Source organism: Chanos chanos, chromosome 10 (genome assembly GCF_902362185.1).
Source record: "Chanos chanos chromosome 10, fChaCha1.1, whole genome shotgun sequence".
Lineage (NCBI taxonomy): Eukaryota > Metazoa > Chordata > Actinopteri > Gonorynchiformes > Chanidae > Chanos > Chanos chanos.
In genome coordinates this window covers 22,230,919-22,375,097 of record NC_044504.1, presented here as the reverse complement: position 1 = coordinate 22,375,097, position 144,179 = coordinate 22,230,919, and the positions used below count along the sequence as shown (strand labels likewise).

Sequence of the window (144,179 nt, the reverse complement as noted above, 5' to 3'; positions counted from 1 at the left end):
CCTCTGTGTCAATTGACTTTAACCTCTAGCCAGACTGCATATGGAAACAGAGGTTTGATGGTGTTGATAGAGGCTAAAAAGTACATTTTTTAGAGACATTAGCTGAGTGAGTATGGGTCAGTTTTGTCATTAAAAAAGAAATGAAAATAAACTCTGCTCTTGCCAGCAGGAGTGTGAGACTCGTGTCACTGATGGGAACAGATTTTAAGCTGCTGATTACAGTCTAATCCATTATTGCCCGACTGCCTTGGGACATACCCAATTAAAGACAGAGGAGAGACCAGCTGCTAATGTTCTCATTTTCATTCTGCTCTCTTTGTGTCAGACACACACACACACACGCACACACACACACACACACACACATACACACACATATATATATATACAGTAAGTATATATATATATATATATATATATATCTCAAAGTACAGACAAAATCAAAACACTTATGTAAAAACCTGAGACATATTTCACCAAAGTTTTATTGTGTGAGGAAAAATGTTCACAGCTAAGAAGTAGTGTTCTCGTACTGTTGACAACCACCAAGGTTCCTCTTTGAGAGTGAATGTGGTGAGGATTTGCTTAACATGAAATAGGCCACAGTATATCATGATGGGCACTTAGATCAATTTTAAGACCACCAAGAAGGGTTGTTATAAATAACTGATGGTCCGTGTTCATGTCACTGCTCTCAGCTTGTGCTAATATTATTACTGTTTATAATAATAATAATGATTATGTAAACTGCTTAATAACCATGTTATTACTGTATTACAAAAGCATAATGAATGAGGAGGACTGGCCTTGGGCAAGGGCCCTGTATGTTTTAATGGTGTACTTTCAGACACTGTGGGTGGTTTCTCTGTTATTTCTAGTGGGCCAGTAAAACTTTTTAGTAAAATGCTTCCACCTCACATTGCCCTCTCTTTGTCTCTCTATCTCTCTCCGTCTGTCTCTTTCAGAGTCTATGCCATTTTATAAGTGTTTGCTTATGACTTTTTAAAAGCTTTGAATATCGATTAAAGATAGGACAACCTCAACATGAAAAAATATCCTATCCTCCATGTTAGAGTGTATTTTATACTCTAAATTAGAGTGTTACACTAAAAGTAGTGTTATTGTTGTGTGTTATTGTCTCCACTGGGAATGTCCAGACAGAGTGTTTTAGAAAAACGCACGCTGAATTTTTTTTACCTCACTCTTTTCTGAGTGTCTCTGTTTAAAAATGACCTTCAAGAACCCAGATAAGGAGCCTAGCTCACTCAGTATATTGTATAACCTCAAAGGACTGTTTCCTGTAACTTAGTTCCAGAGAAATGCACACTGGGAGATCATAAAGGGGGATCTGGCCACGATGGGAACCACATAAACACAGCTGTTGTAATTTTATGAAAAACTACACTTGTAAATTTGGCCTGACACGGTGTGCTGTTATGAATGTGGTATTTTTGCATAACCCAAATACTCAAAAAAAAAAAAAAAAAAAACTAAAATATTAAGACACCAGTTCATTGGATGGGATAAATTATCTGCAGTCTTTCAGAGCACAAGCACATGTCTTGCAGGCAGAAAAACTTTGCTGACTTGCTGATGTGCTGCTACTTATTATTCCGATGAAGAAGATTTAAAAGATACCTGGAGTTACTATTATAACTGTACCCAGCATGTTCTAACAAAGTGAAAGAGTGTGTGTGTGTGTGTGTGTGTGTGTGTGTGTGTGTGTGTGTGTGTGTGTGTGTGCGTGCGGGCGTGTGGGTGTGGGTGTGTGGGGGGAGTGGGGGGGGGGGGCTGGGGGGGAGAGAGAGATAGGAAATGAGAGAGTGGGAGGACAAGCTGATTTCTATGGGAAAGAAGCCAGATTGATCTGTTCAGAGTTGCCGTGGGAAACACTGATCCACTGATCCAGTTTCTTTCAAGGCTAACATGTGACAAAATTCTAAAGCCACTCCACAGAAACAAATCAGAGGCCTGTGTGTCACAGTGTTCTAAATGATTTGGAGTGAATAACAACAAATAGCACATACTGAAGAATTTGTAACCACTGTTAATGTCTTCATAACCACATTTCATAGTATCTGCAGAACAAAACTGTTAAAGATAATAATCAAAAAGTTACAGTTGTGAAACAGAGTACATGAGTGAATGCTGTGAATGGAAGTAGATAAACCAGTTTTGTGCCATAAAAGGAGACAAAACAAGTTTGGCTGGCATCTCATAATAACATTACATCATTGTAAGAACTTGTTGACAGAACCAGAATAAACAAACTAATAATGAAGCTTCAAAGACCACCGCTGGTATGCATTGCTTATTCATATTTATGATTGACAGGGCAGAGAAAAAGTGTGTGGACATTTGGGTACTGAGTGAGATGAATCATCTCAGTGGGAGAGAGAGAGATGTTGGCATCTTAATGATTCATTAGAGGAAATGTCCCACTGGGTAGGACTGTCAGTCAATCTGCTGGGGAACAGAATGCCTCAACTCTCCAAGGTTGTCATATTTTCCCCAAACAAAGGTGAATTATAAATGAGTCAACATGCAAAAAAAAAAAAAAAAGAAAGAAAACAGGGCTTACATTTTGTGTTGTACGTAAAAGGCAGTATGTGCTTCCAATCCAGCAAATCCATGTACCATGTGCATGTCTGTGCTTACTAAAAGTCAACATCTTACATAGGTTTTATTGTACAAATTTATTCCAGAATATTGCATATTACTATTTCGTATACAATCACTGAGTCTCTTTCAAGAGAAGGTATCTGGGAGCAAAGAGAAACAAAACCTGTGACAATGGATATTAAGGAATGGATGATGTGAAAGAGTGATTGCAAATCCTCTTCTCAAAGTACAATGGCTCTTCAGTTTGTTTTCATTAAGCACTCTCAGATCACACACACCCTGTTCTGTTTTGTTGGTTGCTAACATTTGGCTCAGAACGAACTTTGAAAAATATAATGTCTTGGTTTCAATGGCCCATAACCTTTACTGTATTGAGAACATTTATTACAGAACTAAAAATTTCAACGTTCAAGACAATATGTCAACTGCTAACCTCATATTTTCATTCAATGGCAGGAATATAATGCTGTTTTTTTTTCAGCCAGTGTATTTTTTACAAGAGTTGTAAGAAAAAAAAACACACTTCAAGCTCTCTTGCACTTTCTCTTTCAAAGCATGTTCTTCATTTTTGTCCTTTCCTATCTCTATTTATGCATTCATTTTCTCTTTTCCTGTTTTGAAAGATAAAGGTTTTCTTCCCAGTCCAGCCATGGGAATACATTAAATAATGCTTTGATGAATGAAATGAAAAGGCAAGTAGAAGTATCTGTTGATGTGGCTGAGGAACACCAAAGCTCAAATTATTTCTCTGAAACAGACATTCACAGGAAGACCTTTCAGAGTTAAGCTGAACAATTCAACTAAATCCCAATACGCCTATATGTTTTTAAGACCAATGAACTACACTGGGCCTCTGTTATCAGTTCATGCTACATAAAGTTTGCTTGGTGCCTTGTTTGTGGACAGAAGGGAGGTAAGTTTGACGTGAAAAGGGGAGGAATCTATTTTAATTCTCCTCAATAGAATGTTCTAGTGGTGATTTGAGGTTGAGGAGTGCTGAACTGCTGAAAATCCATGCAAATTTAATCCAATAAAACTTCAGAAACACCTTCATATGTATGTATGTTCACTGATGACTTCAGTGTAATGAACAGATTTCTAGGATACCATTTTTTCAAATGCATTTTTGGAAAGTTTGACCAGATGCAAGATGCATCATACAGCACAATGAAGAATTTGTTTATTTTCTCATATTCTCCTGAACCAATGGTGGAAACAGTCCTGTGAAAGCTTATCGCTGAAATGAAATAAACAAACTCGGAATGCAAAGAACAACAAACAACTCATCCCAAAAGGCACAGTCAAAGCTCTGGTAAAACAAGTCTGCTTGCAACACGTCCATCTTGCCTGATCTCAGGTGATTACCTGTCACTCAATCTACTGAACGCAGAATTTATTCTTGTCTCTTGCAAAGCACTAAATGACTTCAGATCTGCCTCCCTGTGACAGGATGCCTTTCTGGGTAATCACTGCCAGTGGTACACGTCATGACCAATGGAATGCTATTGTTACCAGTACTGTCTTCCTTCATCTGATGCATCTACTGCCTTCAAAGTCTCCATTCCTGGCACTGAAAAAGGGCAACCTCTTTTAAAGATTACCTAAACAATGCACAATCCTCGTCCCCTTTTAGAGGGAAGCAGAAGAACGGTTTGTTCAGTTGCATGTCGTCTCTCAAACATCTGTCTATAACTCTACTGGAATGTATGAAGTTGACCAATGCTCATAATTTACCTCTTCCCATGTCACCACGGCTGTCTGGTGAGAAGATGGGTATAAAACTTGGCATCCAGTCTTGGGTGCCGGCCTGGGTCTACCCCAGCACAGTACAAGGCGGCTCTGTTTGTGGCAGACAGAGCAGTGATGGATGGATCAGAGGAATAGAGCAGAATGGAAGGGAGAGGAGGGGAATGCCAACGATCTGGGTCAGTGCCAGTGCTGCTACAGTTCACTCCACAGATACACGCCGTGAAATATGATACTGTATAACACACCGCTCCAAAGAGACAAGCTTGCAAGAATATACACACTAAAAGTCTTATAAATAGCTTACCCACAGAGACCTGTGTCTGTGTGTGTATGTGTGTCTGTGTGTGTCGTGTATGTGTGAGAGAGAGAGAGAGAGAGAGAGAGAGAGAAAGAATGAAAGAGAGACAGAGTAATTCCATACCCTTCTGCAGTACAGACGGCGTGTAAATCTAAGCAAGCAATCTGTTACCATGTTTATGTCTCTGTGCAAATGTATAAATCTGTCTAAGAATATGGTTACTGATTTATCAGTGCATCCTATAAACATATTAAATCAGCAGTATCTCAGGAAAAAAAAAAAAAAACGCTTTCATAAGGTGACTCTTCTTGCAACAAGAATATAATGAATCTTGTGAATGAAATAAGAACAATGAAGAGCTATAATTAAAATTAAGGTGCTAAGCATTCCTGTCACAGCTTACTACAAGAATGTGGAACATTAAAGGGATATCAAAAAAGCTACTCCTAAAAAACAAAGAACCAGCATTAAAATGTGACAACTTCATGTTCCCCTGAGTGACTCTGGTATCAGGACAAGCTTGTTCAGCTGTATATCATCTCCTTGGCAACACACACAAACACACACATGCGCGTGCTTGCACGCCCACGCACCCACACACACACACACACAAACTGACCCAGTGAGCATGCTGTGAGACAGTTTCAGTGTTCAATGTTCAATCTCTCTAACTGTCACTTTAGGAAGAATGGAGTCCATAGAGAGAATAAGGTTCTGACTCCCATTCATATTAAGCCACTGAGATCAAACCATCCTTCTTTCGCATAGTTCTTTATATTCAGCAGGACAGACTAAAAAGGGGCTTTTAAAGAAACCTTTTTTCCTGATCTTAAAGTTCACTGACAATGTTCTGGTCTTTCCTTCTTTCAACCTTCTCTCATCTGATCAACACTCTCTGTCACCTTTGGTCATTTTACAATGGCCTCTGATCTCTGAGGGCAATCGCGGTAATACCTAATGTTTTGGCCCCTACCACTGAGGCAGTTAGGAAAACAAAAGTGAAAATGTGTCCAGAGAATAAAAGCATCAGCAATTCAGACAACATTTAAAATGCATGTCATAATTTAAGTGGATTATTCACACATAGAGTGAATGACTGCACTGCATTTGTTACTAAACATAGTAATATATTTGCAGCAACAAACTGAGATTGCTCCAAATTGAGAGAAATTGAGAGTTGTTTTTTTCTGTTCATATACAATGCATATAATCCCCTATATTGATTTATATTTGATACTGTTTGTCTAAAGAGAACCAGTAACAGTCCAGCAGTCCAATTTACTGCTTTACATTCTGTTACATTCTCCTCTATAAATGTTTTTTTTTTTTTTTTAAACAATATTTGTCTCAGTATATTTCCCTTTTACAAACTCCTTTTGCCTCCGCTGTCAAAATGCCACCCAATCAGAGAGGAAAGAAACTTAATTCATTAATGCTTTTTTGGAAATGTTTATCATTCCTCCACGAACTGCCCAGAACACACTCTGCACAAACAGTGGCCTTGCTCCAAATATGGACTTCAGCAAAAGCTCAAAGAGGGCAAGAGGAGGGCAAACTGTTCACGCAAAACAGTTTTGACAAGAGCATCCCAATGTCCCAGCCTTGTTTACCAATGGGTTGATTTACAGACGAAATAGGGATGTTATGTTTGTATGTTGCGTTATGCTGTATAAAGATACACATTTTATAACTCCTAAGGCAAGCAGGAATTTTAAGATATGTAAAAAAAAAAAAAAAAGCCAGAAGTGCTTAAGAGGTTTGTGGAAATGTTTTTAAATGTTTTAGAAGAGCATACCCTTTTTTGAAGGATTCAGGAGGAATTTTAAAACTTAGCCTGGAAATTCATGTCTATTTGGTTAAACCAGTTTCTTAGCATTTGCATACAGAGGGCTGAAAACAATTACGTCTTAATGAGGTGATTAAGACGCCTCTTAAAAATTGCATGCATACATTCCTCTAACCCATCTATAATCATTTCTAGGTATATGCCAATTCATCCCATCACTCACAGACAACTGATTTTTATTAATTGTAGCCTTGTCCTGTACATGGTAATGGTATCAACTCCCAAACCGTTGGACTGAGTGACATGCAGGGAATAGAGTCCATTAAAAAAAATTATATCAGCGTACACCTGATACACACCAAACAGGAAAGAGTTTAAGAGTTTATTTAATTGCCAAAAATTACTTTACGGGGTTACACACTTATCTGTATGGTCTAGGAATCAAAATTAAACTAAACCAGTCATCGGGTTTGAGGCTGTTCCCAAACAGCATAATCATCCACAGCATTAAAATTAAAACCGTCATACAATGAGACGTGAAGTCCAGCTTTCTGAATGGGTGCCAATTACCTGCTGCTGACTGGCAGAAAGAGGCCAAGTGGTGACAGTTTTAAGATGGGAAGAGGAACAGAGTGGAGCATTTCAAATTGGCTCAGAGGGTACAGGAAATGTCTCGCGGGTGGCATTTCAATTATCACCAGTTGCCCTCCGATTGTGGTTTATGCTTCACTCCCTGTTCACTGCCAGATCCCATCAGCTAAAGGAAAATCTCATTTTGGAGACAGAAACAAGGACAGCTTTGACAGACTCTAAACTCATTTTAATAAGGGATGGCGGTCCGAGCCTGTTTCTGTCAGCAGTCCCTTAAAAGCTGACAGTCACAAACACGGGCATATTGCCACTACATAAAGTGTTCTCAACAACCATTTTCCATCACATAACATCAATGACAAACCTAAGTCCATTTTTACTTTTCTTGATGGTCACTTACTTCAGAGACCGTTGCTATCAGGTCATGACAGTGATGAGTCCTCACGTCTCCAACTATAAATGTAAACGCATATCAAAAGTGGGAGGGAAAGTAAATGGCTACTGGAAAGGAGTCCTCATAGGACTTAAGACATAAGACATTGCATTTGACAACTGCTTTCCAGGTCCTACCAAGTTCACGTCAGGGTCTGTTGGTTAGTAGAACATCTGTGTGGCAGATGTGAGAACAAAAAAAAAGTTAGTTGAGTTTCCATCCAAAGCCAAGGATCAGTTTCATCAGTGTTTGATGTAATTCTGACATCATAACAAACAGGGAAAGATGATGAACAGACTTTCCTAGTGTTTCGCATCTGCATTTTTGAAACTTAAAGAAGATGTGGTTCAGTGTTCAGTGTTTCAGATGTCAAGCAAGCATGGAGGATGCTGATGATAACTTTGAATCATCATCTTTGGGAACAGATGGAAAGCACTGGTCAGGTTTGTGGACAAAGCTCTTATGTCATTCACAAAGCCAAATTGTCCAGTCAAAACCATGATAAAGGACAAACAGAAATCAAAGGATAATTGAACAAAACAAACAGAACAAAACTGCGGTGTGCTTGTGCAAGAAACAACTACAATTTTAAAAAAAAGAAAGTCTTCCAGTATGTTCAAAGGAAGACTTCTAAGGTTTGCATCAAGAAGAACCTAACTAGGGAACAGTCTCATGCTGCTCTCTATGGAGGAAATTAAAACATTAATGTTTCATTATTCGCAACATTCTGAAACTTGGAAATTCCCATAACTGTTTCTGCTGAAAGCACATTACTGTTAGATAGCTAAGCAGTAATGTGACCCATCAGCTTACAACACAAGGAAAGAAATACTGCTTTCATCCAAAGAAAACAAGGAAATAACTGCCAGGTGTTTCTTTGTATATAAACAAGTCTACTTATGATTAATAACAGGATATTATGCAGTTAAAGTGACATTTTTTTGTTTAAATGTTTTATAGCCTGCCGCTATACTGAGTGCATAGACACCCCCCTCCTCTCTCGCCGACCCCAAAGCAGTATAAGTACTGATCAGCTTGGTGGTGGATTGTGAGTCATTTCCAAAAGGCTGATGCCCAAAACATTTGGCAGAACCCAGACTCCCAGGAGACCAGTCAGCACAACCCAACCGATTCACAACTCAACATCCATCTGTCCACAGGTCCAATTGTGTTTATGTTTCCATATTTCCATTTCTATAACCAGATGAAAAGACTAGTATGGGGGATAACACTGTGTTTGGTGAGTTTGGTGGATGTGAAACCGATCTCTGTCATAAAGCTTCACAGACACACACACACACACACACACAATACTCTCTCTCTCTCTCTCTCTCTCTCTCTCTCTCTTTCTCACCTCCCCCCCTTCCCAAAACACACATACACACGCACAGCATTAGTTTCAAAGTGAGGTGTCTGTGGGTGTTCTTTGGCTGGTATCTTGGCTCACAAAGCATGGTCAACTCCTGATACTTACTGCACATCAACACAGATACAACATCTGCATGTGTGTGCACTTATGTGTGTGTCTTATTATGTTGTGTTATTGTAAGAAAGGTTTATATCTCATTGTCAACCCCTCCAACTTGTTCTACTCTATGTCTCTGCCTCTCTTTCTTGAGGAAACAAAAAGAACATTTAGCTACAGTTCATCAAAGAATGATGGGTATTGGATATATCATCCATAGTTTGCCAAGAGTCCTGGGGGGTGTTCCAGAAAGCGGGTTTAGTGAATACTCTGAGTTAGCTCTCTCAGCGCAAGTAGTAAACCTCCTAATAGAAGAGCCCTATGGCTTAGTTTTGCTAAGAGAATGAAGCCATAGGGCTGTTCTATTAGTAGGTTTACCACTTACTCTGAGTTAACTAACTCTGAGTTTTCACTAAACCCGCTTTCTGGAATACCCCCCTGCTCTCCATTTCCACTCTCTGGGTCAGCATGCATTTTCCTTGACATTCTTCCTAATAGCACTGTTTTATTTAGACATAATCCATGATTTAATGTTACAGCCAAGTCATCTGCTGAATATTTGGGCTCACATGTCAAAATAAAGATATAAATTACCAGCTAGACTAAATGTTGTTATTATTATTATTATTGTTGTTGTTTTTGTTGTTGTTATAATTATTATTACTATTATTATTTGATCAAATGGTGAAAAACTGGATGTGAAATACTGGACATTATATATACTTCACTAGAATGGTTATATCAGTCTTGCACTGTTGTGTGTGCTTGTGAGACAACTGTGTATGAGTGTAAACAAGTTCCTAAATGGTTTATGTGAGCTTAGTGATTAGGAATGCCTAAGGTGGATTTGAAATGATAGTGATACAGTGATCTGGTGTTCTTAAATTGTCCTAAGCTTTGCCAGGAAAACTAAATATAGTATGATGACATATACAGCGCGTAAGTCACTGCAAATGTACTCACTCACTCAAATGTAAATGAACTAATATCACAACTGGCAACAATATTATATACACGAAAGAAATGCATTCATATAATGATCACCTTTTTAACAAACATACTGCTGACCCCTTAGGAAGAGCAGCTCTTTTTCAGAAAAAAATTAATAAAGTTTTCCTGTCACATAACCATAGAAACCTGTCTCAAATTATCAACATGCTAACTTACCAGTTTACATCCTGTTCCAAATTAATTTATGTATCTATTTACTTTGTTTATTTATTTATTTATTTATTTGCATTAAACATAAAAAATACAGCATCTGCAACATGAAACCTTTTGTTGTGGCCTCTTTTAAACTATTTTATTAATTAGGGTCTGTCGCACTGTTCTATATTGGTGTATATATTGTGGTGTTTTATCCTGTATCCTCTTTATTAAATGGGTTGCATAAATTCAGTTGCACTGAAATAATCTTGGAGTTTGCTCAGTGACAATGCACTCTACATATATAAAGTACTGAAAACATAACAGTAACTGAATCAATTTTCTTTGTTTTATCACTGGACTTGTACTTAGTGAGGTCAAACGGTGTTTCTATCACTAACATTTATTTCGGTGGAGTCCAGTCAGGCCACGTTTCTTGGAAAAATGGACATGATGTATAAAGCCTTAAAATCTCTTTAATGGAGAATAAAAGTGACAACCACTTAAAGTAACTAAATATGAAATATGCTGTTTCTCCCATTGGGAAAAATCCATCTAAGTTAAAGGAAGTGAATGATTACTAAATAGCTATCATATCCTCACAACTGTCCATCAGTTGAGAGAGTCTGATCACTTGTTCCTCATCTGTCTAAAGGAACGAAGCATTCTGCCCGTGGGACCAAACAGCCCTTAGAAAGTGTGTGTGTGTGTGTGTGTGAGAGAGAGAGAGAGAGAGAGAGAGAAAGAGAGAAGAATTGCTCGCACTGTCCTGAAGGTTCATCACTCATGCTCTCATCTTCTCCCATTCCTCTCACTCTCTGAATTGCAGGACAAGACTTCTCATCCCTGCATGACACTCTCCCTCTCTCTTTCTCTGTCTGTCTGCATTTCACAGATACTTTCTCAGAATGCTGTCATGCCATGGATTGTGCAGCTTTAACTGTGAAATGAAACATCAAAATGTGCGAGAACAAAAAGAAGGAAATCAGCAGTTGGAAATGTTCGGATCTATGTGTAATGAAATACCAAAATGTGAGAGAATAAAAAGAAGAAAATCCATTTGAAATGTTTAGTTCTGTGTGTAAAACAATGCCTCAGCCCCCACAAAACTGCATGATAAAGTCATAGAGGTATGTAAAGGTGTCCAGCTGTCAAAACCCATGAGCTAATTTCTTTTTTTTTTCCTTTTTTATATAAAATGTCAGTGTTAATGTTGACCTCATTTCCTTTTTCCTCTTGGCAACTTTCAGATATCCTCAGACCAATAAACATACCCTGTTCCACCTACCTGTACATCTAAAAATTTTCATTTGATCTGGTAAATGGCTTGTCTAGGAAGTTCAATTTGGAGTGGTTGTCTCATCGGGGAACAGTCTGAAAACAAGCGCTGGTCCAATAGAAGGCCATTTTAAGAACTTCATACAAAATGTAAAACAGACATGATGTGATCTGGTAAATGAGTGTAGGCTGACATTTGGAAAGGTTTGCTCAAACAAATGCATCCAGATGTCCTTAGAGAGAAAGCCCAACCAAGGAGCCCAGAGATACGGGCTCAGAAAATGGTTCAAAGAAGCTAAGAATGGTTTAGCTGAACCAGAGAGAGAGAGAGAGAGGGAGTGAGAGAGAGAGAGTTCTTGTCTGTTTGCACACAGAGACACACAAACACACCATCTAAGCTTGTTGGCAGTGGTACACGAAGCACAGCACAGTGCAGGTTGATCAAAAGGTCATCTGTCTGGCCTTCATGACTTAACATCATTGGCTCCCACTGGGAAAGGAGCAAAATGTCAAAAGGAAAACATGTTTATTCACAATGAAGTCAGTGCCGATCTCTGTTTCCTTTAAAGATATACCGTACCTCTTTGATTATCAGATAAAACACAAGGTGAATAAAGAAGCCATTTTATCTCTAAAATTTGAAAATATTTTAAAGACAGAGGTTCCCCAAAATGCTTTTTTTGGTTCAAAACACAGACATACAGATGGGGAGACAGCTAGAGAGAGACAGAGAGAGAGAGAGACAGAGAGAGAGAGAGAGAGGTGGTGAATGGAATCTGTAGAGTATGCTTTGTTCATGGGGGTCACTGGTGTGGATAACATGTTGACTCAACTGTGCATCTAGGCCTCTGCAGCTGTTTATCTGGGAAGATTAATGTCAGTCTAAGGAAGAGATGTTGGCAGTCTAGCCACTGTTCTCACCATCTGTGCTGCCAACAAGCACTTACAGGGGCATTAGTGCCCCGGAGGCACTGTTTGGCATCAGACTCACATCTTTAAGGTCATAAAGAGTACTTTACATGGACATCATCCCACAACCCTGTCCAGGATTGGTCTCTGGAGCCCATATTGAAGTGTAACATTAAAAATTAATTAATTAATTGATCGATTAAAGCAATTAATAAATATTAGTAATAATAATAATAATACTGATAATATTTTTTTAAAGAATTTACATTTCAGCAGATTTCACAAACTGCTACCCAGTTCCATCCTTCACAAAAGAAGACTTTTATGGGCAAAGAAAAAAACACTTTTCTTCTACCACCATCAATCCTTAAATGGTTTTTGGATTAGGCTGTATTGCATCACTTTATAACGCTTCTACAAAAGTATACATAGCAGTTTCAAATGCCTCCCGCAAGTAAAGCAATTATTTTCGGTTTTAACTTTAACAATAGCTGCTTTACCCTTATTAGGCGACCGCAGCTGTAAACCTTGAACCGGTTCTGGCAAAAGCGCCACACGTTCTATGAGAGTGCGAGCTGAGGGCTATGTTTAGAAGGCGAGAGTCCCTAAGGTCATACAGTGCTACGTTTCAAAATATTTCGGAGTGAAATAGATACACTATAACCAAAATATAGAACAGCCCATCCCCATATCTTTCTCTTAATTCTCCGTGGTCTCAATCAACGCGCTCGTCGCCTACCCTCCCACTCCCTGTCTTCTGAGAAGACTGTATTGAAAATGTAGTGTGAATAAAAAATGTAGTGCTGCGACAGATCAGCATATTGCCTACGTGAAATAAAAATTAATTGTTTAACCTAATGTTAAAACTCACAGTCTTCTTTGTCTGGCAAAGTAAGCAGCGGTAACCGGCTGCAATTTTTTAAATTTATATCCAGTTTTTTCTTTTTTACCAGTTATGTTGAACAAAACCGAAATATTCTATCGTGCTTGACAATCTCAGCCTAAATGTCGTAAAATTTGTCGTATGAAGTTTTTTTTCACAGTCATCAAATTGTTATTGTTATCAAATTTCGTTACACTGTACTAGAATACTTCAAATGTGCGAGATACTAGCGAAACCACAGCATTAGTTAGTTGATTTACTTACCGATATACTTCATTTTGGATGTCCCGCAATTCCCTTGTCGCTGTCTTTATCTTAACGGACGTTCAATACCAAATAATACTTCATAAAACGCCGAGGGATCCATACATTCATTTGGCAATGGCTGGGCACGAAGGAGAACGCGCGCATAAGTTTGTTAGTAGGAATGTGGGATGACCGTCTCGCAACTCTGCACTCCTTGGATGTGTGGATTGTTCTCATCTGAGCTCGCCCTCTCTCTCTCTCTCTCTCTCTCTCTCTCACACACACACATTCTCTCTCTCTCACTCTCTCACTCTCTCTCTCCCTCACCGATGGGAAGTGGCATGTAATGTCGTGGGTTGGTGTTCACAGCGACTCTTTAACCGGCGTTATCCGTTCTTAATGAATAAACAATAAACAATCGTTTACAATCTCCAAGCCTACCCTCGTGTTTAGAATGAAGGGTACATTTTTGTCACCAGTAGACTGATGACTCACTGACCCACTATCTAATAGACTCAGAATCGATAAACACTCATTTGTTGGCAATTTGTGTTCCATAAATTGATAGGTCATGTGGATTTTTTGTGGGGCGTTCGAGGACAAACTTCAAAGTAAATTAATAAATATATCTAAAGAATTAATATTTGTTCATCTGCAGTATTCTGATATAATTTGGTTTTGTACCTAATGCTCGAAACGCATAAAGGCGGAGATGTGAAAATGAGGTTTGAGTGTGTGTGTGTGTGTGTGTGTGTGTGTGTCTGTGTGTGTGTGTGTGTGTGTGTGTATGTGAGAGAGAGAGAGAGAGAGAGAGAGAGAGAGAAATTGCCTGTTGATGAGATTGTGAGGGACACATACATTTATGTCTTGTGTCATCATAATTTACATACATTCAGAGCACAGTTTGCAAATGCTGTCAGAGTCTTCAGCTCTCTAGATATTCGGCACTGCTGTTACATCTCTGTGTCATCATGACTTCTGTAATGTTGGCTTGGCTGCCACAACTCCCAGAGTTCTTCTCAGCCTTGCACTCTTTTTCATTAGTTTCCCAGTGGCTCTTTTGTGCTATGTTTGAATTGGTAGTAAATTGATGCATATGCCTTCAACACTCAGAAATCAAAATGCACAAAAGAGGAAATGAGAATTGTCATCCAATTACAGCCTGAAGGCCAGTGCACATTTTTCTCCAGGGAGGAGACTGTCTAATAGAGCAGAACAAAGAGACATCTGATTGGTTGTTGCACACCACAATGTTCCTTCAGATTTGTATATATTCCCAATGGTGGAGCATATTTGTCATACATGGCAATAGTTGCCATTATGGTAAGGAGCACCACTGCTTCTCTATTCTTCATTAATTAAGGATGAAACTCAAGGATAAAAAGAAAGTTAGGAAACATCTGAGTTCTGATTAGAGACCCACATCTGACACTTATCAAATGTTCCTTAGATTTTTTAAAATTTCAAGAAGTGTTGGCTTAATTTATCTGTTTGTTTCTCTATTCATCTCTATATCTATCCACATATCAGTTTGTCCATCCATCCATCCATCCATCTATCACTCATCCATCCATCATTCACCCATCCATTCATCCATGCGCCAACCCATACATCCATCCATTTCAAATTACACTAATATCTGTATTTAAATGGGTAGCCAGCCTTGATTTCAAACCCCTTTTAGAGCAAGCGAACCAGGTGACTGTCATTACATCATTCTTGTTATCAAATTGTGTCTTCCAGTGGAGCACAGTTTGTGTTCTTGCATTGTAAATTGATTCCGTGTCAGTGTAGCAACAAATTTTGACATGAACTCATCAGTATAGATTGCTTTCTCCAGTAGCTCACTTTTACCAGTCCATCTGGCTTATTGTGAATAATTACACTGTGTCACATTGTTTGTTTGAGCTTACTCTCTCCCCTCTGGCCTATCAAAAAGTGCTATTCATGAAGAAAGACAGCTCTGAAGTGCAGAAAAAATGTTTGACTTTCATGGGATCAACAAAATAGCGGACAAGAGAGACGAGGGTGAGTGGACTCTAACTGTGAGAATCCTATTTTTGCAAAGGCGATTACAATATGTCTCCTTAGTATAAGTCCAGACTACGATAAGCTATGATTGATTGTGGGACAAAGGGAACCACAGACCTGATATGAAAAGTCCATTTTTTAAATGGTGTAAGGAAGTTTCAAGGTTATGTGCTGTCAAAGACTCACACTGGTTAGAGGACTCTGATGTAGTTTTATTAGGAAACTTTCATTCATTCATTCATTCATTCTGTAATTTTACAAATTTATACTCATGTCCTCAGTGGTCTCATAGTCTACATGTCTTAGGTCTTATACTTTATACTTATACTTATACCAAATGTTCACACACACACACACACAGAGAGAGAGAGAGAGAGAGAGAGAGAGAGAGAGAGGGAGAGAGAGAGAGAGAGGAAAGTCCCAGATTTCACAAAAAAGTTTCAGCATGACACAGATTGAAATAATGTCTACAGTATTAGTCAGCACAGAGAGAAGCCAAGAATGGTCAAAGAAAACAGTAAAACCTAGCTTAACATTCTCATTTTGATTCTCAGATTCCTAAATATGTCTTTAATGTGAGGGATTTTTTTCTGTGGTTATTCCTGGATCCAGGAATTACTACAGAAAGCTCTTTGAGAGCCAAGATATACCTTGTCTGAATAGTCTGTTGGAAGATTTTAAAAAATAAGGAAATGCAGAACCTTTTTAGAAAGTTTTTTTTCTTTCTTTCTTGCTCTTCAGGGACAGTTTCCCTAGTCAAATAAAATAAAAATTAGCCTCAAGCAGAAAATATACAGGCTTTTGTAATGGTCTCTTTTGCACCGCACTGATTAAATGTGAACAAGTTCAGTTATGACAAGTTTGGGAAATCAGTAAAAAGTTACAGTAAAAACTGAAAAGCCTGGAGGTAAAATATAACAAACAGATCCTCAATAAAACTCAGTAAAACCTTTTGTTGAACTCCCATTGACAAGGTAATCCAAAATCATCCAACAAGTTTCATAAGAATATAATCAAGGTGGGAAAAAAGCAGCGTCCATCTGCGTTGATCTGAAAAGGATCGATGAGAAGTCATTCCTTTTTACGTAGGAAAACAAATTATTTTGTGTGTTCTCATTTGTGCAATTTCTTCCAAAGAATTTACATGCACTGTCTTCCTCTGAGACACTGGGAGATAAGCTCAAGCTGCCTGCCAAAAACAGTTCAGCTATTTACAGGTTTCTTCTTCCAAAGAACAGGCCTTTGGGACATTAAACCTTAATTCACCATAACCAATAAGATTTTAGGAGCATAGTGATCACCACCATGCACTCATATTAAAACTGATTTTTAAATCATTTCCAAAATACATGTAATGAAGAAAAAATACAACCACATAAATGTTAAATGTAGCTATTTTCCACAATCAGAAAAGAAAAAAAGAGTTATATTTATTTCATTTAATTCCCTGAGAGTTTTTATGTTTTAATGTAGTAGATTCTGGCTATTACGATCATGGTGAAATCACTGAGGGATGAAATTTTCATGATGACAAAGGTCGTTGCATATTTTCCTGTGGAGTTCCCCTGTGCTTCCAACCATACAGCTAATGGACGAAACATGCCAGATGTAGCTTTCAACTGTTTATGGAAATGAGATGAACGGAAAACTTGATCTGTTTGATGTGGTCATTTCATGTGTTTTTCAGCAACTCTGAAAGGTCCTAGCTGTGGTATAACTGCAAAGTCTACCCATAGTTACTCACTTTATACACATTTAGACTCCGTACAGTATAATGAAGTTGGACTGTGTCCAAAAGCATGTTTCTGTTTCTTGGTCCAAGGCAAAATTTACAAAAAAATTGCAAAATGTTCAGTTTGAGCAAAAATCCATATGGATGTGGGTCAGTTCCTGACAGAGCTGCCTGCAAAAATTTAAAATCAGTTATATCAGTACAACTTCACACTCACGTATTTGGCTTCTTCAGTGCCCTAAGACTATTCAGCCTCTGCTGCCGCATGAAGCACTGGAGCGCATAACATAAATTAAACCAGTAACAGTTATTGAACTCTAATGTCCAGGACTGCAACAGCGAGCATGTCAAGCAGGTTGTGAAAAATGATCTTATTCTCCTCCTGTGTGGTTTTTCTGCAGCTTTTTTTGAATGGCAAAACCCAATGGATAGCTATAATGGTGAAGCTATCCAATCACTTTTCACATGGGTCTCAACCTCCCTTCCTCCACTGAGGAGAAAATATTCTCTTAGAAACAAATTGTTGCGTTTCGGCAGAGTACAACGGGACAGATTCAAATCCCACCCGTACAAACCCAGCTTGACTTTTATTTGCACATTATTGCTCTGTGTGCAGATGTGACAAGGACACATCTTTTTTCTATTTAAAGACCATCAAAATGAATTACTCCTCAGCCTCGTCTCCAAAGTCAAAAGTCACACACTCTGATGGCTAGTGGTCTGGTGATAAACTGCAGGAAATTGAGCAGAGCGAGTGAATGAATTTAAATCAATGTCGTTTTCAATCACACTTGACTCGATGCTCAATTTAAATGCAAAAATAGCAACTATTTTGCTCTAAATCCATGCTGGTCATTTCCATGTTGTAACTGATTCCATGCTTCTTGTTGAGTTTAAAAGACTGGTTAGATTGTGTTCTCAAACGTTTAATAAGGCTCTCTTTCTGTTTAGCCCCCTGTGATGCATCTAAGCCACTTAACTGAAAGGAGTGGTTTGGGGGATGGGGAAAGGAAAAGACAGGAAAGGAAAAGGACAGAGAGGTTGTGATAGGTTTTGATGAATGGTTTTACGATTAGTAAAAATCTTAGCACACACAGACTAGGACTTCTCCAGATGGCAAAAGCATTACAGCACGTTGTTAAGCAGTCTCCCTCCTTGTGTCTGTGCGTGATTGTCTGTGTATGTGCATGTTATAAGACCTTTCTCAGAGAACTTGTATTCAAGACTATACCCAAAAATATCCAGATATGTTCTGAATAAATGATCCCCATGGGTCAGTGAGATCCCATTTTTCCACAAGTTTTGTTTATGATTGAATACAAGTCACCGTGAGTGCGTCTTTTTTCACCATCATGGTTAAGGCTATTGCCCGACATGTCAACAAAACAGAAAGATCCATTACAGAGTGCAGGCAACGGGCCTCCTGGCAGAGCTAATGTTTTTACACAGAGCTTGACAAATGAGATTACAGTCCATGTCCATCTGTTTGGTGAATCTGTGTTCATTCATTTAGTCATTTTGGCCCCATCTATGCTATCTCTTAATGTCAAAGGTCAGCGATTATTTTCCAAAGACAACCAGAAGAGAATGGTAATCAATAGAGACAACAAAGAGACAAAAAAGAGAGCAGCACAGATTACTCTTCTTTCCAGAGTAAAATTTCCTGCAGTTGCACAAAGTTGATTTCAGAGTTATTTACATCCAGTAATATCTACAGTTTGACATTGTTTTCCAAGAGGGCACTGTTTTACATTCATAACTGAATTTACTGTGGTAAGTTTCGCTTTGTATTAAGACTTTTTAAAACATGGTTACATAATGCACATTCCTCAGATATAAAGACATAACCACAGTTATAGCTACACGGAGTTTGAATATCAGAATTAGACTAAGAAAATTATGAAGATAATTCCAGGATCTGTCATAAAAGTCCACAGAAAAATTACAGAATCGTTCAGTGAGTCTGTACATTTGTTTTGGATGTTTAGTGTCGCTCAGTGCAGTGTATCAAGACTCTGAGTCATGCTCAACTGCACAGATCGTCTAAACCTTACTGTACCAGACTCAAGGTTCATATGCTGCATCTCTACAGGAAATCTGTGCTTATATAATCATTATACTGTGGTTGACACAGAAGTTTTTTCTTTTTTTCTTTCTTTTTTAATAAACAAATGCTCAACACAATATCTGAAAATATAAGCAAAAAACTCTCAAAGAATGCATATTTCTTCTCTGAGGGGGATGTCTGCAGACTACTGTCGTCAAGCAAAGGCAATACAACAATGACACCTGCTTTTCATTCCATTTTTCATTTTGTTTTCAGTATTTCAAGTGTCTTTCAGCGAGTGAGTAATGAAACTGAGATTTGGGGAAATTATTTTAAGAAACCTTTTTGGTTAGAAAAGTCTGGTTAGAAAAAGATGAGATTTTTCACATCTGACCAAAAAAAAAAAAAAAAAAACCCCACAAAAAAAAAAAAAAAACAAATGCTCTCTCTGCTTTCTCTTTTTTCTCCTGCTCTAGGGGAAAAGAGAGAACAGTCAGACGTTTTGGATAAAACTTCACTTGAATAACTCATATCCCCCACATAATACATATTCATGAGCACTGCATGTCTAATTGCAGATAATTCCACGGATGAGTGTGTTCCATTTATAAGCATCTCACTTTGAGCATGTTCGGAATGCTAGGAATGCTAATTCCTTCCCCGTCCGCCTTCTAGTTCAGGCCTGGAAGAAAAAAGAAACCTTTTAATCATTTAATCAAGTTTGATGTTAAATCAGTTTTTATGGAATTACAATCAAGAGGTTATGAAATTTTTACTTATGTGCTCAAACACCACACCTATCCAAACCCCCATACACAGACATGCATGCTTTACTTTTGAACACAAATTAAATATGCCATGTATAACAAGTAACAGAACATGTAACACATAGATCATTTTTTTTAAAAATCACCTCTGAAAAATCAAGTCATGCTGATAGGTCTGACAGATCAAGTGAAGATAAGAGAAAGAGACAGAATGAGAGAGAGAACTGCAGTGCCAGAGAATATTTGTAAGTATTATATCTGCCTTATCACTGCAGTGACAGCATTTAATTAACAGTGCTTTTTATTTATTTTATTTACAGGGAGAATGAACTTTGGTGCGTGTGAACATATATTAGAGCCAAAGATTGACTGAATTATCACTTTTTTTTATTTGTCAGAGTTATTTCAAGTCTTGTTTGATTTTGTCCATTAGTGAATGCCATTCCACTGCAAACACTAAAATAATAGAAACAAAACTTTGTAATCTGGTCTCCGTGGCAACTATTTGTCCATTACATACCCACGTAAGGCATGAGAGGATCCTTCATGCACTGACAACAACAATTACTCCCAGTGTACATATCTCGTGACCACAGATATAAACAGATTTGTGTTTCAAGGCAATTTGAAGCTTGGCTCTGTGCTGAACAGTATTGCACAAGAAGGTGCCCATTTCATTAACTTTTATTTACTGTTTTAGGGTTATGCTACAAATGTATGCAAACTGAGACAGCTTTGAAGCATGACAGCTCTGTCTCTACAGCTCTGTAGGATGAGCTGAAGGTTTTCATGTGGTCACCTTAAGAGACTTGATAACTATTTGCGTTTTCTCCATTTTTAGAGGGCATAACTGAAACCTTTTTAGCATTCAGTACGACCCAAAAGACCGAGTTAAAGGGAAAAAACAAAAATCATTTGATCGCACTGTAAACTCTGAAATATGGTGTCATTCTGTCAGTAACTAAGACATTCTCCTTCTTCTACTCCCTCACTTCTGCTTGACTGTGTTTCATATAACTGTTTTTTACCATTTGAAAAATGTTGCTCTGCTCATTTAGGCTGACTCAAAGCTACCTTGTGTGACCCTTAGAGACCCAGACATCCAGAGACGACAAAAGACTTTTGATGTACTTTATCTTGTAACAGCTGCTATTTGACAGTGTTCTCAGTTCTACATACATAGGGAGATTTATGGAGGAATTCATCGCTCGTGTTTACCCCCCTGGAGCAGAGCGTTCCTCTCTCTTGTTTCTGAACACAGTCCTTTCTCACAAAATGTTGTTTAAAGTAAATATTCACTCAACTCAAAAACCTGCTCCCACTGCAGCTGTTGTCTCTCTCTTTCTCTCTCTTTCTCTTTCTCTTTCTCCTCTCTCTCTCTCTCTCTCTCTCTCTCTATCTTTGTTGTGTGAGTAGTAATGAGTATATATATTCAAATGTATTCCAGCAGTGGACTTTCTAACATATATAAATAAAGTTGTTCAGCTTCAATCATTTGGACTATTGTTGGACAGTAGTGACTTTAAGTATTCTGTTTAATCTATGTATCACTCTATAATCTAGCAATAATTAGTAGATATTAGATTAAAAATTGTGTTTGCGCATGAGTAAGGGTTCTGCCTGAGTAATGGTGTTAAGTTAGGACTGAAGTACAGAGAGTTACTGAGCCAGTGTATGAGTGTGTGTTTCACTTTTATTCATCATTAGTGACTGTGTCTGTTTGATTCAAGGCCTCAGGAATGTGAAGACTTCCTTCTCCCTTTTCATTTGTCTTTGGTTTTCTGTGCGATTTTTAAACTGTGCCTCAGTCTAAAACTATGATCAGGGGGAGTAATACTGATCAAACAGTGCAATGATTAACAGTGTACACCGCACCAAATAAAGAGGACTACTCAAGGGTTCTCTCTAAAGAAAAAAAACATGCTCTATGATCCATGAGTGCACATTAAAAATAATAATAAAATATGTGACAAGTGGTGACCTCTTTGCTTGACCCATATAGGAAAACCTTTCTTTTCTTTCAAAAATAAATTGCTGTTGTTATTCAAATAAAAAGTGAAAAGTCATAAGTATTTCTTTGGTCAGGGTCTAATTCATTTCACAATGCCTCCAGAAAAGTTTCTACACTTATCCATTTTTTTTTCTTTTTCTTTTTTTTTCAACTAAAACTGACCAGATACAGGCATACTGAAGCTCAAAGGTGAAGGGTTAGAGGCCTGCTGAGGTCTCTGTTCTAGAGGTTAAGGTTGAATGTTGTTGTGAGGCAATGGTGGTCTGCTCTTACTCTAACATGAGATCACCATGAGGTTCAGGTTAATTCAAGGATAAGGACCCTTTGCTATTTCCTTTCCTTTGGCCCTCTACATTTATCCTCCTCTTCTACTCCTCCCCACATTTCTTCTCCCTCATCTACTTTTTTTTTTTCAACCAACCCACCCCACCCCCCTTCACTGCAGCCTGCAGACTCCTCTGTCCTTACATTAGTTTCCCCTGGCAGAGCAGAATCATCAAGGCAATTTCTTGTTCAACGGTAATTTTCCATCAACAGTCAGGACACAAGGCCAACACTCGTATGAAACCAAATTCCATTTCTCGGTCCTTCTACAACATCATAGGAGCGAGGTCAAAATGATTTTGACTCAGAAATGTAGTTCAGGGTTAAATGTATTTTCACAAAGCTTGTTGTAGGTTTAGTTTAAGCCAATTTGTCAAGTTTCCCTTAGTTAGCCAAGCAAATATCCTGTCCCCCCTTTTCATGTCAAAATTTTAAATCAGTTATTACTAATGTCATCATAAATAATAACATGGCTCTCCAAACACTCATTTTAAACCATAAAACCACAGTCAAACATAAGGTAATGTGTAATAAATCAATACTGTGTGTCCCAGGGGTCACAACTTGTAATAGCAACAGCTGTCATGTGTCTCATATGCTTTGCTCCATTTCAATGAACAAAATATTACAATTAAAAGGTGTTCTAAATCCTCGCTAAAAAACAGTAACTTTTTTTTTGGAGCCATAAGCTGAAAGAATAGTAAAACAAATAATAAATGACTACAGATGACAACATAGATATTATATAAACCAGGCTAAGTTTTAGAAAACTAGAAAAATAGCATGATCATACATATAATGTCTTGAAGAAATTTCAAAGTGCTGGTATGCCTTTTATGTCTCATGACTTGTGTGAACAAGATTGCATTTTTCAGTCCTTGTTGTTGTTGTTGTTGTTGTTGTTGCTGTTGTTATTGTTGTCTTTTGACTCCCGGTGCTGCTTGAGAAGGTATCATCTGTGAGAGCCGGGAAAGCTCTCTCCTTAAAGGGTAATAGTTTTATTTGAGCCAGCACAAGAAAAGCAAATCATATCTCAAGGTATTTCATACATTTTTTTTTAAATCTCCTGTTACATTCACACAAATCAAGTGTTCATCAAACTGAATGGACTGATATGAGTATTGCCGGACCTTGAAAAGACCAAACTAGTAAAATGTTTGAGAAATCACAGAGGAACAGATTGGGAAACACAGTTCTGGAACATTTTGAACATTCCTCTGGTGATAACAGTGTAGTCACTGGTTCAATGACCCCTGGGTGAGTTATTTAAAATGATGTGTATGAAAGAAATATTCAAGTCATTACAATCACTCAACAAAAATGTTTACAAAGGTCATTTGAAGTCTGTGTACATTAGATGCAGAACTTCAAAAAATGTATCTTCAAAAAGCATCCTCAAAACCCAACAGGGTTCCTCCTCACTCTCTGTCACTGGAGGATTCATTTTGATCTGCTGTTTCTCACAGAAAATAAGTCATTTTTTCCAGACCTTCTCAAGCTGTTACTATTTTTCTCCTCAACAGAAGTGTATTTGATCAGTTCTGGAATGAACTGGATGTATCCCTTGGGTTTTGTGACATTGCTTTTCATGCCTGTCTCTACTGCTCAGTATTGAAACTAATGACCCGCCGGGTGGGGTGGGATAAAGATGTACTGTGTTAGGCCCTATTAACACATACAAATGCATCATAGAAGTCTATGTCCACAAACAGGGATGCTATGGAGTGTATTGAGTCCCTTACAAAGGATTGGGCGGCCAGCCAGTGAAAATACCAGAGAAATCATGATTCACTGACACAACACCTGTTCTGTTTTGGCCTGACTAGGTGAAGACAGACTGAGAAAAGCTTAGATGTTTCTCCTAAAATAGATCTTTTCCCTCCTAGAGGGACACAGCTGTGTAGAACAGCCTCAGAGGCAAACACACAGGCTCATGTCAACCTCTGGCTCCCATCTATCAATCATGTTCACACCACCTCCAGCTCAGATGAAGAGATACAGAGAGAGAGAGAGAGAAAGAGGGAGAGAGAGTGAGAGAGAGAGAGAGAGAGAGAGAGAGAGAGAGAGAGAGAGAGAGAGAGAGATCTATAATTTTTTAACAAAGACATATTAGGTCATTACACCATTCCTGCCAGTGACTATTTAAATGAGGATCAGAAACACATATTGGTTCTCACATTATTCAGATGTGATTTTTGTAGTTATTCTTTGCAAATAAGGCTTAATCCCATGTAGTTAAATAGAATTAGCATAGAATTATTGTGACCTTATTTAAGATTTAAACTCAGTGATCAAATGTGAACACATTACCAAATTAACTGTGCTCATGTACCCAAAGTAGTTTTTTCCATTCACAGCTGGGATACACAATGTTTGCAGGGGTTAAAAGATAGTATCCCCATTCATTTCCAGTGGTGATACAAGTGAACCCATGTTTCTATAAATATTGACCTTATTTCATCTCTGAAAGTGCACACTTGTAAATCTCTAAACTCGTGGTGACCCCCATTATCCCATTTACATCCATGGGAACAGTGGGGTGAAGGTTGTGTGTAGCTGAGGGGGTCTATGATGTGTGGACAGCACTGACATGTTTCAACACAGAGACACTCTTTTTATCTTCTCAAAAAATTCAGTGAAAATCAGTGTGAATCAGTCATAAGACTGAAATCAAAGAGAGTAAACAGTAAAGCTTCTGATCAACAAACAGAGAAAATACTGTGGGGAAATGCTAAAGAGCCCCGGCCTTGTTTCAAACCTTCACCGCTTTTTATTAATGACTACAGCAGCTGATTGGCTCTCAGCTGGTTTTCGCAGATTAGTTTTAAAAACTGGTGAACACACTAGCCCTTCAAGAACAAAACTTGACATTTTTCTTGCAGATAATATAAGACAGGTGGACAAATTTGGATTTTTAAAGGTACAGCTTGGCCGCATCTTACATATACAATCATATCACTGTTCTCAACACCATAGATGTCTGGTCCCATTCTCAAAGCACAGGAGGATACAGCTGAAGAACATTTCATTGTCCTCTTTTATAACAAGGCATTAACACAAGAGAGGAGTGATACTATAAATAAAAGACAAGCACAGAACTTAAATGATCGTACTACTAAATAAGGAAAGCATCAGTTTGGCAGGCATTCAAAGGAATGACTTGGAAGAATAAAATTCCATCTTGGTTGATGCAGCTGAACATAATAATGATCACATAGGATAATTAGGAGATACAACAGTTATTTTACATACTATATCCATAGACCTGCTTTTTACCTACTCTTACTATGTAACACTGACATAAACTGTCTGAGAGACAGCACTTTAGCTACTGTGAACGGCTTTGAAACAAAGACACTGTGCTTCAGCCTTAACAGTAGCCATCAGCCTTGATTTTCAAGAGCAGCTGTGTATACAATGCTCTTGTCAAACATGTCCCAAAAGAGCAAAAGGATGCTTCACAAGATAGAGACTTATAGCTGTACACAGAAGGACATTGACACTACACTAATCTCTGCACTGCTCTATTTTTTGTTGTTACTTACATGTGTAATATTATTGCTGTGGAATTGCACAAAATGTACGTTCTTCAAAATTCAAACTAAACTAAAAAAAAATAATGTATTATTATAATCCTACTTTTTGTTATGTTCTATAATTAACGAGTCTCAGTCACATGCATGCTGTTTTATATTCAGATTGCTTCTCTGAACAGGATGGAAGTAATGTTATGGCGTGAAAATTAATTTTTAAAAGCTTTAAATAAGGTTTTCTGGGTTATCTGTCAATGACAGCTGGAATTAAAATGAACTGGATGTCCTGTCAGGTGAGAAAGAAGGGGGGATGTTCTCTCATTCTCTGTCTCTCTCTCTGTCTCTCTCTCTCATCTCATCTCTCACCCACACACTCTTTCTCTTTCTTGTTCTCCCTCTCCCTGAAGAGTTCTAGAGATTGCTATAGATTGCAAGCATAAAACATGACTCCTAGTGCAAAAAGGCTCCAAACTGAGTTGTTCTGCTCAGTGAAATTAAACTAGTCATGTCCTCTGCATGGTTGTTTGTCAGCATCTGCATTAGCTCACTTTGAGCAGGTCACTAAGAAGGGTGCTGTGAACCTCAGCAACTAGACCTCTAAGAGTAGCTCTGCTTTTCACATCAAAACTTTAGACTCCCAAAAACATCCAAAAGCTGCTCTATGCCAGGCCTGGTTTTAGTTGTAATGTGAAATATGCTTGTCAATATGTTAAATATAACACCACAGCTGCCATCACCTCACACACAGTTAGTGATTAGTCCAGATCTTTCCAGTTTATGAGAGACAGAGATTCATTAACAGAAGCAACCAGCCAAGTTGACATTGTGCATGAAATGGCATCTCGTAAAGTTGTGGACTTTTAAAAGACAATTTAAAAAAATCCTCCTTCTTGCATGGTTTAGTTCTACTGATGTACAGTCAGCGGTGCACCTTGGCTTTACACTTCATCCTGACTGCGTTCCTATTTTTAACGACGAGTGAATCACAGAGAGAGTCACTCACAAAAAGATCTGTTACTAAAAGGAGTTTTCAGAGACATGGACATGATCTTTACAGAATGAAGAGTCTTCATGTATGTGGTTAACCATTCGTCCACACAGGGTGAATCACTCAGCAGTCTGTCTGTAATGGACTGCGACTGACTCATATCAGCCCATAGGTACTCTTGCTGACACTCTGTATGTGTGTGTGTGTGTGTGTGTGTGTGTCCAGTTAAGTGTCTCGCCTTCAGAATGGAAACGCTTACAAATCCATTTTGATGAACGGGTACGTGCTCCTCAGAGCTGTGGCTTCCACTCCATATTAAAGGATGGAAAAATCCTCTGAACACAAACAAGGTTCTTTTCAATAAAGCATTACAGCTCTATCCACAGAACATCTGAAATCATGCTCACTCTACAAACTTCTCCGGATCAAAGTTTACTGACAGTTTGGGGTCAGACCGACAGTTTAACTGGCTGATTATTGTTCGATTATCAAGGACAGTGTTAGTGAGGTTAAATCTCTGGGCAGGCAGTTTGGCCCCTTTACATCTCATTCTGTTGAGATGAAAAGAACAAAATACTCCTTACAATGTCCTTGCATTGAAATACTTCATAGTTTAGTTTTAGTACATAACAGTCTGTCAAATGTTATGTACTAACATGGTCAGAAGTATCCATGGGATATACAGTTAATAGTTTTGATGCTAAAGGGGCTACAAATCAGAATTCATTCTGTAATGAGTAGTAAATCAAAAACATGCCTTGTACCGTAGAGGGCAATTATTTCCTTTGAAATGTGTAAGGGACACTGGTTAATTATTACTGTTGTTGATAATAAATTTATAATAAATCCTTCTACAGCAATTATTGTATCGCTGTGAATAATTCAGCGCACTAGAGCATCTAAATTGACAAAATATATTGCTAAGAATGAAGATGCTAGTCTGTAATGATTAAGATCCGAAGCGTCTAGACAAATCTTTTAAATAGTGTAGCCTAAGTGTGCAATGGAATCAGCCAGGAACAGATACATGTGCTGAAACCTGACATCACTGATCACAGAAACAGAGAACAATTCTGATTTCAATATATACAAAGCCAACACATTTGAGATAACCTATGAAACAAACCAAAATGAACTCTGTTATGAAAACGGCCAAAATCTTTAGTGTAATGCACTAAAGTAGTAAAGAGCTATTTCATTACTGTAATCTGTTAAACAAGGTTCTGTAGATTTGAAAAAAACAATGTTAAAATTATTTCATTGCACTTTTGAAATAATACAAAAATACAGTAAAATGGACATACTCCTTTAATTTGATTTTGTCTACAAATGTATCTCTACACCTACACCTTTGTGTTCTACAAAAAAGACCTAAAGTCTCCCTCCAATATAACACTTGTCCTTGTCTTGACAAACTCTGCCAGATACAATGGCAGCTATAACTCCTCAAAACACAAGAACTTTTCAAGTCCTGACATGAATGACTGACTCTGCTTCACTACAGGGAGGAGTACAGAGGGCCAAGAGAGCAAAAGAACATGGTACAGCATCTTGCTAAATTATTGTGAAATAATCTCTATCTAAGACAGCCTTCAATTAATTTTTCCTCCTGTCTCAGTACTCTTTTGAAACCCCAAGATGGACCAAAATTACTTCACAGTCTTCATAGGCTGGAGCTATGCCCTGCGTCTCTGCTTTCCGGAAAACATTAATAAACGCTTTATACACAGACATTTGAAATTTACATCATGGTCTTTCATAGTCATAGACTGTAGACTTTTTAATGGCAGTCTGTTTTGCTACTCTGACCCTTTGCATCTTGATGTGTTCAAATTTGGGGAAACTGCCAAGAGCCGATAGTCACTGTGTCCAAAAATCTTCTGTTGATTTGCTTTAAATGTATGATAATGGTGAAATTTAATTTGATTCTTCATTGATCAGCAGATAAAGAAGGTCGTGTCGAAGTTGAGAGTGGTATTGCGACAGATCACATATTACAGGCCACACGATGGATGTGCTCCAGGAAAAAAAATACGCAGCAGGCTAAGTCTGCCGTCTCCAAGGTTAAGGTTGTTTTCCTGGTTGCCTATGCTTAAACAGCGATGACTCAGTAAAATGATGCAGTCACAATAAATTTCTTCTAAACATCCTCATCTAATGAATATAAAATGACTTCAGATCCACAGGGGTTTTCTCCATCCCATCTTGTTTCGTAATGGATTGCACTCTGTCACCCCTGGAGTTTTCTGCAGTAGGATAAAATGATCAGGTTGTTGAAGCCTGTGTGTGAACTGTAGACAGCAGGATAAATATTGACGTTAAATATGATTATTTTAGCCAGTGGGGAATTTGAATGTTTAATTAACTGAGTCAGGTAGTTTGGTCATTGGCCTTTTTTTTTTGAGAAATGTCCAAAAATCTTTTCTCATACTATTGCTTGTTTGATGCCTAAGAGGCTGATTCTCACTCACCCTCAACCACACACTAACTCATTTCCCTTTTACATTCAGTCTCACATTCATTTTACCATTTGTTCAGGAATAGTCTGTGAAGGGCAGAAGTTTATCATTTGTTTTGGGTAAGTTGGGATATCTCACCTCTCTCTCCAACCGGGGAGCTCTGAGCAGATATCTGACTGATCTTGCCATCGCAGAAGGAGTCCTATGAATGTTAAACATCTCTCTCTCTCTCTCACACACACACACACACACACACACACACACAGAGGCACACATACACACACTTCAACCCCTGTGATTTACACATATATTTTAAATTCATTTCTATTCTGCTTGAAACAGGGAGGGGTCAATCTAAAGAATTGCGCTCCAACAAATAAAAGGTGGATGAACAACTGCGCTAGGTGACTATGCCATCTATTCTTATTATCACTGGTCATGTACAATCCTCTGTTGTTCATTTGGAATGCTCAATCTTGATTCTACATGGCTTTTTTTTAGGACAATCATAGTAGGTTATTAAAAGCACAAATCATTGCATGATTTTGTTATTGCTTTGGTCAGATTAGTATGTGACTTAAATATAAGCATTGTTCCATTTGGGTCACTTTTTTGACTGACTTAATAAGTAACCTGCATTTGAAGAGATACATGTGAACAGGCATGGGCTTTGTTGAATGGGTTGGTTTAGTATACACATAGGTGTGAAATCCTAAACCAAAGGGAACTGAGGAAATATGAAACCCACCTTTCTTTTATTATCATAACACCATAAGGCAATGACAACTCAAACGCCGAATTCAGACATCTGCAGTCTTAGCCTTTTTGGGTCATTTAACCTGATGTAATGCTGTCACACACATAAACACTCCTTTAAGTTTGAGTGTGTACTTTGGCTGGGCTATGAATGCTTCACTAAACTATAAATATTTCTGAAACTTTGCTTGCAGCAAACTGGCCTCACATTTTTGAAAGTAAAACTAAGAGGCTCTTGCATAATGACCACAGCATAAGCCACCAGCATATTCATTTATAACAGAAACATAAAAGGTGCAAACACTTTACCGTTATGTTCAAGTTGTATTTTAACTCACATTGCTGTTAGAAAAGCAGTGTGAGACAAGTTATGTAAACCTGTCTGTGAGAACAGACATGAAAAGTTAATCTCACGAACAAAAGTGATCCTTTTAAATCCAATTTGTTGAACCTCAGTTGAATCAGAAGCAACGAAGAAAAATAAAATTGGATACTGAACTCAACACAGACGTAAGCATTACTCTTTACAAATCAATGTGAATATGTCATTATTTACTGAAATCAATAACATGGCTTGAATGACACAGGCGAGCTGAGGTGACATGACTGATAATGGAGTGCCACCTACTGGTAACATAGCAATGTGAAAATTGACTTTTGATTGGATATTAAGAGCATTTGGGTCTTTGGCTGAAGGAACTTTAGAGTGTAGGGAAACTCTCATGGATACAGTGTACATAACATTATATGTTTCCAAACTGCCCAGCAGGACGAGAGTTTGTAACATGCTCTGCAGGCAGTCTTAACGCGTGGCATGTTGTTAGTTATGAGGTTAAACAAGAAATCTGGGTTAACAGTATACCCTTCAAGTATCAGGAGTTAAACTGCACAAAACAATACAGTCATGATCAGTTAGACATACAGAGTAATAAAAGGTTTTATTCAAACTCTGCCTTCTCCACTTTTATACTCAGATTTTTTTTTTTTTTAACCACACATACGTAACTTGGTACACATGACAAACAAAAAAAATAATAATAATTAGACATAATTAGATTGTTGATTCACATAAAAAAATGAAAACTATTCACTTTCATGGGCACATTTTCACACCAGTGTGTCTGGCAATCAAACAACCCTCTCTTGCTCTAAAGCACCAACTTTAGACTCACACAGAACCATCATGCATTACCACAGTTTTCAACAGGCTCAGGGTCGATTCCTTTTCAATTCCAGTAATTTGGCAATTAATTAGTAAACAAATTCACTGATTTAGAGACATATGCCTTGTTGCAGGCATTTTCCCCAACAACAGTAATTAGCTTTCAGTTCAATTGCTTGTTGTTTTCAAGGAAAAGATCATGAGCCGTACACAGATGGCAAACAAAATAGACATATTCCATTCCAGTGGGAGTGGCCCAAACACTGTTTTTTTTTTTCCCCCCATCATGCCTGAATCTGTGTCAAATGCTCTAACCCAATGATTCATTCTGTCTAGATTAAGACCACAGTTTAACAGAACAGTATATACCAGACATCCTGAGGTCCCACACACATACACACGTGCGCAAACACACACCCCTGTCATTTTAAATAGATGACCTTCCAGCTCCAAACTCCATCATAGATCATCTCACACATTTAACATATGGTTGTGGGTATAAGTTAGCAATCATCCAAATTCAGGCCATGGCTTTGTATCAGCATCCCTTCTCTTTGGGGAAAAAACATACAAATGACTTAGTATTTTTTATTCTGTTGAGAGATAGATTTATCTTACTCAGGACCTAAAAAGAAACAGAGGACAAAAAAAAAAATGCAACTTGGAAAAAAAAAAGACGCTATTTGTTCAAGTGCACTACTGAGACGTAGCTTTTGCTGACTTCAGTGTGAGTCCCAGAGACTTTGGGGGAACTGTGTTTTTAAAGTGCTACTGATTGACTTTACAAGTACGGTCAGCACCATCTCTTTGATTACTTTTAGGTTAGTTGTTTGCTTGTTTGTTTTTCACATTCAGGGACCTCCGTTATTTAGTGGGGTCCAGTTCAGTCTTTGTGCTATGAGATGATTTCCCCCTCCCCCCCCCACCCCATCTCTTCAGCTTTACCAAAATATCAGTCTTAAGTTCAATGCCTGAGGATCAACACCAACATGCAAAAAAACATTTAAATTCCCAACATTTTAGCCCATCTACACTTGGCTATAATATCAATGACCCTTACTAACAAGCAGAGGCATTCACTGTGCAGGCAGTGATCAAAACCATCAAAGTTCTCACAAATCTCATATAAAAATACAAAATCTCCAAATTAGTGTATGCTTCGTGCCTCAACTTTCACAAAGCCACCTAAAACAAACAGGCTAACCCCCATAAACAGACACCGTTTAAATAGCTGTCAACTAACTAGACAAAAAGAAGAAGGTTGATTCCATCTTATTCATTTCAAACATCAGAACATGGAGGAGAAGCAACGAATGTCTTTGTATTTCTTATGAGTTCTTAACATTCAACACAGATCAATTCTATTTATTTGTAAGTGAATGCATTTGTTTGGAGGAGCAACCCAATTACATTTTTAATAACATAAGAAAGGATTCTACAACTTTTTCAACAGTTATCCAAAATGGCTTTTAAAGCACTTGGTCTCAAGTAAAAGTGCTTAAACATTCAAACAAGACTTGTGAAAGCTCTCTTGCTCTGTTTGAAGTCCATATAATGAAATATCTCTGTAAGACACTTAACCTACAGTGAAGATAGGAAAAAAAACAGGAGCATCCGATCAATACTGGTCAAAATGTATCAATCTGTAGGAATAGGTCTGATCAAGCAATGAACAGAGTCACAATATCTCCCTCACTCTTTCTCTCTCTTTTTAAGCCATCACCTGTGGTCTTCAGGTTGACTAAGGCAAATGAATGACACTCACAAAATGGGCATTTTCCATAAAGAAATACTTCGACAAAAAATAAGGTCTACTTTTTTGTGCTACTCATTTTCATTTAAGGGGAAGAAGGGTGATTATTAATCAGTAAGGCTAGAGGAACTCACATTCACTGGATCAACACTAATCTAACTGGACGAGTAATTGTTCCCCCTCTACAATAAGAGTAACTTGGTTACAGGCAGGGGCAGTGATAAAGCGCCTTTTTCCACCAACATTCAGACAAAGGACAAAACACATATGTATTTGTGTGTGTGTGTGTGTGTGTGTGTGTGTGTGTGTGAGAGAGTGTTTGTGTGTGTGTGTGTGTGTGTGTGCGTGTGCGTGTGCGTGTGCGTGCGTGTGTGTCAATGTAAGTAGGAAGCTCCTTTAAACGAGCTGAATTTTAAGCAGATACTGGGACATATTGGGACACATGGTACAATCTGACAAGTAAAGGCACTGGTAAAGCACTAAAGCCCCCTTTTAAATTCTCCAGCATTCAAAAAGATACAAATCTAAAAAAGGACACTCTATTCTGACATCTGTATTTTTGGAAAATAAAGTTGTGAACTATTTAGAAAAATCTCTTGCACTTTTGTCACAATTAGTAAGATTGTTACAAAAAAGATGATTTGTTAAAAAACATTTTCTTTCTGAGTCTAAAAGTATTTTAGGCTATTTGACATCGTTTTGGCGGTTAAATAAATGCTTCTTTAAGTTACACGATTTTCTGTTACAGATTTTTTTTTTCAAAACAGTACTAGCTTGATACAAGAAAAATGTGGTTTTAAATAAAAAAATTCCACTCTTGGAGACATGATAATGCAACAAAATTTGAAATGCCAGACCTAGTATAGCAGTCCACAGAGCAGCAAAACCAAAAAGGTCCAGTTGTTAAAGTAAGGGCTGCTCAATATTCACATACCTGCGAAGGAAGAAAAATGAAGCGTTTGGGAAACGAAAAAAAAAAAAAAAGAATTACAAAAACATAATATATGTCACAGTGCTCAGCCAGTATTTGCAGGGACTGATGGGAATTGTAGTTCTTTTAGAGTCTCACAGAGCTCCGTCTCCCTCACATGCCCTAGATCACTGTGAGTCCAGTCTACTGTATTTGACTCGGCTCCATGGTAACACTCGCCATGAAAGTGGAAGCTGGTAGCTTCTAGGGACGAGGCCCTGCACATTCTTCTCAAAGTAGCAGAAGGGGCGATACCACCAGACCCGAGAGAACAGATTCCCCTGGGACCTCTCCTTCAGAACCTACACACAAAAAAGATAACCATGAGCAAAACAGTACAAGCATGGAAACCATTTAACAGACAACACGAGAGAAGCAACAAATTACAAATTCAGAAAGAGGAAAAGAAAAAACACTGATAAACAAGAGCATAACTATATAACTTAACTGACACTTCCATTTCATTTCAATCAACTTTATGTATTCTACTGAGACCTATGCAGTAACACTATGTATACTTGAATACTTGTAAAATTAAAAATAAATTCTCTACACGACACATACATAATTCATTTCAAACGGACAGCAATCAAGTAGAGAATATTAAGAACCTAATTATGAGTAAGAATTATCTTAATGATTGCACAGGGGTGTGTGCTAGCTATGGCTGAAGTATGATAACAGGGGAAAATCCCTTGTCTGGCTGACCCTCCCAGTGTTGTGATGCCTGACCCTGCCAGTACTAACACCAAGATTCAAGCTTTTGACCTCAGTTTGGGGCAAAGCATAATGTACCACTGATCCAGATACAGCAAATGGACAATGTTTGAAATGCAGCTTAGACTCACCTGCTGATTAGCCATAGTATGATACCACCAGAATAGACGTGTAGTAATGAAGTAAGCGACTACCACATCTACAGTGTAGTGATCATGGGCCAGTAAGATACAGAAGATGCCAACAGCACTCAGTGTCCAGCAGACCCAGTGATACCACCAATAACGTCTTGGAGAATCTGCCAATGGAAATGCCCAAGAATTAACATCACAGACATAGTACATGTTACTGCTTTTTCCTCTATCCTCATACATGAGACTATAAGGCTACATTTTGTATAAGATTTATAATAAGTTTTTCCATGAGATTGAGTTTAACATGGAGAAACAAAAGTGTAAAATCATCAGCAAATTAGAGTCAGTGTTGTTTTGCTGATATGAAAAGTAGCCTGAGGAACCCTGTAGTCGCGTCTCTAATGCAATGCCCTGATTTTTCCTGCCCATTCAGACTCCAAATGAAAAGGGAGCAAGGGTGTGAACAAGAATACCCGAGCAAATGGTGATCATGTGTTACAAATATTTAGACTAAAATTCAACTACGTACGTGGTTTTAAGAATGAAAAAAAATAAACAAAAAAACAATGGAAACAAAGAAGAAGGTGCTTGCTCATATTATACATTTGCCAAAAGAGCGTAGGGATGGCTCTGACCAGAAGGTGGAGCCATCGCATATAATTTCACCAGAATGGAAAGCCCAGCGTAATCCAACCTTAATACTGAGATCTCGCTGCATATTTTTTGCCCTTATTCCCAGTCTACTTGAAACATTAACCACCAAATCTCTGATATTTGACAGTTCTCTGCCATGTACGCCATGCATGAGTACATGTACCTCACCTTTACACTATTAGTGTGCAACTACCCACAGTATTAAATACAGACATGCAAACTGGTGCTGCTGTAGAGTGAACTTCTGTATGCTGTGTACATATGTGTCTGAGCCAGACTTACACTGTAACTGACCACAGACTGTAGGTCTGTGTAAGGTGATGGCTAAACTTTAAAAAGTACTGTTTTACATCACCTAGCATTTGTAGGCCAGCCATTTGGAGAGGAAAATGTTTACTTTTGCCTTCAATGAAAGGTTGAAGATTATTTATGGCTTAATGACCTTATTGCTATTTTTAAGCTTTAGCGTGAACTGGGTCCTTCTGATTTATTTGCTAACATATGGGCAAAAATGAACTTGAGGTGTGCGAGTGTACTTACATTCTCTAATGAAGAGGTAAGTAAGTGTTAACATCACGGTGTGTCCACTGTACAGATAATCTCCACACATAGTATGTGACCCTGTGATAGATAGACCTCCGCCAGCAATCATTTTCATAATACGACGCATCTGTGCTTCCCAGTTTCCAAACAGCTGCAACAACAAAACACACACAAACATGAACATAAACATGAACATGAACATGAAAATGCATGCGCACTCGCGTACACACACACACACCATAGGTCAGACTGGTTAAACACTACAATTGTAAAAGAGAAACACTGCATTTTTTTTTTTTTTTATGTATTGCACAGTATGGTCAGATTACTGCTTGTTACTATGGTAAATTGCACACTGTCATCACTTCACTTAACAGGAAACCAATCTTGATTACACTGGGTCACTGAACTCACTCATATGTGTTTCTGTGTGGAAACACGTTATGTCAGTTAAAGAATTTCACTCTGCACAAATTCAACACCATCACTCAGAGTTTCCGGTAACTTTGCTGAAGGGCTAAAACAGTTATAAATAGCTACAGGAAAGAGCTGCAAGCTGAACTGATACATTCACTGTTACCAAAGCCATTTTCATTTTCATATTTTCAACACACTTTCAAGCTCATGTGACAGAGTATGGTGAGTTTCACATGGCCTGTTTCAGTCACAAATAAACTGTAAACTGTCTTCCAAACTGTCTGTATCATGTATGCACATAACGTCGTGGAGACGCACATTTTCACACAAGTATTACACAAGCATTACAACAGCAGTCCCATGACGTGGTTGTCTGACAGTCAGGGACAAACATGAAATGATTTGCCAAAAAGTGTAAGTGACATGAGCACTTCCATCTTGTTGGCATGTGCTACATACTACTACACCTTTTAGTTAAAAAATCCAAGCAATTAAGTGCTGCCATGAACCACTACTACATAACATTTAAATGGATATAAGTAAAAGGCCACAGCACAAACTGCTTTGTAGTTATAATTACATTACACCATAAATTCTCATTCGAATTTTATAATATACATATAGCACATAACATGAAAAGCCATAAGATCAGTATATTTTATTTTAGCTGGGGGTTGATTGTGAATGTCATCCACTGTGAAATAAGCCTGATAATTCTGAGGACTGAGTAGTCCCTTACATGCTGTGGACTGGGGTTATAGCTACATAAGATAAGCAGTTGTGTCACAGGCTGCATTTACTTGGGGAGAGTGTTACCTTTGGCGAGCATTTGAAGTGCATGCCAGGCACTGGAAGAGTGGTGATGTACATGGTCACACACCTGTACAGGTACAAGGTGCCCACAATAAGGAAGAAACGACGCCCTACAATTGATCTGTTCATAGAAAGAAACAGAAGAATGAGTCGCTACAATACAAACGATGACAATAGTGATTCATCACCTCAGGAAATCAATTGATTCTCCTGTAAACTGTCAGTTATTTTTATAGTTGTGTCCTTCAGAGAAAGAAAGTGTACAAAAAGTATTCCTTCACATTCCTTCACATTCTATTCCTTCACATTTTTCTTCTGAAAAAAAAAAAATTGGTTTTCTTTTCCTTGAACATTTCTGTGGATTCCTTTCTGTACAGTACCCCTATTCTCTGGCATTTCAGTTGTTTTTGCGCCTGATTTACACAGGCCATCAGTCAAAATTGTAGATCCTAAAACTTCTTTACAAGTGTTTGAGCCACTAGCTATGTTCTGTCTGAGCTGAAATATTATATCATAACCACCAATATACTGTATGTGGTGTCAGCTGTGCACTAACTGTTTCTGTGCTTTACTGCAGATTCCTGAACAGTTACCTAAATTTTGATTGATCTGCTTCTAACCTGTATATAAACTGCATTTGAACCATTAGCTGCATGCTACCTTACTTGTATTTAAGCTGTTAGCCTACCTGTAAGTCAAATTTGAACCATAAACAGTGTACTAACTACACTGGAAGTGAACTGTTAGCTGTGTCTCAGTTATTAGCTGTGTAGCCTACTTCTGTTTGTATTCTTAGCTCTATGCTAACTCATCCGTGTTTGTATTCTTAGCTCCATGCTAACTGATCCGTGTTTGTATTCTTAGCTCCATGCTAACTCACCTGTGTTTGTATTCTTAGCTCTATGCTAACTCACCTGTGTTTGTATTCTTAGCTCTATGCTAACTCACCTGTGTTTGTGCACAAGCCACTGCAGCAACCAGAGCCCTACCAGCAACATGCCATTAATCTCACAGATGGAGAAGGCCCACTGCACACGATCAAACAGGTCAAAGAACTTGTCTGGCAGTGGGGGTGACTCCTCTTTGGGTGGTACACGTTCATGAACCACTGAGATCACCACTGTTGTCATGACAAAACAGCATACGGCGTATAGAAACGCGAGGCCAGTTTTGGCCCACTCAGTTGGGAAAGGCGAATGTTCCAGTTCCAGAGCTGGTGTTGGAATCTGAATGCGGATAGGCTCAGAGGAGAATCCGTTCTTGGATGCTCCATTGAGCAGCTTGCCATTGCTGATGCTACCATTGCTAAGGGAGATTCCAACATGACCGTTGGCAAGGTGACCATTGGCGTGGCTACCATTCTTGTGTGCCTCAATGTGGTGAGCGATGCGCAATGTTTCCAGGCGCTCCAGGAGGTGTCGACCGTTGTCACCAGTCACCAACGAAAGCGGAGGGTTCTGGAAGTCTGACACGGAAAGGTGCAAGAGAGTCTGGCCGTCGACGTTCTGTAGTGCTTCGGAGTACTCCTGCAGGCCCTCCTCATTCAACCAGTCAGAAACCTCCACCGCTGACCAAAGCCCCACCTCCTTCATAGTAGAGATGGGGGGCTTAAGCAGAGGTTGGCAGGGAGGAGACTCTTTTGCTGGTCTGAGGATGGAGTAGGGGTGGCTTTTGGGTCAACAGTCTGGCTCCCAGGTAGGACACATGCTGTCTGTGGGACATTTGAAGTCTGGAGTTTGGGGGTTCTACTTTCTTACCCCTCTCCTTCCTTTAAAACTGAAAATGATCACAGCGTGGATACGCCAGTGGGTTTGTGTGAAGAGAGTGAAGAGTAAGGTTTTGATAAGGGTCTTCTCACTGTAAAACTCTTGATTTCAGCCCTGTTAGAACAAAAATGAAGAAAAGTCAAGATCAGGTGTAAGAAAACTTACAAGTTATTTTCAGATAATGCACATTCATCTAGTACAGACTAACCAGGCAGATCTATATTAAAAAAGAGCTTAAGTGGCCAAAAGTCCAGTAAGTTTTGGGTTATCTTTAAGAGACTTGCATTCTAGGGGTTTTCATGCCAGCTTTGTTGAAAAGGCCATTATGATGTTCTTTTTCTGTGGTTCAATAGAGTTCCGCTGTTTCACTTTACTGCCTTTTCAGTTTTTCAGCTGCTATTTTCCTAACCTCCCACTGACTGATTTATGACAGTGTATTCACCAAAGCACTCTTCAATAATCCACCCAACCCCTCTTTTCCATACGAGCAAATGTGTAAGTCTGTTTGTGTGTGAGGGCCTCTGAAATGAACGGATATTTCCGGTGTGGTTTTTAACTTTGATATGAAAGCCAGAGTTATGATAAACTAAAGCGAAGACCAATGCAACCACTGAAAGGCCAAACTACACTGCCTGCAATCTTGTTATAAAACACAGCAACCACAAAAACAGCTGACTGCCTTGAGTATTATGAGTAAAGACACTTACAAAAAAGAGAAAAACAGATAATACACTGCAGTTTATGCTCAGAAAATTAGAGAAACTCATGCATGTTCATATTTAACTGAGGGAACAGTAATGTTGCCTCCTATTTCACAAATTTCTAATTCATTTAAAAGGGGAAACCACAGACTTTTAATTGATTTGTTATCCGTTGTCGTGGGGAACACAAAAATGTTGCTGAGATACATGAATCTCATATAGAATGAAAATTAGCAACTTGTATAACTATGATGCTTACGAAAATTTTGGAGAGCTTTGGTATATGCATTAAATACCATAACTGCAAGCTCACAATAACCGCAAGTAGATTTATAGACAGCTGATTAAGACTTTTTTCAAAACACTTAACATACAAATCGCAATCTTTTTAATAAAAGTGATTATTAATGTGCAGTATATATGCACATTAATTATGATGCTAGTTATTTCCAACCAAGGATGCAGAATTAAGGCATGTGAAGTAAAAGTCACTTTTTTAACAAACATTTGGTGTGTATAACCCTTACTCATGCATGCACACACAGATATAAAACAACACTTGGCATGAAACCAGGCCCTAAAACATACACCCACTCAACAAACGTATGCATGTGCAAAAAAACACAGAGTGAGAGAGGGTGAGAGAGACCGGGGGGGCGAGAGAGAGAGAGAGAGAGAGAGAGAGAGAGAGAGACAGATAACATTGCTGATAGTAATCAAATGACAAAATTCAATGTCCCCTGTATTGAAATGTTTTTGTTTCTGATGCCATTCTAAGTATTTGCAAGCTCTTGTGCATTTCAAGAGTTGTCTAGAAAGTCCAAGAAATAGAGGATATAAAACACAGTAGAGAGCCCTACACAACCAGCAAATTCTACACACATAGGAGTATTTATTGCACTGTAACCAGCTGCAGAAATTCATTTGACAAGGGAAACAAAGGCTCCTTTTTACAAATTAACCTTAAGAAATCCAAAACTGCTGAAGCATTGGTGATTGCAATCAACAGGTAGGCTAATACACAAAGGAGCAGAAATCTGCAATGACAGCAGATTTCTGCTCTTAACTTCTAGACCTGCAGCATTGGAGACATCACAAAGGTTGTGTTTTAATCTCGGCATTACCAATAGGCATGAAAAATAAGTGAGCGGCTCATCTTGTGGGAGGATCAGCTGAACAGGATTTCTCTGTCATCATGCTTCAATGACTCCTACTGTCCGTGGTCATGACTCTGCATGAATGTGAAAACACATGTACTGTCCTCACCCTCCCATACTGATGCACGGGTCATACTGTGACTGCAACAGTGGCACAGGGAACTGGACATTTCTGGTAAAATTCCAAAACTAAAATACATACTCGAGCCTTAAAGATAAGCCTTAAAAGCATATATATGAAAACGTACTTATTGAAAATACAAAGACACACACAGAACTGGCATGGGAACAGAGTTCCCACAGCACCTTCCTTAAGTGTTGTTTTGTAACCCTGTTTTCCAGTAACATCATTAAGTGGAAGCTCAAGTATAACTAACACGTGGTGCCTTGGCTGGCATGTGTGTACAGATTTGCAGGAACTCCCTCTACGTTTCTCTCTGTGTCACAGTCCTCCGAGGATGCTGGATGTCTCCTGGAAAACTTCATTTCAATTATCATGAGAGTAAAGCACACACACTTCAGTTTACCACCTCAATGGTTTTACCTGTGAGGGTCCTCTGCATGTGTGAGGGATATACTGTGCATACATACAGATGTTGGTTATCAAAATGATTGTTAACTTCGCATATCTCAATTCTGTATCCCTGGATGGAAATAACTGGCAGTTATCATATTTAAACACAGTCACAATCAGAAAATTTGAACTACAGCATTTGAGCTAGTGAACTAGAATTTCACTTACAGGATGAAATGTTTTTAACAATGTAAAGTCCCTTGTGGCTTTGGATGCTCATTGGGAAAAAAAAAAAACGTTTTACTCTTGCATGATCTCTTTAAGTGCAAATCAGCTCTTCCTGGAAAACAGAATGTCAGTGATCACATGTCAGTGGTGTCATCATGTACTTTGGTTCGAGCCCAAACAAAGAGATAAACAGACTCTACTAACAACTGTCTGCCTATTTAGTCAAAGACATTTTTTCTTGGGAACATGTCATAAAAGCTGCAGTCTTTTGTATCACAGTCTTTTTTATGGTTCTGGCAGTTTCACAGTATATCACAGTTTTTTGTTGTTGTTGGGTTTTTTGCATGACTGGGCCTTTATATAGGGTTGTAGGGGCATATTCTACTGTCAGGAGTACATAGAATACAAAAACATTTTAATTTCATCATGTTTATATCGAAGGCTTTGATTACTATAGGGTTTGCTTGGCCGCACAAAATTATACAATATATGAAGGAATCAGTGCGCATGAAACAGTTGCAGAATATAAACAATTTTTATTGTGCAAACTAGGGATGTCTCGTTCCAATCTCAAAGATCGGTATCGGGGCCAAACATGGCATTTTTTAACTGATTGGTATCGGCTTTATTGAGCACAACCCTAAGCCCGATCCTTTGTTTTATGTCAGCTGTCACACAGGTGTCGTAAACAGAGAGCATAATTTGTGGCAGGACACAGCTAAAATGTCTGAAGTGTGGAAATATTTTGAATTGTGAAACAAAAGTAGTCCGGCAGCCACTTGTAATCTTTGCAATGCGTGCATTTCACGAGACGGTAGGAGCTGCGTTCAATAGGCTACTACCGCTTTGATACGGCACGTAAAAAATAAACACTCAACGGAACACAGTGAGTTCACTCAGGTAACTCAGGCAAAGACTGCTCTGAAGCAACAAACATTGGAGGATATACATTAAACAGAGAGAGCAATGTCCTTGAGACAGTGACAAGGCCAAAAAGATTACCGAGAGGGTAATTGAATCAATCGCTTTGGATGACCAGCCCATGGCTGTGGTAGCAAATACAGAGGTGCTTTAAAATTCAGCAAACTGAGGTGAGTGGTGAGCGTTCCAGGCGAATGGATTTTCTTTTAATTTTAAATTTTAGGTCAGCATACTCCGATGACATTAATCCTCAAGGCTACTAACAACAACTGACGCTTGGTAGTAAGTAACGCGTTACTTACCAATAAACCAACAAAAACAAATATCCCTGACTGGCAAAATTAGCAATGGCATACTCGTGTGTGCCCGCAACGTCTGTGCCATCAGAGAGGGTGTTTTCCACAGCAGGACTTACTTAATGGTTCCCAGTGAATATCGAATAGTATTTTTGCTTGAAATGTCCATCCCTATAATTAATTGATGTTTTATAAAGTTATAACCGTTAGTAAGAAGGGTACCCACAGTTAATAGGGGTCCCACCTCAATATATTCTGCAGAACGCTCCATAGCACTTGTAGCGGTGAATAATATTATATAATATGTTGCCTACTAAAGCGTTACAGCTGTCATTTCAACTATGCCACAGTATGGCAGTAAATAAAAAAATTTATACCGTACAGGATATTAAAACCAGTATACCGAATGAATGGTAATACCGCCCCAGCACTACGACACATGGCCTGGTATTGAATGTTACATGCTGTATTGCAAGGAGTCTTCTGCTTACCCCCTAAAGGTCCGATTTCAGTGGTTGTGGTGTATGCACACTTGGCTAATGTTTACCTTGCTCAGTTTCCTGCACCCCTGGTGGAGAGGCACAATTTGAAATTTCACGTTAAGGGTGTAATACCAAAGATCTGCTCTAATTGCCTCGTTTCCAACCAGGCTCTGGTTGTCCTACTTCCTCTTCCTCTGATTATCCTGTTTCTTCTGCTTCACAAACAACTTTTGGCTAGTTGCATTTTGTGAGTAGACTAACTGCTTGGTGGTAATGTAACTGAAGAACATTTGCATTCATACCATTCAGAAACACACGTTTACTATGTCATCATCAGTTATAGCACACTCAATACACAACAAAAAAAAGCTCCTCTTCAACCAAAATCCACTGCAAAATGAGACATCTCATTTTTGTTTCCACAGGTCCTGAGGTCAGAATCAAAAGTGTGCATTTGTTTATCATTGAGAATATAATTTCGAGGGGAGGGGGGGTCATCAGGCAGAGGATCATCAGGCCACAATAAACACATGAGTCACAGGCACACACAAGAAACATGTCATCTTGCTGCCATAGAGGCAAACCTTCATTGCAATCAATCTATCCAATCTGAGCAATGAGCTCCCAACCTGAAACAGAGCTCATGAAAATGGCACATCACCACCCCCCAAGTCCCAACCAGCATGAGAACCAGAAAAATGGTTAAAACCAGTAAATGAACTACATTTCCACTCGACAAAAAAATAATAGAAATCAGGATGAGTGTATGGCTTAACGCAAAGCAACATTTTTAATGAGACGCTCTTACTATGAAAACACATCTTCGTGTTATATTGCTAATACACAGTACTCACTTTCTGTGTTATTGTACTCTGATCTGCAACTGGTTGTACGTACTTAAAATGAAAAACTGGGCAAAGGTCAGAGATTAATAACATCTTAACACCCTGATAAAATTTTATCACCAACTGCAGAGCACCAAAATGATTATTATTGGGGGGGGCGTCAGGCAGGACAGAGGAAGTACAGAGAAAGAGATTTAAACAACCACTTGAGCCATCTTGAGAGGGAGAACCTTTGGTCATTCTCTTAGCATATGACGCAATAAGGGTTGTAAACAACTCAGAGTCGTCACAAAGGCCACATTTCACATAGATTCAATAAGAGACTTTGGAGAGGACTTTTCATACATACATGACACAGACAAACACAATTTCTCAACCTCATTTTCAAACTGAATGATCAGAATAATGTGCTTATTGGGTTTGTTTTGCTTAACTTTTCTTGCACATTTTTACAAAGGTTACGACAAGGCCCATGCTAGTGTGGTTTAACTAGAGAGAAGGAGAAACATACACATGTAAAAACCAAAAGGCACTGGAAAGGTGGAACTATCAATCTGTATGTGCAGGGGTTTGTGTGAGCATTAGGATTAGGAATTACAGTATCAGTCATGATAAAGTCTGCATAATTTCAAAGATGATGTGATTTTGTCACATCACAATACTGTGACATAAGCATGCATAGACAGACAGATAGATAGATAGATAGATAGATAGATAGATAGATAGATAGATAGATAGATAGATAGATAGATAGATAGATATCAGCATTCAGGGGTGTTATTCTGGCATATGGTGTTTTGGAGTCACATGGGGATGTAATGACACATACTCATGAGGAACAAAAATAATAGAAAGGAACAAGCATGGAGTACCACTGACACTCAGGAGGAACTTACTCTTTAAAGGGAAGCCACTTCAATGATGTGGAGGTTGTTCAGCTAAAGAAGGTCAGAATCTGAGCAAACCACCATAATTTGTGTACAATCAATGACTGACAAATAGAGATGTACACTGGTACTCATATCGTGCCAATACAGCATGGTAAACACTCATGCTTGGCATCAGGATAATAATTAAATGATGTTACATAAGCTGTAAACTTGTCGTGAAAGTAAACAGTAGAATGCAACGCAGTCCACATCCCTTCTTTAGCTTCCACAGCTAGGAAATTTGTCCCAGCATCACGTACCAGCGACAAGCACAAAGGACTTTTTAGTGTTGCTTCTCAAGTTGTTAAAAGGAGAAGAAACAAGAGGAAACTTAAGCAGATCTTAAATTAGTAAATGTATGTAAGCAAGCAAAATGTTCTACGTAAGCCACCCATGTTTATTATTAGTTAGCTATATACTGGCTTTGTAGCAAAGGCACTTAAACATTTCTACATTCCTGCAGAATTCTTTCCATGCCTGCAGAATTATTAATTCTGCTGAAGCTAAAAAAAATGCTGTTCCAGTGAAATATTACTTGATAACTATTTTCTCTGAGTAACTAGAATGCTTCTCACGATGAGTAGCTGAGTAGCTACAATGCTTCTCACGATGCTTCTCCCCCCCTTTCATCTGTCCTCGACCTTGGCTTGGCTAACACTCTGAAACAAGCCTATTCAATGCAGACCAAGACCGACCCAAGATCAAGCTCCAGTGGCCCACAGCTGATCACAGTCAAATTCACATTATATAACACACCTCAGAGTGAATTATTTTTTCTTTGAAGTACTTTATTTAAGTCACAAGAACAAACCCAAGCAGTGAGCAGTGAAATGCAGCCCCCGCATTTAACCCATCCTATACACAAGTGAGCAGTGAGCGCAGTGAGCACACACACATTCGGAGCTAGGAGTGGTGAGAAGGCACAGGCACCCAGGGACCAACTACAGGTCTTTTTGCCAGTGCCTCAGTCAAGGTCACTAACAGGAGTACTGATCCTAGCATACATGTCTTTGATGGTGGGAGGAAACCGGAGCACCCGGAAGACACCCACGCAAAGACAGGGAGAGTGTGCAAACTCCACACAGAAAGGACCTGGGACGGCCAGGATTCGAACCCAGGTGAGGCTTCAGTGCTAACCACTGAACCACCGTGAAGCCCAGTTTATCCTACTTACGCTATGAACACTTGCCAACTTCTTTTGGAGTCAAAATGAAAAGGCTGCAACCTCACGATCACTGACATCACAAAGTATTAAAATGAGTTTTGACTTTAGGTCAAAATAGTCACACAGTATGTTTGTAGGTCATCATCTTACAGTCTTCATGCGCTTAGTTTCTGCTGAAATAGCGTGGTCAAGCAACAAGCCCAAAAACTGAGGACCCTCTGCCTCATTCAAATCACAGATGTGGCAGTGCTTCTGTTTTGCCCCAATATAGCAGTAGTCCCAACTTGACACCATTTACAGCAACAGAAATCTTGCAGTCATTTTCTTGATGAAGAACTTTAAAAGGTGCTGATGCTTAGATTTCTTCCACTCACTGTACTGGAGAAGCCCCTTGAAATAAACTGGTGCTTAATTTTAGTTTTCTTACAATCATTTTCAATAAGAAGAACCTTAAAATAAAATATACTGAAGACTAATTTTCTTTCATTCTCATTTTTCTGAAGAGCTTTGTAGCTCTTTATATTGAATTTGTTATTGTTTGTGTTAAATTTGTGCATATTTAAAAAAAAAAAAAGAAAAGTCATATATGTTTAGAAGAAAATCTTCAGTTCTAATTTGGTTCAATGCTCTTCCAAGCCAAATCGTCATACAAACCAAACTGTGGCCAAAAACCCAAAATGTGAATAGCTATGATACCTCCAAGTGACACACATTTTAAAATAGTCCATTACTGGTTTTCCAGGTATGGCCATTCTGTTTGTCCCACTTTGTCCAAAACTGTACACTTTCTACTGTTTTTATCACAGACAGTCGGTGGCTCATTTGCCAACCAGATGTTCAAAGGTGGTTAATGTAGATGTGACAATGAATCAAGACAGACTCGGTCTGGGACATTGGAGAGAGTCAGTTTCACAACTTAAAATTAATGCTGAGTCATCTTAATTATTTCCTTCAGTTTCTCATTTTGCTTTTTCAAAATCTTTCCATATTAATAAACGTGGTGAGACAGTGAATAATCATAAAAGTGGAAACTTTAAAAATCAGAAAATGTTTTATGTACTGTAAGAGAATTCTGATTAATGCTCATAATGCCTCTTTTACTTTTTGACCAGCTTCTCTTACAATGCTAAGCTGAAAATTTTAAAACCACTTGCATCTTTCCCTTGTCGACCACAGAGGTGACAGACAAGCTTGTTATACTAAACCAACTCCCTAACCAAACACACACACACACACACACACACTGCCCAAATTCCCCGACCAACTTTTATCTGTTTGCTTCAACACAGTCAGTTGTCAGAAATGTAGTATCTTTAGTCTAAACGGACAGAAAGTAAGGGAGCTCTATAGTGGGGCAGGGCCCAGTCATTTAGTTCTTTGAGACAGTTATTTGAACTAGGTCTCAGCCTCAGAGTGAAATCATTACAAAACAAAAGGGACGGTTGTAGGGGCCAGTGAGCCACTGCTAAAAGGTATTTGAGTTCTTTCTGAACAGAGGTCTCAGAAAAGAACAACAAGAACCTTTACAAACTTTCATGTTTAACTGATTGATAAAAAGCCTATGACATTAAAGTATTTATGCCATGCCTCGTATTTTCAAAGTGAAAATATAAAGTGACCATCAGCACAGAATAATGAGACAGAAGTTTTAAATACCTTTAAATACATACACATCAACTGAGACACACACTCACAGCAGATAAGACCCAATATGGTTTTAACTAAAAGGAGTGCCAGTCTTTGTCAGTCTGTTCAACTCAGCACAATGGAGAATGATCATCTTAAGCTTTTAGAGAATACAACTGTCTTCTCAGAACAACTCATTCAGCAAGCTCATGTTTCTGCATTTTGCCTATTAAATGATCATTCTAACTTAACTAGAGAACACCAATCACACAGCTGGCCAATACAATTCTAAATGACTTTGTGTGATCATTCAGTGAGCTCTGAGGTTAACAAACATTTTTTTTCACTGATTGTCAAGATGTATACCCTCTCTCTCTCTCTCTCTCTCTCTCTCTCTCTCTCTCTCTCCCTCCCTCCCTCTCTCTCTCTCTCTCTCTCTCTCTCTCCTCACTCCCTCTCTCTCTTCTCACCTCGCTCTCTCTCTTCGTCAAAGTTTCCAGTGTTACTTCTCTGAAAACAGCCTTTTGGAACTTTGACTGAAAATAGAAAATCCAGCTGTCTACTGCACTCACTCCCAGTACCCTCACATTTCCATCATAAACAAACACTAAAGTGTGTCCTCATACCCACACACGCACACACACAAACATACAACTGACTCTATGCAACACCATATAATTTTACAGTATTCAAACAACGTGACTTGTGACTTCACTCAGCAAAACTTTTGACACGATAACAAACACTGTCTATAAAAGAATATGCTACAGAACACACACACACACACACACACGGAGGCTTATGTAACAGAATTGCCTTACCGGTGTGTAGCCTTCACCCTTCACCTTCTTTCAAACAGGGTTTCTAATCTACAAAAAAATGGACTCTTCCCTCTCACAACCTAACAAGTTATCCTCTTCTTCCTTTGACAGGTCCCTCCCACCAGGACATATCTGTCTCCGTGGAAATGCTGTCATATGTCCTGACTGAGGTCATATAGCTTTCATATTCAGCAAGTCGACTCTTTCACAAACAAAAAGAGGCTTCCTGTCCTGAACCATTAACCAATTAGAAAACTACATTGATTTTAACATTAACATTAGTCCACAACAGTGCTTCACACCAAAATGTCAGTCTGAGCATACTGACAAACTGAAATCTGTCCTGGTGAATTTAATTTCAACATATTGACCTGGATACATACAACAAAATGTATCAATATGTAGATTACTATGCCAGACACACTCACCTTTTGTGGTTAAGTTCATTTCTGTATGATGCATGAACTATGAAAGCTCACATTAGAGGATGAGAAGATGTGATTACAACAGTTTCATTAGACTGCAATGTTCTGCTAATCCATCTTACAGGAGAGACATATTCTTCTGTTAAATAACACTAACCAAACACAGATACCTCCAACACCTGGATCAGTTTGAATTTGCCTAACTGAAGCTCTGGAAAAATACTGTACCAAGTACCAACACACACACACACACACACACAGGGATACACACAAACAACAACATATTCAGACACAAAGAGTGAGACACATATCTGTTGTTAGAGACAGCTGCTCCACATTAGCAATTCAAAAGACATGCAACTGTATGCATTATATCTTTCACACACACACACACGCACACACACACACACAAACACACACACACACACACACACACACACACACACACACAGACAGAGAGAGGGGATTCTGTCAAATGAATTCTGTGTAAATATACACAGACAACAGCACATAATCTTACTAATGACCACAATGCAAGGTATCACAAGTCTAGGACCTGGTGACAATGTACAATGTGAATGACAGACATATATTTACACATATATTAAAGGTAACTTTCCATTGACGTCCATGTCAAGCTTAATAATAACTATGAGTAAACTCATGGAGACTACATAAACTCAGATAAAATGTGCTCACAAGGTTAGCTTTTCCCAATATTCATTAACTCACAGCAAAACATGGTCTCAAAGAGAGTTCCAAAATAACCTAAAACACACACATATGCACACACTGTTTACTGTGTAACTAACCAAAGGGTTTATTTGACAAAAATGTTTTCAATAATGTTTAATTTACCCCACACTTTCTAAAAATCCACGATTGAACAAATAACAAAATAATGAGATGCAATAATAAACAAACTATGCAAAGGGAACAGCCATGCCCTGTTTTCTTTCAGTAAACTTAACGGACAAGGAGAAAAGAGGCTTAATTCTCTTTCTCCTGCAGTTCTAAGAGGCTCCAAGAAACAAAGGAATAGTATACCAGTATTTTTTTTTTTTTTTTGATAAAGCTTGATTTGAATGGGATTCTGAAATTTTGCTCGACATGCACCTCAAAATAAACAACAAAGCAGTGCTCTGGTGACATGGGGCAAAATTAAGTAGTTTACACAGTGATCTGGTAAGTTCTTTCTCTTGGGATGTTTATGTGATTTACCTATAGTATACTTCTAACCTGCTAGCTGTGTTTACAGTACGTGAGAAAGCTAGTGTCCTCTAACAAAGGCGGCATCTCAGATCTATTGTGTCAAATATCAACAGGGAAAAAGCTCCAAAGAATACATGAAAGAGTCAATATTTTATGAAAAGAAGGGTGGGGAAGTGTACATGTCACTTCCTCTTGTTTCTCTTTACAGAATGGTAGGCCTCAGACAACAACTGTTCATGCCTCAGGCATCTGACAAGGCAAAAACCTTTATGCTGCATTAAGACTCAAATTCGGTAACTCCAAGAACGGCGGATAGGAAGGACCTACATGTTTTTTTGCATTTGCTGTGGGGGTGTCTATGTGCAGAAAAGGTTATCAGCAGTACTTTGTCAAATCGTTAGCATACGTGGCTGCCCTTACATAAGTTCTAAATTAGAAAAGTTATCATTTGTATGCAACACCGCAATGCCTGTTTGGAGGTTATGTGTCATGACATGGCCCAACCTCCAAAGAAGCTCATTTTTATCCCCAGAGACAGAATGTACAGCTCAAGGAAGACAATTAGTTCTGCTATAATGTTTACCTCCATGTATAAAGTATGACTGTGGATAGCTTTTGGCAGTGACTAACCCAGTTCTAATTTGATTGGTTGATGCAGTCCATTATCAGATGTTTGTTTCTGCTGCATTAAGAGCTCAATTAGTTTCAAAGTCTTTGATGGACTAGGTTATGTTATTCCAGATACTGCATTACATTACAGGTCAGAGCACAATCTCTCATTTTCATGTCAGCTTAAGATTAATAATAAGGAAGTAAATCTGAGAAGAACCAAGACTCAGAGGAGAGAACCCATCATCTTCTTCATGGCTTCAGGTAATCATATTAGAGACATATTCAGGGAGCTGAAGGATAGATGAGGCAAATAAGGAAATGAGTTGTGATACAATCTGGACCCATTCAGAAGAGGTCAAAACAGAGACTAAATGAATTAAGCATTCAAACAAACACACAACTATAATGTTGCCTCTTGTAACAAATATAAGAAAATCAAATTCATGTTTAAACTATTTAAATATTAAGTCCTGTCTCTATTCATTTTGCTTCACTGAGTCTTACTTCAACTCCAGAGACAATAACAGGGAGAGGAAGTGAAAGACTCTAGTTTGGAGTCAGTACTCAGACCAGATCTACAGCAGACCTATCCACTTACTGTATGACTCCTGTTATAGAAGCTATTACAGGAATCTAAGGCCAGACTTTCCATGAATTTCATAGATACACATGCACATAAATACACACACAGGTCAGTTCTTATGACCTTCTAAAACAGCACATGTCTTTAAGTATTTCCTTAGGCAACAAATACAGGGACATTCAAAACTGTATAGGCCTAAGTAGCTCAAGTAATCAGACCTCAGTTCTCTGTGTTCATCGTGTTCATCATCATCATCATCATCATCTTTCTCTTAAGTTTAGCCATCTTTTCTGAAATTACCTGAGAGAAGTGCAATGCGGTCATTTCTACGCACACACACACACACATACACACACAAGCCTGAGGGAGACGAGTTTTATTAGCTTCTCAAGAGACTCCATTGACTGACGGTGTGTTCTGTGCTCTGATTTTACTACTCCTACCTGTCAATGAATGATTATTTATACACATTAATTTACACTTACTTTATACTTATAACATACATCTAATTAGAGCACAAATGTGAGTGTGAACTAGCTAAATAACTGCCTAAAGCTAAAGGTGCGGCTGCCAGCTGTCCGTTTTAAGTCTAACCGAGTCTTTCATTAAAATATCTCGCAAGCCGATTGGAGCTGTTTTATCGTTTCAGCTTGTAGATGGCCTTGAGGTGTGTGTGTGTGCGTGTGCATGTGTGTGTGTGCGTGTATGCAAAAAGCTGAGCAAGTGCAATAGCTGATGTCACAACTGAGGGGGGGCGGGGGGGGGGGGGGGTATTCTGACAAATCTGGGGATTAACTGCATTATTACATAACAACACAAGTGATAAGAGATTTGTGAGAATATATTCAAGAGTCACAAAATATATTATGTGCCTGTATATGTATCTTTGTGTTTAGTGGGCACAAGTGTTCAGACAGAGGAAGAGAATGAATTTGTGAATACTGTATAAATAGTACCGAGAGAGTTCTTCAAATTTTATCCAACTGATACAGATCACTGCCTTTTGACCTGGAGTACTGTTGGCAACCACTCCCCTCCACATGAGTTAACATACGACACCTATTTCCTTGTACTGCATGCATATGCACGTGCACACACACACACACACACACGTTTCTCAGAAATGACTTCCACTTTGATACACTACCTCAATACACACATTAACTTTTGATCTGTAATTTGAAAACAAAAGGTTTAACCACATTCCACTGGAACATCCTAAAATGCACAGATATAAAAATAAGGACAAAACTAAATGTCTGTGTGCAGAACAGTGCATTTACCAATATTAATCATAAGGCCAAAAGCATGTATGTTGTATCTTACTAATGTAAGACAGGAATAAGTGTTTTGCCTTGTGTTCGGATGTGCCTGTGTGTATGTGTTCCACTGCAGGAGACTGGTAATGTGCAAATACCCCTGAGCCCTGTTCTTATGGCCTCATAATGAGGGCACCTGCCAGGTAAGAGCGCTAATGAACACAATGTACCTATGTCTCCAAGGGCACGCGCGCACACACACACACACACACACAATGCAATTTATACAGTGCAAGAAAAGCAAGACAAAAGAGCGGAAAAGAAAACAGCGGTACCAGCCACATGAACATGCACAGGAAGATCATCCCCACACACCAACACAAATGAACATGCAAACGCAAAAATGACCACAAAAATATATTTCCAAAGTCGCTAAGCTTACGACACTGGCGGTAGACTTAAAATATGCTGTAGATTCAGGTTTCCTGCCTGTGGACAGATCGTGGTTCATCAACTGATGGTGAGGGACATGAGGAGATGTTTGATTAGTTCATAATTTTCTGCCTTTTCTCTCTCTTCTGATAGAAGGACAAGAACAAAGACTAACTTGAGTGAGCGTGAGGGAAGAGTGCACAGAGAAGTGAAGTTTTTTGAGGTTCACTGACAATGCGCCGTCTGACTTCTCACACTTTTAATTCAGCTTTTTGCAACCGCGGACTCTCTCTTCTTCTGTGACACACACACTGTCACTAGCTACAAACACTTACAATCACTGGCCACTTCATCAGCCACCTGTGTGTCAAAAATGGATTGCTCTTACAGACCGTGAGCCACGAGGCCTGTGTGAAGCACAAAGACAGATATTAAGGCTTCCAGTTATAGTTTCAATGATTCATAGGATGCACAAAATAGGCGATTAAAGCAACTTTGTGCATATAACAATTATCAGTACCAGGTATACTTATTCCAGCATCTCAGAAAGGGTTAACCTGGTCTTCTCACACAACAATGTCTGGAACACACTAGAAAGCACACTAGAAAGGCACACCAGTCAACAATAAACAACTATGGAGTTGAAAAACATTACTTGGTCTGAAGAATACTGGTTCCAGTTATGTCATGTTGACCCAAGATCAGGCATAGCATGTGTCGGAGGATCTTGAATGGTGACTGCCATGTAATGGCGTAGGAAAACTCACGCGTTTGTTCACTTGTTAACAGCTGAACAATGTCTGAACACCACAGTATATATGATCATTGTTGCTGGCTAAGAACATGACTCTGAGTTCATTTATCATACCTACAACAATTGTGTGATGCCACTGTGCCAACATCGTGCCAACATCTTAATGCAACACTTCCAACCGTTTGCAGAATACATGCCCTGAAGAACCGAGCAGGGCTCCAGACTGCGACCATTTTTTGAGAGAGTGTAAGTTCAAATTTCACGCGGACGCATTTGTGCAAGTGCATGATGATCATTAGGCAAATGAGAACCACGTGAGAACCATGCGAGAACCAATCAGTTCGGCGTGTGATGTGTTTGGTACGTGACGTTCTCTAGAGAGGCGGGAGTAACAGGAGTAACAAGCCTGACCAAGATGGCGGGGCTAAAGACTACATGTAGCCATGAAAACATGTATATGATTCAAATATGTATGGGCAACCATTTATGTCTACATTAACACAGGTTGTTATTTACATGTTACATGAACTTAGTCGGTGCCAGAGCGGTAGAAAAACTCTCTCAACAGCTCTGGTCGTGGCAAACAGACCACTGTAGACCTTCATTTAAGCACTCAAACTGTTGAGCTAGCTGACAGGCTTGCTGTTTTCACAACCAAGCCCCCAGAGCAAAAAGTGGTGGGGCAAAATTCACGAGGTGAGCAAATCATGTCCTGGTGCGACCAACTGAGAATGTTGGTAGCACCGGTGCGACCAGTGGAAAAGTTAGTCTGGAGCCCTGCCCAGAGAACCCTGGAGACAAAGGGGCCCCTGCCTGGTAGTAGATCAGTGAAAACTTACAAACAAGTCACTGGGTGTATATCTAGTGAAATCACCTAAACCTAAATCACCTAAATCACTTTTTATTGTTAGTTCACTGCCTGCTGCACACACTTTCTTGTTTGCGAATCATATGGACAAAAACCTTAATAAATAAGAAACCAATTAAAACACTAATTAACAGTGAGACTGTATTTCATCAATACAGTTTCTAATGCTAACGATCTATAATTGACCAAAATCCTGAAGCTAGTACATACCAAGTCATATTAATGGCTAGTTTCGAGTTTCACATGGTAATTTGTGGCTATATACAAGAACGCTGTATGTATTAAAATGTAGAGCTTGATACCTAAACAGCAGGAAAAATATTCATTGTGCAATATCTGGCAGAGTTTTGCTATGGATTTGACACACACCACAATTATTCATTCATACCAGACACTGATTAGTCAACATATCAATACATGCAGGTGTTGTAACAAAACATAGGCAACCCCCCACCCTCACCCCCACCCCCCACACACGGGATGAGCATAGACATTTGCACGCACAAAGTTGTTGCCATATTACTATCAATCTACTTGTGAGGCTGATGACAATGGTGTAGACCCATGGCTATGTTTAGAATGTACTGACATTTCCAAGTAGGACATATTTTAACTGAGGAAAAAACAGGACAAGAGGTTTTGTGTGTGTGTGTGTGTGTGTGTGTGTGTGTGTGTGTGTGTGTGTGGCAACATCAGTATGACCAAATATACAATGAATGAGGAATGTGAGAGAAACCCAAGAAGACAGAAAACATGTCACAACTAGAGAGAGAAACAGAAAAGAAGAAGAAGAAGAAGAAGAAGAAGAAGAAGAAGAAGAAGAAACATCTGGCTATGGACTTCTCTCCTTCCTTAGTTGTTCTCTATATGGGCAGGCCGGAGAGAGCAGCACAGCAGAGCCGTGCTTTGCGCTGGAGGTCACAACATTGTTTTGATTAACATCATGAATCAGCTTTATTGTTAGCTTTCAGCCCATCCAGCTGAGCAGAGCTACACGATCAGTTTATGAACGAGCGGAAAGGAAAAGCTGTTGTTTGTGAGGAAGAAGACACACAATGACCCCGTTATTCCCCACGCCATCCTGCCTGTGACTGTCCAATCTACCATTCCTTGTCTTCTCTTGTGTGTACATGTAATTATGGTTTCTTTCTGTGTAAATTGGGCTCATCCAATATTTGCAGTTTTACATGGTTTCTCAACTCAAAATGTTGATTCACTTAGGAATCTTTTGCAGTGTGTGCACGCTACAGTATTTCTCCTATTCTTTTTTCTAGTTCTCTTTCTTAATTAGAAACACGTGAAGCTTAGCAAGACGTGACCTACAAACAGGTTGTTGATGGAAAGCACAGTCGCCTTGATGCTTACAATAACACTAGGCTCGAGAAAACAAACAAAATGCCTCTTGCATATCTCAACCCTGAATCCCCTCATCCCCTCACCTCTGAGGTCTGTATTAAAGTACTTTTTTTATTTCAATGGTTTTCACCCTCACCTACCCACCCCCCAGCCAGTAATGTTTTATTGTCTGTCTCACCCAGAGACTAGCTGCTTAACCTATCTCCTCTTCAAAGGCAACGGTAAGAATATCCGTATCAAGGTTTACTTTGGTCTCCCTGAGGTACAGGTCCATTTAGAGAGAGGCTCCATGGAAACCAAGGAAAGAATCAGGTCAAAGTCTTCTGTATGCTGCAAGTCCACATTCATACAGTAGACAAGACTGGAGCAAAATTAGAAAATAACAACAAACTGCAACTCAGAAAACAACTGTTTTCAAGTACAGTTTCCCAAACAAACACATACTATACAGAAATGTAACTGTAAACACTGAGATTCCAGCTTTAGTGCCTCTAACATGCTACTAACAAAGATACTAACTAATCTGACCTAGAACATCAGTTCTTTAGAGATTAAGATAAAATAGATAAAGCATGCGATCTTACTTAAAGCCATATGTGCCACTTGAATTGTAAAGTGATGTCTGAATTCAGTCCTATAAACGTTTAAGATTGTTTCATTTCCAGGTCATTTTCAACAGCTCAACAACCTATATTTTTAACAAATAACTGGGGGAAATAACTGCATACAAAAATAAAGTTAATGTTTATTCCGTCGTGATTAAATAGGTAAGTGTCATATCCTAATTATGGACACTTTAATGTGAGGAAACTTCAAGTAATGATGAGTGTAGGCTAATCTTCGCGCGAGGGTGTCTCATGTGGCACTATTTCATCACAAATCTACAACGTATCAGTCCACAGTTCTTTTGCAGAATTTGCGCTAAATATGACAACAAATGACATCCTCAGCGACAACGCATTCCCTGTATATACGCGCATAACTGTACAATATAGGTGCAAGTAATAAGATGATGGTACGTAACGCACCAGCTGTCAAATTCTAGACAATAAACCGTCTTCAACGCAACGCGAGAAGGCAGCAAAAAGAGAACATAACAACCAACAGTTTGTAATCAACAGCTGCATGACATTTGGCTCCACTTCTTAACACACAGACGTAATTTACAGTAAAACGATAAATGTTTGAATAAGATTAAGAAAATCCCTGGCCGGTTACGCTACCTGAGCCTGCCTGTGAACAGCATGCCAATATAGCAACACTTCAGTCTGACGTCGCCTTGACAAACCAGCAGGCCAGCAGAATTAAATCGGGATTATGGTGCAAAGGTTAGCTCATCAGTAAAAATATATAAATAAATACGCATGCGCATCCCCAGATCTTAACGGAGAAAAGCAAGCGTTCCGACCCTTACACTCTGATGAAATTTTACACATTTGAAATCAACACATTTGAATGTTTCAAGGAGATTTCAGGTAGAGTTGCACTCACCGTATTTTACACTGGCGACTTGTGGCTCACTACATGATTAGCTAGGACTGTGGCGCACAACCAGAAGATCGATTCTTTGGGGGGAAAACGCGGCGTTGTCCTCAGTACATCTAGCAAAAATAACTCAGGTTTGGGCTTGTGTTACAGATTGTTGTTTACCATGTATCGGCGACTTCTCCCACCCCAGAGAAGTGCTGAGATATGGTGGGAGTGGGCGGATCTGGAGCGCTATCTGAGCTGCGTACAGGGCTGGGGTGGTCCTTTCTCCTCCTCCTCCTCCTCTTCCCAGAACTCCTTGCGCCCTACGTAACATACACGTCCTGTCTGTCCAACCAGAACTGTACACTGGATTAACAGGGGGTTCTACTGGTCAACTTTTGTCAACATTATTAGATCTGTTACAGCCAGTTTTATAACACCTGAGTCCTTGATTTCTTCAACTAAATATGCTGCTGTTACGCGTTAAGAAATATGTGTAAAAATATCTATTTTCTGCTACTCCTGTAAACATACTCATTCTAGCCTCCTTTAACCTCATCAAATGGAAAAAAAATAAAATAAATAATGCTAAAGATTAAAAAATTGTTCCCCATTGTCCATTATGATATTATTGCCAATACACTATAATAAAATATGTCAGTAACAGTCTTTTTTTTTTAAGTCATCAAATTACAGTACAGATGTATTAATCCTCTTGTCTAGTCCTGTGTTTGCATCATTCAAAGTTAAAAAGCGGCGTTTTTATGGACACGCTTACCAAGCAGCGACAAGATACCACTGTCTCACGTCCTGAATCACTTTAAGTGGTCAAACACACACTCGACCTCGCTTTACATGTACCTATAACAAGCTATTGAGGACTCTCTCTCTCTCTCTCTCTCTCTCTCTCTCATAAATGATCACAACAATGTACATTACACTTAAATGTTAAACTCTCCACAACTGCTGTCTGTCAACAATTGAACTCATCGAAATTTTTCTCTCAGTCAGGCATAAGCCACCAGCCAATTAGAATCCCAGTGAAAGTGCTTACTCGGACCAAAGGTCTTATTTGCATGCAAAATAAAACATTCCGTGTTTGTCAAATATTTAGTTAGATGTTACGCAGATCAGAGAAAACAAGACATTTGCTAGCTGACTGAAAGAGAAAATGTTCAGGATACTTTTTGTTGTTTCGTGCTTGGTAAACAGTATTTGTCTCTTTTTGTTGAGTTTTGCTTGTAATGTACCCAATGTACCTAAGATTGCCAACTATTTCGGTACGAAGAGTCGTTATGAGGAGGTAAACCCTTACTTAATCAATGACATAAATGCAGTCAATGAATCGTTAGTGAAGCCGCCGTCTCCAGGATGCCAAGCCGTTCATCTAAGTGCTATTATACGACACGGCACCAGATTCCCGACCACGAACAACATCAGAAGGATGCGCAAATTCCATGACCTCGTTATTTCTTTGGCCGCAAGTAATGACAGCTGTGTACAACAAATTAAAACGTGGAATATGTGGTATACCGACGACATGGATGGTCGACTGGTCAGAAAGGGTCGCAAGGACCTCTGGCACTTGGCAGTCAGACTGACTAAATCGTTCCCTTCGTTGTTAACGGAGGAGAACCTACGAGAAGGCCGCATCAAATTTATTACCAGCTCTAAACACAGGTGTGTCAATAGTACCATTGCTTTCAAGGAGGGTCTCGCGGACACATTGCATACATCAGGTAATACCCACAGAATGCATGGACACAGATAACCTACTATTCTTAAAAATTATTCATCTGTTAAATTTGTTAAACTGTTGTTATGCTTTCCATGGCTTGTTCCGAAAAACATCTCGGAAAGGTAGCGAGATATTCAGTAATTTCTAAGCCCTGATTGTGTAACCTAGTGTCAAATCAGTTGAGTCATTTTAAACGGGGTCAGTAGCTTTACAGATTTTTTTTTTTTTGCCCAAACACAGCCTAAGTGTGAGGCTCTGTATGACCAAAGAAAACGACTAAGTTCAGAAGTAGCTGAAAAAATAGGCTCAAAGTAGACATAATACCTACTATATGTAAGATTACAGTAGTGTGAGAAATCATTATACAATTAGTGCTCATAATATGTGAATAATATTATTACATTGTGTGATACCATGTATCAGGGAGCTGCTAAACATCGCACCATAGAAAAAAAAGAATATTCTCGCATAGATGTCATTTTATTAGATGAGGACTAGTCAAAGACAAGTTTAAAGCTCACACTAATTCAGTGTCTCGTGGATGAGTGAAATGATCTGATTTTAGTCTCTTGTGTATCGGTAGCATAACTTTTCCAAACATAATTTATAATATATTTAAAGGAATATTGCATTTGTGTGTTTGTTTTCAAGACAGCAATGTTGAATACATCATAAATGATGCGCTCATGCGCTTCTTCGACCAGTGCTTGCGGTTTGTGGAGAAGAGCAAAGCTGCAGCTGTGGAGGTTGACAACTTCAAGAGCGGTGCACACATGAGAAGGGTTCAGGAGAAGATAGCCGACCGTCTACAGATCCCCTACGGAAACATTACAAATGGTTTGTGACACTGTGCTCAGTGCAGCGATCACTAGTTAGTGATTTGTGGATGAAAACATATTACAAAATGTTCTGTAACCCGATGGTGCATTCAACTGCCACATATAAAGTGAAGAACTTGTATTTCTTTGATCTGATAGTAAATACTCCTTAGATTTAAGGACAGTATATTTTCTTTTATTTGACCTCTACACCATTCCGAGTGATGCCCATGTCTACCTGTATTGTTTCCTGTTCATAATAATTATAACTTTAGACAAAGGCCCTGAGAGGAATTATTTAAAAGAGTAGTTGCTGCTCTGGGGAATATCTTAGTTAAAAAAAATTTCATCCAGTCTTGGTATTGACTATTTTGATCCACAGGAAATGTAGTAGGCGTGCACTTGTTTGTAAAATGTCTTAGTCCTCTACATGCAATATGCTTACAAAACATTAGATATTGTGTTGATCAGATTTATTCCATAAAATACACACAAGAATTTAAACTTCCCTCTAATGTATTCAACAAGCACATAAACTTTGTATTTGAATGTGCAGATATGGTGGAGGCAGCATTCTACTTGTGTTCTTATGAGTTTTCCATCAAAGGAGAGAGCTCCCCCTGGTGTCAACTCTTTGATGAGGTGGATGCAAAGGTACAGAAAGTTTACATTTATCCTTTTCTGTTGTCCATGTATTTGTGGGAAACTCATCTTGAGTGATACCTATAACTGTAAACTAGTTACAACCCAAAATTAAAACACACTTGAATTTGACTTTTTGTTTGGTTCACAAAACATATTTAACGTTCTGATAGGCCGTGATAACTTTTTTTCCCAAAAGAATAATCAATTAAAAAATACAAAACTGAAAAATCTAGCCTCAAAAAGTATTCACCCCGCAGTCCGCCAAGGGTTTAATATTTGGCAGCTGTCGCTTTTGCAGCAGTTTATCACCTCAAGTCTTTGGTGTTATGTTGTGACCAGCTTTTCATATTTCGCAAGTTTACTATTTGTCCAATCTTCTTTGTAAAACTGCTTGAACTGTTGCAGGCATGTCAGTGTACAGCAGTCTTAAATTCCTGCTATAAATTTCCGCAAGGATTTAAGTCACCTGAGGAGTAACCCAACCTTCTTCTTTTTAAGCCATTCAAGGGTGGCTATAGCTTTGTGTTTGGGGTCAATTTCTTTTTAAAATATGAATCTCTGTTCTAGTCGCAGATGTTTTGTAGACTGTGCAAGGTTTTGCATCTCTCTATGTTTTACTCCATCCATTTTGTGACCCTAATTTGACAAACTTACCTGCCCTTGCCGATGAAAATCTCACCACGTAAAGCAGGTTAACCTACGCTCTGGCTAATGATGGTCTGTTCTTGAGCCTCTCGGGATGGTTCAAGATATTTGTCTCTAAGTCTGGAACTGGGATGTTGGAGTTTAATGAGACACATAGAGTTTTGAGTCCCAAGGGTCATGAAGACTGAAACCTTAGAAAGTCCTCTTTCTGGAGTCCCAACAGATTTCTTTGGATGGTGTCTATTGGTGCAGGATAAGACATGTTTGTGAAACAGACTACAAGGTTCACTTTGGGTACAGTTGTTAACCCAAAGAATGTTCAGCAACATGCAAAGATGAATTGTTGTACTGCATGTTCTATCCAGGTTAAATGTGGGAGTTTTCAACGACCATCAAAGCTTTCGGTGTGTGGGTGTTATCAGATGGCTCATCAGCTCGTTACGCTGTGACCGTGGAGATTCCTTTTTTATTTTTATTTTTTTGATAGCCTTTGAACATGGTCGGTTCCATCTTTGTCTTGGGACGATGTGTGAAGACTCAATTAAGTGTGGACACTGACCCTTTGTTCACTGATAAGTCGTCAGGCGATTGCGAAGTGTTTCGCAAATGGTGAGTGCCAATGGGTGCTGGCAAGGCAATGCCTTTGTATCCTACAATGGTTTCTGAGTTTTGGGGGGCGGGAGGAGGGGGGGTCTGGTTGTTGAAGGTTCTCCTCATACCCCATCTTTTTATACCCCTTTTTTCCAGAAATGTTCCAAAACTATCCTGAGACATTGTGCCAGCTGTCCCAAAGTGAAAACTGACTGGTCCAAAAATGCGATTGCTTTTATTTACATTACTGTTACATTTATTTCTCACTTGCAGTGTTTGGGCTGCCCTGTTGCCATCAGCCATTTCTAAAAACTGTATTGTCTTGACTATGTATTTTTAAAAAATTTAATTATGAATAATCTTTCATACCATATATCCATGAGAGCAACACAGCTGCCCAGACAGCAAAAATAGATTCTAATATCTGAAAATGTTTTGCATACTGTACAAAATGCATAGAGGGGCTGGAGAGACAAAGAAAGAAGCTGAAAATAAGTCCGTCTGTTATACCAATAATAACTTTATTATAGAATTGCAAATCATGCAGTCCGTAATACCTGATAGATTGTTCTTCTGCACTGTTAGCTTCAGAGGGTCTGACATAATTTGAAACCCAACAACTAACTTGACACAGTACTCCATGAACCACTGCTTAGAAATAGTCACCTCTTTCTGCGGCAATCTGCACCTTTTGACACATATTGACAATCCAAAATTTCTTAGTTACTGTTGCTGTCTAGCACCCGTTTACCAGTTCCATTTTTGCATTTAGTTAAAGTGCACAACATTAATGCCCTGAAGGCATTTCAAAACAGGTTTTATATTGTCCCGTGGACTGTTTTTATTGGTCCTGAGGCTTCGGGATTATATTAATTGGGAACATTGCCCTCCCCTGACATGTGTCTGTTAACAGCTGTGTTCCACAGTTCTTGTGGAAGCTGTTTTGTCCGCATATATTGCTTTGCAATGACCAACAGGGAGATCTTACACAGACAGGGGTGTTTAAACTTACAACTACAGGTGAATTCAATTCAAGTAGTTAAGTGCACACAAGTGGATTCCTAGTGGCAGATTTTTCAATTGTATATTTTTCTTTAAAACAGAATTGGAAAAATACAGCTCATACGTGTTCTACTTTTTGGTTGTAACTCAGCAATCGTACATGTGAGGTGTATCAACATGATGAAAAGAGATCAATGTCATTTTCTGTATGTGATTCCCACCCCAGACCATAGAGTATGCTGGTGATCTGAAGCACTACTGGAAGAAAGGCTATGGCCACGACATCAACAGCAAATCGAGCTGCATCCTCTTCCAGGACCTGTTTAGCCGACTGGACAAAGCAGCACAGGAGAGGCGGTAGGAGCTTGAATTCCTTTTAATGACATGGAATCCTACAGCACTAATGAGCCCATTAAATTATTCTTTCTTTTTTGAAAATACATTTGGAAAAAAGAAAAAAAAATACACTGTTAATCTACATGCAGCAATAATGAAGAAAAATGTGTGGTTTGACAATGGAACCCCTTTGCTACAAAGGGTTAAACTTTTCTTGCTAAAGCGCCATAAGCATTGTGCAATCAACAAGAGCATAGTTTTTGATCTTACATAGCACCATATCACTTCTACCAACCCACAACAACTTCTGTGTGTAAGGACTCTAGTCTGTTCTTCTGTAGGCCACCGGTGGGAGTCATTGTTCCCTTGTGTATGCATTTGTTTTGTCATTATCTACACCTAGGTCTTATTAGGTCTGTCTATTTAAATCTTTCTGTTTCCCAACCTATGTGCGCAGTCTTTACGTTGCTCTCATAAGTTGTGTATGCCTTTTCCCTGTGCATTTTTGAGTGTGTCTTGATGTGTGTGTGTGTGTGTGTGTGTGTGTGTGTGTGTGTGTGTGTGTGTGTGTGTGTTTGTGGGGGGGGTGTTGGCATGAGTGTGTTTTTTTGGACTTCTGCCTTATCTTTGGACCTTTGTTCTTCTTCTGTGTATTTGGAGTTTTGGGACTAAATCTTCTGCCAGAATTTATTTTTGCCAAGAGTTCATGTAAAACTCCTGTTTAATTTTTTTATATATATATATATATATACAAATCAGCTCTCCTGAGTTTTCTCTGCACTTGGTTTCTCCAAGTCTTCAAAGTAGTTTAGTGTTGAGAATCCAGTACTCTCAGTACCATAGCCTTGGCTCAATTCCCAATCGGGAACCAGACCCATAACACCATGAGGAGGTATAGAATGTTCTTTTCAATGTTGTTTTTTTCTCATAACATCCAGAATGTCCTAGATCAGGTAAGAGATTGACAGACTTCCAGAGGTGACACATTAATCATATTCAAGTCATGCAATCATTTGTCCAGTCAAACCCCAACCTCAACTTGAATTGTCTGCTCTCGCTCCTACACTATTCTTCAATTATTTACACAAATACCACTTTTAAACAAAAGCTGAGCCTCTTTTCTCCTGGGTAGAATAGAGTCATTGTTGTTTTTCTGTCCCACTCATATCAGTTTCTGTGGTTAAGATCAGAAGATGTAATCAGAAGCTGACGAACAGGAATGAAACCGTCAGAAATCCACACGTGGCACAAACGAGACACCTGATTTACAGAAAACAGGCCATTCAAGCCCTGTTTACACGATTATAACTGGAATGTGAATTTAATATTTCCTGCTATTGAATTAAAACTCAGTTCACTTAGTGATCGATGTCATTTGAGTTTTAAGGCATTTTTCCAAAAATACTGTTAAACTGCATTACGTTACAGCAACATATGTGTTTCTTGACTGCCTACATTTGTTGTACATCTTAGCTTAAATGGCTGCGCTTAAAATTTTTAGATTTTTGAACCGGAAAAAAAAAAAAAAATTATATATATACGTGTGTGTTTGTGTGTGTGTAATTAAAGCAGTCTTTTCCAGGCTTGGTCCTCCCTGACCTGGTCCTTTCATGAAGGGCTAAGGACCAGATGAGCATTTCAGAATATTTAGTTATGATCAGTTATTCAGTAGCCCACTTTCAAAAGGCTTTCTCCACCTATGCATGCTTTCCAAACAAACAGAATGGAAATTTACCAGAATTTCAGTTATACTTCCATCAATAGTTCTTTCATTGTGAAGATCAAGTACAATAATTTGAATCCGAAAGTCTCACGTGACCAGCCGTTTAAGTAGTGGCTTTTCCTGCTATAGCTACTAGTACTACTGCTGCTGTCTCACTGGTTTTTTGTTTTTTTTTCTAATAGTACTATTTATTCTCTCAACATACATTATTCTTATCACAGTATCAGTTTTTTCTGTTGCTAGTTCTGCTTCTGCTGCAGCCTCTCTGAGCATTACAACTCATGTTACTGCTAGTACTTTTAGTACCAGTCTGGCATTACCAGTACTATTGCAATTGCTACTACCTACTGTTACCCCTGCATCAGCATTAGTTCTAGTAGAGCAAACACTACAACTACCAGTACTACCAAATACTGCTGTTATTACACTATTGTTACTTCCACTGCGGCTATTGTTAGTAATAGTTGCCCTGCCATGACCCGCTGTATCTCAGCTTCACCACTAGAGGGAGTTAAAGGGCATCACCGGACATATCCACTCTGAACTCGCCTGATGATTAGTTTACTGATTATACCTGTTCCTCATTGTCTATGAGGATTGAAGCCCTCCATTTGTCTCTGTCTACTGCTCAGTTCTGGAGTTTGTTTGCCTAGTGTCCCTGATACCTGTCTATGCCGTGTTCTTGTTACTTTTTTATGTCATGTCTGTCTTTGTTCTCAAGTTTATTATTCTGCTCTTCACAAAGAGCATTTTTCTTGTTACACACAGATCATTGGTAAAACCAATAGAAGTCTTACTTCTTCTCTGTTGCCTGAATACTGCATGTGGATGACAGTAATCAGTTTTCTCCTAGTTTATCAGTGCCACTGTCACCATCCTGGAACTACTATAACCACCTCTGTCTCTACTGCAATTTCTACTACTACCGCTTATGTAGCTGGCATCATAGATTGTCTAACTCTAATTCAGCATTCTTCAGCTTGAGATGTTTCATATGCCGATATTGTCGACATTTTCCTCATACTCCTTCCCTTGTGGCCATATATTTACAGAGTCACAATGCATGTCATCATACACACCCATGGTATACAGGACACGCTCTGATGTGGACAGGAACTACAACGTGTAGACCTAAATCTTTTCAAATGATGTTAGCGAGTAGGCAAAGAGTGTTTGTGTGTGTTTAACCTCGTCTGCTTTACTTTCCATCCTGGAGAGTTTGTTTGAGTGAGTAAAATGTGACGTTTACTGTCGTGAATGCTTTAGTTTGATAGCTGACTTCTGTTTGATGGATTACCTTCTCATTCATGTTTGTTTACATACACTTTCCCAGGCAAATGTATAATATGTCAAGAACCTGACAAAAAATATACAATCTGTACGGTTATTATTATAAGTTGTATTATGGATGACTGATCATAGAAACTGCCAGTACAGGATTGCAGTTAAGTTTTTAAATAATGAATATATTGCAGTGACACCAGAGCTAATTGCTGTTTGTTATCTATCTATCTATCTATCTATCTATCTATCTATCTATCTATCTATCTATCTATCTATCTATCTATCTATCTGTCTTCTAATCATTATTATTATGTATTATATGTTCTCTCTCTCTCTTGCTCTCTCTCTCTCTCTCTCTCTCTCTCTCTCTCTCTCTCTCTCTCTATATATATATATGTATATATATATATATATATATATATATATATAGAACCACTCACTTGGTATTTCTAGCTTTGAGAGAATGTAGTTATATGTACAGTTTTAAAGAAAATTTTTGGCAATTTTTTTTTGTTGTTGTATAGGAAAAACAAATGACAAATGTATTTACTCTGATAAATAGATAGTCGATGAATGTATATTTGGTAGGCAGAGCCTTTCACCTACATATACATACAAGCTCACACACACATTTACACAAAAATGCATTCAAATATGCTTTTCTGTAATGACCATCTGTGTGTGTTGAGTAAGATTTTGTAAAATATTGAATCTTTGAGGTTCTTGTTCTTTGATATTATATGATAAATTCTTCTTCTTTTCTGATTCTCTGTACAAGACAAAGAAAGTACTTGAAAATTAAGTCTTCTTTGCCCTTCTGTGATGGTTCTAGACAAGTGATTTAGGGGTTTTATGGTTAATTGGTAATAATTCGCTGTTATAATTTCTCAGTATTCACTGCTGACTGAAATATTTAGATCACTTTGCAGTGTTATCAGCACAAAGGTCAGGAGACACACCTTCATGCACTCAATGTACTCTGCAATCTGCAAGTCACAGTGACTTCACCTCACAGGTAGAAGTTGTTCTTGTACAGAATCATTTGCTCTCACAGTAATCTGGGGCTCTTATAATGTCTTATAGTGTTCCAAGACAGAATGGAATTTGGAAATATACAGTAGAACATGTGATCAGAGCAGTTGTGTATTTTTCTCCAGGAACCACTAATGGTCCACATGATAATTCCCACTGGACCAATTAATCAGATTACTCTCAGTTTAATGGGTTATTTTTCCAGCAGTTTAGCAAGTAAAAGCTTTTTGAAGACTGCTACTATGTTAATGTATTAAATGCTATGCTATCACAAATTTACGCAATGTTCAAGTTCCAGTTTATCCAGTTAAAATGTACAAAATGTAATGAATCACATTTATTTTCACAGTATTTAAAATGCAGTGGTTAGGATAAACAGCTCATATCTTATTACTTCACATATATCATATTGGAAATACATTGTAATTTCACAAAATTTATGAAAAAGGTTCTTTGCAGAACTTTGGGAACTCAAAGTTTAGTGGCCCATATTTATGTTTACACAATTGTGCAATTTCATGATGTTTTTTAGCCAAGGTACTTCTGAAGTATTTTAAAGTACGCTCACCCCTTGAATAAACGGACATGCCTGCACTAAGGGTTGGAAGAAATAGACTGATTTCACGTTAATTTCAAAAACCCAATGATGGATGGTGTTTTTCAAATTTCAGATTTAATTCATTCTTGCTCCCTCTCCTCTCTTTTTTCTCTCTTTTTCTCAGGTCAGGTGAACAGTTGTCAGAGGTGGTGACAGTGCAGGTTGGTCATGCTGAAACTTTATTGCCCTTACTCACTCTGTTGGGCTTTTTCAAGGACAACGAACAGCTGACTGCCACCAACTTTGACAAGCAGGACGGTCGGGCTTTTCGCACCAGCCACATTATGCCATATGCTGCCAATCTGCTGGTGACCCTATATGACTGTCCAGAGGGATTCCGTTTGCAGTTTCGGTTAAATGAAAAACCCTTAACCCTTCCTGGGATAGCAGATCCTGCCCCCACTTACCAGGCTGTGAGAGAGCACTACAGCATTTTGTTGAGCGGGTGTGACCAAGAGACCGTATGCAAATTAAGCAAATAGACAACAAAAATTGTGCTTACTATACCACAGAGAGACAAGAGAGCCACGCAACTGACTACTAGACAGAGTACCAGCTATAAAACTAACCACTTGGCATAGGACCAATAGACAGAGGACCAGGTAATCAATTAACCAACAGAGAACCAACTACACAACAGACCAAGAGGCAGAAGATCAGAAAAAGAGCGAGAGCGAAGTGTCACCTACATTACTGATCAACATAGTGTCACAGAGAACTGTGTACACACAAATGACCAAATGACAGGACCTTGATAAGACAGCAACACAGCAATAATAATAAGACAGCTAACCAGCTAAGTACCACAGACAAATGTCAAACAGACAGAGTTTCACAGACAGCTGACTAGTGGACTATAAATTAATAACTGACAGACTGACAGGTAACTGGTCAACAGACGTTGTACCTAAGGTGATGTGCAAACAATAGTGAACTACTGGTAACTGATAATGATCACATTAATTCAACATTTTACATGGAAGTGGTGCAACACTGCAAGTAAAACTAATAACACTACATGTTAAACTTGTCAAAGAAAGTAGTCACTGTGACTCAGATATTTGATATAGAACGGAGAGGCAGGACTGTCTGCCAAGTGATATTCAGCAGAATGTCCAGTGCCAAAATCGATTTCTTAGAGTGTAATCTTGTGTTATGTAAATACTGTGAACTATTTATATAATGCAAACTCACCAAAGTGTGGTTTTAATTTGCTGTATTGAGGTATGTATTTTAATGAAACCAAAGACAACAGTATTGTGTACAGATTGAGATAAGTTTCTTGAAACCCCACACCATGGGAAAACATTCATATTGTAACAAGATTCCAGCAATACCAAAAAGAGATCTGTACAGAGTGTGCCAAAATCTTATCAGATGCTCTGATGCTCATCACTCGTTACGACTCATTAATCTGAAGCTTAAGCATCTCGTGACTTTATTATAAGACCTTTAAAGGAAATGAGAGATAATCAAATAGCTGCTCTGTGTGTGAAAAATTGTTTGAATGAAAGCTTTTAAATCTTCACTACTTCATTCGCACTATACTACAACTACTTACACCTGCTCTGTGCTTTCGGTAAAATCACAGAGGCTCTTTGACCACTAATCCAGTAACTAATTGTGTTGAAATAATAGAGATATGGTTAAATTGTGGAGATGTGGCCAACTTTACACTGGGTTGCACAAAATATGAATAAACTTAAGTGCACACTGATGGCTCTTTTGCATGCGCAGTCATTAAAAGGGGAAGTTTACTCTTTTTGACATGTAGGCTTATTACAACACTGAGATCATTTGTTGCTATTTTAGATGGTTGCTCGATCAAGCTCTTGGATTTTTTTTTTTTATTTGCATCAAGATCACTTCTTAAAACACATTCAAATTAAGATTAATGCACCATTTCATGGTGGTGGCTATATCAACAATTTACAGAGACACAATTTATAAAGTGTCAAATGGATGAGAGAAAATGACTTGGCCTACTATACAGTACATTGATCTATATGAATCTGTATGCTCAAACAAGAATGTAATTAGGGGATATCAAAATGTCAACAAGAGAACAGATGCTAAACATTGGTCTATGGAATTAACATATCAGAAAAATTGCATGAGAAGTGTAACTGTAAGAACACAAATGATAAAGGGAGCCCAGGTGTCTGCTTCCGCTTTATACTTTGTGGCATATTTAATAACCAAGTCAGGATTATGTTAATACCATGTACTTATATGTAATGACAGAATATTTTTCCCCACTGTAATTGCTTGTGTAGTCAACACGGAAATGTTTCTGTACCGCCTCCTACCATCTGTAAAGTGGTCTGGCAAGCTTTCAATAACTGTATGTAGATTTATGTTTCATATCTCTTAAATCACACAACTGTGCACACACAAAAATGCAGTGTCAACAGACTAATGTAACAAAGGAGTTTAATAGTCAGAGTGAGGCAACCTAAACTTGTTCTATACAAGTGAAGATGGTTTTAAGTCTAGTTTCAACTGACAATTAAAGTACAGTATTTTTCCACTGTGGAGCTGCATCTGGGTATTTTTCATTAACTGACTAAGATACACTTTGTGATGGAAACCTGACCAAAAAACTTTCCCATTCAGACATGAAAAATTAGGTCTTGTTTAAAAAAAAAAAAGTTAAACGATGCTTTGATAGTACTGAATTTATGCTTTTGACCTTTCAGTAGTAATTTGACAATATTATTATAAGTTGATAGAAGGTGGGAATGTTGATAACGTAGTAGGAATGAAATAAACAGAACCCTGAATGAACCCTGATGACTTGCCTCAATTTTTAAATCGGTGGCAGAAAAAAAAAACCTCATTCAACTCGAGGTCGAATATGTAGCTTACTATGTCCCAAACATCCACTAAAGATAGTTCTTCTACGTCTTACGAAATGTTTTCTTTTGCATGTTAATTTTCCTACAGAGCAGGTTTTCTGTATAACACCTCCATCCACAAATTGATCCACGAGATGTGTGATCATAGTTGTATCGCACCTTGCGGGAAACGACATAAGTAGAGCAATTGAAATAAAAACATAAGATAAGGTGTTTCTTCTTCGAATGATTTATCAAACATAGGATACTTCGCATACTCCAATCATACTTAATTTAACGTAAGACTATAAATAGGTCAACAATAGACAGAAACTCGAAAGTAGTTCTCAGATATGATTTCTTCATTGATGGTTTTCCAAAACCATCTCTTGAAACAGATGGGTTGTTTGACCATGCCTTTCCAAGCGTCTCATAGCTTGCTAATAGTAATCTACGCCCCGTTATGCTTCCCGTGGTCCTTGTACATTGGTTAACCATTCAGCCATGCAGATTTCTTCTCAGGAGGAGGGGAGAAGGCAGGGCTGCTGGAATGCTACGTGTCTTGGAAGTCTCTTAAAAACCCTCTCCACTCAATTAGTCCGTGCCAACTACCGACAAAACGTAACTGAAGACACACATCTTGCTCCTCTGTCGCTGTAAGTCTGCGGTGTAACACAGATCTACAATGTCCGAGATCAAGCAGCAGCGCACGGTAAGATGTAGGACGTATTGGCAGACTGCAGCACAACTTTGCGTAATTCATGAGGACGCTTTTACAAAATCTGGGTTATATACACATCTTTTAGATTTTTTCCCAAAAAGTTCTCGTAGATGGTGTCATAATGATATGAGTCACTCTGTCTCTGCTGGCTCTGACCATTTATTAAGTAACTTCTTCGTACAACAAGTTATTATTTGGAGAAGCTGTTGAATTATTCAGTCCAGTGGAGTTAGCGGACGTTAAAACAGCTCGCCGGTCTGTCAGTGTTCACCGACACCGACAGTGTTTCATAGTTGCGGCTGTATCTCTGGCTTGTCCACAGTAAAACAACTTCTACTGTATAACTCTTGCGCGGTTTTTAGTTAAGCATAAACATTTCGCCACAGTGTGCCCTGAAAGTGAGCTTTGGCATTATGTCTCTGAAGCGTCCCGTTGTGTTTGACAGTGATCAGCTGACCCATTTACACTTAAAGGAAAGTTTTCCTAGTCTCTTGGAGCAACACTTATTTTGGTATTAGTGCACCATGTCGCTATGATGGGCTTGCATTTATATGTCTCCTTTCTGTTCCTATTAGAGAATCTTTTCGGCTGATTCCTTGATTCATTCTCCTACGCAGCAAATCGCTCTTCTCTCGCCGGTGTTCAGTTTAGTCAGAGAGTCCCACTCGAGTGAAAGTATTTGATTCTTTAAGAGTTAATTCAGCTACGGCACAATAACCATCCACTACTCCAGGTTCTTTTTTATAGATGTTGAAATTTACAAGAGCTTACAGTTGTACACAGCATATCAGTCACTGTTGCCACCTTGAGTAAAATTTTACGAAGTTTCAGAGAGTTCATTTCACAGATATTTTACATCCATCACTACGTCATGTTGTTACAGTGACCTACAAAAGTTACCGTTTCCAGGGCTTCATTATCTGTCATGAATGTTGATTTATATCAGTTCTGAAAACTCTGTTTATATGGGCTAGACTAGTCCTCATTCACCAGTGCAGATTACAGAAACACTCTCACAACTGGTTTAAGACTGGCATGACTTAACATTGTTAATTCAAATTTATGGATTCTTAAGGGCTGGAAAACTCAGACAATACCGGGGTGATTTTCCTGATTCTCTCATCTAACTAGTTCATTCTGGTTTTAAGAGAACAATGGAAAGGAACATTTTAACATGTGTGACGTGTTGCTCATATATGGCGCTGACATCTATGATCTGCTATGATATGGATTTGGGTGTGCTTCATTTTTAAGTTATCTTTGTGCATGGAATGAGGTTTAACTTGTTTATTCACATTGATCTTAATTTCCATCATATGTTTGCTGATGTGATACTCGTACATTTTTACCCTTTTAGTCTGTAACTGTTATAATGCAAGCACGACAAGTTTGACAGGCTTATATGAATGGATCATTTGATTAATGCTGGCAGTTTTCATGAGCACTTCTGCCTGGTGGTCATGCAGTCTATTGTTCTTACAGAGGCAGGCAGAACACTTCACATGTTCAAAGACATTAGTCAGAATCTACAGTAGGGCTCTTCTAGAGCAGTGTTTCTCAATCCTGCTCCTGGGGGACCCCTGCTCTGCATATCTTCTATCTATCCTTGCCCCAAACACACCTGGTTAGTGTGATTAACATGGTCTTGATTAAATCAGGTGAGCTCAGCTAATCAGAGGTGCCACTGATGGTAGGTAGAGCAGGGAAAGATGGAAAACATGCAGAGCAGGGGTCCCCCAGGAGCAGGATTGAGAAACACGGTTCTAGAGAATGAATGAGCCTGTGTGTTGTGCTTAATTCAACCAAGCCATGATAGGGCAGTGTTACATGGGGCAGTGTAACAGTTGGAGTATGTATGTATGTGTGTGTGGAAATGGACATGTGTAAAAGATGGATTGTAATGGTTCACAGTATTCACGGTTTGGTTTGAAAGAAAACTCAAGATTTTCTTTCTGTTCAAACATATAGCCCCACACATTAACACAAAAAATAAGACAAACAGCAACAAAGCTCTTCAAAATATGAGAATGAAAGAAAACTTGTCTTCATTACCTATTATTTTAAGTTTTTCTTATAGAAAACAGGTATAAGACAACTAAACCTGAGCATCAGTTATTTTAAGGCTCGTATCCATGACAATGAGTAGAAGTCTTTTAAAGTCTCCAAGAAAATGACTGCAAGATTTCCGTTGCTGTAACTGACTGCAGATCGGAACTACTGCCATATTACAGCAAAACCAAAGTAGTGCCGCATCTGTGTTGTGATTTGAAGGAGGCAGGGGCTCCTTAGTTTTGGGGACTTTTGCTTGATCACAGTTTCAGCTGAAATAGAAGCACATGAAGAATGTAAAATGATGACCAACCGCTTTTACCTTTTTCCGGATCATGGTACTGATACTTCTATATAAGAAAATCACATTTCTGCTTCGAGGGGCATATATCGATAGATTAGATCTACTTCATTCATTTATGTGAATGAGTCGATTTTGTCATTAAAGTGGTTATAATCGTCTGCTCTGATCATATGCATTCCCTGTATTTTGGCATCATGTTCAAAAAAAAAAAAGAAAACAATTTACAGAAACTGATGTGAAAAAAATCGAGGTCCACTACATACATAGCGTGAAACGAACCAAGGTATAACCACAAAACCGTTATACCCTCGGTAAAAGATGCCATTCACAAAGACACCAAAATATTTATTAATTGTTTTAGCATGCTATGATTTTTGAAAAGTTCAAGCTCATATTCACAAGTCCTCTTTGTATCGCCTTTGTCTTGTGATAAGTACATAGTAATTACACAGATCTGTCACGCCGACAGGAAGCTTGGAATTACAGAAACAGCTTTTGTCTATGTCTATCAAGTGTCAGGATTTCAATAGAAAGATATTTCTTTACTCTTTAAAGAAATTTCATTCTCTCAGTACTTTTCCACCTAGGTCTCTAAGGAGAGCTCAGGGAAAACTGACACAGCACTATGAATTGAGGTGTGTGTGTGTGTGTGTGTGTGTTGGATCAGCCACATCATCACTGCCCGCCTGCAGCACACTGACCACATTGTCCAGCTGACTCCTGTTTAGAAACCAGCAGCCGATGGCATTACCCACTGTACAAGGGATCTAGTGAACCACATGTTCAGTACACGCATACACACAGGAGATTTTATGCATAGCTATGGAAATAGGGCTTACAAATGGTGAAGTTGTCATTCATTCATTCATTCATTCATTTTAGGGCTGTCACTATCAATTATATTAATAATTAAGTAGTCTGCCAACTATTTTGACAATTAATTGAGTAATCTCAGCTGTTTAAGATGTACATTAAAATTGATTTATATTTCAAAGTCTCCAAAATACTTTACTGGAAAAATAAAACAAACTAGGGAAAAGGTTAAAAAAAAAGAGTGTATCTCTGTTTACATAAATGCTTATAGGCAGCCCATTGTCATTGGCCATTTATTTATTTATTAAAAAATAACCATTTTACCTAGTTGTCCCTTAACTGATCTTCAAAAGAATTTTATTTTTTCCATTAGATATATTTCCTATAATATGACATCCCTTTCCTGTAATATCTACTGACTTTGTTTTGGAGCTTCAGTCTTAAGACAGTTTCTAGTAATGGCCTTCCTACTAGCTGTGAGAAACATCGTCTCTGCAACACTACCATCAATTTTTTTGAATTTGCAAACGTCTGCTGTGTTTTACAGACTTCATAGCAATCATTTTCTGTAAGTTCTACCTTCAGTTCATTTTCTCACTTAGATTTCATATATAGTGTTGAGTTAGCACTACATTCCATCAAGTGTGATTTTCTGTTTTCACTTCTTTTCTGATGTAAGTAAGGCACCTACTGATAGTGTCTTAAGTAACAGTAAAAGTTTGTTTTAATTATTTTGTCTAGGGCTTGTAAGGGAGAATGTTTTCACCACCATGTTACTCTGCCCTCCAGCTGTAGTAGTGATATGCAGTATATGAATGAATGAGTCATTTTCAATGACTCTTTGAAGTGTACTGAATGCACTGAATCACTATTCTAAAAGATTCATTTGTCCCACTTCGCAAACATACATCCTGATCAGATGCTAAGATTCTCAGATGGTCAGATCGGATGCTCTCCCTCCATTCAGTTTTAACAATGGTGTCATGAAACAGTACCTTCATGCCAACAAGAAGCCAATGGCTGAGATGAGGAAACAATCCAAGCATCCTCTGCTGACCATCTCAACATAGTGGCTCAGTGATGTCACTGACAACTGGCAACCAGTGACTGCAGTGCTTGCTGACCAAATGTACTTTTGACAAGGTCTCAGTACAATGGTTCGTTCAGACTCGAGAGACTCACTGACTATACTGATTATGTGGGATAATCAGTGGAAAAGACCCGGGTGACTGTGCTGAAACTCCCCCTAGTGACCCAACTAACTGTTGACAAGGTTGCAGTACATCAATTCACTCATTATGAAGATCTGGTGACGGTATGCTGAGAGTGTCAAACTGGGCCCTACTGGCCGGAATCACTGTTGAATACTGGTTCTCAGTACAGCAGGCTTGGGCTACAACCACGAGTGATGGTGCGAAAGCCAGAGTCAGAGCGCTTCCCTGATATTAATATGGGATCTGAAAATAATGAATCACAATATTTAGTGCTCATCTAGATCAACCTTTTGAACCAACTTGACCATGGTTGACTCTAAAATACCGTATATGATTATGTGATGATATACATTACCAGTGGTGAATCACATTAATTTATTGAAAATAAAATTTTACTTATATTTCTTTTTTTTTTTGCTTGCTTGTTTGTTTTTTGTTTAATTTTACATCGGCACGACATAAATTAAAAAGTCTGATATAGTTCTACATCATGGATGTTACAATTTAATTACATTAGCTTTTTCTGTTTCATGACATCTTGTTTCACACATGCTATTTCACAATACAGCAGGCTTATAATGACTTTACTGTTTGGCAGAATGTATTACTAGAATAAAATACAGCTGTTGTATTGACATGGCTGTCACAAGCGGGATGCAATCCCAGGTCTCCAGGGGGGTGGGATAGCACTCTTCCTGCTGCCACCCTATATGGTAACAGTGTTCTATTTACCTGTTTCTATTTATGTATGCCAGCTGGATGTGGAAATGAACATGTGAGTTCAGGATACAAATTATTTTTCAGTACTTAATGAAATGAATCAAATCACTGAAAAGAATTGTGTTGAACACCACTAAGCCATACTTTACCCCCCTGGTGTCCAGTGAGCCTAGGTTCAAACTTGGATTTCAGCTTTTCATGTGCTGCTGCATGGCCAATGTGTTTTGATGGTAAATCAGTTCACTTGTATAATGTTGCCAGGCAGCTGCATTTTCTTTCAGTTTTAAGGTGAAATTCTCCTAAACCACTGATGCTAATCGACAATTATTTTTTTAAAACAAGTTAATCAAGTAGGTTGGTTAATTGTGGCAGCCTTAATTCATTTATTGAGCCATATCACTTTTTATTTGAGATATTGCTAAGCTGTTTTGAGCTGAACTCTTGAAGTAGGTGTTGACCAGAGCTAACAGCCTGAATGGCCCTCAGCAGTTCTCAGGGGAAGTGAAGTTGGCTGTTTGGGGCTGGGTTTTGGTTCTTCAGTTAAAAAGAATCTTATACACAAGTACTGCCTGGGGTAGGAAGTGTCTTAGAGATTATGCTGAGAGAGGGAGAGAGAGAGAGAGAGAGAGTGAGAGTGATATCATCAGTATTCTGTTATGGGTAAATACCAGATATCTGTTGTTTCCTGAGATGCCACTACATAATCGACATAATCTTCACAGGGGCAAGTTGTCCTTTACTCTCTCTCTCTTTTTCTCTCTCTCTCTCTCTCTCTCTCTCTCTCTCTCTCTCTATCTATCTATCTATCTATCTATCTATCTATCTACCTAATTCTCTCTCTCTCCCCTTCTCTCCTTTATTTTTTCTCTTGCTCTCTGTCTTTCTTTTTCTCATTTTTCTTCATTCTGTTCTTCTCTCTCACTGTCTTTTCCTCTGCTATTTAATCAGGCTCATACACTGTACTGAATTATGGAAAGTAAATGAACAATGAAATGTCCTTGATACAGATCTTCAATGTTGATGTATCCTTCTGACATTAGGTCAGTCTGGGGTCCAACAGATTAAACAATGATCCTGTCCTTAATAATGAGTGTTATTACCAACTAACTGTACTTAGAATATCGGAAATATCGTCTAAGACATTTTTCTTTTGAATACCATATACATTTTTATCAGTTATGTTGTGAAATAGTTCATTAATTAGTTGTGTTTATTGAATGTGTACAATTTATTTTATTCTTATAACCACATGCCTTGGGTTCACTGATCTGTGAAAGAATCTAGAGACTGAGTTTAACCTTAAGCATCGCCATATCACACATATTGATTGTGTGTGTTTGTGTGTGTGTTTGTAGGATCAGAAAAGGGCCACTAATGTGGTCTATCAAGACCACCATGTGAGCCGCAGTAAAAGAGGACAGGTTGTGGGGACCAGAGGGGGATTCCGAGGTTGCACTGTGTGGCTCACAGGTATAGAAAGGCACATAACCAAGCAAACAAACCACACTACCACAACCAACAACAACAACCAACAACAAAGATAGTCAGACTAAAAGACTAAATAATGTCCAGCAGTACACAGACACTAGTATACTTAAATCTATGAGAGAGAGAGACACACACACACACTTACATACACTGAATTATTAGTTAAGACACTCTTTTCAAACCTACTGTATACATGATGCAACGGATCAGTACAGTCCAGTGGTTTGTGTTTAGTGATGTACTTGTTAGTAGTACTGACACACATTAAAGATTAAGATTAAATCGTTGTGATCACACACACACACTGTTAGCAGTGAATTTGACCTCTGTATTTAACCCATCCTTACACACCAGTAGTGAGCACACACAATCACTAAGCGCAGGAACAGTGGGCACGACACCTGTGGCCGGGGGGGCAGTTAACCTACCTATAACTGATACGCGTGTACTTCAAAAGTTTACAAATTTTCAAATTTGTTGTGCACTAATATCACTTACATTGTAAATAAACTGAAGATACAAATCTGTCAGTTTCTTTACAATGTAATTGTGAAATTATTTTATGGATGCAAAGGTATGGGGAGCAATTGTTTATTTGGTCAGCAAAAAAAAGCCAAAAAACTATTTCTCTCTTATGTACAGAAGATTGACTCTAATTAGTGTGTGAAAAATCCTAAGAACGACTGACAATAACCTCACCTTGTCATTGCACATTCTGAATTTCTTGTGGTTAAATCCATTTAATTAAGTAAATAACTTCTTCATCCCTCTCTTCCTGTCATCCTCTTATTCTCTTTGTATGTGTGTAGGTCTATCAGGAGCAGGTAAGACCACTGTGGGCTTTGCACTGGAGGAGTATCTGGTTAATCACAGCATTCCCTGTTACTCACTGGATGGAGATAACATCCGTCATGGACTCAACAAGAACCTGGGCTTCAGCGCCGAAGACCGCGAGGAGAACATTCGCCGAATCGCTGAAGTTGCTAAACTGTTTGCCGATGCTGGCTTGGTCTGCATCACCAGCTTCATCTCACCCTTCACTAAAGTGAGTGCAAACATCCAAAACACAATTAAGTTTAAGTTTTAAGTTTATTTAGAGCCCAATATCACTGTTTACAGTACAGTTTACATGCCCACAACAAACAAAACAGGATGGCACCCCCTGACTTAATCCTCATGGCGGGCAAGATAAAACTCCCCAAAAACCCAGGTGTAATAGGTGTAATTACATCTCTACCATAATATAGACAAATATTGTTCAGAGAGGTCAGTCACATATCTGAATATACATCAATGGTGATTTAACCTGAACCAAGGCAAATGTGAAGGTGAGCGAGGTTCTGAACATAGATCACAGGTTAATCCTCTGTGTCTCTGTGACTTGCTCATAACTTGAATTCAACATTTACATTGACAATAATTCATTGGCATGGTAGCTGAACTTAGACAACAGTTAACATTGTCCACATTCTCAGACACATGGATCTGTAATGAAGTGGAGAACCAGTCAATGCACAGCCTTGGGGTTTTTTACCTTCCATACAAGGAATCAAGGGTCAAATGTCAAGGGTCAGACATCAACTCTCTGCATAATTATACTGAGACTACACTAGTTTTCATATGAATGATAAGGTACAGAATTTAATAATGCAAAACAGTAGATGTCATTCTGTACCACAAAAAAGTGAAATTTACAATTTAAAGTATTGAAATATGTTAGTAATCATTGTGGTGTCATTTCCTCATTTTAAGCATGTATTGCAAAAAGCACCAATTATTAGAATGCAATCAGAACACTCAACCATTAAATCCATATGTCAGTATAATTCTTACCCAAATATCTTTTTGAGCCCTTATGTGCATCATGTTTTTCATACTCTCTCTCTCACTCTCTCTGTCTTTCTCTGTCTGTCTGTCTGTCTCTCCTTCTCTTTCTCTGTCTCTGTTTCTGTCTCTCTCTCTCTCTCTCTCTCTCTCGTAGGACCGTGCAAAGGCTCGGCAGATCCATGAAAGGGCGGGGCTGCCATTCTTTGAGGTGTTTGTGAATGCACCCTTGGAGGTGTGTGAGAGTCGTGATGTAAAAGGGCTCTACAGAAAAGCAAGAGCTGGGGAGATTAAAGGTATGCCACCCCACACACACACACACAATATTAAGTTTATGTATATGTGAGTTTTCACCAAGCCTAGAATCTGAGGAGGAAAAATCACTTAGTCTTTTAACACAATGTGTAAAGTAAATAGTAAAACTTGGTTAAACCTCCCATTCATTTTTCAGTAAATGAGAATTGAATTCAACTCTCTTTTCGAAATTTGATGTGTCAAAGAAATGGAGAGATGATGATTGCTTTAAGGAGGGCCACACTATGAAGGAATGAAAAACATGAACTTAACTTCAAGCAAAACATGCTGAACTAGTCAGTGGAGATGTTTGAAAAGTGGGTTTTGCTCATACACAGACAAATAGAACAAGTTTCATTAACAAATAAGCAAACATGTCTAGACACGCTCAGAGACGTTTTACACTCTGACATGTAGCAGGCATGCTATCTGACACAAGCCCTTTATAACTTTGACTAGAAGTCTACCATTTTTAATCCAGGCTTCACTGGTATCGACTCTGACTATGAGCAGCCAGAAGCCCCTGAGTTGGTTTTGAAGACAGGAGAGATCACCGTGAACGAGTGTATTCAGCAGCTGTTAGACCTACTGAAAGAACAGGTGATTACGGGTGACCCAAGATTTCAGTTTCACTCTCAATTTCCAATATTTAAGCTGACTGTGACACACAGTTAGCGATGTCCTTTAATACTGTTTGAGAGTGTGTGCATGTGTGTGTTCAGTTTCTTCAGCCAGCTTACAAGTTTTTAGATAAAGGCAAAGTTTTTGGGCAGCAACCAGGTAACATCAGATATGTCGTAGTGCTGAGCTTTGACAAACTTCTTCAATCCTACCACAGCAAATAAAGGTATATTTGATAATAGAGGTGGTACTTGAGCTAACAGATGTCTTTGAACAGCTCTTGCTGATCTTTTGAATTTGAAAATGAGATCTGTTTCATATGTATTGTGCACTTGATAATTCAACCTGATGGTATACGCATTCTGATGTCTTTTTTTTCCACAATTCAGTCAAATTTTGAAGAATTGCGGCCAAACCGTGTATAGTCCAAGGCACATATGACCCTTAGATGTAACTGAAGCTTCATTAAGTCATTATGTCTACTGATAATCCACAGGTTATGTCTAGATCCAGAGATGTCAATCTAATGAGTTAAAATTTCCAAGTAGGCCTCCATTTCATGTGCAACTTTTCCTCTTCTCCTCTCTCTTTCTCTTGCTCTGTGAACAGGGTATCATTCCCACTGGGGTCGTGGAAGAGGTCAATGAACTCTTTGTGCCTGAGAACAAGCTTGAGCTTGCACAAGCTGAGGCCAGCAAGTTGCCTACAATCAGCATCACCAAGGTAAGCACTGTGTCACCATAGCGATCTTTCCTCTGCACCTACCCCTGTCATCTTTTGTTACAGGTATTTTAATGTCTGTCAACATTTGGAGAGGTGAATCAAACGAAACCGACTTGGGAAGAGATCTGAATGCTAATTATGGTGTGTGTGTGTGTGTGTGTGTGTGTGTGTGTGTGTGTGTGTGTGCAGGTGGACCTCCAGTGGATACAAGTGTTAGCTGAGGGCTGGGCCAGCCCCCTGAAAGGTTTCATGAGGGAGAGAGAATATCTACAAGTCCTACACTTCAATAACCTGCTAGATGGTAACATACTCATTTAGGGATGCATATGTGCACACTCACACACAAACACACACACATACACACACACACACACACACATACACAGACAACGACAGCTCTCCTTTGCTTATTTCTCTCTATCTCTCACTCTCTCTGTCTTTTCTCTCTCCCTCTCCCCCTCCTTCCTCTAGGTGGTGCTATCAACATGTCCATACCAATTGTCCTGCCGGTCACCACAGAAACCAAAGAGCGTCTGAACGAGAGTGCAGCTGTGGCGTTAGAGTACCAGGGTCGCCGGGTGGCCATATTGCGAGACCCAGAGTTCTTTGAACACCGTAAAGAGGAGCGCTGTTCACGGCAGTGGGGCACCACCTGCCCCAAACATCCCCACATAAAGGTGCCAAGCCATTACCACTAACATAGTAATTGAACACAGTTAATCAGTTAGCAGCTTTCCTCCAGAAATCTTATAGATACAAGGTCACATAAAAATATAGCAGTTCTGCTGCAGCATTAAAAAGTAAATTAAGTAACTTAGTAGGCAACTAAGTAAAGAAAGAAAGAAAGAAAGAAAGAAAGAAAGACAGACAGACAGACAGACAGACAGACAGACAGACAGACAGACAGACAGATAGATAGATAGATAGATAGATAGATAGATAGATGAAACGTAGAAATAATATGGTGAGACATGAGGGCCAGGGGGTTGAGGTTGTACCCAAACTTTTCATCTGTTCCAGATGGTGATGGAGAGCGGTGACTGGCTGGTGGGTGGTGACTTGGAGGTACTGGAAAGAATCAGATGGAATGATGGACTGGATCAGTACCGCCTCACCCCAAAAGAGTTAAAACAAAAGTTTAAGGAGATGAAGGCAGGTGAGGAGGACTTGGTTCGGGGATGTTAGTCATCAAAAAATTCAAACAGTGAACTCAATCAGTCAACTCAAATGTGCACAGCAACATGAACTTCACAAACTGCAGAGCACTTCAATTCAATAAATATTTTCCAAGCCATTCTAATTAGATTTTGGGAGATGAGTTTTCCAAAGAGAGACAATCATATATGAAGGTTGGTGACATCAAACAGCAAAGATGCAAGAGTAAATGTCTCTAAGATAGCCCTTACAGCGTCTTCTACTGCATTATATAGGTAATACATAAAACTGATGACCTATGAGTCACAAAATCTCCCAAAACATCTCACAGAGGCTGGACAGAACTCCTTGAGGTCACTCCTTCTCTCACTCTCTCTCTCTCTCTCTCTCTTTCCAGATGCTGTGTTTGCCTTTCAGCTGAGGAACCCGGTGCATAATGGCCATGCCCTGCTGATGACGGACACTCGTCGACGTCTAGAAGAACGTGGGTATTGCAGGCCAGTGCTCCTGCTTCACCCTCTAGGAGGCTGGACAAAGGACGATGATGTGCCGCTAGATTGGAGGATGAGGCAGCATGCGGCTGTGTTAGAGGAGGGAGTCTTGGACCCTACTTCTACCATTGTGGCCATATTCCCATCCCCTATGATGTATGCTGGACCCACAGAGGTACATGGAACATTCTAAAAATAAGACCCAAAATGGGCACCATTTTCACTAAACAAAATATCTCAGCAGTGTAGAAAGAGTACCATAAAAATAATAATAATAATGATAATAATAATAATAATAATAATAATAATAATAATAATAGTATGGAGAGGAATATGAGTAATACATTTTTTCATTCTGACATATGGTTTGACTGTATTTAGACTGAATTTGGAAAATCATTTTGTTCCACATAATTTTCCTACATGAGTCTGTGCTCACTTCTTTTTCCTTTCTATTGTATTCTAATTATACATTGACAAGAGGATATAATTGAAAAATGAATAAAGTGGTTTGTAAATAAGATATGAATAAAAGGGTGAACTGCTATCAGAATTGATATAAATAACTCTCAAAAAGACCTAATAAAAAAGGAAATGTTGCCCTTGACAAACTTAAACAAGCTTTGAAAAAGGCCGTCTTGACCATGGCTTGAAAATTGTCTCAGTTCTCACATTTGTACATGTGTGCCCTCTATGGGCCAGGCACTGTCCCAGCACATGTGCCAGTAATGAGGTCTACAGATAAGGAGAATCATGCCAAAACATCTACGAACATTTATGATGAATAGACAGGTTTATGTTTCTGTGTCAAAAATATCAAAAATATTATAATTGGATATTGATGTAGCTTGAGATGATTGTTGATTGCAGTCGTCATGTTGTTGCTGTTGGGCACTCTCTCAGTCGTCATGTTGTTGCTGTTGTGCCCTTTAGCAAAGGCACTTCACTCCAGGAGCATTTACAACATGGTATTCCTGAACCCAGCACTCAGTTCTTCAAGTGTGCTCAATGGCTTAACTCTAGTTTAACAAATGACTGAATTTTTCATGTACCTCAATCTTTTTACTTAGGATATCATTTTGGAAACAACATTCTAAGAATCATTGTAATGAACATGGCTGTTTCACCATTAGTGTCTAACTGCTGAATGTTTTTCAGTAGACTTGTCAGATTCAGACAAATGAGAAGTAAAGTGTGTGTGTGTGTGTGTGTGTGTGTGTGTGTGTGTGTGTGTGTGTGTTTGTGCGTGTCTGACACAGGTGCAGTGGCACTGTCGGGCAAGGATGATTGCTGGGGCTAGCTTCTATATTGTGGGCCGTGATCCCGCTGGAATGCCCCACCCAGAGACTGGAAAGGACCTTTATGAGCCAACTCATGGAGGTAAAGTCCTATCCATGGCCCCTGGACTCACTTCAGTGGAGATCATCCCCTTCCGAGTTGCAGCTTACAATAAGACCAAAAGAGCCATGGACTTCTATGACAAGGAAAGGTGAGACTTGGTGCTCTCTCTCTCTCTCTCTCTCTCTCTCTCTCTGTTTCTTTCTTCATTTCCTCCGCTCTCACCTTTTTGTTTTTCCCTTTTTCTTTTGTTTTGTACACTTATACATACGTGCACGTGCACACACACACACACACGCACACACAGGTAGCTTTTGCTTTATTATTACTCTTTGAGTACTATTCTTGTTCATGTCATTTTAACCCCCCACCACCACCACCACCACTACCACCTCTCTCTCTCTCTCTCTCTCTCTCTCTCTCTCTGCCTCTTACTCAGACATGCTGATTTTGAGTTCATCTCTGGGACCAAAATGAGGAAGCTGGCACGGAGTGGAGAAAACCCTCCAGATGGTTTCATGGCTCCAAAGGCCTGGAAGGTTCTGACTGAGTACTACACCTCCCTACAGAAAGACCAGTAATACAGTTCCATCAGTCCTGCCAGCATTGAGCTACAAAACCAGAGCTGTCAAGATTTATAATTATTCATTATCAGTACATTCCAGTAAATCAGTAAGAATTGAAGTCTTGCACTTTTAGCCTTGTTCTCCCTAGATAAATCATAGCCTGGAATGTCATTTCCCCAAATTCAAAAATATCGTTAGTAGGTAAAAAGCACTTGGCTACTGATATGTTCCACACCATATAAAGTTATGTCACATTAAGTACATCTAATGACTTGCTCCAAAACCTAATTATGAAAAAGCAAAAAGTCAAAGATCTGTGTTCCTCAATGCAATGATGTAAATATCTCAGTGTCTGGAATTCAGATTTTATATATTTAAAAAAATGAAACTTTGATATTTAAATATTATTATTATATTTAATACTATATTATAAATATCTTTTAAAGCCTTTTTACAATACCTTATTCATGTGCAGATAGCAGGTCCATTGAAAATAATTCTTAATATACTTTTTTAAAAGGTTTTAAATATACTTTTTATTCTAATTTTAACATTAGATTATTGTAGTGGTTAATCAAGTGGTTTCTGGTATGTTTTTTTCATCCACAGCTTTAATTCTAAACTCTATCATCAGTCATTCTACACATTAAAATATTCTCAGTGTGTCTGTGAGATTGGCAATAGAAAAATGTCTTCGGTCTGAAGTGCCTTGTTTTAAAGATATCAACTGAATGTATCACCTCAAAACTGAAGATAAAGTCTTCAGTACACACTATATTTCATAATAGCACACTGACAGGCAAAAAGGACTGAGCTGCAAATAATGTCAATTAATGTAAACAATGGTGCCTAACTATGTGTTTTACTTATTTTTGGTGGTCCTCAGCAAGTGGAGAAGTGTCACAAACTGAAAAACTTTAATGAGATATTGACATGATATATTTGTTAAGTTCTGAGAGAGAGACCTGGGGGATGTTGTATTTTAATTTAAAAAAAATTCTGTGATTCTGTCCTTTCCTTGTGAATGTATCTGTCTTATACCTTTATTAAACTATCTTACAGTGTCTTACTCATTGCTACCTCACTTTCATTTTCGGTGTTACGGACACACGTTGTGTGAGTTGTGCGAGTCCCCACACGAGTTGTGTGTGTGTGTGTGTGTGTGTGGAAGTGTGTTCATCACATCATGCACTCACACACTCATAACAAGAAGAAAGGTATATTTGCAGTTAACCGCGATCGACCAGGAGTTAACGACAGGCCTTGATTTTAGTGATGCTATACCACCACCAGTCTAAGCAGTTACTGTGTAATTAAGCCCTCCACCGACGTGAAGCTGAAATGAACAATACAGGTTTATATGATTTTGAGTATATATGTTGTGATTATTTGTTTATAGTTTGTTTATAGTTTGTATATATATTGTGTGTGTACATACATATATATACACACACACACACACACTCAGAGATATATGTATGTATATGTATATATGTGTATATTGTATATATTCTGTATATTCAGTTCCATTCTGTATCAGGCCAGATGCTAGGATGCTAGATAGCCTACAGGGTTTACACATTTAAAGAAGTAGTTCTTGAGAGGAGAGGTATAAAGGTTAATCATTACTAATAAAGCACACATTCTGGGGAGCAACCTTCCCTCGCCAATTCGCCAACATACAAATGGTCTGATTAATGCCGGCAACCCCACAAACATACTGAGAGTCCTCAGTGGTGCCACACCAGTGTCCCAAATTTTGGATGGGGTGACTTACTCCAGCTGGTAGAATAATCTGCTGTACCGGCTTATTGTGCAATGCTGCGAGTGTTCCTCTAGGCCCAGTGAACAACTGCGTTAAGAAGGGGATTCCCTATTAGCATTAGCGCGGATAAGGACATTTGAGCTGGTACGTTCCAGGTAACCCTGTTTAAATCTGCTAACTGCACTCGCAGGGGGTTTCAAAGGCTTTCAAATCCAGAACAGTACACCAAGTGTGTACATGATGTACAGTGCCAGTGTCGAGCAAACTCTCCCCTAAACTGGAACGGGATTTTTCTCAGCCAGAGGAGCGTCTTTGGAGTAAACTCTACTCTCACAAGGCGCGTGGCAAAACGACAAAGACAGGTTTGCAAGTTCACTACCTGTGGAAGATGGTGTATTTTATTTGCAAGATATTATCTCTGTATTTTTTTTTACAGGGAAAATGACGAATAAGAATTAAAGTACATTGGACAAAATTGGCTCTGAGGTTAGGAACGGACAGGATTGTGAGTTTTCTCACACTCACAAGCTTTCACGTAACAGGTCAACGGCGAGATGAACCGAAAACTCATCTTACTAGCCGAGTCGATTATGCCCACTCGCCCGGAGGGCAAATTAGCACAAAAAGTCGGTTCACTCACAATGACAAACATGTTTTTTGTGATGTGTTTGAAGAGTTCGTTTGAACTGAGTAATCATAACACATCCAACTCGTCTACAGCAATCTCAAAAAGACGTTAACATCCAATGCAGATATGAAATAATATAAATCATCAGATCAGTGAAAACTGTGTAGCGAACAGTTCAGTACTGCTTAAGTGTTGTAAGAACACCTCACCCTAAAATAGTAAGACCTGATTATTTGATCAGATAAATTGTTCTGTGCCTCTGAGAAAGATGTCGACTGGAAAAATGTTGGCTCTGCAGTGCTGCCATTCTCCTTTGTCTACCTGAAAATTCTTTTGCCAGATGGGATGCCAGCTGCCTCCGATAGCAGAAGACGCGTTTAGCCTCAACGCGTATCAACTTATTCTCGAACAACAGATGGCGCAAGGTGAGTGCACCTTGGTGTGCATCGGCAAATCATTGTAATGCATGTAGTTTCGCTTTTCTTGAGATTCGCTTGTTTCAGATCATCACATTTAGAGAATTGCCCATAATGAGTATATTTTTTAAAAATCGATTTCCATATTTGATGTCATAAGTGTTGTAACATCTGATTTGACCGCCCACCCCCTCTTTTTTTTTTTTTTACCCAACTCTCAATAGTCACCCTGCCCGCCTACTATTGTATCAAATTTCCTAAAGAGAATACAAATATAGTGTCGGTTTTTGTTTTTTGTAATCATAATGCAGAAAATAACATGAACTAAGTCGAAACTATTTCAAATCAACACCCTTACCATTAGACGATTTGTGCATAGGGACCCTAAATTAACAACAACAACAACAAAATACATAATCACGCAGCAGAGAATATACTGATTTGAAATACATAATTACTGTATCTTCTGCACTATTTTTTCATTTAGTCATATTCTTTTGGTGGCATGTATCTCAAGGTGGGAGCCATTCATTCACTAATGCCTGACTCATCGCCGCTGAAAATTTTTTCATATTTTTTGCCTCTTTTACAGTTTTGCCTCTTTTGACAGCACTGGTTGAAGTCATAAAATGAACCGGATGCAGCAATCTGGGTTACGATATAAAACAATATAGATATATAGTACATGTAGGCTATTATAAACGTAACGTAATATAGCCTAATATGTGATGTGGAACGATGTAGCGGTACCGTGTATGTATTGGAGACATAATAAAATGTATGACGTAAATTAGTGTAGCGGCACGCTGTAATATGAGGGACAGCATAATGCAACATATTATCACAGAATGTAACAGTACAGTGCATGTATTTGAAACTTCCCCAGTTACCTAAACATGTGACCACTTTGACAGGCAGAGGAGTCGCCTGCCTTCAGTTAGTGTTCTTCCGCCTCAAATAAAAGCGCATACGTCTCGAAGCTACCCATCCGATGTTCGGCAGAATATGTTACATTTTTAGTGTGAATTGCTTTCTTGAAGCAATGAGCTTTGTGTTTCATTTGAAACATTTGAATGAGTAAACTAACTATTACTTATTCGAACTATTTTTGTAAGGCGGCAGGACATGTTCTAAAACTCTGCCAGATCTACCTTCTTTTTTCCTCTGTTGGAAGCCATGATGGAAGTTTGAGAGCAGAAGGCTGGGAGAGAAATCGTGAAAAGAAGATGATTCCCTTGGACAAATTCGTCATCGACAGTTGATCAACAATTTCATCTCTGCATATCCATTATACAGTTAAGGTGGAGCCTGTCAGCTTTCGAGAAATATATCTACAATTCAACGACGACGATGATCATTCGCTAGGAGGGTTTTGGGGGTTTTAAAGGGGGGGTTAGCATAGCTAGCTATTGTAGCTAAGCTAGCAATGCTAACGGGTTAGCAATGCTAGTGAGTGGCTTTGGGAGAAGGGTTTGCATCTGAAATTTTCTACGATAGCAAAGATGGGGAGGATTCTCTCCTCTCTTTGGACCTGAATCACGGCGCCTGCAGCGGACTCAGAGACTTGTGCTGTTCCTAAATGCGTTTCTGTTAGGCTCGCGCAGGAGGGAGGATTGGATATCTTTTCATTTGGAGGGAAGATTCCCGACAGAATTCCAGGATTGGGAAAAGTCGGGCCTGCTGCTTGTGTCGGAGCGGCGCAGAGGCCCGTCTTTATGATCCAGAGTAAGCGTCTAATCCTGCTCACACACACGACAACCACTGTGCTAGCCCTGTCATAGACAGCGTAGAAGGCGCTGCAAAAACCAGAGACGAGGGCAAGAGAGGGACAAAGCCATCACAAACGGAAAATATACCCTTTCGTGCTTATATAAGAAAAAAACTGTCAGTTGCAATGGCTGCAATCATAAAGGAGATGGTTAGCAGAAACAAACGGAGGTATCAAGAAGATGGATTCGACTTGGACCTTACATGTATCCTTGCTTGTCCGCCCCCCATATCTTAAGTCACATTATCTCATACTTGCACCTTTTTCATGAGGTGTTGTCAGGTAAGCCGCAACTGGTCGGCTATTAATCTGGGAAAAAGTTTGTAATTTGAAACGCACAGTATACTGCTAAGGTGCATTTTGTAAGCTTTTTGTTCCATCCTTCAGTCCCTCCAATTCTGACAAGCTATCCGGTTAGTTTTCAGGTGCACATATTCACAATTCAAGTTAGAGCTGTAGTTACGTACATGCTTTTTGAGCAAGATTGCAGTCTTTTGTAATTTTGACCTGTTTATGCTTAGTTCGATGGGTGCTGCCGGTTTACTTCAAACTCTTGATTTTATTTTTTTTTTTTTCGGTTTGCGTTTTGACCATTTGTCGTAGTATCATAGCATATAACCCACAAGTTTGTTTGTTCTTTGCATGGTTTGAATGACAAGCATCCGATTTTCAGTACAGCTGATTTGGGCCCCTGAGTACTTTTCATTATTGGCGGCACCACTGATATGACCCTTACATCCTACTCGTTGCGTTAGTGGATCTGTTTGACAACGAAGTACATGCATCTTCACCAGGCTCATGTAGGCTACATCTAGAGAGATTTGCGCTGTCGCAGACATCAGTGTAGTTTGCGTTCGCCATATTTTAGTGACATTGTTAACTAGCTTAGTCGACATCCTAAATCTACCGCTGTGGTCTTTTAGCACCGTGATAAATGACGATTTTTAATTAGACTTTTTTGAAGGTAGCGGATTGAAATGCGGACACTAGCACCCCTGCATTATTTGCAGTACCCTGGTTGATAATTTGACCTCTTGAAACCTACGTGTAATATACGTACATGTATTCATGAACTTTTGAAAGGAAGTGAGAGCATTCTCTTTACATCCACTACGCAGCTGTTGAAAATATTTCGGTTGATTTCTCTTTAGAGACCAAACGAGCCGGCCCTATCGTAATCAGGCCCGCACGGAAACTGCGCCGACCCGATCACTAAAAGCCTGATAAGGACCGTCTGGCTTTGAGACTGGCATAGGTTTAGAATTATACATTCAAATGTGTGACTATTTGAAACTTAACCACAGGTCTCCAATATCAAAGCCAATCTTTTTGTCACTCTCTCTCACCAGCAAAAGGGGAACTTGAGTCTATACACCTATGCTGGACGCCTCACCAGTTTTCTGAGTTAGAAATAACACATCTTACTAAAGAGTTGTACAAGCAGACACGTGTGTCTGTGTAGAGTGTGCTTGTGTCATGGTCTGTGTTCATGAGTTCTTGTTGGCCTCATGTCATGAATATTGTGTAGGGGTTGCGCTTAGCGCGACTAAGAGTGTTAATGTGTGGATGTGTTTGTTCCCTGTGTGATTGTTACCCAAGTGGCAGAAGTCATCTGCTACAGTGCTTCATATGCATATTTTTTTAATATTAAACAATGTAATGACAGACTAAGTCAGCCTGGAATGGTCTGACATGTAGGAGTTATTTCACATCGCTTGCATGTGAAAAAGCACAAATATAGACCAAGAAGCAAGAGACTGTTTAAAGTGTCATTTTGTCTGTCAGTACAGTTGCTGATGAAGCTTAGTATTTGCAAACCAGCTGCACTTTTTGGAAGATTGGGGAAGTGCAGCCCACAAGATTTACTTGCAAACTGTTTAGTTACTATCAAACTAGGTCTGTCTGAGAGACAGGAAGAGAGTCATGGAGACTTACGGAGTTTCATCGTTCCAAGATTCAAGTGGATGTTTAAACTGCCAGATTTGCTATAGGGAGAGAGAGATCCTGATATATCTTTTCATCAGTGAAGACTCCTTGGCCAAACTTGAGTAAAAATCTGCTCTGCACTCTGCAGCAAAAACTAGTAGAGCCTCTTCGTATGATCACACTTGTGCCTGTAACTGGTATAATAGTATTCGGAGGCTTGTGGCTTTGGATCTCTAGCTGGGTGGCTCTCTGCCCTTGAACAAGGTTACTCCAGAAGTGTACCACCTCTGACATAGTTAAGATTTTAAGTGTCCCCTGTACAAGACTGTTACCCAAGTGAATACATTTGGGTTAGTGTTGGTTGTTAATGTCTTGGCTTTAGACAAAAGAAAAAAGACCAACCAGTGATTTCCCTGCAGCAGCATCACCTCTATCATCTGGCCCTTGTAGAAGGCAGTGATAAATCTGTCTTTTTCCACATATGTAAGATGATGCCATCATCGTGCAAGGCATGCTGGGAAAAAGTCAAAGGTCTCACAAACTGTCAGAACTACTGATAGAGTTCACACTACAACAGCTTAATGAGAGTTTAGATGAACTTGTCCGCTTGTGCCTTCACTGATGCTGTGGACTTTTAGGATATCAGAAGATGGTTCTAAGTGTCACTCAGATGTGTTGACATTGCAGTTTAGGGTGTTCAGTTGTTCTGTTCTGGTAGGTGGCATGCAGTCTTGTTGGTTGTTTTGCCCCGTTACTGATTTTGTGATATCTCTCTTTGATTTTATGTGGCTGAAGTGTAATATCAGATCTGCACTGACCGGCCGTTTGTCTGTGTCTACACACATGACTGTCCATGAACTTTTTGTTGAGATATGTGAAGAGGGTGCGAGGGCGTGTTGTAGCGTCTGAAGCTGAACACTGTTCACACATTAAAACCACTCTTGTGTGTTGGCTCAGAGTGCATGCCTGCTGTGGTGACTCTGGGTGCTGTGTATGTGTGTGTGTGTGCGCGTGTGTGCGATCTGCTCTGGCGTGGTCCCTCAAACAATATGGCCCTTTGCCCTTATGTAACGCTGTATCAGTGTTCTGGGAACAGCCCTTAAAATAGAGCAGCGCAGAGCTGAGAGAGAGGGAGAGGGGAGGGAGAGAGGAAGATAGAAGAGGGGGGTGTGATAAATTGAGAGAGAGAGGCTTTGGTCTGTCCATACTCTCACTTAGTTGCTTACACATTGCACTCAGATGTACTATTCTTATTAATATTCACTCACACTTTAACTTGTATACCTATGCAATTATAGAAGCATGCCTCCTAACAGACAGTTATTTACCTACACGGGGAAGCACGTGTAATTACGCCTCTCTATAAAGGGATTGAATGGTTGGCCTTGGTGTGTACGCTCGCAAACTTAAACTGTCAGTTATGCGGAGGCTGATAGATGGGGCAGTTGTTCGGTGTTTAATAAATATTTAGAATGCTGGATGCAATGCTTTAATATGCTGTCACAAGTATAGCAGCAGATGTGTTGGTATGGACACTAGGTGGTTTATTATCTGCTTGGAACAGAAGATTGGTATTATTTGAAACTGACTGGTCCTGAAAGAGCCTATGCACAGAATATCCAGATTTGCAACAATATTTTATTACAATAAAATTGCATCTGATAATACACAACAGTACCTCATCATACATGTGGGTTTAAGTAAAGAATTGTGAGAATATGTGAGTTGGTCAAGTAGATGTAGCATCAGATGTACTATATTCAACCCATTTGAAGAAATCCATGTTGAAGAGCTTTGGTATGGAGAATTATTTTGCTGTGGTCAAACTGGTAAGTCTCAGTTTCAGGTTGGATGCCTCAGGAAGACATGTCTGAGTTTGAGTTTGGTTTGTCCCAGAGAGATTCACGTCATTTCTGACGAAGAGAAACTGATCTGTGTCAAAGATCAAAGAGGATGTGACCTGTTACTAGACCTTTTCATTTATGTGCTACTCAGGTAGTGTGTGGAGCAGCTCTTCTCTAAACTTGGAACCACAAATGTTTCATTGTAATCTGCTAACGTATGGAGTTTTTTTTTTCTTTTTTTCTTTCTTTTTTCTTTTTCTTTTTTTTTTTTGCTTGGTTTTGCAGCATTACATTTGCATCATACAATTTGTTTTGGTTTTGCAAGTTAGTTATTAATTCTTTTATCATGCTTTTGTATTGCCTTCATGTTGCACTGGCATACATTATTTACTGGGTGCATCTCTGTATATATTTCCATACAGGGTACTGCATCTGTGTGCTTTTCTGTCTGTGTACGAGCGTTTACAAACCTAAATCAAATCTGTGCTTGCAGGGAGTGTTAAATAAGTGTGCATGTCTGATTTCAAGCCGTATCGTCTGAAAAAAAAAAAAAAGACACTCCAAAGATGTAGAGCTAAAAATACAACTGACTCATCCAATTAAAAATGTTCAGTCTCTCCATTTTGACAGTGTGCTACAGGAAATGTGCAGCAGTCAGAGAGCGTTTGCCCCCCCCCCCCCTCCCCCCCACACCCTTTCTGTGGTTAAGGTGCTGAACTCCTCCAATCTTACAGAGTGGTAGAGAAGTATTAGAGAGAGAAGTGAAAAATTGGGGGAGGGAAGGAGAGAGGAAAGTGTGCAATAAGGACGTATAGTTGCCCTCTTGTAAAAATGCTTCTTTTTTTTTTTTGCTTTGCGTGTTTGGATGGATAGAAAGTGCTCACCTTTGGCCTGGTTTCTGGTGTGTGATGGCTGAATGTGGGTGCATGCTGACTGTGGTTTTAATGTAAAGGTCGCAGCGCCGTTCACTGACACGAAGCACAAATCAGATGCATTTCTCTGCGCAGTTTATCAGTCACCTCATCGTTTTATGCATATGTATAGATCATTTGTGATTCCTCTATATAAATATCATTTCTATTGTATTGTTTTCTTTTCAATTAAGTTGGAATTTTTTTTTTCTTTTTAAACGATTCATTAAAGGTCATCGCAGAGCATTAGACTGTTTTCGCCCACTATGAACCTCCCTGGTGTAAGTTTCCACTGTGGTGATTAGGTGTCTGACTGGGCCCTGCAGAAGTTGGTAGGGGTGTAGAAAATGCATGCTGCAAATGAATGATGCTTCCTCTTCAGTGGTATATGGTAGAAGGTGATGGTATGTGTTGTAGACCTCAAAGGTACATGCCCTTAACTCAACCTGCTCAGACATCTACCCAAACATCATAGCCATGGGCTTCCCAGCCGAGAGGTTGGAGGGCGTTTACCGGAACAACATAGATGATGTAGTTCGGTGAGTATGGTATGGTACAGATGCATGCTGAGGAAATAAGTACAATTAAGACTGAATGGTGCATCACAGGGCCAACATTTCTAAAGTTTACAGGATCTGCAATATTTGTTAAAGCTTTTGAATTGTGTAGAAAGTCTCGCATGAAAATCTGTTTTTTAGATACAAACCAGTGTTTGTTCATCGTTCCTGCAGTGCAGACTTTGGTGTAAAGCTAGATGAGAAATAGAGGTGCACACCTTTTGATGTCACCAGTCAAGTTTATTGAATGAGTATAACACGTCATCATTTTTTTTTGTCTTTTGCAGGTTTTTGGATTCTAAACATAAAAACCATTACAAGATCTATAACTTGTAAGTTCACTACCATAAACTCAAGTGCTGACTAAATTGGAAAGCATGTAGACCTGAAATGGTACATTTTAAAGGAAATCTGTGAGTCTGAAACGAAATTAACGTTTCCTTTCGGTTTTCAGATGTGCTGAAAGACACTATGATGCAACCAAATTCAACTGTAGGGGTAAGACTTTGGACTTTGTTAAATACACTGTAGATAAAATGTGTACCATTTGAAATTCGAAAATCAAAAGTATACCAGTAATATAAGCAGTTTTCATATTAGTCTGTTCAAATGGTTGTAAAACAAGACTATGGCTAATTCCAATGATTATGCACCATGAGTTTGCTTCTAACGCTATTGCATTTAAATGTCTCGTTTAAATTGGCATTTTTGAAGTAGTTAAATGAAGCCTACATTCCTGTACTTTTCCTCTAGTGTCTCCTGTTCCAACCAGTTGAGCACTGTCTAACTCAGTTCCATTCATTTCGTTCCAGTTTTCTTTAGATTATTTCTGTACTAGCTGCTTGACCGTAGCTGGTTTAAAGTTGGTTTTCTGTTTGGTTCTCAGTGGCGCAGTATCCATTTGAAGACCACAACCCACCTCAGCTGGAGCTAATCAAACCATTCTGTGAAGACCTCGACCAATGGCTGTCTGAAGATGAAAACCACGTGGCAGCCATCCACTGCAAAGCCGGAAAAGGGCGCACAGGGGTTATGATCTGTGCTTACCTCTTACACCGTGGGAAATTTTTAGAACCACAGGAAGCCCTCGACTTCTATGGAGAAGTTAGGACTAGGGATAAGAAGGTGAGCTGCCGAGTTGATTTCTGGTGTCAGTTTGAACTCGTGAAATCTGGATTTGAATTATGAACTCTGATATGAATTCTGCCTTCTTGTCCAGGGAGTGACAATTCCCAGTCAACGCCGGTATGTACACTACTACAGCTATCTCCTTAAAAACCACCTGGAGTACAAACCTGTGGCTCTACTCTTCCACAAGATGGTTTTTGAGACTCTTCCCATGTTCAGTGGAGGCACCTGCAGTAAGTTTCACCTCCATTCATGGTTCTCCCCAAAAGTGTTTTCACAGTTAACCTTTAAGTCTTTATACAGGAGTTACAAGGGGTCTTGTTAGAGTGACTTGAACCCTGCATAAGTTGTTGAAATAAATTGAGTCTGAACTCCTGCTTTTGACTGTTTGTAAGAACGAGCAACTGGAGATATGTATAACCTGACATTTTACCACATGCTGTGGAAGAAACTCTCAAAACGGTGGTTTTGTGTTTGTGCGTTTACCTTGTGTTGTCAGTGACTAACTGCCTTCAGAGTTCTCAGCTTCTCCTTTCCCTCTTGTCTTCCTTCTTGTCTTCTGAGGGCTCTATTCTGAATTGGACACTTCTGCACCACACAGTTTTATGTTTAAATCGGTTATTGTTAGTTTGCTTAACCAGGCTCAAAGCACGCATCATCCGTTCAGGTGTGAATTCAGCAGTAGTTTTTGTGTATGTGGAGTACATGTGTGCTAATATCCATAGGCCTGAGCAATGTGGTGGAGCCCTTGGTGAGACACTTGGTGGTGTGTTAACCTCCTTCTCTCTCTCTAAGGGGACAGTACTGTTAAAAACAGGAGTGAAGCGAATCCCCAGGGCTTCAAGAAAGGGAACTGGCACTGGGGTAAAACAGCCTTACCTTACCTATTTACGTTACCAAGTCACAGCAGGTGGAAAAGAAAGAGCAAAACTAGAGCTTAGGCCTTTAAAGGAAAAAAAATGCTCCATATGCTGCATTTTACTGTGCAGGTCAGAGTGCTGTGCGTTTAGGCATACAGAACTCGATACTTCCATCCTGAAGTACAGGTCACAGCACTACACAGCATCACAAGCCAGTGGAATACTTAGCAGTCTGCATTAATACAGACTAATGGACAAGGCTTTACATTTTCAACCTGAAGGATGAGTCACTGTGCTTTGTACCATTGTTACAAAATGTGGCCGTGGCATCACTCAGTACAGTTATAGTCAAACGTGAGGGTCGCAATACTTTATACCATTATAATGAAAAGTATGAATTTTTGTTCCTTGTACAGCAGTTTAACTTGATTGAGTGTTAACAGGCCGCTTATACAAATACAGTCTAGTGAAGGAGTCACATCACTCTAAACCTGTACATCGTTCTTGAACAAGTCTTATGGAGTATGATCCTAACTGCCGTCTTCAGAATAGGGCCCAGTATGCTTGACTGACTGTCCTTTGTCCTCTGAATGTGTGGTTCTGTGCTGTTTTTTTTTTTTTTTTTTTCTTTTTGGGGGGGTGGGGGCAGGGCTGCTTTTCCTGTCTGTTTTACTGTGTTGATTTGGTCTTTTTCTTCAGGTTATGTCAGACAATGGGTGGAGCTTTGTGGCTCTGCTGTTTGAGTATCATAAGGCTTTGGGTTTAACACCTCCCCTGTTTCCCCCTCTCTTTGTTTTCTCTCAGACCCTCAGTTTGTAGTGTACCAGCTAAAAGTGAAGATCCACACATCAAACCCGGCTCACACACGGCGGGAAGACAAGTTCATGGTGTTTGAGTTTCCACAGCCCCTGCCTGTGTGTGGGGACATCAAAGTGGAATTCTTCCACAAGCAGAACAAGATGATGAAGAAGGTGAGTCCACCACTCTCTTTTTTTTTTTTTTTTCCTCTCTGCCTTTACCCGATTCTCAACAGAGAGGGGGGTTCATATCCCTGCAGCCAGGCCGACTGACTTCATTAAAACTGCAGGAGTATCTTGGCTAGAATGTGTCAGTTCATAGATTAACAAACTTCCACTTTATAACAGTTTTTACCTTCCTTGCAGTGACCTTGTTTTACACCTCTGTGAGTGTGGCGCGCATGCGTGTGAATGCGTGCACGTGTGCTTATGTGTGTCTGTGAGTTTCTGCCTCGTCTCTGTATTTCCAAAATGTGGCTACTGGTACATTCAGCAGATGATGATTGCTCTCTCTGGATGTGTCATAGGAGTGTTTCTACTCAGGGCACGCATGAAATAGCATCTTTATTAGGCTTTCTCTCTGTTTGAGAGAGTACAAGTGTGTGTGTGTTGTTTTCTGTGCGTGTGAAAACATTCTCCTTACGTTTGTGTATGTTTGTGTGGCTGCAGGATAAGATGTTCCATTTTTGGGTGAACACGTTTTTCATCCCCGGACCAGAGGAGAGTGGAGAAAAAGTGGAGAACGGGTCTGTGGTGAACGACGTGGATGGTCTCCCCTCTCAGACCCAGGCTTCACCCGCAGACAAAGAGAGGGGAGCAGGAGGAGGAGAGAAAGGTGGAGGGGCAAGTGAGAGAGCAGGAGGCACAGATGCGGATAAGGACTACTTAATTCTATCCTTGACAAAGAATGATTTGGATAAAGCCAACAAAGACAAGGCAAACAGATACTTCTCACCAAACTTTAAGGTAAGATGTCACACAATTTCTCTCTTCGCCTCTGACCTATAGAACTTTCACTGCCCTGTGTATATCAATTGGTTTCTTTCTGTTCGAAAAATGTCATTCAAAGTTCTTGACAAGAAATTGACATAAGATATTAATTGGTGGTGCATCTTAGAAGAAGTCACAGCTCTAGTCTCCTAGTCAAAGATTAAGCCCAGTCCTAGACTAAACTGGATTCCACATGTCACATTTTCCTTCACCGTGTGGTCTAGTCCAGGCCTAGACTTAATTCTGGTTTGAAAAACCGTTTTTTGCTGAATTGAGAGTGGCGCTGGCGTTTGGAACAGACCTGGATCGAGTAAATATTTGAAAGATTTAAGCGACTGAGCCTTATCCCACTTCTGTTCCTTATTCTCCCTTTTGTGGCCTTGCTCTTTTAACGGAACAAACTGCAATTTTAGTTAAGACTATAAATCATTCATCTACTGTTTGTTTGGTACTGCCTCAACAGACTCAGTTCTGTTTGAGTCTCATTTACTGCACTAGAGAAGGACACATGGTAAAGGAGGAGTGTAAGAGTATTTGGAACGAGCCCAGTCATTGAAATACTCGGTTGACACAGGTCTGGTTTAGATCGTGGTATGGTTGTTCCCAATCTCAATAATTGATGAATACGACCATTATGAAATCAGAATGGGTGAAGAATCAAGTGGCATGGATTATATATGTACTACAACAATACCTCTTTCAGTTTTGAGCAGATTAACTGGCAAAAAATAGGTAGTCCAGCTGAAGCATGTGTTGTCTAGAGGAAATCCGCCGAGTGTTGTGAAACTGGAGCAGAAAGTGGCATGTGACCTTGAAACGACCCACCTGTGGATATAAAAACCAATGTCTCTCCTCCTTCTTACACACATACACACAGGTGAAGTTGTATTTCACTAAGACGGTTGAGGAGCCCTCAAACTCGGAGGCCAGCACTTCCACCTCTGTCACCCCCGACGTGAGCGACAACGAGCCAGATCACTACCGTTATTCCGACACCACCGACTCCGACCCGGAAAACGAATCCCTCGGCGAGGAACAGCAAACACAGATCACAAAAGTCTGAACGCTTTTTAAAAACGCAAGACAAAAAAAAAAATACAAACAAAAAAAAAAAAACCAACACCAGATTAAGAAAAAGGAGAAAACTTGAAAATGAACTGAAGAGAAAGGACCCTCCACACCCCCCACCAAACGGCCCAAGGACATTTGTGTCACGTTAAAATGCCATCAGTTATAGAAGAAAAATTATCCTGACCAATATATTGCTTTATTTTAATTATTATTATTATTATTATTACTATTATTATTATTGTTATCATCATTATTATTTTCTGCGTGGATATTGACACCCTTGCCCGTGGTGGGAGGGAGGGTCCTGTAGCTACTTTGTGTATATATAAAAAAATCCCCTTTTTTGTGTCAAAGATGATGGAATCAAGGCAATCAGGCGAGGAGAGGGGCGGAGAGGAGGGATTGGTCCGTCAGTGACCACACCTTTCCCTCTCCCTGTCTACACCAAGGCCAGTGCTGCAATCTTTCTCTCTCTCTCTCTCTCTCTCTCTCTCTCTCTCTCTCTCTCTCCCTCCCCCCCTCCTTTCCCTCGCTCCTCCCCTCCTCTACTGTGAATGCTTCTTGTGCTGTCTACAGGTCGTGACCCCCGTGGCCCACCTGGGATACGTCGGTCCTCCAGCCTGTTGTGCAGAGGCTTATGGTGTGTTAAGCATCGCCATTCCTGTCCCTACACTCAGACCCCCCCCCTCCCCTCCCCCCCACCACCCATGTATATCGTTAAATTATGCAGAAAAAACGGCATCCCATGTAATTGTTGTTTTTTTTTATCCTAAAATAAAAAAAATATATATATAATACACAAAAACCGCAGGGAAACAGTGTTTGCAATAATGTTAACACTCGACATTTAAAGGACAGACTGGTGTGCATGTTATTGGAGTTAGTGTCCATGTTTAATAAATGCTATACGATGTGTTTTTATTAAAAAAAAAAAATCAAGACGTGTTATGAGTCTCTTGGGGGTGTGAGGGGTCACATGATGAAGATATTGTCTGTCCTCCTTTCTGTCTGCGTTTCAAATGTGATGAGAATCTCATTTGATATGAAATGACCAACCAGTGGTCTCTCACACAGTCACATACACACATGTATACTCACTTAATCAAAGCAAGCTCCGTAGTTTATCATCCTTGCTGCACTTTTCCCCCCAACTGGAGATCTGTTCAACAAGGCAAACAGTAGCTACCATTTTCTATGGGTAGGTAACTTCTTTGTGTTAGATTATGTCAACCTTAGCATTCATACAAGGGACACTGCAATCTGAGAGTGTTTGTTGGGTCCCTAAAAGAGGATAGTTTAAGAGTGAATGTGTGAGTGTGTGTGTATGTATGTATGGAGCCCAGCGTCATTCTGTTTGTATGACGGTCAATGAAAGTGTCTGGTTCGGGGGGTCTACATGGCTTTGGGAGTCTTGCCATGCTGCTCAGTAATGGGATTAGAGACACAGTGGAGGAGAATAACTATAATCACATAATGAAGACAGGGAGAGTGAAATACAAAATCCCTCTCCTCATCCCTTATCTGTCATCCATATTTTTTCTCTGCTTTTTCATCCACTTTCTCTCCCTCTTCTCTCTCATTCCCTTTTCACTCTGGAACTTCTCAAGCCTCTGTTCCTCATTTTGATAGAGACATCAAAGCCGACTTCTCTTGCTAACAAGGGAGACAGGAACCGTTACGCTGGGCTGTAATTGGAGGCCCATCAGGGAGCTGTGCAAACGAAGGCAGAATAACCAATGAGGTGCTTCCTCTATGCCAAATATTTTTCCCCTCCCGGGAGGATGTGAAGACTTTGGATCAGATTTCAGCCAAGCGGAAGTCTTCTGCACAATCTCTGATTCTAGATATTTGGTATAGCAACAGACATTCGCACAAGGCACGGAAAGCAGAGACCGAAAAACTCTAAGTCTTCTCCAGGATCAGTCACACAACCTCATCCCCATTATAGGAGAGCAGAGGTTTGCCCTACAGATATTCGGTGTCTCTTCTAGATCCACAGGGGTTTGTTCCAGTCCTAATCTAGAACAGTTGGATCAAACTTTTCTAGATCTTCACTGAATCATTAGAGTTGGTCTAGGACTGGTCCAAAAGCCCACTGTAGAGCAAGACCCAACACAGGTATGACGTCACTGGATGTCACTTTAGAAGAAACAATATCTGCAGTTGAACTGAAATTCTTTTAACTCTAAGTGACTACATTCTAAATAGTGGTTTATTTCATTAGATTATCCCAAAAAGTCTGTTTTCCCACCCAGTTATTGACTTTCCAATTCTAATGCACAATAAAAACTAATGTATCTTGGAGCAGTGATTTCTCTGTTGAAGAGCTTTGGTCCAATCTGGCAACCTCTCTCCACACCTCTGGCAACCCGGCTCTGTTGGAGCACAGCTGTGCTTTGTTTGGATTAGGCCCCGAGTCAAACAGGAAGTTGGGATTAACTGGCCTGGTTGGCAGACTTTGTGTTACGTTAGCTGAGCTAAGCTAGCTCTGAGCAGCATTTATCTTTTGCTAACTCAGAAAACGCTTTACTGGTTCACAACTGCACACTTTATGGTTGGTTCATGCTGAACAGTCCTGTTCTTTTTTCTTTTGTAAAGTCTTTCAGATCTGCATTTGTTCCTCCTTGAAATACTTTGTGTTGTTGGCATGTTTGTGTGTGTGTGTGTGTGTGTGTGTACTTAACCTTTAACCTTTTTGATATCTGTTTACTGTAATAAAGAGGCCAAATTCTGCTCATCAGTGTGTTTTAGCACTGTTAGCATTAAATCTCTGACTCACATAAAATACAACCTAAATACACTTGTTCAGAGAGACTCTCAGATAAAGAGATATGTCTTTAGCCAACACAGCAAACATGCACTCATGAGCCCACTTTTAGTTTTTAAAATCAGTTACTGAGAAACCCACCACGTTTCAGTGACTGAGTGTATTTGGGTATACAGTGCTCCTTTAGGTACAGTCCACACAACGGTTCTTGCAACTCAGTCTTGCAGGGCCAAAATCCTGCCGTGTGTGTGTGTGTGTGTGTGTGTGTGTGTGTGTGTGTGTGGGTGGGTGGGGGGGGGAGGGGGGGGGGTTTGTGTGTGTTTTTTTTTTAACCCAGGAAATAAATTGTATTTCAGATGCTTTACTTTTTGGGAATCCTGCCCCACACAGAGAAGCTGTCACCATCAAAGAGCAGGAGTAAAAGAAAGGGAACAGGTGTTGTTAATGTCTCCAAGTATGTTCACATCTGGTGTAAATATGTTTTAAGCGTAACCTCTGAGTCATTGATGTAAAAGGATGCTTGCCGCACCCGTTACATGAATAAATGTAAATGTGACAATGATTTGGGGACATAAATCTTCAACAAAGAAGTAATCAATCTTAGATAATACACTCCCTATTAATGTAAATACTTGCACTGATTAACTTTGTCCAGAAAGAGATCTAATTACTCGTTATCACTTAATTTATTGTTAGTGTCCATGTATGCTGTCAGTGCCATTGCATGCTATCACTCCAATAATATTTTCTCCACTTCTTGTAACCACAAATCTTGTAATATTCCCATGAACTGTGTTTTTCAAAGTGCTCCAACCTTTGACAAGACTTTTTTTTTTTTTAATCAAACCCATCAAGTCAAACAATGCTAAATAAATGTGCAGAATTATTTTGTACAATAAGGGGAGAGCTACAGCAGAGGCAGCAGCGCAAATGGTGTCTCGTGTCAAATGTATAAAACATTCCTGCTCAGTTTTTTAAAGGCAGAGAAACGTATGTTTTCTTTCTGTTTACACAGATATGACAAATGCTTGCAGTCAAAGCTGTGTATTCCACAGACGATGCCTTTCCAATGTCTACCAAGTGTGTGTTTTTATGCATACGTGCCAGAGAAAAAGATTGGATAATGTATATGCATTAATATTCTGTGTGTGTGCGTGCGTGCATGCGCACGTGCGCGTGTGTGTGTGTGAGTTTCATTTTATAGGGTCGTTGATTAGACAGAATCCCAGAGGGAAAAAGGGATTAGGCTTATGCTGTGTTTCGCCCTGGAGACGATCAGCTACAGCAGACTAACATCCATCACATGCAAATTAATACAGGATTCAGATAATACACACCCAACACTTCTCAAATCAATATTGCCTGAGCTTGTCCTCTCCCTGAACCCAGTTTATTGTCATATACACACACACACACACACACACACACAGAGACATGGGGATGGTTTAGAAAAGGCTTTAATCAGACACAGCCAAAGCCAGTCTCAGATTATCGTAGCCTCTCAGAACACTCTAAGTGTGACCTATATTAACCAAATGCTTGACTCGCTCACACACACACACACACACACCAAATATACACACTGAGAGACAATAATGCCTTTGCCACACACACAGACAGACAGACATTAATAACCCATCTCTCTCTCTCTCTCTCTTTCTCTCTCTCTCTCAGATACACACACACACAAATGCACACACACAAACACATGCACATAATATCCTATAGCAAAAACATAGAGCTTTCATACAGGCACACGGATATATAGGTAATAGATAGATACCGCTTGACATATATGCATTCACGCAAACTTTCACACATGGTTTATACCATGACACAAATATCAAGTTAGAACTTCAATTCCGATGGCCTGGTTCTGGCCAAGGTTCCCTTTTTCATGTGAACAGAAGTCTCAGATTTCACACATGCAGGAAAGAGAGATGTTCAAAAAAAAATTAATATTAAAGACTTCACTGCTGATTTCTCTTAAAATGGATTTGGACATATGATCGGCTTCAGCCATTGTTTCTCTAAACACGAAACTGATGATGAAATGAACTAAATGCATAATCCATTTATTATCAATGAAATCATCACAGATATAAAGTAAACAAAAATACACATAGCTCAATCTGTTTCGAAAACCACCTTTCATCAGAATTACATTGCTGATACATGCTACACTGTATTTCCTTTGGTAGCCAGCTTTGGGTCGTATCATGTTTTACACATGCGCACGGCTTGAACACAGCACAAACAACAGAACAAAAGTAGACATACGCACAGAAGTATGAACTCTCATTGCACAAGAGAGCAGCTTTATCTGACAGGTTCTCTTTCACTGGCAACATAGACACAGCTGATTATGAGAGAGAGAGAATGTGTGTGAGATTTTGTCTGAGCATGCACAAATGTGCTTGCATGTGTGTGTATGTGTGTGTGTGTATGTGTGTGTGTGTGTGTGAGTGCGTATTGGTGAGAGGATGCATGCTAGTGTATTTTACAGTGGATGTAACTGATGAAACAGATTCAAACTTCCTCATACATCTAACACCCTGATAAACCTGAAAGTAACACAATTCACTGGGCCACGGCAATGATCTCACTGTCACAACTTTAGAGAGAGACACAGTGTGTGTGTGTGTGTGTGTGTGAAGGACCAAACTACAGTGTGCTTTCACAACGCTCCTCCTCTGAGTGGTTCACATGAAGATTCTAAAATTAAACAGAAGATGTGACTGCTGTTGCATTTCCCTCTCTTTACAGTAAGCATCGTTTTAGCACAAAAGACTATGTGTGTGTATGACATTCTGTTTCACTGCTTGCTTCAGTACATACACCAAACTACATTATACAATCAACACTGTCAGCTCATTATTTGATGAGAGGATATCACATTCACACACAACATCAAATTAATAATTTTACCTCATTGTATCTGACGAGATTTATGGGTTTCTGTGTCAGTCGGCTACTCCTCCTTTTAGAGGAGTACAACTGCACCCATTAATGTTTAACGGAGGTACAGATCAAGGCTGTTTAATCTATACTGACATTTTTAGATGCTAAGGTTTCTTCACGACTTCATACAATTACACAGTGTAGTCACTTTATCATTTGGCACAGACAACACAAAAGACAAAGACAAAGATCTTGATTATCAGGTGCATGAATATACTTTTCATGTACACTGTGTACACTGTGTTTTTGTGCATATGTGTATTGAAAAGAAAGAAAATGAGATACTTTGATTTGAGTAGGTTTATTTCCTTTGTGTATTGTAGGTAGCTTGATTCGTGTGTATGTGTGTGTGTGTGTGTGTGTGTGTGTTTTAGTCCGAGGACACTGTCCTCTGGTGCCATCTGCCAGTGACTGAGCATAAATGCAAATCAGAGGTCCAACTATAGACAGCAGCAAATCAGCCAATCACAAAAGCTGTAGAAACTAGGTCAGACAAGCAAGCGACAATCTATGTGTGCGTGTGTGTGTGTGTGTGTGAGTGTGTGCGCGTGTGAGTGTGCTTTCACAATCCCTTTGTGTAGCAGCAGCATCATGAAAGTATCACTGATGTTTAGCATTCTGTAGCATACTCTTTAGCATATTTTTTGTAGGTTATTGACCAAGTGGAGTGTGGTTCACTGTTTCAAAGCAAAAAGGATTTCATTTAACCTTCCTATATTCTTTTTTTAAAATATTGTGTGTGTGTGTGTGTGTGTGTGTGTGTGTGTGTGTGTGTGTGTGTGTGTGTGTGTGTGTGTGTGAACACCAAATCAAAGCTGATGCAACCCTGTGGCAACACCTTTTGCCGCACACAGACACTCATTCACCGTCTCTCTCTCTGTCTCTCTCTCTGGTTACCCAGTAAAGATCAAAGGCTGCAAACAATGCACCACAGATGCCAAGCCTAACCACCACTACCAGTCTGATATTTCCAGCATTCATGGATCGGTGATCATTTTGGATACATACAAGGTTGACAAAGTAGCATTTCTCAGTATGACGTTCTTAACAGCGTGTCGATATGTATCACTTTTCATTAATTAAATAATGCTGGTCCATTGTCTGGTATTGGTTTTAATGTATACCAGTGAACACAAATGGTATGGGAGATATGTGTATATATACATTTTTTTATCCATATTAAACATCCCTGGTGTGGATATGAGAGCCTTGTTTCCATGTGCAGTAATGGTGAATGCATATAGGTTAGCACTAAAAACATATTGATGACATACATATTTCATACTCTGAGCATGTAGTGCAGAGGTGTAAATAATATATGACCACATTCGTTATCACATATGTGTAGTCTGTTGCATGTTCTGTGGTACGTAATAATGATAGAATTCCCCAATTTCTATTGCTAGTTTTATTTTAACCCAATGTTATACAGAGATCTTAAAACATAAAGGAAATATTGACCTCTGATGCATGATCCTGAAGGTCAAAGGGTCACAGTTATGTTGGTCAGACAATGGCACTGTTCTGCCATACCAGAATTTGTTATCTGTTCAAGAGACGTTTCCATAATATTCTAGAGGTAAAGAATGAGAAGAAGAGGACTAAATTCCTTTTGGGGCATCTCATTTTTTCAGCTCACTTGAAAATGACTGAGTGACAGTGTGTACATGAGGGAGATGAGGAAGAGAGAGGGGGAGAAAGAGGGTTGAAAAGTGAAGATAATGTGATGAGTCAGTGGGGTTGCACTCCAAAATCAATGACTAAACTCTAATATTAGTGCCTGAGAGCTTAATCAGCAAAGACTTGGGCAACAATTTGTGATTTGTGCTTTATAGACAGAGCCAGAGTTTAATTAATCACAGTAAAGGTATGAATTCAAAACACACACATATAACTCCAGATTTAAGCCTATGCTATTAACTGCAGAGGGAGAGCATTACAGGTTTTTTAAAGGAATCCTATAGTATTAAACCCTGTGTAATAATATACAGTGTGTTTCTCTATGATTAAACAACAAGATCAGTATGACAAACATTTTTGTATAGCTCAGCTGTTGGTACAGACAACTGGAAACTGCTGTGAGACAGAGAGCAAGAGTATCTGAAGGTGGAGCATTACAATGACTTGCTCTAACACCATTTTTTCTTTCATTGTTCTCATTTCATGGACAGTCCATGTGACCAGCATGCTATTGTACGGTTTTGAAATTATTATATCTGATTCTCTTATTCTATTCTGGGCAGCAGTAGCAGCAAACATGTTAGGGTTCTGCACCAAGACCTGGAGGGCGAATAACCTGGAGCTCAGGTGGGGCAGTAATTGGGTTCAGCATACTGAAAGGCTACAGGTTCTTATGTCTCTGACCTTCCTCTAACTGCTCCTGTTGTGCCCTTAAGCTAGAACCCCAACCCCAACCCCAAAACGCAACGAGTGTGCTACCATTGTGTCTCCACTCCTATTCCAGCATGACAACTTTAAAAAGAGCAAATCCTACTGTAAGAGCCATATATTGTTATTGTTATTTGTTTATAGTGTTTTGTTTGAATTAGGCCACTTTTTGTGCTGCGTGTAAATTGTGGAGTCGGGATTAGTTTAAATTGTGGATTGTGATTGGTTAATGGTGGATCCCCTGGTGCGCATGTGTGGGATCAGGTTGGTAAGAAAGTTTGGATGCCGCTGCAGAGTGAATGCTTTCTTAGACATGTGCGCACATTATGGCAAACAGCTTTTTGGCCGCTTTCTGTAAAATTACAACGACTCTGATTGATGAAACTGAAAATAAACGACGCCGACATTCACCCGAAGCTGGTTGTGAGTAGCATGCTTCAAGGCTTTGGTGAATGATAAAAGTTACAGGTGGATACAGATGCGAGTCGAAATTACCTTTTGTGCCCACGTGAAAGAAGTGGTTTGATTATAACGAAAACAAAAACGAAATTTTGCCACTATACCTACTGTTTCATAGGATTTGCTGTTTCATAGAAAGGCTAAAAAAATCTGCTTCTGGATTTAAGCTCTCTCTCTCTCTCTCTCTCTCTCTCTCTCTGCCTCTCTATGTCTCCCTGTGTCAGTTGCACAGCTGGTTAATATTGTATGCTCTGGGTTGCATGTGAACTTGATGAGTGCTCATTTCTCCCTTTGAAGTTCCTGTACATTTAAATTTGTCATACCACATATATGCCTGTTTTCTGTATAAGTAATGTCAAAGCATATTCCATCAGTTTATAACAAACTTTATGTGGCTCAGTTTATGTTAAAGACTACAAAGGAACGGTTGTTTACTTTTTTTCTGTATAAGAACTGATTCTGACCATAAACTTCTCCATGTTGGTCCAACCTTTAGGCTACTGTGCATGAATGTCAACCCACAAGAGAGGAAATTTCAGCAAAAAATTGAATATAAATAATGCAATGGTTTTGAAAGTATCATCCAAAGAGACTGTAAGAGCTTGTGCCTCAGATTTAGCTATATTAAGTGTAGTCTAATTTGAAATATCTCAGATGTTGCTCAAGATGTTGCGGTGAATATCTCTGTAGTCTACATCAGTATTGGAGGTTCATTTTTAAATTTCCAAAGTTTTAAAGTGCAACTCGACTACGTCGAGACAATGGCTGTGTCCGAAATGGCATACTAGTGTACTGCATACTGCATACTGGCCCAGTATACACTGTGTACTGCACACTACTCCACACGCTAGTATACAGTACGCTATAAAATTATGAGAGCTTTCATGTAGTGTATTACACATTCGATATCGGTTGGGCTATGTTAAAACGAACAACACACGACTACAACAAACATCTATCAAATGTATCCCCACAAGAAACCATACGAAGATTTATTACACCAAAATAAGCAACTCATAAATTTATATTCGGAACCACAGCCGGAGTTGTAGTTGGAGCCATCGCTGTCCGCGATGTTTTTTAAAATTTTGGCATCACTTCGTTGCATCATGGGATGCAGTAGCCAATGAAGTGAGCTCTGGTTGTGTACTGAAAATTTTCGCCAGAGTAGTACATCATCCGGGTAACTGTCATGTAAAAATGTTTACTTTTAGTATACTGCATGCTACTTACTACCTTACCGTCAAGATCAGTATACGAGTAGTCTTTAGTATGACATTTCGAACACAGCCATCATGTCTTCCCCCTGTAATCGAAAACTTGGGCGGGGATTCACCTGACCAACGCCTTTCAGTTGCTTTTAGTTTCAGTGTCTAGAGTAACACTCCCCTAGTTCAAGGACTAACAAGAAAGGATTTGTACCGCTAGAAGTTTAAGACTCCGCAAGTTCAGGAACCAACAAGAAAGTATTTGTGCCGCTAAACGTTTAACCCAGCAATGCGCGGATATTGTCTGATGGTACCATTATTCCTGACGGTGAGTTAAACTAATATCGTGTCCTGATCATTCAAATTTGATGATCGATCGTAAAATCTATCTTTAAAAGCCAGTTGTGAACTCCTGAGAAGTTATGTGAACACACAGGGTTTACAAGATACAAGCTCTTTTATTGATGCAAACCTTCTGGTACTCCAGTAATGTAATTTTAACATAATTCGGAAATTTGTTTTTTTAATGAACGTGGTTGGTCATACTATGAAGCTTAAAGCTTAAGTCTTGATAGCTGCGCTATTAGCGGAAGTGGAACTATGGAAGCTTGCTCTGGAGGAAAACAAACATGCAAAATCATAAGAAGTACGATCATTCAAGTGTGTTCTAGTTCCATATCAATGTTTCATATTATCTCTGCTTTTTTCTGAACACTCGTTCAGTTGGTAGTTGTATGTCCGGCAGTGGGAAAGAGTCGTGTGACGCGTAATGAGAAGTGTACTGATGGAACTTACGAGGAGGAAGGAAAAACATGCTGTCTCTGCTCCAGCGGTAAGGTAGCTCTCCATAACCATGACAATATAGCTAAGCAGTGGGCCATGTTACAAACCAGAGAGATTCATATGTTAAATTTATCCAGTATGTGATTAATAAAGGGCGGCACGGTGGCGCAGTGGGTAGCAGGTTTCAGTTTCGATTCCCGGCCGGGTGGCCAGGGTCCTTTCTGTGTGGAGTTTGCATGTTCTCCCCGTGTCTGCGTGGGTTTCCTCCGGGAGCTCCGGTTTCCTCTCACAGTCCAAAGACATGCAGGTTCGGTGAATTGGAGACACTAAATTGCCCTTAGGTGTGAGTGTGTTTGTCTGTGTGTCTGCCCTGGCGACCTGTCCAGGGTGTTTCCCCGCCTTTCGCCCTATGAGCGCTGGGATATGCTCCAGCACCGCCCGCGACCCTAATCAGGATAAGCGGCTTAGATAATGAGTGAGTGAGTGATTAATAAAATGCCAGCTAGGTGTGCGAGTAGTAGCCTAGATGTTCGTTAGGACATCCACCCCCACCCAAAAAAGAACTAGGCCTACATTGGAAATCCCTCTCAGGGAAGTCCCTCTGTTTTCAACAGTCTTCAAACCGTTGCACAGAGGTTTCGGGCATTTACCAAAAACAGTCTTTCTTGTTCTTATTCTTATTCTTGCTCTTACTCTTATTCTTGTTATTGTTGTTGTTTTTGATAATATTAATACTAATATGAATATCCATATTATTATCATTATTATTATTATTATTATTATTATTATTATTATTATTATTATTATTATTATCTGTTCGTTTGAATTATTTGTGGTTATGACTTGCTATAAGCTTCTGCCGTGTTACTGGTTATCTCCTGTACAGTGTCTTGGGAAAGTTTGATTATAGAAAGTAGCGAACTGCACATGTGCCAGGGGAAATTTGTTCACATCTGTTTGTTTGTAGATGTGTGTGGTCAGAGCAATTTGATATTTTATGAATGGACTACACGCTTAGTTCAAATAAAGAAGTTGTATTATTATACCCTATGAAGACATTTTTTAGTATTGCTCTTTAGCTTCATCTGGTAAACATAAACTTACAGAAAATGACATGGCTTATTTCTCATATGTTTGCTCACTGCAAATAACTTCTTTAACTGCAGTGTGCATGAATCATTTACTGTTAATTAGTGGGGGTGGTGCTTATGTTTGTGTTTTACCTTTTCTGATTGGTAGGCGAATATCTTGATGGTGGGTGCAGTAGCACAAAAGAAAACTGTAGGCCATGCTCAGAGGGGAATACTTACCAAAGTGTCGCAAACAAAGAGCCCAACTGTGAACCCTGCACTATCTGTAATTATAAAGGTAATTACCAGACTAAAGCTTTTTCACACATGTTTAACCAGTGGCCTACTCTTAATGTCCTTTTGATATAGTGAAAGAGCAGCCTTATAGAAATAATAACCTCAGGTAGAGAACATACAGACCTACATATTACCAGTATCCACCATCAGTAATCGCCATCATGATTTTATTAATTTAACTGAATTTGAATAACTTTTCTTTATATCTGGTTAAGATGTATTTTTAATGTCTATGCTTACAGTTTCCATTAGAAAAAGTCTCATACATTATCATCTCACTCTTTTGCCATCTTGTGGTCACATCCTAACAGCCAATTTAGAGACAGAAAAGAATTGTACAGTGAACGAAGATACAGTATGCAAGTGCCGGAAAGGATACTACTGTAACCCAGAAAGAAGACCGTGTAAGGTCTGCCACCCCTGCAGCATGTATGTACCAGAACTGGACAAAAAAAAATATAGCTTCTCTCTCTCTACCTCTGCCCACCCCCCCAAACACACACACACAAACACACACACACACATATCAATGTGTGTAACAGAGAGCAACTGTGTAGTCTAAGCCTCAGCCACAGCAACAATTGTAACAGTTGATGAGAGACTTGGAAAAAGACATGGTTGTTTATTTATTTTTGTTTGTTTGTTTATTTGTTTCTATTTCCTTTTTAATAGATGTGAGGGGCAGTGGGAGGAGGTGGAGTCATGCACAGCAACTAGTGACACAGTGTGTAAGGAGGAGGCAGCAGGTAGTGTAGCAGTTTGCACACCACATATGCATTACATGCACCATATATATGTGTATTATAGAACTGAATATAGAATATAAATATAATTGAATATATAGCTGTATATCATGGAATAACCAAATATATGTGATGTTTCAGCTCCTGCAGTAATCGCTATTCCTTGTGTGGGTGCAGCTCTCATCTTTGCCTTTCTTGGTTACAAATTCGGTAAAAAGAGTAGATGTTGTTCTCGTGAGTATTTTTGATAAAAGCATCTCAGTGGTCAACATGACTTTAATACAGTTTGAGATCCTTGTTTTATCATGGATCGGTCTAGTGTGTTAGATGTGGTAACACATTTTCAAATACATTTAGAGTTGACTATGTACGACGCGCAAATCTGGCATTGTTTCATCATCCCCAAGGAAGTATGATCAGCCTCATATACAGAAAGTTCATGAGATTCATCAGATTGTTTAAACCATAATTATACATCAACATTTCAGGTACAGGTATAGGAAAACAAAGTCAGAGAATAGAGAAATGCTGCTATGTTTTTATAATGAATATTAAATGTATAATTTGTGAACAAGCTAAATTCTAATATGTGTTTTAAACCACAGGAACTGACGCGGAGTCAGTGGGAGTGCAGGTACTGGATCTAATTTAAACCAAGCTAAACTACCTTTTCCTTATGCTTAATTTTTGAAATGTTTCTAATCCTCAAAAAAATCTCTGATTTATTTTCTGAATTTATACAAACACTAAGCACTAATGTGAGTTGTTGTTTTTTTCTTCTTCCATTTTTGTCATTCCAACAGGAAATGGAACATTTACAAGGTATAGAAATTTAGATTTTTTTTTTGAACAACACAGTTATTTATACTTGGGTACTCGTAAAGATTATTCGTTCAAATTTCTTGCTAAATGTGAGCCTATCATCAGTTTACAAACTGGGTATACGTACAATGTCGTTAAGGTGAAATGGGGGCACAGAAAACCCAGTGTGTATGAACCCCGTATGAAAGAAGGATGTTACTTTCGAAATGATTTGGCCTTATAAGAACATTCAAGGAGACACAGGAAGAAAACCTTTGAAAGAGGAAATTGTTTTATATTAGCAGAGAAGCTAAATGAGAGTGAAAATAGGAGAGGATGATTGATGGTGATGATGATGATGATGATGAATGTGATAATGACAACTCTGCTGTTGTAGGTGTTGATCTGGAGCCTCATCTTCAAGCAATTGCTGATGCTTTGGGCTGGAAGGTGGTGAGGCATCTGGCCCGGCTGGACAATATGTCCCAGGAAGTGGAGAATGTCCAGATCAGCTACCCTACAGATTCTGCCGAGTGGAGCTACAGAGTCCTGAAAGCCTGGACTCAGAAACAGGGTCTTGAGCGCGGCTACAGCAAGCTGATAACCACTCTGAGGAGAGAGCATTATTCAAGCCTTGCGGACAAGGTAGCAGAAATTGTTAAGAGTGGCCAAGAGCAGTCTGGTAGCAATGGGAAAGAAGTAAATGCATAAAATCAAGACCTATGCTCTCATATAGATATTTATACATTAGCTGAAATGTATACTCCTGGATTTTGTTTTTAGAGATTTGGAGAGATGGTAAAAACCACATACACAAGAACAGGGATTGAAAAGGGCCTCAAACTGAGATTTTCAGTTTGAGTTTGATTTTGCCTCTTGATGATTGCCTGCATGTTTTTGGGTCCTTCTATAGTTTGTGGTGTTTTCTATTAATGCTACTACCATCATATTTCTTCTGTCAAGTCCAATGTCGTCAGCATTTACACAAATGATGACCTCTCTCAGATCACTACTTCTCACAAATGGTCATTAATGATCTTCACAGGGTGTCTGGCTAAAAAGTTTAACCATCCTTATGTGAGTAACGCCCTTACCATTCTGGTCAGACACAAGTCTGTAAGATGACGGACGGACTGAGTGACGGACTGAGAGATTTTGCCCTTGTATGGGATTTTTACTGGTTGTGTCATGCGTAACTGACAAAGGTTATGTCACCAATTCCACTTCTCTTTTGAGCTGAGGAAATGCCCCTAAAGCTATGATGTGAAAGTTTAGAAAGTTATTACCAGTTATTACCAGCTGGAAACTTGAAACAAGCAGACCATCTGGGGAAACATTTAGAGGCAGAGCTACCTTTTATTTTCATCTCTTACATCTATAAAGACTATTAAATCAGCTGACAATGCTGTAAGGGATCTTGCCACAAAGGTCTCCTTACATTTTTAACACAGTCTGGTGATATACATTGACTCACATTTTGACGATATATGAGAAAAGTATAAACTAAGGATAAACAAATTGTAAACTGTGGATTGACCAATAAACTGCTATAATTACTGGGAGAATCATCTCAGAATAGTTAGCTGCTGAAAGCATAATCAACAAGAATGGCAAATCACACATTGATCCTTTTGCCATACTTTTTGCCAATGGAATTTTAGCCAAGCTTTTTCGAACGAAGCTTCAAATGTCTCTGACGTGACGGCATCGTTTGGCATGTTGTTTCGGAATACTCTACTTTCTACTCAGTAATTTTAAAAATTGATTTTAAAAGTTTGACACTCTTTAATAGACACAATTTGCGTCGTTTGATCCAGAGTTCCCTGTCTTTGCGATGTGGACGGTTGGCATTCCGTCTGAGAAGGCCTAAACATTCACAAATAATACAGTGATTATCTGCACAGTAGGCTAAGCTAAACTTAGGCGTAGCTAACGATGTTGTAGACTTTAATTTACTAAGAGAGACATTTTACGACTTCAGAGATAAACTTACTTTTCAGATGGTTTCCCAGATTTGTTATTGAGTGATGGTACACGAGTTTTATCTTGCATATTCGGCACATCCTTTTTTAAATTATCAGTAAGCTTAAAATGCTTCCAAACCAGGATTTTTTTGGGCTTTTTTGTACAGGACTGAGAATCACGAACGAACGCGAATTTAAGACGCCTTGATAGAGAACAACACGATCGAGGCTTTCCTTACTGAAATTCAAAAAGTGCAAATACTTGCAAAATTGTTCGTTAAATAATAATAAAAGTAGGCCGCTTTGACATTTTAAAGTTCTTGTATTACAGCAGCAATAACCTTAAAACTCAAATGAGCACCCATCCTAATCATAGAATGCTTAATTTCACAATCGAATGCAAATGCAGTGAACGAGACTTCGAATTTTTCAGTACAACCCTATGGTACAGACTGACTGACAAATTTATATTGGTTAAACACTACTTTACTATTCGGCAGATAAGCTACGTGACTTTACTTTATGTTGAAGGGTAACGTCAGACTCCGACCTGAGTTACAGCTTGTACTTTAACGAAATGTAAATTCGCGCAATGACAGGAAAATTACGATTTAATAATGTCTAGCCCTAAACCGCATAGCTTGTTATTAATTTTAGTTAAAATATACTGTGATAAATTTTTACATGGATTTTTATTCTCATTTTTCACGTGTACACAGACGTTTCAGACAATGTAAGGTCATGAAATTCTGCCTCAAACTCATGGAAAAGTCATGGAACTTTATTGGTAAACATGTGTATGAACCCTGTTTAAAATAAATTAGGAATAAAATTATAAATAGACTAAAATTGTAAATGAACAGACCAATTGAAGAAAGACTCAGGGACAAAGCAACCTTTCTCTATTAAAATTCATGAGAGTTTTCTTAGGCATCTGCCCACAAGATTCTCCTTGAATCTTAACACAATATGGTAAAGTTTTGTATTTGTTGAGCTTCAGAATTAATTAAAAGGAAAAAAAATGATAACAGTGTCTAAATGGAGCTTGAATCAATATTCTATTACTTTTCTAATAAATTTATGTTCAGATTTGGCTTCTGCCTGTTCAGAGAAAGGGTGCATTATCTGTGTTTGAGTGTGTATGTGTGCTGTGTGTGAAAACCCTTAATCATGTGTTCATTTTCATGTGTTAATGATACGTGGAAGTTGTATTTTGTTCTAGGAAATAAGATCCAGTGAGTGTTACTGTTTACTGATGTGAAGGAGGAATTTACTGATCAGCTGAATCCATATCAAATAAACTTTGTTTTTCTCTTTAAACTGTTAAAAATGCTAAAGTGCTATTGTTAAGTGTCTTAAGTGCTTGAATGTCATAAAACAAGGTGAAATACAGTTCATGTCTTTTCTTTATTCTGTACAGTGGTCATTGGATGAATGAATTCCCCTGGTTATTTGCAATATGCGCTTTTCTGCTTGAATTGGAAATAAACATTGCTGAAATAACTTCAGTGATCACAAAATGCTGACTGCATGTTTATGTCTTTCCTGGATTAGAAATTATGTGTAGAATGAGAAAACATATGTATTCTCTTTTTATTTCACAGATCATATTGTATTTCCTTTCAAATAATTTGTGTTTCAACACAATACATTCCATCTCCAGGGCTGAGTATTTTAAAATAAAATTTTACAAACAAACACTGCCAATCAAATAACACTTAAATAACAACACAGTCTCTGAAGAATAACAGCTATTTTTAATAATAATACATACCTTTCTTCATCAAATAAATCCAACAGTTAACAGTGTTCTGTATGGCATTAAACACGTCAAACCTGTCGTTGTCCCCAACACTTTTCAAAACAAACTGAAGCCCATGCCGATCGGTCTTTGGTTTGGTTTACTGGAGACATGGCAGCGCCTAATTTTTCAGGTCGGGAGTTGCTTGGACACAAAACCATAACAAACACGTGCTTTATGTAATGTTCAACTTGTTTATCTTTTTCCTCATTTTTAAGGCACAAACACAGGGCACAACCCTTGATTTTATGCCGTATATAGTTTTTTGAAAAGGTGTGTATGCAATTTCTTCACTGAAGGCTTGCTAATTACTTGCAAGAATTTGTAAACCCAACGAAAACGAAATGAAACAAAGTGAAACGATGCTTTATGTTAAAATTCAAGCCAAAGCATTTGGACAGTAATTACAGCACTCCACTGTTCGTGCAGTACAATTCAAGTATACTTTTAGTTTACTCATTTCTCAAAAACTGCAAATAGTTTGAACAAACTATGTCTGGTGACATCATGTGAATCTGACTTTAGAAAGTAAAGAATTTTCCTATACTCTTATTATTCTGTGAAATATATCAACATGTATTTTCATTGTCTTCTAAAAAAAAAAAAAAAAAAACCCTATGGGAAGAAAGTGAACCAGTGAATTCTCTGCTGGAGTCTCTGTTCACTGAAAATGGAAGGCAGAGTCCAGAATAGTTGAGATAAGATCTGGACATGTGTAGTCATTGTGTATTTTATGGGACTTTTTGTGTATTTTATGGGACAGATTATTGCGATCAAAAGTTACTGAGTGTTCTGGAACTGTAAGTAGAGGCTGTACAGTGGAACACTTGCAGAGATAAACAGTCACTCAGGGAAACTAACCAGAAAATTCATCAGCAACCTTCTACTTTTGAGCATAGCTATGGAGTTAGTACTTTTCAACTGTACAAAATTACCCTGCAAGTATAATATGTCTGTGGATGTGTATCTCTAGATCAGGACTTCTTTTTACTATATGAGTGCTTATTCTGTTACTAATACAGATTGCCCTCGACTTACATGTATGTGACTTTGGACCACTCTGACTTCCAGCAGCCTTCTCATTAACATTATTATATTATGTTGGTTGCTACTCAGTGAACTTCATCTGGTGTACGACAGCATTGGCTGGCTGTGCAAGGCAAGCACATTTGCTGTTGTTTGAGTTTTATTGTGTCTGGGTATTTAGCTGCATACATTTTGTTTATTTTCATTTTTAACAACTCTGCATTATTATTATTATTATTATTATTATTATTATTATTATTATTATTATTATTATTATTATTATTATTATCACAGCCTGCACCTCCATTTTGGACTCTTGTTTTGTTCTGTCTTTGTGCTCTTGTTCTGTCTGTCTCCGCCTCTCACCTGTTCCTGTTTGTCTCATTATTAACCTCGTTAATTTCAACCAATCCTGTTTTGCCCTGTTTAGTTCTCCCTCTGTATTTAAGCCCTTGTGTTTGCCTTGTCCTTTGTCTATCGTTGTTTGTGTTTTGTGCACACTGTTAGGCTGCACCTTTTATTGGTTTTGTTCCTGTTTTGCGCCTGTATTTTGATCTTCAGTTTTTGAGTAAAGTCCTCCTTTTTGTCACCTTCATTGTGTCTTGCACTTGGGTCCTACACCACACCACCGGCGTGACAATTATTAATAGTAGAAGTAGTCCTGCCCTGCCCTATCTGAAGAGCTAATTCAGGAGCAGGGGCCAGAGGGGCTGGAGTCCAGGCTCCTGGTGAACTGGGCCAATCTGGCCTGAGTGCACTACCTAACTGAGAGTCAAGCTTATCTGGAGGAGGTGGAGAAGCTTGAGAAGGTGTGTACCACTCCACCTGAATGCAGCCTGCACCTAGATGTAAGTGGAGAGATGGGCTGGACTCTAGTAAAGTCTGACATGGCTTACAGGTGTAGAGCCATAGAGTGCTTTGAAATGGCATTGAGGGGAGAACCAGACAAGGAGTGGCATAAAGGGCTTGCCACAGCAATGAGTGGGGCTTATCTGAAATCTGAGATGACCCTTGAATTGCAGACCAAAATATTAAAAAAAGATTAGAGAGGACAAAGACAAATACTGCTTGTACCTGAATAGCCTCTACTTACACAAACCTGCAGAGTTTGGAAGAGATCTGACAGAGGACAACATGAAAGAGATTCCATTATTGGGTTGTGGTTTGCGTCTGATTTGGTTAATGCAGTCTGCCTTTAGGTTGGAATGAATACCCCTAGTTTTGTTCAGTTTCTTTTGTGTGGAATCGACCCCCTCTTTTGTCCCCATCTGACATTTTTGATGGTGATCCTGTACTGTGTAATTTGTGAGAAAGCCTTTAAGTTTTTCCTCAACCCTGTAGCCCGAGTCTGTCTGTAGCCCAATGCTGTGTCAGCATGCCATATATCCTGTCGCTGTTCTGTTTGAGGTTCCTTGTAATCCCTGGTAGTTCCAAGTTTAAATAAATTCTGAATTGACTACACTTGTATCCAGTCTCACCTCCGGTTTGTAATATCTGTTTGCTTAGTGTTGGAACATGACAGCAGCTAAAACAATGAAACACAATTGAATTATTAAAATAAAAAGGGTCGAAAATAGCATGGATGTTTTCTTTACAACAAAGGATTTCAAATGAATGATTAACTGACACAGAATGAACTGAATTGTATAGGTTTAAAATCCAAACAGAAATGTATGAAATAGTTTTTAATTAGGCAATGCAGACATCACATGCTTTTTCCTTCTGCGACGTAAACTATGCAAAGTTTTAATAGACTCGTTTATTTTAACAATGAGGTAAATTATGTTAAATCTTAATAGACATATTTATACACTTTTAGTTTTACAGGACACTTCTTACAGTTTAATATCTTCAACTGAAATTTTCACAAACAAGCTCAAATGAAGCGGCTCCTGGCCAAAAATATTGTAAATTTACATTTGAATCAAATTACATTCAAAAATAAAAAGTTTTTAAATGGTGTCTTGAAGGTTTTAAGCACTTTTTTTCACTGTGTTGTACATGTTGTCAGGGTTATGTGCGCCACTGAGTGTCACTGTTTTACCAGATATATGCCCCATTACAAGCTCTTCCACCAGGTGTGAGAGTGTGTGTGGGGGGGGGGGCGGGCATGCTTGAATGTTGAAGATTCCATTTACCTACAACCAAATTATGTCAGCAAGGGGTTTCAAAACAGAAAGCCAAGTTTGACAAAGAGTATTTTCTTACCCACAGACACTTTGAACTGTGACCCAAAAATAACAACAGTATGTTGTAATGTTGCACTTGTCTGATGTGTGTGTGTTCACTTCTGGTGTGCTGGATGGGTTAAATGCAGAGGACAAATTCACTGTTCACAGTGTGTGTGCAATCAAAATAAACCTACTACTACACTTATCATCACTATACTCTCAAGATACATTTCATAGCAAATGTTATCTTTTTCTTCCTTTTTGTCCTACTTTAAATTGATCAGCCCTTTCCAGCTCTTTAATAACTGACCTCATTGTTCTGTGAGTTTCTTCATCTCCCTTCAATTTATCACTGATTACTTCATACGCTTCCTATTTTGACATAATCCGCATAACTTCCCATTTTCCTTCTCTTTTTCAGACCTCACAGATTCTCTCTAAAAGAAGAGGAGATCTTTATGAACCAGACAACTGTTCACTTTCATTTTCCTTTTCTGTTGCACAAACATAGTTGAGTTTTCAATTCGGACTCATTCTGTAAAGTCAACCGTGTTACTGCTTTCCTTCAAACAAAGCACAACCTGTACCTTGGAGAGTGTGTGAATTAGTGACATCACTGTTCTGCCTGAGTTTCTGTTTACTGAAACAGAAAGATTGTCCTTTCAGATAAGATTTATGAGTGCACTGTCACTGTGTTTTGTAGTATGCTTTTAGAGCCTGCAGTGCACTCACAGAATTCGAAGGGCAGGTCTGAAGTTTTGATATACCCAGGGTCTCAAGACAAGAAGACACACAAGAACACATTGGTGACAAGTGGCTCATGGATATGACAATGGAGTAAGTGCTTCTGTGACCTATGAAAATACCAGATTAGCACATTGTATCAATAACGTTATATTAACGGAGATTTTAACTTAAGTGAATGCTTACTGAAAAATAGAACAAGCACCTTAACTTTAGTCAGACTGTAACTCAATAAATATTTGAATAAATCTTGAGTTTCAATATGCATGGACACTGAGTAACTGTAGCATCCGACATATTTTAATCACAGCAATATAGAATACATCAGAAGCATTATAATTTAGCACTTTTAAGTATTCAACTCAAAATGAATGTTTTCAGCCAATTAGATATAAAACAGATAGGCTAGTTTTAACCAAAGGGAGAGTGGACAAAGAATATATCATTTATCACTCTGCCTGTCTGTCTGTGTCTGCTTGTCTGTCCGTCTTTCTATCTCTCTCCCTCCATCTCTGTCTCTAAATCCAGACCTGGTAGATCTTTTCTAAATAAACAGCTTGAGAGGCTTGAGTGCCACTTCACCTGGAACCTGGACAATAGCCCTACCAAACTTGATCAACTGTGGGAACATCTGGAGGAGAAAATTCAGGAGGAATGCAGTTGGCTGGGACATCTTTATAACCTGCTGGGCTATGTCCACCATGCTCGCGGTTATACTAAGGAAGCCCTGTCTTACCTAAAGAGAGCTGAAGGGATGATCCGGGAGCAGGGACCAACAGAGCTCTACTCCAGGCTCCTTGTGAACCAAACAAACCTGGCCTGGGTGCACTACTGCCGAGGAGAGTTAACTGAGAGCCAAACTTACCTGGAAAAAGTGCAGAAGCTTCAACAGGCATCACCCCCTCCACCTGAATGCAACCTACACCCGGAAGTAAGCGGAGAGAAGGGCTGGACTCTAGTTAAGTTTGGCAAGAGTTATAGGCACAGAGCCATAGAGTGTTTTGAAATGGCTCTAAAGGGAGAACCAGAGAGGAAAGAGTGGCACAAAGGGCTTGCCATAGCCATGAGTGGGGCTTATCTGAAATCAGAGATTACTCCAGAGTTGCAGACCAAAATTTTAGAACAGATTAAAAAGGCAAGAGACAAAAATCCAGATTGTTTGTACATGGTGTCTCTTTACTTAGTCAAGTTACCCCTTTGCCAGAGTAGCGTGCCAGAGGCAATTGTGAAAGAAGCTCTGAGTCTTGTAGACAGAATGAGCATAAACTGGGAAGGTCTTAGCAACATCCTGGAATTTCTGCGGAGAAAAGTATCTCTGGACTCAGCTCTAGATGTGGCACAAAGGGCTCTAAAAAAGTTCCCACAGTCAAGTGGTGTTAAAAAGCAGGTAGCAATTTGTTACAAATGGAAAATTTTCTCTATAAAGGAAAATAGCACAAAGAAACAGAATTTGATTAGTAAAGCCGTTGACTTTTACGAGGAGGTCATCGGGTCTTACCCTCATTACCTAAGGGGAAAACTGGATCTTGCAACAATGTACAGTCTTTCAGGCAATGAACAGAGAGCAGATCAAATATACAGCGATCTCTTCCTGAAGACAGATAGTCTAGAACCTAGAGCATTACAACTTCTATACAGTCGTTATGGCTCCCATCTGAATTGGCTCAAACGGTCAAGTGATGAATCTATTGACTATCACAAAAAAGCAGCAGAAATTCCAGCTTTGTCGGAGGACAGGGAAAACAGCATCAGAATTTTAAATTCTATCGTTCAGCGGGGCCAACATCACAAATGTGAAGAAATTAGGAATTTTCTTGAGAACTTGAGGGCCCATGAAGACAACAAATTAACCTCACAGTAAAATGCCACTCCCGTCACATGCTACGTCTAGCAGTGAAATTTGCGTACAAATCATTAGTTCAGGAAAAATGTCAAAGCACGCTGATAGTTTGATCTAGCCTGAAATTTGTTGAATGGATGAGGGAAGTGCTTATTTGCTGAATGGCTCCTGTCTTTGTGTAAAGTTGGGATGAAAATGGTTTATTCATGCTCCTGATCACATAGGTCTCTCACTTCAGTCAGTGAGGCCAAAATCCTAGGTGTGAAGAAATTCAAATCATTCTTTCAGCATAAACATCAAAGAGAGCACACCTCATTTATCTGACAAATCTGGTTATGGAAACTTCGTATAAAAAGACCAGTTGAATTAAAACCAAAAATTTAGAGATAAACTGTAGGAATTAGAAGAGTCATCTATGAAAAGTTTTTAAAAAATGGTATTATCTGCAAGAAGAGGAAATCACATGCATCTATGAGACTGATCAATGCTTGTTTATGTTCTAACTCCACCAACGTTTTGGATTTGTTGAATTTAGAAATAAATTGTAAGTAAAACAAAATAAAGAAAATTCTCATATGGAGCTAAATCAGTAATCAATTACTCTGTTACTAATGTGCACTCTAATTACTGTTCAGACAATTGTTACCTCTACTTGCTTAGAGAGAAAGTTCATCATCTGTGTTTGGTTATGTGTGTGTGATGTGTGTGAAATGTCTTGAACTTGTTATGAGTGAACAGTTGAGGGTTGTCTATTGTTGTAGAAAAGTAAATTAAATAAGTTAAACAGAGGTAATGATTTGCTGAATCAGTATTGAACAAATCTTGACTATCCTTAAACTCTTTCAAATGTTTTGGAAGGTTATTGCCCAGTCACCAAAGTGCATGTTTTATGGGGGAAAATTGGCCATGTCAAAAATATGCATTTCTATTTGTGTCTGGTAATTCCATTTTATTTTAATGTGGTTTGCACATAATAATTTTGTTAATTTATTATTTTGGTCTCATTCAAAATTAGACAATTGATTATTTTGGTCTCACAAGGTTTTCCTATAGGAGAATCCTCTCATTTACTACACCATGATTGAATTTGGCTGAATTTATATTTTCACCTTTCAGGGGCAAAACATTTGAATGTTATAAAACAAGATCAAAAAACTGTCTATGTACTTATTCCATGAAATAAAATGAAATTTGCCATAAACTTTTTTTCAGATCAAATTACAAATAAACATGACAGAAATAGACTTCACCATTAACACTGTTTGCACATTTATGAGTTTCATGAGTTGGGAACTATGAGAAGAGTGAGCCAACATATTTATCATTACAAACACCACATTGTATCTCCTTCCAAAGAATTTGTATTATACACTTGAATCCCCAAAAGTGAGCAGTTTAAAATAAAATTTTGAAGGTCAATCTGACATACAAACAAAAAATATCATACACATAAAGCTTAGGTCAATATCAGCATCATCTCTGAAGAATAATACCTCATGGAAGAATCTTACATAATTTCCTTCATCATGTAAATCCATTAACAACATCCTGTATGGCATTAGACCAACATCAGTGCTGCTGACAATTTTCACAAATCACAACTTACTATTTTACCGCCCTTTTTACACAACTAATAATTTACATGTGAAACAGTAATGTTTGCCATGTAGTGTCTGAACAAGAGCCAAAATTCCTTTACAACTAAATGGAAAGTAATACTTAAACTAGCTTGACATGAGGAAACCTTCGACTAATCACCTCCCCATTATATCGATCGGTCTTCGGTTTCCTTTTTACTGGAGAAATGAAAATGCCTTATTTTTCAGGTCAGAAGTAGCTTGGAAACCAAAGCATATTAAAATAAATAATAGGTTTATGCAATATTCAACCTGTTTTTCTCTCCCCTTGTATTTAAGGCACAAACACATGTACACATACACAGAGGACACAACCCTTGTTTTAATTGTCTATAGTTTTTTGTAAGGGTCTATATGCAATTTCTTCACTTAATTACTTGCAAAGATTTTACATCCATGAAAAAAAACACAAAATGAAATTAAACATAACATAACAAAACAAAACAAAACAAAAACTATGATTTTGGACTTAGCTACAGTAGTCCATTGTTCATGTAGCATAATTCAAGTATACTTTTAGTTTACTCAATTCTCAAAAAATGCAAATAGTTTGAACAAACTATGTCTGGTGGCATCATGTGAATCTAACTTAGGAGAATTCCTTTACTCTTATTATTTTGTGAAATCACCATCATACTGCATATTTTCATTCTCTTCCAAATAAACTATGGGGAGAAAGTAAATCAGTAAATTCTCTGCTCTGCTGGAGTTTCTATTCACTGAAAATGGAAGACAGAGTCCAGAATAGTTGAGATAAGATCTGGGCATGTGTAGTCATTGTGTATTTCATGAGACTTGCAGTGAGGTGCGATCAAAAGTTACTGAGTGTTCTGGAACTGTAAGTAGAGGCTGTACAGTGGAACACTTGCAGAGATAAACAGTCACTCAGGGAAACTAACCAGAAAATTCATCAGCAACCTTCTACGTTTGAGCAAAGCTATGGAGTTAGTACTTTTCAACTGTACAAAATTACCCTGCAAGTATAATGTGTCTGTGGATGTGTATCTCTAGATCAGGACTTCTTTTCACTATATGAACGTTTATTCTGTTACTAATACAGATTGCCCTCGACTTACATGTATACTTGGACTTCCAGCAGCCTTCTCATTAACCTTATTATATCATTGATGAGTAGGCATGTTGGTCGCTACTCAGTGAACTTCATCTGGTGTAAGACAACACTGGCTGGCTATGCACAGAAACCATATTTGCTATTGTTTGAGTCTCATTATGTCTGGGTATTTAGCTGCATACGTTTTGTTCATTTTCATTATTGAACAACTCTACATTTTGTTCCTGTTATGTTATAGTAGTGGTATTTTAATATGAATAATGTATAAAATGTATACAGTTGGTTCTCCTTATCCGCAAAAACTATTCAGGGGAAATAAAAAGAAAAACCAGAAATTTCCAAAAAGCAAAACTTGCATTTGCCGCGCGCCGAGCACTACGTTGAATCCACACGAATGAAGTGATATGTAGGCATACACTGCTGTAGCCATACACTGCTGTAGCCTCACACAGTTTCACAGATCTTCCGTCTTTCTCCAGCACTCGTTGTTTGAGCATTGTTCGCCTCGCGTCTCGTTCGTTCGCTGCTTGTGTTTTAAAACATTTATATTTTCTCTGTTTGTAATTATATTTTCTATATGCACTTGTATTTTAAATGTTCTGAGCTTTTTTCTATCTATTCCTCTTTCAAGTCATTAAACGAAAGCAATCTGTAAGTGCTGAAAGAAAGAAAATGTTACGTTGTTGCTGACGTGCATGTACTATGTAGTTAGGCCTACGATGGTTGCGTCTGTATTGGTATAGACTTTTTTTTATTCAAGTCATAATTCGCAAAATATTACAGTATTACAATAACTATTAACATAGCATTTACATTGTATTAGGTATTATAAGTAATCTATAGATGATTTAAAGTATATGGGAGGATGTGCGTAGGTTATATGCAAATACTACGCTATTGAGCATCCGCGGATTTTGGTATCCGCGGGAAGTCCTGGAACCAATCCCCCGTGGATACGGAGGGCCGAATGTATACCCATACAAAAATATACATTGTAACAATTTGTATTTCTAGGTTTGGCTGAGGTAGCTTGAAGAAGATGATAGTTAAAAACTCACAGCCACAGTGGTACCGGGACTTCCACAATGTTTGTCATTTATGACTCACATATTACTCACAAGACAGACCAGGTATGGTGCACAGGAATCTCAGTAATGAGGGCAAGACTAAGATTAATCTACAACTAATAGACTATGGTCAAAATACAGGATGGCTAACCAGAGCAGGGATGCTCATGGCACCAGAAATGCTAAAAGGGAGGCTAACAAGAACCAAGGAGGGCTATCAGAAACAAAGACACTAATAGGAACCAGGGAAGCTAGTGAGGTGCGAGGAGGCAAATAAGAACACCAATACAGAGGATAAACATAACTCATACACTCAAGGAAATGAGAGACTTCACCACCAAACAAAAGACAGAGGTATAAATACACAGAGAACTAAGGGGGAAATAAACAGAACTGGTGAAAAGAATGTCTGAATGACTGATCTGTGAAACCAGAGGGACAAAGCACTGAAAGACCATGTGACAAATCACCTACTAAGTATTTCTAAGAGTCTAAATTGTCGTTGTGTAAAAAATGAAGTATCCTAATATAGGGAGGATGCCTCAAAGTTGATTCCAGCCATTCAAAATCGTCCATTTTTCAGTGCAAGGAGTTTTGATTTAGTATGATGAGATCTGCTGCATGCATTATGCATATGTACAGAATATCTTTCACTTCAGAAACGTAAGGCATATATTGTGCATTTCTGTGATTTTCTGAGTCATTATAAATTAGATTTTGCAATTCAGTACTGCAATGCACCAGTGAAGGCAAGTGTTTCTCTGCCTCGCTCCTGGGGACCTACAGCACAACACATTTTAAGTCTTACCAAAGTGAGTATACATCCTGTTTATGTGCTCTTAAAACCATGCAACTTATCCACAATCTGCTTATTTCTGTTTGAAGCACACACACTCACACACATATGCACACATGTGCACACAGACAGACACACACACGCACACACATACACGCACATACACACACACACACACACACACACACACACACACACACACACACACATCTTAAAGTCTTGATTCACCTAGCATTCCACACTTCACCATGTACTTCCTAGGATTTTAAACAACACAGATTATCTTGAGCATGAGGCTTTACAGCCACTTCACCATACATATGCTACTCATCTTTTCAGGTTCAAAGGATGGTCTAATAAATCTACTGACTACCACAAAAGAGCAGTGGATGTTCCAAATTTGTCAGGCTACCGGGATAAAAGCATCGCAGTTTTGAAAAGAATTGTTCAACAAGACAAACACCATAGACGCAAAGAGACTGAGAGCTTTCTAAAGCGATTACATTTGATTTAATGTAACAACAGAAAAATTACATTCTTGTTGTGTGACTAAAGTGGCTGTGGCAAATCTCTAAAGTGGTAAGAGACAAATGTGGAAACTGTGACATTTTCATTTAAAGTGCATTGAATTGGTTGGTGTAATTCTCAGGACTCCATCCACAACTGTGGAATGAATCGTCTGTCTGGACTTTAGATTGGTCACTAAATAGATTAAAAAAATGTACACATCCTAAAGGTTGCATTGTCATGGTCAAGTATCATGGTGTTGTGAAAATTAAAAAACACCAATAGAGAATGCCTTAAATTTACAGGCAAAAAATGGATATTACAGCTCCCCTCTGGACTCCTTTTTTTTTTTTTTTAAATTTCAGTTAGACATCGTGTTTATTGTTCATTCTTTTTATTTCAGTTATGTTTTGTACTGTTACACTTTGATCTCCACCACACCCCAGCCTGCACATCTACTAGCCAGTTCGTTATCACACTAAACTGTTCCCTGTTCACTGTCTCATTTAGTCACTCATTTATACACTCATTTGTTTCCATCAATCAGTTGTGAAGTTTTTCACTTACTTCAGTTAACTGATTCTGTGAAGATTTTGTTAGGATTCTTTGTTCCTTTTTGTTTACCTGTACCTGTTCGCTTTCTTAGTTCTTGTTATCCATCCATTTCCTGTTAGTGTCCAGTTCCTGTTTAGCCCTCTATGGTTTGACTACTATATACTGAACTTTAATAGGAAAGGCTTCAATAATATTCTGGAACTCCTCCGAAGAAATGAGGGTCTGGATTTAGCTATAGATGTAGCAAAAAGGGCTCTACAGTTTCCAAACTTACTCAGTGTTAAAAAAAAAAAAAACAGCTGGCAGGTTGTTACAAATGGAAGATTTTCTCAGAGAAGGAAAAAAGTACAATGAACCAGGATCTGATAATAGCAGTAAACAATCTTTATGAGGAATTCACAGGACTGTACCCTCGCTACCTAAGGGGAAAAAGTGGACCTAGCAAAGATATACAATATATGAGGCAGCACCCAGCAGGCAGATCAGATACTCAGGGATCCCAGGGATGATCTGGGATGATCTGGATCCCGGAGGTTTACAGCTCCTTTACAGACGCCATGCAGCCCATCTTAACTGGTGGGCCTAAAAGCAGTCACATGCTGAGTCAATCAGCTATCATGAAACAGCAGTACAAATTCCAATGAAATCCAAAGACAGGACCAACTGCATCAGAATTCTAAAACAAATTGTTCAGCGAGGTTACAATTATAGATGTGAGGAAATTAAGATTTTCTGGAGCAGTTAGAAGCCTAAACCAACTAAACCAGTGGTTCTCAACTCCAGTCCTGTGGGCCCACTGTCCTGCACCTCTTTGTTTTACCTCTTCATTATCACAGTTAATTGAGCTAATCAAGGACTTGATGATTAATTGATCAGTGGAATCAGGTGAGTCAGTCCTGAATTAGACCAAAGACGTGCAGGATAGTGGGCGCCCAGGGCTGGAGTGGAGAATCACTGAAATAAACCAACATCAAAGTAAAAAGCCACCAAGTTTAAACTGCCTGTGTAAGCAGAAAATAATAATACTGTCAGAGCACTAAATAAGATTGATGATTCAGCTGAATTTGAAGGTTCATTAAATGGGAGATCATTATTCACAGGATTCTGTTTGGGACTAACAAGCACAGAGTGAAAAATTCCATCCATCATAACTGCATTTCTGATTCCATTTCTAAGCACACCAAACTCTGCATTTGTGATTAAGGGTCAGGACTGAGAGAAATAAATCTCATCTTCACTTGACATCTACTTCATGATGGCTAACTGACATGCTCTTGTTTAAAAGTCTGTTTTGTTTACTTATTTTTTCAGAGTATTTTTTATGTCAGAAGAATTTTACAAGACTTCCCTGTCAGAACTCTAACTGTAACTGGCATGGTTAATAGTTTTATTTCACTGGTGGGAAAAGTTCCAAGATATCTTGTCTAGTCCATACTTTTGATTCTACTAAATGATTTAAAATTTAAGGCCAGACTGTGATGTAGAGCATCCACCAGTCTACACACTCACTTCATTCTATCTGTGATGAAGAGGATCAAGTGAAGAGCTATACATACTGAAAGGTTATGTCATAAATATTTTCATTCCCATACAGATGCAGATATTTTACAGATGTATCAAAATACACTTGTTAACATGTGGTGAAGCAGACTGAAATACAGTGTTACCAGCCTAATGAAAACATTATTGGATTCACTTAACATGTTTCTTTAAGAGTTGGTACATGTTATATATATATACAAGTATACGTGATTTTTGATTGTTTAAATATATACATATTCAGTACTTATATACAAATGGCGATCATGTAACCATTGCAAATACCTTTCCTGTGAATCCTTGAGTAACTGACAAAACTAAAACCTTTTAGAAAGTTCTGTGCTGTGTCTGTCCCTTTCTGTCGCTTTGGATAAAAGCATTTGCTGGATGAATAAATGTAAATGGACCCTCCTGGACTGAACCTCCTGGACTCTGTGGCGGTGATCACCCGGTCCTGCAGATTCTCCCTGTACAACATCAAGAGGATCCGCCCTTTCCTTACGCGACAAGAAACCCGGCTCTTAGTTCAAGCACTCGTCATCTCCCGCCTCAACTACCGCAATGACTAACTAGCTTGCTTACCAGCCTGCGCTGTCAGGCCGCTTCAGCTAGTTCAGAATGCCACTGCACGCCTGGTATTCAACCTCCCTAAGCACTCTCATGTCACTCACTACACGTCACTGGCTCCCCGTAGCAGCCTGCATCCAGTTCAAGACACTGGTACTGGTTTACCAGGCCACAAGAGGCTCCGCTCCATCTTACCTTCAGTTGCTGATTACTCCTTACACCCCAGCCAGATCTCTCTGCTCAACCTACTCTGGTCAACTGGTGGCCCCCTCTCTTCGGGAACCTGGCAGCTGTTCCTCTCAGCCATGTCTTTTTTCTGCCCTTGTTCGACGGTGGTGGAATGACCTTCCTCAATCAGTAAGAACTGCAAAATCTCTCGCCATCTTCCGCAGGAGACTGAAAATCCACCTTTTCAGAATCCACCTGTCAGTTAAATTCAGTTAAGGTACTGGACCTACATTTTAAACATGTAAAATCAAAAACAGTGAGCATACTGATATAAATATAGGCCATGTTATACCAGCCTGCCAGTGACTCCTCCCTCTAAGGATTCCCCAAAACATTGGAGATTCATCACCATATATTTTAATAACCAATTCTGTTGCTCTCTTCAATTGTGTACTTGGACCTCCTCTCGTGGCTGGATTTTTACACCTATATATCTTTGCCTCTTGTACCATGTTTTTAAATAATTTATTAGTTATTGTGCTCCGCACCTTGTGTTTTTTTTTTATTATTTGCGTTGCAATCGCTGAATTTGTTCATTAAAATGCAGATATTTTCTGCCAAAGAAAACTGTTCTGAGTGCCCACTGTCAGCCATTTTGTTCAGACTTGGTCAGTGTCTTGCTTTTCCCACAATGCAATGCGAATTAGTCTGTCTTACCAAAGACAGCTGTGAGTTTGTTTTATGCAACAGTCTTGCTTAGGCGTCTTTAATTAGTCTGACTAACTGTTAATCACGGTCTTAAATTAATGGCTATGTTTATGCAACTGGCTTGTTTTCAATGAAAATGACTTTGTTTGTGAAAATGTCTCAGGCATATGTAATACTTAGAAACCTTCAATTTAGCCCTGGGATAGTTTTTTAGCACAATTTTACCTGAAATTCAATTTCATAAAAGTGTTTCTCAAAGAGCTAAAATTTTGAATTTTATCAGCTCTTAACAATGTATTCTTGAATAACAAGTACCATGTAACTAAAAAATTCCACTAGTCTTTGATAAACAAATAAATAAAAATATAATAACTTCAATGCAGAGAAAAGAAAAAGTATTGAAAGCATTTTTTAAGGTGAACATGATTCAGTTAAGGTACTGGACCTACATTTAAAACATGTAAAATCAAAAACAGTGAGCATATTGATGTAAATATAGGCCATGTTATTCTGGCCTGCCGGTGACTCCTCCCTCTAAGGATTCCCCAAAACATTGGAGATTCATCACCATATATTTTAATAACCAATTTTGTTGCTCTCTTCAATTGTATTTACCGTTGCCCCTGGCCCTGTACAAAATCAACTACACATTGCCCAAAGAGAAGTACCACTGTATTCTGCAGAGGCATGCTATCCCTTATGATGTAAAGTTGTGTGGAAGAGGATTCATTTATTCATTTTCCAGCAGGGCAATGACCCCACACATGCATGAGAGCAGTGTCAGGTGTAAGTGAGATTGGAAGAAGAGCAATGGGTTTAGACTTACATGGCTTTCCTTTTACAGTCACCACACCTCAACCCCATTGAACATCACTGGGGACCTTTGAATAGCGAAAGGGAAACACACACTATGACATCACAAGACACATTCTGAGATGCTCTAAGAGAGCACCGGAATAATATCGATTATCAGACTCTGCAAAAAACTTGTAGTAACAATGCTAAACAGAGCACAAGCTGTGATTAAAGGAAATTATGGAAATACCAAATATTGAGATATTTTGACTTTCAGTGAATACAAACAACCTATTTTTATTATTTTGTTTATGTTGGTGAAAAATGCTGTAATCTTCTTTCAGAAACGTCATTTGACTAAAAATTTGTTGAAGTTTTTGGTAAGTGATGAAATAAAACCAGTTGTTGGCGGAGGACTCATGCTGCGTCCAAAATGTCATACTACATACTGCTCGTATACTGATCTTGATGGAAAAGTAGTAAGTAGTATGCAGTACATGAAAAATAACAATTTTGCACTATGCGGCAGTATACAGCCAGAGCTCACTTCGTCGGCTACTGCATCCCATAATGCAACATGATGGCTTCCAACCTTCCAAAAATTTTAAAAAAACATGGCGGACAGTGACAGTCATGTGACTGTGCAGTACTCTACATGAAAGTTCTCATACTTGCATACTATACCATATACTAGGGTGAGGAGTAGTGTGCAGTACACAGTATATACTGAGCCAGTATGCAGTACACTAGTATGGCATTTCAGACACAGCCTCAGACTTCTGAACTCTACTATGTGTCAAACCTATTCAGACCGAGCTTTTGGCAGTGGGACACAGACAACCACCATTTTCTTTCAGAAGTACACTGCACAACAAATTTGAAACAAGAACAGTCTCTTTCTTTAAAAGAAACTACAATTGTGCCCTGGTTTACTTTAATTCACACCCACTGTCAGTTTAATTCAGCCCTAGTAATTTTTCTAGATATGAATCACAGGAAAGAAAAATGAAACAGAATGATTTCTGAGCTGTGTTTAATTAAGTTTTGTTCCTGTTCAAGCTTCAGTTTCCCTGAAATGAAAGTACATTTCACATGACAAAGGTCTTTGAGTGATAAAAACGGTTCTCTAATTCAAAGGCATATCAAACCCTTTGATTAGATGGATTTGTGACTTTAAGGCAAACAAAATCTGTAAGATTTTTACAGGATTTGTAAAAATCTTCTTTTTTCTTTTTCAAATTTAGAGACAAAGCACATAAATCAAAATGTGTCGAAGTGTTTAAGAGGGCTGAACTCAGCCTTGGTTCAATCTCCCTATAGGCAGACTAACATCACACTGTTCATAATTTTTTTTCACTAACAGCACCCAAAGAGTAATTTAAGGTTTTTGGTATGCATAAACTCTTTGATCAGTTTAAAACCAGACATACACATACTGTGTTTAATTCGTTCCCGGACCAGTTAGAATCAATTAAAAAAGGCTACTAGTTAATAACGTTCCATAGGGCTGACATGACAATATGTATCTTTCGGACGGTATAAAAATGTCTACTGATAGATACTGTACTCTATAGTCTCTATCGCTAACACCACAACACATTACCAAAATGCATTGCATCACTAACTAGAAGTGCTATAGTCGAATCTGTCCTCGGGCCGAAATCCACTGTGGCTTAACAAGATGTTCTGACGATTTGTCGTATGGAGCGGTCCTACTGCGCACGCGCACATCACAATTACATCAAAAGCATCCTACTTGACTGAAGGAGGGGGAAAAATTCTGAGATTTTGAGAATAAAGTCGTAATTACACAAGAAAAGTCGTAATATTACGGGAGCATACTCGTAATCTTACGAGAAAAGCCATAATATAACGGGAATAAAGTCGTAATTTTAGGCTGCGTGTTATTTTACAGGGGGAGTATCAGAAGAGCAGACTTCTGCCTGCGTTAAAATGAGGAACGTGGAGCATCTTGTGCAGTTATATTGTGAAGTTATACTTTCAGTATAGGACTTTGAAAAGATTGTTCAGGAAACTGTGTATATTCTGAGGAAAGAACTGTAAATAAACTGTGTCTATTCCTGTGTCTAAACACAATGAACTGTGTATATTCCTCTCACCCATTTTGTTGGTTGCTGGCATTTCCTAAAAATTATGGGGTTTTTTTCTCGAGTTTTTACGATTTTATTTTCGCATGTCAGCATGTAAACTAGACTGTCGAAATATATACAGTCCATGTGATGGATGAATTACAAGTAGGTTACGCCTATTATTAAGATTTAGGCTACTTGACACCATTTAGAAACTACTGTTGGGTGAATTAATAAAAAAAGTAACGTAATTGGCCTCAAACCATTTTCTGATCAGGTAAAAAAAATTACCGACCTTCTTTGGCTTCTAAGGCAGCAAAACCTACTTTCGGTAGTATTTCCCGTAGGATGGCAAAGATCGCAAGATATATACACTATCGATTTACGCTACGATAGGACATTTCGATTAAGTAGAAAAAATAGTCAGAACAGCCTATCTTTGAAACACTAATGAACCTGATGTCTAAGTACAATATTTTATAAAGTGTATAGCATAATTTTTACCTCCTCTGATTGCAAATAGGGAGACCACGCCACGTCACTTTCACGGTATATCACGCAGGTAAATTTATGTCCGCTGTCCAAAGACGTGAGTAACGTTCAGAGGAAGACAGGAAGTAATTGCAAGCAGAAAATATTTTAATTTGTTTTAATAAATAAAAGAACGAAAAAATAACGTTATTAACAGCTTACCATCATTTCAGATAAATGTTTCTGTCCAAGGACATTAAAAAAATACAAAGTTTCTGGTTTCGATTTTGTTCCTAGCGAATTATCGATTGTTACTGGTTTTCGTTTTCGTTCCTTGAAGCCATTCAAAGCCTTATTTGTAAGGCACCAAGTAACAATATAAAAGGCATAGCTGATTGCCCCTTCAGAAACAAACACAGGGCCTCATTCACCAATATCCTCCTGAGTTTTGCTCGCAAATTTGTTCTTGAGAAAGGTCCTAAGAAAAAGTGTACGTCAGATACATGACGTGTTCTTAAACCGCAGAATTGTTCGCATCTTTGTTCTTATAATGATGAATTCCATTGTCATCGTAAACTGAAAGCTCGTACAAGTTGTTCCTAATTAGCATAGGTAAACGCCAGGGCCGTTCGTGCACATACAGAAATCTATGGAACCCGTTTCGCTCACATTAATGGAAAAAACGTTTGCTTAGTTGCAACTTTATTTCTCGGAATTCCGACTATATTTCGCGAAAATCCAACTTTAATTCACACAGTTCCGACTTTTCCGAATTACCACTTTATTTCTCACAATTCTGACTTTTTTCTCGCAATTCTGAGTTCTTTCCTAACAACCAGCTAGTAGCTTGAGTCATCGCTTCTGCACCCGCTTTTAGGCCTGAAGGTTCAATGCTACGTGCTTACAGTAGCAGACAGGAACGAAGGCTACAGTGGCTGCATCTGCTCTGTCCAGGTATTTTAATATTTATCCATGTGTAATTTTAATTACAACCAATAACCCCCTTGCACCCTGCGCTCTCAAGATTCTGGACCATGAGTTGTTCCGAGAGTTAAAACGAAGTCCGCTGGCTACTCAGCCTTTACCTACCGCTCTTCCTTCCTCTGAAATAGTCTACCTACATAAATTAGGGAGGCAAACTCTCTTCATACCTTTAAGACTGAACCAAAGACTTATCTATTTTCTCTAACTTGTGGACGATATAATTTTGATTTGTTGTGGACATGTAAAGCCCTTTGAGACTATCAATAGTGATATTGGGCTCTAGATAAACTTGTATTATTGTCATCTAAAAGTAAAACTGACTGATTCTCACACACCTGCTTTACAGCCTGTCTGGTTTCAGATGGGATAACTCATATGTAGTGTATGTAAAACTACTGCTCATTTATCACAGTCCCCATCAGCTGTTATATTCTCATAATGCTCTTTTTGTTCATTGTACAAAAGTATTAATAAATATGCACTACATTCTGAAGTGTTACATGAAGTGTTAGTGTAATGTTTATTTATTTATTTAAAAGACCATAATGCTTTGTAAAATAATGAAAATAGTTACTTAAAAATATTATAAATGATAAAAAATTAAAGTAATTTAAATCCTATAATATACAACTGTAGAATTGAAGAAAATCCAATAAACAATTATTCTGCACAGACATGTTAGCACTCAAATGTGCGTAAGTGTGCTCTTGAGTATGCATAGATTCTGTTCTTATCTCAGAAGAAATCCCAAATAAGAAAACATTGGTGAATGTCAGATAACTGTTTAAGTGGGCTTTCATCTTAAGAACTGTTGGTGAATGAGGCCCATTGTTCTGATAAAAATCATGACGCTTGAAAAGGCATGTAGTGTTGTCCAAGACTACCCCCTCCTGGTTCTTTTATGCATCACAGTATGTTTTATATTTTCTCTGATTTCTATTCCTCAGGATCTGTGTACGAAGCTGCAAAATGACTGAAACCCACTGTAAAGCTGGAATAGCATTCTGCGAAACATGGAGAAACACAAACTGGCCCATCACTTTACAGGCCCATGTCAGGTAGGTCTGCCTTTCAGCTCGAGCCTCTACCTCTTCATAGACTTCTGTCACTAGGAGCCCAGACAAGAGCTCACCCGAGTATTTTTTCTCTTTTGTTTCCCACAGAAACAAATGAAAGAGAAACAAATGGTGGACCACAGAAATGAACACATTTTGGTAATGCAACTTGAATAACAACAATTTGAATGTCAACAAAAATAAAAGCAGTTGTGTGGAATCAGCTGTAAATCAGCTGTAGACAGTTCTTTTGGCACTACTCTAGCCAAGAGAGTTATGTTCATTATGATGAATTTTGGTCTCTGGACTTTAGACCACACTGCTTCTGGTCAGCCGTGGGTGTTTCCCATGACACCTTTGTATCAGTTTGAACAAGGCCAGAATAACAGAGCTGAACATAAGAGAGAACCCACTCAGGAAGAAGGCAGATGTATAAGAACCTCTCTGATCAACCAGCCAACCTATAGAAAGCAGAAAGAGAGAGAGAGATTGAATCAACCAAATGAAGTCTGTTTTTTTTGTGCGTGTTTTGTGTGTGTATGTCTGCCTGTGAGAATATGTGTATCTTCATCTGTGACAGATTGTTACTCAAGGTAAATAAATGCTTGTTTTGAGAACATGTCTGAGAGCATATTTGTGCATGTGAGTGATGGTATACACACACACACACGCACACACACACACACACACACATACATACATACATACATACATACATATATGCATATATATATCATTTTTTTTCTTTAACCATATCTTTACCTGCTATTGGTGGGCTGAAGAGGTATGGCATAGCATGGAGGAAACAGACCACGCCGAGGGCAGGGGAGAAGTAGGTGGGACCTACGGTGTCAGAAGTCACTACAGGGATCAGGGCCACATAGGCACCATCAAAATAACCGTAGACAAGAGCAAAAGGTACCAGTGAGGGGAAGCTTTGCAACATTGGCACAAACAGACAACTCAGGCCTTCCAACCCCACCGCAAACATGTAGCTCTCCACCCGAAATGGCCTCAGGCACCTACAGAAATGCAACACGGGAAGCAACACGGGAACACTTTCTCAGCCTCTATGACAAGGATTATGTACAAATAACACCACATAAACACACATGGAGCTAAAAAGCCATATGTGAGAGAAAAAGATCATGTGACTAAAATTTGGCTTATACATTTTCTCATTTGAAGGATAACTAAGTTGAAACTGTAGTGCTATGAAATTTTGTTGACATATATTTGTTGACACCAAAAATAAATTTGGGCATGTTCGCATCAATCACACTGCAGAGAAAAAAGCCATGAATGGTATGTAAACCCACCAAATGCCATCACAAGTTCTTAGCCTTGAGCAGTCTAACAAGAGTTCATGCAAGCTGCCACACTAATATACACACATTTTGGTCTGAGTCCTAAACATCCAAATCTCTGTGAAATCACATTCAGAGCAACAGAAAGCACAATTTGAACAGCAAAAACAGGTGCGATTATAACTCACCTCCTGTCTGTCAACCAGCCGAAAGTGATGTTCCCCATGATACTGGTGATGCCCAGCAAGGACATGAGAAGAGCAGCCTGCTGATGGCTGACACTCATGCTGAGGGAATATGGCACTAGGTACACAAACGGTAAACTACATCCAGATGCCAGGAACAGGACAGATAATGCTAGTACTAGAAAATTGCTCATTAGCAAGAAGCGATACTCATCCACAGATGGCAAGCATCCTTGCTTACTCTGCTTTGGGCATGCTACTTTGGCAGCAACAGGAGTGGTCAGATCTACTTCATAAACCAGCTTTGCAGCCACTACTTTTGGGTCCACGGGAGGGATTTCGGGGGAGAATGGATCTGACTGCTTTGCGCCTGTTAATTTCAGGTTTTCTCCATCAGAACAGTCTGTTTTTGCATCCACTGAGTGTGTGTCAACTTCTTGAGCATCCTCTGACTCAGAGTCAGCTGGTTCTCTGTCCTCAATGTTTGATAAGTCTCTCTCTGCTGCTGTATCACTGTTCACCTCTTCAGTGCTCGTACCATCTTGTTTTGGATCTGTATTACTTGTATCCATTTCATTGCCTTGTTTAGCCTCTGTAAGTTCAGAGCTAGGTAGCTCTACTAAAAAACCTTTCTCCTTCATTAGTTTATCTTCCTCATCCAGTACTACCAGTGGTCTCATGAGAGCCCCACAGACACATAGGTGTGAAACAAACCCTGCCAGGATGAGGAATGCCCCCCTCCAAGAGTAAAATTCAATTAAAAGCTGTACAACCGGCGCCAGGACAAATGTCCCAATTCCGCTGCCCGACATCGCTATCCCATAAGCCAGTGCTTTCCTCTTGCTGAAGTAAGTACCAACTGTTGCTACAGCTGGAGTATAGCTGAGGGCAAAGCCCAAGCCTGTTCAAGAGAGATGAGAGGGGAGGGAGATTCAAGTTATGCTTAACACTGTTCATGGAGTACTGTTGTGTGAGCAAAAACCCATACTCAAGCCATTGTTGGAGGTATATCCCCAAAATCAGTTAACAAAAGCCCTTGTTCTCACCCATGTGAGTGTGTGAGTGGAGCAGATGTGCCTGTTTGGCGTAGACACACCCACTCACAGACTTGTCTGAATGCACAGTCTCAGAGTTGACGATGCAAGTCTGTGTATAGGCTTGCATGAGCATACTTCTGTGTGGTATATCCATATAGAATGTGCATACCTGTCAAAATGCCCAGGGTAATGTAAAGGTACTCCAGACTGGTCGCAAAGGAGCTGAGGACCAGGCCAGTGGAGGACAGCAGACCTCCCAGCATCACAGCCACACGGGGGGACAAGCGGTTTCCCAGGTAACTGCCCAGGGGAGCTGGTGGCAAAAGGAGGGAGGGGTAAAAGACAAAGTGCCCAGTGTAGGTTTTCCGCTAACTGAGGATATACACAGTCAATATGGTCATTTAAAAATTCTGCCATTCTGCACAAACTGTGATTTTTATTCAGACAGTTTTGCACAAACCAGAAAAAATGCAACAATATGTCTGTGAAACTATATCACAGTATTATGAATGAATTATGGTTTATTTGGTAGCATTTTGTAGTGTGACTGATTTTACTAATTGCATTAGCACTGTACAAAGTTAGAGGTGCGCTATTTGATAGATTCCCCCGCTCCCCTTACCTCAGGCTTCCAGTGGGGAGACCAGAGGTCAACCAACTCCTGCCCCCCTCCCCAACCTTATGACAATGCAAAGAAGAGGTTGTGATAGGATAGGATGTTTTATCTCAGGGAGTGGATTTGTGAGTATGTGTGCGTACACTATAACTCACAAGACAGTTGATGTGGCAGTTACTGTTAGTGTGGTAAAGACAGGTCTGAAGGCAGTAATCATGACTTAGTCCATTAACCCATCTCACCTTGTGCACAAAACCTGTCTTTCCAGTTGAATCTCAGTTCTGACAGTAAATCTGCATTTTGGGTTTCAGACTGGACTGTTAGTGTGAAAGAATGTCACCTTACCACAGACCATGGTCATACAGTCGACCAGGGAGTGGATCCAGGCAGTTCTGGAATAATCTCTGGAGAACTGCAACTGAAACTCCATGAAGAATATGGAAACACACCTGTTGTAATGAATATTTTTATTAAATATTACATTTAATATATTTTATATATGTCTCATTACGTATGCACATGTACAACACTGATCTGGGAGCAGCCATAGATTGACAGTCATATACTGAAGACGAGCATTAAGGAACTAATTTGAGAAACATAAAAGACTGGCCAGAGAAAAGTAACAGATCAATCAAGGATCAGTCATACCTTTTTTTTCTGGAAGTAGCCACAGGCTAATCTGAGAATGGCAAGGAACCAACATTTTGACAGGAACAGAATTATCTGGGAACCAACCTCGTGACAGCGCGGGTGCAGATGGTGGTGACGAAACAGGCGGCCACAATCATCCATCCCCATCCCCCATCTGGGGCAGACCCTGGGGGGCCTTTCACCTTTTCTGCCATGGGTACACCTCCAGCGCTGGGCTTCTCCTCTGTTCTTAAGCTCCTCCCTCCTCTGTTTTTAACTCTCCGTCCTTACCTTCTCCTCCCCACTGTAACACTCCTCCACACCTCCCTCTTTCTCTCTATCCTTTTTTACATATACCGCATGCTATCCATTTGGGTCTAACAAGCTGACCTTCAAAAGAACAAAGAACAGGTTTAATCCATAATGACTGGAAGGATAGCATCAAGATGCATTTGTATTGTTTCGTCCTTTGCAAACAGATATTAAAAAAGAACACAAGCATTTTTGTGTTATATCAGCTTTGGGGTGTGATTTTGAGATCTTTATCTGTCCAGAAATTGCCTTCAATTATTTTACCACCTGACCTTTTTCAGTGTTTTTTTTCTTTTTCATTATTTGAGAGAAATGTTTCACTACTGATGTTACACCACACTACTATTACTAGAAACAGGCTTCTACATTTATTTTATCAAAGCAGACATGAGAAACATTACACACAAAATTCTTAGTCAGTTCTTGTGTGATGGGAAATCTGCTTTATGAGAGGTGTGATAGAGAAAAATATAACAGATAACACAGCTATAAAGAAACATATACAGTATGCTATACATGTTATTAACATATTTGATGCATTATAACCATCTTTATGATCCAAGTTTGAAAAATCATTAGTATCCCTACAATGCAGTGGACACTATCTGGCTGACAGAATCCAGTAGCTGGGGAGAGAGAGAGAGAGAGAGAGAGAGAGAGAGAGAGATCATAGCATCGAGCAAAAAAGGCTTGTTGTTTTGCTGGACCCTTGCACGGACGTGTAACATGCAACCCAAACAAAGGATGGGATTCTCCAGTCATGTCCTCATCTGGTTCTCCAGTGACACCGAGACAGAGCAGGACCAAACACGCACAACAATCTGATTATCAGAACAAATGTGTCCATGGAACGTTTCTGTTCTCACACCACCTCATATAAGACCACTGTGAAAACGATGCCATTATAGTCTGCACATCACACACACACATCACACACACACACACATCACACACACACATATACTGCTGGTCAGCTGATAGAAGGGAGGTCAGGAAGGAACATGTTGCAAGCACGTGACATTAAGATGAGAAGACAAATGAGACAAAATGTAACATTTAAGGACAGAACATGGTCCTGTGAGCTAACCAGTGAGGAATGACAAGGACAGTGTAAAGTGTGTCTCTACAGGCTATCTGTCTCTACACTGTGAGGGGCTTTTATTCAGACATTCTATGAAACATTATGAAATTTAAAAAGTCAGAAATGAACTGGAGATCCTGTGCTCTAAGGTGAAAAAGACATTTGAAATTTCTTTCATAATCACATCAGTAAAAGTTTAAAAGAGTATATTTTGGGAATGATCTATCAACTCTGGGTAGAAATACACTCTTGTCAGTCAGCGCAACAAATCTGCTGGTGCCAAATAAACTTGTCGAGAGTTAACAGCGTTCCTTCGAGTGTTCGTGTTGACCAATAGCGGACCGGTTTAAATTAACAGCAGTGAATTTCCTGTTATTCTTTTGCCTGATGGAACCGAGGGGCATAATTATAATCCAAACCAAAATAAACGGCAGTGTTACTTCTGAACAGGACAACCATAAATTTGTGGGGGGAGTTAATACCTGGGAACACAACAGAAACCTGACTGGTGAGACACTTCTACCACAGAGTTTTGAATTACACCTGAGTGAAAGGAGTGTCTCCATAGCGCAGAAACACCTACAATACTGAACTCGTCCTTCTGCAACCACTTGCTATCTTTGATTAGCAAAATCCGTCATTCATTCGTTCATAGTCATGACTACCGTGGGACTAAATGAGTTTAATCTTCAGTCCTCATGGTTATTCCTAGCAATCAAAAATTCAGAAATAGTCACACTAATTTAATGATCAAGGGCATAGCCTCAAACTCTCCAAACCCTAAAAATATTCAAGTAGTTTACGCACCGTCATAATAACAACAACAACAACAACAACAAAAAACAAAAAGTTCCACTTACTTTTTAAAAGCCTCTCTTTATCGGAACGTCGTGACTGGGTGCGATATCTTAAATTTCGTAAGAAACCAAATGATCTTGCAGTAAGTGTTACGTTTCGCACTCGCGCATATCCATCACCATCTACTTTACTTCTGAGCCCTAGGTCAGAAACTACGAGATTTATTTGAATGAGGGAGGAGGGAAACACCCTTAATCCCTAGAGTTTTGTGAGGTCCGGGAGATAACATTCTTGATGGCACTCCGCAACAAAGTGAACTCGCAAAGAGAAGGTCAGACTACCAAACTGATGAAGTGCTGTAGTTGTCTAACCTGAGGGAGTTTTGCTGTAAAAAAGGCTCGCTCACAGTTAGAGGAGAAACAACCATCTGAAATGATGAGTTCGCCTGTTATAAATTTTCCACTGCTCCTTCCATTCAGTTACAAAACTGTTGCGCACTATATCTTTACCTAAACAAAGATCAAAGATTTTATTAATCTCCTACGGTTTTTGTTTCCGTGTTTGTTTCTTTCGTTCGTTCCCTCATTTATTTGTTTAATCGTGATTTATTTATTCATTCGTTTGTTTGTTTATTTGTTTAGATGTGGTAAATTTGAGTGGGGTACAGTGATTTAGTTGGATTAATTTTTCTTCCTTAATGAGTATTCACTGGAACTTGTTAGATTCTCACTCCGTACTGCATGATAATGGAAACAATTACAGCGCGAATGTTCACTGAATAATTCAAACACTGTGAAGTTACACCAGCACATTCAGACCTGTGCAGAACCTAGCAAATTGTCCTTAACATGCTTATTGGAATACCTTCAATAGTGACAGTGAATCAGCTAGAACTTCAGTGTCCACAAAAGCAACAAACACCTGCTGTATCTAGATCTAGGACTGCTCTATGCCCTATGTTTTATGTTGCAGGTCTCAGAGAGCACAATTTGCACTATTACAGGATGTAACATTTCAAGCACATATCAAAAGTCCTCTTATCCACACACTGTGGGGGGGGGGGGGGGGGGGGGTTGCTGGTCTCTGTGGATCTGTGTGATTGGGTGCATTGAGAGTCAGATGCCCCTCACAACCTGATCTACCGGTTGGCTGTATCAGCTCTACATTTGTGAGGGGATATTTATACTCACTGGCTACTTTATTAGAAACACCAACCTTGTATGTAAACCTTGCTGGTGTACAGGTAGAGACTATGGCACATCTGTTGCCATGAACAATTTGTGATATCCATCCTCTAGCCCTTCAT

General features: G+C 39.1%; 7 protein-coding genes across 11 annotated transcripts; 5 read left to right on the top strand and 2 right to left on the bottom strand.

Moving 5' to 3' along the window:
• Positions 1-33,286: 33,286 nt before the first annotated feature.
• sgms1a (sphingomyelin synthase 1a) lies at positions 33,287-58,593 on the bottom strand. Of its 2 annotated transcripts, none has more exons than XM_030786227.1 (7): positions 58,418-58,593; positions 57,661-58,005; positions 38,166-39,097; positions 37,221-37,338; positions 35,985-36,138; positions 34,788-34,954; positions 33,287-34,241 (listed from the first exon to the last, which is right to left on the bottom strand). In XM_030786227.1, exons 3-7 carry the CDS (start codon positions 38,807-38,809, stop codon positions 34,068-34,070), a joined length of 1,257 nt encoding a protein of 418 aa, XP_030642087.1. In that variant the 5' UTR covers positions 38,810-39,097; positions 57,661-58,005; positions 58,418-58,593; the 3' UTR covers positions 33,287-34,067. The 2 variants fall into 2 exon arrangements, with proteins under 2 accessions (XP_030642087.1, XP_030642089.1); XM_030786229.1 differs by having other exon boundaries at positions 57,661-57,962.
• A 184-nt stretch (positions 58,594-58,777) lies between these two features.
• Positions 58,778-69,768, top strand: minpp1a (multiple inositol-polyphosphate phosphatase 1a). The gene is made up of 5 exons (XM_030786226.1): positions 58,778-59,378; positions 60,029-60,214; positions 60,752-60,849; positions 63,305-63,435; positions 68,176-69,768. Exons 1-5 carry the CDS (start codon positions 58,811-58,813, stop codon positions 68,531-68,533), a joined length of 1,341 nt encoding a protein of 446 aa, XP_030642086.1. The 5' UTR covers positions 58,778-58,810; the 3' UTR covers positions 68,534-69,768.
• Positions 69,769-71,439: 1,671 nt separating this feature from the next.
• On the top strand, positions 71,440-85,541 carry papss2a (3'-phosphoadenosine 5'-phosphosulfate synthase 2a). 2 transcript variants are annotated; one of them, XM_030786343.1, is made up of 13 exons: positions 71,440-71,600; positions 77,288-77,290; positions 78,065-78,179; positions 79,007-79,242; positions 80,179-80,317; positions 80,797-80,915; positions 81,546-81,659; positions 81,849-81,960; positions 82,131-82,336; positions 82,680-82,815; positions 83,212-83,480; positions 84,565-84,794; positions 85,083-85,541. In XM_030786343.1, the coding sequence occupies exons 1-13, from the start codon at positions 71,574-71,576 to the stop codon at positions 85,222-85,224; spliced, it is 1,848 nt and encodes a 615-aa protein (XP_030642203.1). In that variant the 5' UTR covers positions 71,440-71,573; the 3' UTR covers positions 85,225-85,541. The 2 variants fall into 2 exon arrangements, with proteins under 2 accessions (XP_030642203.1, XP_030642202.1); XM_030786342.1 differs by lacking the exon at positions 77,288-77,290.
• A 3,583-nt stretch (positions 85,542-89,124) lies between these two features.
• On the top strand, positions 89,125-99,881 carry ptena (phosphatase and tensin homolog A). Of its 3 annotated transcripts, none has more exons than XM_030786391.1 (10): positions 89,125-89,991; positions 94,922-95,006; positions 95,312-95,356; positions 95,479-95,522; positions 95,911-96,149; positions 96,244-96,385; positions 97,817-97,983; positions 98,479-98,578; positions 98,645-98,775; positions 99,677-99,881. In XM_030786391.1, the coding sequence occupies exons 1-10, from the start codon at positions 89,913-89,915 to the stop codon at positions 99,860-99,862; spliced, it is 1,218 nt and encodes a 405-aa protein (XP_030642251.1). In that variant the 5' UTR covers positions 89,125-89,912; the 3' UTR covers positions 99,863-99,881. The 3 variants fall into 3 exon arrangements, with proteins under 3 accessions (XP_030642251.1, XP_030642249.1, XP_030642250.1); XM_030786389.1 differs by adding an exon at positions 96,948-97,016 and having other exon boundaries at positions 89,129-89,991; positions 98,479-98,775; XM_030786390.1 differs by having other exon boundaries at positions 89,131-89,991; positions 98,479-98,775.
• A 10,033-nt stretch (positions 99,882-109,914) lies between these two features.
• On the top strand, positions 109,915-114,058 carry fas (Fas cell surface death receptor). The gene is made up of 9 exons (XM_030787488.1): positions 109,915-109,981; positions 110,377-110,485; positions 111,676-111,804; positions 112,115-112,232; positions 112,476-112,549; positions 112,688-112,780; positions 113,152-113,180; positions 113,350-113,368; positions 113,745-114,058. The coding sequence occupies exons 1-9, from the start codon at positions 109,943-109,945 to the stop codon at positions 114,056-114,058; spliced, it is 924 nt and encodes a 307-aa protein (XP_030643348.1). The 5' UTR covers positions 109,915-109,942.
• Positions 114,059-121,141: 7,083 nt separating this feature from the next.
• LOC115823437 (interferon-induced protein with tetratricopeptide repeats 1-like) lies at positions 121,142-122,914 on the top strand. The gene is made up of 2 exons (XM_030787487.1): positions 121,142-121,146; positions 121,582-122,914. Exons 1-2 carry the CDS (start codon positions 121,142-121,144, stop codon positions 122,912-122,914), a joined length of 1,338 nt encoding a protein of 445 aa, XP_030643347.1.
• Positions 122,915-137,213: 14,299 nt separating this feature from the next.
• On the bottom strand, positions 137,214-140,897 carry slc16a12a (solute carrier family 16 member 12a). The gene is made up of 7 exons (XM_030787486.1): positions 140,788-140,897; positions 140,395-140,498; positions 139,603-139,746; positions 138,959-139,297; positions 138,400-138,655; positions 137,667-137,926; positions 137,214-137,365 (listed from the first exon to the last, which is right to left on the bottom strand). Exons 1-7 carry the CDS (start codon positions 140,895-140,897, stop codon positions 137,214-137,216), a joined length of 1,365 nt encoding a protein of 454 aa, XP_030643346.1.
• Between the last annotated feature and the right edge of the window lie 3,282 nt (positions 140,898-144,179).

What these genes read in the sequence shown, in the direction of transcription:
- papss2a (XM_030786343.1), top strand. Translation starts at nt 71,574, where the DNA reads ATGTCCGAGATCAAGCAGCAGCGCACG. An exon ending in CCAAACATCCCCACATAAAG is followed by an intron (nt 82,337 to 82,679) that starts GTGCCAAGCCAT and finishes CATCTGTTCCAG; the next exon opens with ATGGTGATGGAGAGCGGTGA. An exon ending in GACTTCTATGACAAGGAAAG is followed by an intron (nt 84,795 to 85,082) that starts GTGAGACTTGGT and finishes CCTCTTACTCAG; the next exon opens with ACATGCTGATTTTGAGTTCA.
- minpp1a (XM_030786226.1), top strand. Translation starts at nt 58,811, where the DNA reads ATGTTCAGGATACTTTTTGTTGTTTCGTGCTTGGTAAACAGTATTTGT. An exon ending in GGACACATTGCATACATCAG is followed by an intron (nt 59,379 to 60,028) that starts GTAATACCCACA and finishes TTTGTTTTCAAG; the next exon opens with ACAGCAATGTTGAATACATC. An exon ending in CTACGGAAACATTACAAATG is followed by an intron (nt 60,215 to 60,751) that starts GTTTGTGACACT and finishes TTGAATGTGCAG; the next exon opens with ATATGGTGGAGGCAGCATTC.
- slc16a12a (XM_030787486.1), bottom strand. Translation starts at nt 140,897, where the DNA reads ATGGCAGAAAAGGTGAAAGGCCCCCCAGGGTCTGCCCCAGATGGGGGA. An exon ending in CTGTATGACCATGGTCTGTG is followed by an intron (nt 139,747 to 140,394) that starts GTAAGGTGACAT and finishes TTTTGCCACCAG; the next exon opens with CTCCCCTGGGCAGTTACCTG. An exon ending in CTTCAGCCCACCAATAGCAG is followed by an intron (nt 137,366 to 137,666) that starts GTAAAGATATGG and finishes TGCTTTCTATAG; the next exon opens with GTTGGCTGGTTGATCAGAGA.
- fas (XM_030787488.1), top strand. Translation starts at nt 109,943, where the DNA reads ATGCGCGGATATTGTCTGATGGTACCATTATTCCTGACG. An exon ending in CACTATCTGTAATTATAAAG is followed by an intron (nt 111,805 to 112,114) that starts GTAATTACCAGA and finishes ACATCCTAACAG; the next exon opens with CCAATTTAGAGACAGAAAAG. An exon ending in GTCTGCCACCCCTGCAGCAT is followed by an intron (nt 112,233 to 112,475) that starts GTATGTACCAGA and finishes CCTTTTTAATAG; the next exon opens with ATGTGAGGGGCAGTGGGAGG.
- ptena (XM_030786389.1), top strand. Translation starts at nt 89,913, where the DNA reads ATGGCTGCAATCATAAAGGAGATGGTTAGCAGAAACAAACGGAGGTAT. An exon ending in ATTCGACTTGGACCTTACAT is followed by an intron (nt 89,992 to 94,921) that starts GTATCCTTGCTT and finishes CAACCTGCTCAG; the next exon opens with ACATCTACCCAAACATCATA. An exon ending in AACATAGATGATGTAGTTCG is followed by an intron (nt 95,007 to 95,311) that starts GTGAGTATGGTA and finishes TGTCTTTTGCAG; the next exon opens with GTTTTTGGATTCTAAACATA.
- sgms1a (XM_030786227.1), bottom strand. Translation starts at nt 38,809, where the DNA reads ATGAAGGAGGTGGGGCTTTGGTCAGCGGTGGAGGTTTCTGACTGGTTG. An exon ending in ACTTCAAATGCTCGCCAAAG is followed by an intron (nt 36,139 to 37,220) that starts GTAACACTCTCC and finishes TTGTTGTTGCAG; the next exon opens with CTGTTTGGAAACTGGGAAGC. An exon ending in TTACCTCTTCATTAGAGAAT is followed by an intron (nt 34,955 to 35,984) that starts GTAAGTACACTC and finishes TTCCATTGGCAG; the next exon opens with ATTCTCCAAGACGTTATTGG.